This window comes from Harmonia axyridis, chromosome 5 (assembly GCF_914767665.1).
Source record: "Harmonia axyridis chromosome 5, icHarAxyr1.1, whole genome shotgun sequence".
In the NCBI taxonomy this organism is placed as follows: Eukaryota; Metazoa; Arthropoda; class Insecta; order Coleoptera; family Coccinellidae; genus Harmonia; species Harmonia axyridis.
Window position 1 is genome coordinate 42,497,538 of NC_059505.1, and position 144,179 is coordinate 42,641,716.

General features: G+C 36.2%; 1 protein-coding gene across 2 annotated transcripts; it reads right to left on the reverse strand.

Moving 5' to 3' along the window:
* Positions 1–1,363: 1,363 nt before the first annotated feature.
* LOC123680996 (homeobox protein Hox-D10a-like) lies at positions 1,364–64,752 on the reverse strand. Of its 2 annotated transcripts, none has more exons than XM_045619150.1 (2): positions 63,888–64,752; positions 1,364–2,059 (listed from the first exon to the last, which is right to left on the reverse strand). In XM_045619150.1, exons 1-2 carry the CDS (start codon positions 64,624–64,626, stop codon positions 1,689–1,691), a joined length of 1,110 nt encoding a protein of 369 aa, XP_045475106.1. In that variant the 5' UTR covers positions 64,627–64,752; the 3' UTR covers positions 1,364–1,688. The 2 variants fall into 2 exon arrangements, with proteins under 2 accessions (XP_045475106.1, XP_045475105.1); XM_045619149.1 differs by lacking the exon at positions 1,364–2,059 and adding an exon at positions 2,250–2,970 and having other exon boundaries at positions 63,888–64,738.
* Between the last annotated feature and the right edge of the window lie 79,427 nt (positions 64,753–144,179).

A 144,179-nucleotide genomic window follows, 5' to 3' on the forward strand; every position in this document is an offset into this window, starting at 1 on the left:
ATAAAGTTAGTCTCGATTAAACATGTCAGCTCACGAGCCAAATTCTCGTCATTTGCTGGAGGTTTTAATTCTCTGCTTTAATAGGAAGAAATCGGCGACTGTGGCTCATCGAATGCTATCAAATACTTATGGTGAGGCCGCTATTATTAACAGAACGTGCCGAGAATGGTTTCAACGCTTCAAGAACGGTGATCTTGATGTCGAAGACCAGCATGGCGGTTGAAGAGAGAAAGTTTTCAAAGATGCAGAATTGGAGGCATTACTTGATTAAGACTCGTGTCAAAGGCAACAAGAATTGGCAGGAAACGGCGAAAGCAAAGTTGCACGCTTATGCAGTACTTACCTGATGTAGATACCACGTCACTCAATAAGTCGTGGGCCTAGAGCACAAATGGTGCCATCAGTGCTACACCACTTCTTTCTTACTCTACCAAACTTCAAGAAATGCGTGTCAAAATTTTGGAACATGAAATTACGTCATGACTAAGATATTAAAGGTTGAGTGACTCTACATTTGTCTTTTTGTTGGTTTGGAAAATGGATAAAACTAATTTTGTATATTGATGAAACACTGTTTTTTGACGAGAAAATACTACTGTGCAGGCAAAAAAATTGAGTGCAAGAATGGGAAAATGCGTCCTCCAATGCAAAAAAAAAATTTCTTTCACCTCTTCAATGCTCTTCGTCACAAAGCGATGAAAATCATGGACAAATTTAACGAATTGTCCTTCTACTGTTTGACTACATGAACTAAATCTCATTACTGAGTGGCTTTCATAATTTAATTACAACATATTTTCGTACAAATGATTTCTCCAGCATTTATGTACCCAATTCAAAGATTCTAGATTTGATATTAATATGATTTTCAATAGACGACGAAAGTTAGAAATAATTATTCTTTTCCTTAGTGGAGCATCAGAATCATTATGATTAATTCGTTCATTGTAGGTATCTCCATGAAATCGATTTACCATTTTTATTTAACATTTCATTATTGATATAAATATCTACTTACCTCAAATGCTTACTTCTTCACTGATGTAGAAATTCTGAGAAATTTCAAATGTGTTGAGATTCTTTCAAAATAAAAAACACAAAGGATGTTTAGTGTTTGCAACTATTGATTCGCTTAGAACACTTCTGTTCTTTTCAAAAAATTTACTGAATGAAGTTATAATGTTTCAACAGAATGGAGTATGTATTACTTTCATAAAACAAGGAGATTCAGAGTCTTAGAAAAATAGGTAAATAGATAATTTGACAAATGAATAAATTCATAAGAAATGATGTTTTGCAAGATTTTTTCTGAAATCCTTCTTTCTTTCAAAATGAACCTGTAGGTAGAAAAAAAAACAGGAGATGAACGGAAAAATTTACTTACATTTAGACATATATTACAATTTCTACATAAAGTCCGACACACTAAAATTACAATAATTTAATGCATTTTCCACATATACAATTCATGAGATTCTCTTTCATATTCAGGTATCCACAATATAATATACAGAAGATGGTTGTAGATACCCAATCTTATAATTCGAATTATAAATAGCGCAAAATTTAACTATCATCGAGTCAATCAAGTTCTGCTTCAGTCAATATATGCACATCGCCACTTTTTTATCGTTAAGTAAATATTTATCACAATATATCTATTATTTATAAATTTTTTTCAAAGTTATTCACGAGGTAACCGAACTGTTCCCTCGACTATCTTCGTACACGTTAGATTTCTTCTTCAACATCCCTATATCTTGCACATTCTCCAAGAAACTCTTATGTACAGACAAGATGTTAGCACTGTGCACTTCTTTTTTCAGCTCTTCCATGTCTCTCTTCAATTTGGCTCTTCGATTCTGGAACCAAGTGATGACCTGAGCGTTTGTTAGACCCAGACTAGAAGCTATCTCGTCTCTATCAGCTGGGCTGAGATATTTTTGGTACAGGAATCTTTTCTCGAGCTCGAAAATTTGGTGGTTTGTGAAGGCTGTCCTGGATTTTCTCTTCTTCTTTGGCTGAGGTCTGTTGTTGAAGAGGTTGAGGTTCTGTCCATCTGCAACAAGAGAGAAATTGTGAGATTTTAGTATCATCACCCTGCAAGAAGCTGAGGAGAGAATGAAGTGTACGGTTCAACTGAATTTACTTCAGATTTCTTCTTGTTTTCCGTTTGATGACTCACCTGGTGAAGTTGTGTTCGAGTGTGTGAAGAATTTTTGATGGGATTGTAAATAAAACAGGCCAGATTTTCATATAGACTTTTACTTCGACAATGACTATAACGACAAATCTTGTAAATTGTTAAGCTCTTCAGCTATCAAGAAAAATATTGCAATGACCCGTCGATAGACGAAAAATAAATATTGCCTACAATTCAATAATATAATACAAGTGTTATAAATACATCGATCTCCAATTCAACCTTAAAATTAGCTTTTTACAATTTGTACAAAGGTTTTGAGTACGTTTGTGAGATTTCTACAATCTTTTTAGAGTTCCACAAGACACTTACAATTTATACTACAGTTATCACTGGTTTGTGAGCACTCAAGAAAGTCTTCGACACTTTCGCACATCTGCATCTTCATTTACCGGGAGACACAACCAAATTTTTCGGACAGTCTTCCTCGCATATTACAGCTTTTTTCTTCAAAATGCCCAAATCCTGAACGTTTTCCAAAAAACTTTTATGCGCGGACAACAACTTGGCGCTCTCAACGTCTTTCTTCAACTCCTCCATGTCTCTCTTCAGTTTGGCCCTACGGTTTTGGAACCAAGTTATGACCTGAGCGTTGGTTAGGCCGAGACTAGACGCTATTTCGTCCCTGTCGGCCGGACTGAGATATTTTTGGTACAGGAATCTTTTCTCGAGCTCGAAAATTTGGTGGTTTGTGAAGGCTGTCCTAGATTTTCTCTTCTTCTTTGGTTGCTGTCTGTTGTTGAAGAGGTTAAGGTGGTTCTGGCCATCTGTAACAAAGGAAAAGCTTCATGATATGGCTGAAGCACATTAAAATCTTGATCGGGGAGGATGTCAATCAACGATTGTCTTGTTAGGTGAGTAGGAGATCGAAATATTGGTATATCTTTTTAGGTGACGACAATATAGTCTATATTATTTTCGATAATAGTTGATACTCGCGTATTTGATATTCTACCACAATTGTTGCCTTGTGGTACTCCTGAGTATGTCTTAGATTCTTACGTTGTTCTAGTATACCTACCTTATTGATAACGATTTTCGCGTATCATCTCATAGTGTTATTTATACATGGTGTCAATTTGAAAAGGTATCATCTTTAATAACTTAACCCCCATGCAAAATGAGAAAAAGCAAAGTTCAAAACTGACCAGCCTAAGAAGAACACTTCTGTACCAGTCAATTCTAAATCCTCACGAAGCAATAGCCAAGATCTTGTGGCATTGGGGATTATTAAGCATAGGGTAGTTTCAGGACTAAAGATGAAACCGATAGCGTGCATATCAAGCTCAAGTAATATCAAGTAGTTTGATATCAAGTCAAGCAATAAATATCTAAGTCAAGCTCAAGTATATAATTTTTCACGAGCTTGATTTTCAAGTCAAGTAGATGGTTAAAATGTCAAGCTACTTGGCTTGATGAATCCCTAGACGTGGTACTGCAACGTATTTGTCTGTCATCGTTTTCGATCGTTAATGACAACCTTCCTCCTCACAATTCAATCAACATTCATTGATTTTACTCGAAATATACTAGTTCTTCTCTTAATATCATAATGAAACCTCTTATCAGAAAACCCTATGTTTACTTTCTGCCGAAAATCAGAAGGAACTAAATTGAAGCAACGCAAACAAGTAACCAAAGATACGAAACTTTCAAATGTTGCGAAAATCTCGTCGGAAGCCACTACTTGAAGCCAATCTTGAACAGCGTCAATGCACATCTGTCTAGAAGAGATTAACATCGACGTAAACACCGGTTTCCTTTGAAGACCGAAGCAATCACAACAAATAAGACATCAGAACCGTCATCATTACAACAAACACCAACATACAGATTGACATGGAGGAAACGAAGCAGCTCCTAATTTTAGAAACCGATACTCTCGCGAGAGAACGCTTCAAATCTAAAATTAATAAAGTGAGAGATGTGTAACCCATCACGTGAGCCGCCTTTGATTCGAGATATTGAATCGGAGCAGTCGGTTGACAGGAACTGTTTAAATCAACATCCATTGCTGCTTCTCATCTCGGAATGGCTTTTATTACCTCCGCATCTGACAGGACCGCTTGGATGCTGGGGCTACATGAAAGACGCCGTAGGTGAGCACTCGTAAATCATACTTCTGAAGGAAAACAATAACATTTGGAACGGTTTGAGGTGTTGGAGATTACATATTTAATATCTGCTGGCCTGCTTGAAGCGCAGGAAGGGTTTCAAGAGGTGATTTCCTTCGATGAATGTTAGTCAGGAAACTGCGAAAGATTGTTCGACTTAAGAGCCCGGAAGTTGGTTAATTACTATGTCCTGTAGAGTCCATCGTGCTAAAAATAAGAATCTGTTCGAGTCACCTATAGTTTCTGAAGATATAAACATCATTATCGAAACAGCATGAAAATTTCGTGAACCCTTGTATTTTTATACAATATATCTTAGTCTTAACAGTATTCCCTTGTATTTGTATACAAAACCTCTTGGTATGAACAGTATTCCCTTGTACTCTTATAACGGGTGTTTTTTTAGAGGTATATAACTTTAAGTTGGCATTACTGTTCAAGATGGCGACCGATTTAACTGATGTCAAGTGATTTATTCTCAGTTTGGTTTGGCAATTCATCATGAATAGACTCACGCCTGAACAACGCTTGCAAATAGTGCAATTTCATTTCGAAAATAATGGTTCTGTGCGGAATATGTATCGCGCACTACGTCCATTAGCGATGAAACGCACTTCTGGTTGAATGGCTACGTCAACAAACAAAACTGCCGCATTTGGAGTGAAGCTAATCCTCGAGTGTATGTCGAAACACCGTTACATCCAGAAAAACTGACTATTTGGTGCGCTTTATGGGCTGGTGGAATCATTGGTCCGTACTTCTTCAAAAACGATGATGGCCAGAACGTTACAGTCAATGGTGATCGGCATAGAGCCATGATTTCTAACTTTTTCATTCCTGAATTGAACAACCATGATGTCCAGGAGCTGTGGTTCCAACAAGACGGCGCAACATGTCACACAGCTCGTGCCACAATCGATTCATTAAAAGACACGTTTGGTGACCGCCTAATTTCACGTTGGACCTGTGAATTGGCCTCCAAGATCTTGTGATTTAACACCGCTAGACTACTTTCTGTGGGGATATGTAAAGTCATTGGTCTATGCGGATAAGCCACAAACCCTTGACCATTTGGAAGACAACATTCGCCGTGTTATTGCCGATATACGGCCACAAATGTTGGAAAAAGTAATCGAAAATTGGACGTCCAGATTGGACTACATCCGAGCCAGCCGTGGCGGTCATATGCCAGAAATCATATTTAAAATGTAATGCCACAAGATTATCTTGCGGATAAATAAAATTCATGTCAATCGAATAATCCATCGTTGTTTTATTGCAATTTAAAGTTCTATAGCTCTAAAAAAACACCTTTCACAAAAAAAAATCAATCAATTCGCCTATTATTCATAGCCGTCCGAAAACTGAATCGAAAGCTGCCTGTAATAATCCATCAAAACAGCCCAAGCATTCCCTACGCAATAACACTCGGAATCTGAGCTGCAAAACTGGCAATTATCACGAGCAATTTGCCAGCAATGGGGGTGACATCGGGAACACTCGATGGCTGTCTGCGTACGTGTTGACATAATACGTATTAATGACGTGGACTGTGGGGTCGAAAACAGGAATGTGCATCCAATAAAGAGATGGCTAATGTAGCGACAAGAAGGGACGATCGAAGCCGGTGACTTTTTATTAATATCTGGCGAATTCATTTGTTTTTCCGCTAGATGAACTCCACGTTATGCCTGCAGGTGGATCCTGGAAGGAGAATGGGACGATTGGAGCATAGACGTGTCGAATTTGGCGATACGATTTAGGATATGTTCATTGGGGAAGTTTATCGAGAGGGAAATTAGTGTTTAATAAGTCTTAGGGTTCATTTTGGTGATGCTTGAAGTTATAAACTGCAGGAACGATATGTTGCAATGAATTACCCTAGGTTAGATTAGGTGTAGGGGTCCACAACGGCTACCAGTAGAGATTCATGGCTTGGCTTCAGCTTGACTTGATTTCAAGTCAATTGACTCTTTATCATCTATTCCAGAAACATCTTGAAAGGAACTTCTTCTTGTATTTTAAAAAAGCAGGTACCTCAGCTACCGAAAGATACCCCAGATACCTACAGAAAAGTATCTCAGATAACTTACCTGTTACTCAACAATTAACATACTTCAAAAGCTTCATTTAATTTCTTATCGAGTATCTAATAGAATAAGTAAAGTAAGTATTTAAGATTAGTTTTGAAAAAGAGTAACCAGACACTCAAAATAACTTCAGATACTCTTCCAGGAAAAAAGTGTTAACATATAACTAGATACTTTTCAAAATACCTTCCACAGCTCTGGTTTTAAGTTTGATGCAACAAAATGCGAAATGTTATTCAAAGATTTCCTCAATTTTTCTTCTGCGTTTGCGTACCTATTTAGATTCCAGCTTTGCGCAACACCTTGCCGTTCAGCTTGACATCACAGCAATTTTTTTATAGATCATAGAGAAGATTTCAAGTTGAATACCCACCTCCTTTATAGCCCCCTTGCAAAATCGAAAAACCAAGTTGGGGGTGGAGATCCCCAGTGATATTGTGTGGAGCGGGAGGTATATCTAAATCACCAATTATGGCGGTGGCGTTCTTCTTTGGTCGAGAGGCCATTTTGTTGCTCGAACAACGAAAATCCACTTTCACAGTCGAGCTGTTTTTATTGCAGAAACATTTACGACCCAGTTTGCTTTCGTATGGGGGAATTTATTTCCGGGCGAGGCTGTTTGTTGGCAACACTTAGCCGACAATTCGATTAGGCGACGTTTAGTCAGGTGGCGAGGGATATACACGCCGGTGACGCTGAGCAGAGGCGTATCTAGTGTGAACGGCCTAAAGGAGAATCATACAAGAACTTAGGTGTTTCGTCGAATTGAAAAAATCCATCCAAAATGAAAATGAACACACTTTTGCTGTTGAAAACGATAGCCTAAAGGCTGTGCTTTGTGATGACAGCCAAGTCTTTATGTTCTTTACTAGTGCCTTCGTCTGTTAGTAGCTTTTTCTATTCATCAGGTTCCTCGAAATAGTAGTAGATCAGGATCTACTACTATGATCAACACATGGTTTTCTGACGTAGATCCTTACCACAAAGATGTTCTTGATGAAAGAGTGTCTTAGTATAAGATGCTCCTCGATTCTCTGAGACTTCTTCTTTTGTATCACTCTTTCTTCGTGACATCGTTTGATTTTTGTTCCAGTTTTTCTCTCGTTTACCTTTCACGTGCATCTTTACCAGAATAATCCTAAATGAAAATGAAATTGTGTAAACGCACTTTTGTAATGAGCGTATATCTGTTCCAGATTCCTCATTATGGTCTAAATGTTGGGAGTTGTGTTGTGACAGTCAAGTCAAGTCATTTACCTGTGATTTCGTCTGTAAGTAGCTTCTGAAATTCATCAGATTCTATAAAAAAGAAGGTTCTAGACTCCCTCTTGGTATTCTGCTGTTGATACTTGTCTCAAAGATATCTTTGATGAAAGTGTCTTGTAGTTTGAGGTGCTCCTTAGTTTTCCAATCTCTTAGATTTTGTCATTGGTCCTTATTTTTATCTATCATGATTCACTCTTTCTTCGTGATATCTTCATTTGTGTTACTTTTAATCCTTCTATCTCATTGACCTTTAACGTTGATGCATCACATCTTCACAAGAGTAAACCTTGATGGAAGATTTTCTAGTACTCATGAAGTCAAGTCGATTGACCTTCTTCTTGAAGAGATATTAACTAGTGTGCAATTTGAAACCTAAGTCTCTAATTCTACGACCAGAACAAAAAATAATGGCGATCATCATAAAAACTTATTACATTTCTCAGTAATCATTGCAGCAATCACTTGACACAGTCAAGACAAGTTATATCGATTGACATTTCCCGATAAACAAAGAGTTTTACGAGACCACGCAGAGTACTCTTTTCGCATAATCCAACGCAATTGAATTGTATTCAATTAGTACTCTAATTTATGCAAGCTGGCAGACCTTGTAATAGGCAAACGTACCGAGTCAATAAACACAAGACGAGTTCAGCTATATTCAACAAAGGCATCTACTTTGCATGAGCGCGTTTGGTCTTTCTTGTGCTTCTCGTAGGCGTTTGTAACTAGACTTGGGCAGTTCTCCAACGAACTAGTTGATAGAGAAATTATTTAGTTTGAATTGTCTACTTCGGTTCTTTCCTGTCTTTGCATAAACTTGTTGATATTCAAATTACAGCGTTAGGACCAATTAAACATTTATACATAATTTGTTGAATCAACTGTAAGTTATTTCTATTTTTTCCTCTGTAGCCTTGGGAAAGACTGAAAATATAGATGAAACGTTGGCTAAGTCCAAATTGATCTCATGATTTCTACGGTCCTAACCCTGAACTTCTTAGTAAGTTTTAGAACTCAGTTCTCATCGGAGCTTATAAAAGATTGTCATTTAGTGATTTGGTGTTCAAAATCTTTATCAACTCAAGTTTTCACGCCACACTGACTACGGTTAGTATTTTTAACGCATCGGAAAATACTGTTACCGAAATTTCATCGATAAAACTCATTCAGACCGGAAAACCTGAATATGCATAGCAAACGTCGATTTTTTTTATTCGAATCGGTATCGACTGTTTAATTTGTCAACCACAATTATGGATTCACGGACAATTAAAGGCTTGGTTATGGACTGTAAAGATTTGGCTAATGTTCCATGGTTCTCCGCAAGTGAAACTGCATTGGTACAAGACGTCGCCTGTGAAGGAGCGCCTCAGGGTTCAGTTTCGCAACTGAAGAATTCATTTTATGGTGTATTTTTTGATCGATCGTTCTCCGCTGGTATTATGAGATAAGGTTTAATTCGCTGATGAAAAATTCGTATACTCAAGTTTGATTTTGTCCATGCATCCAGCGAGCTACCCGATAACTTTTGCATGAATGGAGCTAGAAATAAAAAAAAATGGAATTTAAAGTGTAAGTTCGTATCTTGGACTCCGCGTTCAAAATCGCTTATGGATCGAAAAACTACGGTAATAATTTGGCTATATTGGCTATATCGATAAGAATTGACAGTTTGAGTGATACCTTATTCATTTTCAAAGAATCTACCAGACCAAATCACTCTACCAGACCAAATTGTACACCATACAATTACTTTTTGTGGATGTTAAGGTCTCTCAGAAGTTACAGGAGGATTTCATAAGCGACAATTGTGATTGTTTACATAGCCGCCAAGTGAAAAATGTGCTTCCTCGCTGAAGAAAATTCTATGCGAAAAATCATCATCGAAATGTTGTTGTTGAAGCAACCATTCGGCATATGTTCTACGCATTCAATGGTCATCTGGCTTTAGTTCTTGTGATGATTGAGCCTTATGGGGATGGAGCTACAAATCCAGATGCAAAATACGCCACAGCACACCGTAAGAGAGGCCCAAATTTTGGGCGTCTCGAGGAATAGACAAATTTGGATCTTTCAACTGCAGCAACAATATTTTCGGTCGAGGGTGCATTTTGATGATGTTAAAACCTGAAGACATCTATTCTTCTCGAATTTTTACACTGTCTTACCAATTGTAAGCTCAAATGAATGATAACGTCGACCATAATCTGCTCGTAATGCACGAATTCCATTATTTTTGCAGCGAGTTTTAACAATTTTCTCAAGTTCAGCAGTGGATAAACGATTCATATTGTTGAATGAAGCTTCAGATGACAGTTCTGTTTGACGTATGTCATTGAAACAGGGACCACGACATGGATAACCCTTGTATAACCAGCAAGAAACTTAAGAGTCGATCCAACAACCACACCTCCTTGTAGGTTCTCGACCTCAGCTCCTCCCGTTATAAGAACAAAATGGAATGTACACAAAACATGGGAAGGAGCAGAATTCCAGCTTCACGTCCCGAAATTTACGATGTCACACGAGGGTCTTCACGCTCTCCCGGAGGCCCGGAATCCTCATTCTCTCATCAGAACTAAATCGGGTGGAAAATAGAGAACGGGGGAGAGAGGGGGTATTTATTGCTACAGTGTCAACCCCTTGTAGAGTTATTGTTAGCGCGTTGGCTCATCCCCCATATCTCCCTCCCTTACCTCCTTGGGACAGCCGCAGTTGGTCTGTGGAAAGTGTTTTCTTCGCGTCCTTTTCCAGATTGGGGTGTACGGATGCCACATTGTCGTTTTAACGAAATAAGTGAATTAATGGATCGAAGGATCACCCTCAATGATGAGCACGGGTTGGATTTACCCTTTGGAATCTTATAAAGAATGTTTTTTTTTAGAGCTATAGAACTTTAAATTGCAATAAAACAACGATGGATTATTCGAATGACATTAATTTTATTCATCCGCAAGATAATCTTGTGGCATTACATTTTAAATATGATTTCTGGCATATGACCGCCACGACTGGCTCGGATGTAGTCCAATCTGGACGTCCAATTTTCGATGACTTTTTCCAACATTTGTGGCCGTATATCGGCAATAACACGGTGAATGTTGTCTTCCAAATGGTCAAGGGTTTGTGGCTAATCCGCATAGACCAATGACTTCACATAACCCCACAGACAGTAGTCTAGCGGTGTTAAATCACAAGATCTTGGAGGCCAATTCACAGGTCCAAAACGTGAAATTAGGCGGTCACCTAACGTGTCTTTCAATAAATCGATTGAGGCACGAGCTGTGTGACATGTTGCGCCATCTTGTTGGAACCATAGCTCCTGGACATCATGGCTGTTCAATTCAGGAATGAAAAAGTTAGTAATCATGGCTCTATACCGATCACCATTGACTGTAACGTTCTGGCCATCATCGTTTTTGAAGAAGTACGGACCAATGATTCCACCAGCCCATAAAGCGCACCAAACAGTCAGTTTTTCTGGATGTAACGGTGTTTCGACATACAATAGAGAAATAGCTTCACTCCAAATGCAGCAGTTTCGTTTGTTGACGTAGCAATACAACCAGAAGTGAGCTTCATCGCTAAACAAAATAAAAAAGACGTAGTGCGCGATATGTATTCCGCACAGAACCATTATTTTCGAAATAAAATTGCACTATTTGCAAGCGTTGTTCAGGCGTGAGTCTGTTCATGATGAATTGCCAAACCAAACTGAGAACAAATCACTTGACGGCTGTTAAATCGGTCGTCATCTTGAACAGAAATTACAACTTAGGGCCAGTTGCACCATTTGCCTAAACATTGATTAAAATTGAAACATTGATTAATTTCTGATTTCTCTTGAGAAATCATAGAGTAATCAATGTTTAAATTTTTAATCAATGTTTAGGCAAATGGTGAAACTGGCCCTTAAAGTTGTACACCCGTTATTTGAAGAGAAGTGTAAGGAATATTGTAAGGTGTTGCTATCTTTATATCAGTTTCAAGTGATGTTTTTCCAATTTTCTCTCCAAACCTACTCGGCCTATGCAAGAAGTGGCAATCGCGCCGAAGACAAAGCCAACACGCCGTAATTTCGCTGTCCAGAAGATCGATTCTCACGTCGGTCCATCCTATAAATCAACGTTGGTAAGAAAAGCGGCCCTGTAAAACCAGAGGTGGGAAAAAAGAAGTTTATTACAATAATTTAACGTCTTTATTTGTGTGTGTGGGCCAATTTGGCCTACACCCCAGGCACCGGCAACAGAATGAGAAGGAACACTCCGCATAATTCGTGGACACGGTGCGAAATTCTAAATAGAATCAAGTTAGTAAATGCAAATGCAAGAAGTGGCCAAGAACCAGCCAAAGAGAGAGAAAGAGAGACGGTACCACGAGGTTATTAATGATATCGCAAAATCGGCCTGTTAGGTTGGCTGTCCTGTTGGTTAGTTGGATTGGTAGTAACTGGCAGGTGTGACTAATGCGGGTTCTTTGTGGTCAGTTGCCGACACTGGACCAGATGGATGTTGGTGGGCGTCGGCGGTACCACGGCGGTACCGCCGATCTGGGCCGCTGGGTCCTAGTGCTGGTCTCACCTACAGCGACGAAGTCCGACACAATGTTTTAAACTGTAATCCTGCACTTGATATTAAATTTTTTGGAGGAATTCTTCGGATGTTTTGATCCATTAACAACTGTCGGCCTGATCGGTTGGAGGTACCTCGAGGTGTTCGAAGGATGTTGATTCGTCACGATATTGGAGAAGAAAAAGAACGGTTTGGCTGTGGAGAATCTGCGCTTGACCCAAATGGCGATTAGAATTTGGTTATCTTAGTTTCTTGACCGATAATTCGAAAAAAGCACTAGAGCGATTTAATAAGTTCATTTCTTGGTTTTTAATTGATATTCAATATTCTTGTACTTTTGGATTTCTTCGTGCTCGTCTGCATCTTTATTTCACAAAGGCCCATCTTAACAAGAAAGGAAAAGTGGTCTTAAATAAATGGCATAGTTATATCAGGTGTACAACTTTGCTTCCGCCGTTTTGGAATAGGTAGCTGTAGTGGTAAGTGGTAGACGAAATGAATAGATCGTAGATGTCATACAATAAGCTTGGGTATTTGTAAACATAACGCCATCGAAATATTAGTCGATTTGTGTCTGCATCATCTGCAACAGTTATTCTCGATTAAATATGTCAGCTTACGAGTCAAATTCTCGGAATTTGCGGGAAGTTTTAATATTCTGCTTTAATATGAAGCACTTTGCGGCTGAGGCTCCTCAAATGCTCTCAAATATCTATGGTGAGGACGCTATTAGTGACAGAACAAGCCGACAGTGGTTTTAACGCTTCTAGAACGGTGATTTTGACGTCGAAGACCAGGTGGAAGAGAGAAGGTTTTCGAAGATGCAGAATTGGAGGCATTATTTGATCAAGACTCGTGTCAAACGCAACAAGAATTGGCAGGATCATTTGAAGTGATGCAACAAGCCATTTCAAAACGCCTGAAAGTCATGGAAATGATTCAGGAACAAGAAAATTGAGTGCCGTACGAGTTGAAGCCGAGAGATGTTGAACAGCTGCTTGCAAGGCAAATACAGAAGACATTTCTGCATTGCATTGTGACTGGAGACAAAAAATGGGTTCATTACGATAATCCCAAGCGCAGAAAATCAGGGGGATATCCCGGTTATGCTTCTACGTCGACGGCCAAACCGAATATTCACGGTTCTAAACTCATGCTCAGTGTTTGGTGGGACCAGCTCGGCGTAGTGTATTATGAAAGTCATATCAAGAAGTAAAAAATTGGATCGATTCGTGGATCGCTTCAAAAGATGACCAGTTTTTCATCGCGGGATTCGTACTCTGGCCGAAAGATGGAAGAATGTAGTGGCCAGCGATGGACAATACTTTGAATCCTAAATGAATAACTAGTTTTTCACAATAAAGATTTGAATTTAGGAAAGAAACGGTGGAAGCAAAGTTGTACGCCTATGTAACAAATCCTAAATTCAAAACAACGACTGCTAGGTTCACTTGTATACATCTCCAGAAAGTCAAACCATCAACTATAAAAATTTCAATAGAACCATCATTATAATTGATGACAAATTTTTAAAGGGTGCCAAAATACAGTTTCCTGCAAGCTTATGACACCTTCCAAACCAAAAATTATGAGATTTCTCCACTTCCTTCATCATCAGGATCTTGCCACCTAAGAAGATCTCAATATAGGGATAGAATTTCCTCATTCATTGACTAACGTATCGACAGGTCAACCCATGTTTGTCGTTGTAACTTTAAAAACGGAATGAAGTTGACAGACGGTCGAAAATTTAACTAATCTCTTCCGTAAACAGAATAGGGATCTCATAAATCAAATAGTGGCGCCTAGCATGTGTCTACAGATTTTTGTGAATGGGGACATTTGATCTGGGAGAATATGGGTCTTCACTCTTCAGACCATGGAAGTTGAATGTGTTTTAACGAGAAATAGAATTCTATAAAAAGATTATTTAATAATCTAAATTCGATAATAACTATCATTGCTAATAATGCATGAAAAAGAATTTCAAATAAAAAAATATTGGCAAAATCATATATTAGACATTCAACAACGATTCTTATTGATTTGATGGAAAAATTAATAATGAAATATGCAAATGATGCACTGAAATTTCCACTAATTCAAACCTATTCGATTAAAAACTTAGGTTGATGCCTCAGAGTAATAAACGTAGATATAGGGGGTATTTATGTCATTTTCAGTAAGCAAATTTTGTCCCCAACATGAACTATCAAATGTGCCATGAAGCGCGCGGAAATGGAAACATATCGTTGATACGAAATTTCACTCGATTCGCGAGTTTCTCCACATGAAATGCACTTCTTATGTCCCATAATGATTCAACGTTTCATATTACCTCAAAATATATTGAAATAAATACCTTAATATATCAGAAATTCAGAAAACAAACTTCAAGCGCGCCAAACGACGTGAAACAACCGATGACACTAGGAGAGCAAAAATTGCCAAACCTTGGATTTCAGCAGGTAGATACAGAAAATAATAAATATTCTGCTTGTTATAAATTCGACAATTAGTAAAAATATCGTATTCCAAATATTCAAATTGGCATATTTAATCGGAAATCACTCAATTAAATATATTTCATTCAATATAATATACATTCATAACGATATAGTAAAATTGTGGAATTGAAAATATATCACAATCCGACAACGTGATCTAACCATGTTGGGGACATGCAAAAATTGCGTATACACCCTCTCTCTATCTATGTTTATTATTTTATGGTTGATGCCAATTTGAAGTAGTGAGTTTTGACCCTTTGCTTTTAATGTTTGATATACGATTTCGACATTTTCTACAATAAAATAGATATGAAAGCTATCATTTTCTCCAAAGAAATGTCATTGGAAACATTAAATTTTTCTTTCAAACAGTATCAACTTTCAAACTATAGTGATAATGTAAAGAATCAAAGTCACAATGAAATACTACTAAATGATACTTTCAATGAATTAATTACTTACACCAAACAGATCCTCATAAAAGAAACGATTCATGCGAATTCAAAAATGACTTTCCATGTAGGTACCCAAAAAATTACTGAATAATTTGATACAAGGAAAGTTTAAATTCTTAACAGATGCTTATAGAGACAAACATATTATCTTCCAATCAAACCTAGATGTGTTCATTATATACAAGTTGTTCTAACCAGAAAAGTTCTGAATACACAGAACTTCTATCTAATTTCAATATTTTATGACCTGTACGTTTATTTCTCGGTAGAATTTACAAGATGTAGGTAGGATGTCGGATGCCGACAAAAGTTTAAGAAGCACGTAAACGTAAGTTCTTCAACGGCAGACAAACTCAAGCCTAATAATTATTGTAATATAACACTCTCCCTTCTGACATAGTTGTTATCCTCTGGTTAGATATTACTTACTAATTGCGATATGATTATTTCGATATGAGCAGGTCCGGAATAAACATTTTTCGATCTCTAATAATACAATGTGTCCGTAAAGTATGGAACAAATTTATTTCTAGCTAAACAGACAATTTTAAGAAACAATCCTGAAGCACGTCGATTTTTTATTTTGTTTTACCGTATTTTAAAATATTAATCTAATATACAGGGTGAATTACTTTCGAGTAATGACGTCACCGTAATTTTTTTTAAATGGAACACCCCCATTTTGTCTCAATTTTCCGATTGAATATATAATAAAATATATCACATGTTGATTCCAATTGGCACAGGGTGGACAAAAAACACAATAGTTTTGTGTGTGCTCATAAAGTAAAGCGTAACATTCTTTATTGAGTAAATTAACAATATTATCAAAAATGCTTATTGTCAAGCTGCAATTGGTTTGAATGTAACACCCTGTAGATTATTAAAAATGTGTAAAAATAAGAAATAATTTCTTTTATATTCTGTCTGCTAGACCACAAGTACCAAACATTTTTGGAAACAGCTCATTTTTATTAATCTAAAAATGTAACAAACTACAGGGTGTTACATTCAAACCAATTGCCGCTAGACAATGAGTATTTTTGATAATATTGTTAATTCAACTGATAAAGAATGTTAAGCATTACTTTATGAGCACACACAAAACTATTGTATCTTTGTGCACCCGGTACCAATTGGAATCAACATGTGATACATTTTTGGAATCAGCTCAGCTAGAGTAATCGGAAAATTGAGACAAAATGGGGGTGTTCCATTTAAAAAAATGACGGTGACGTCATTACTCGAAAGTAATTCACCCTGTATTTTAGATTATTATTTTAAAATACGGTAAATTAAAATCAAAAATCGACGTGTTGCAGGATTATTTCTTAAAATGGCTTAGCTTAAAATGAATTTGTTCCATACTTTACGGACACAGTGTATACTCGTATGTAAGTAATTTCTGTAGAATATTGAATAAAAGTTTAAGTTTTTCATTTCAGTATCTTCGAACATTTAGCGATGATGGTCATTCTCTGGAATCCAGAGAACAAGATTTTTTTTCGAAATAATTGTAATTAATTAAGTACATGACATTGGACAAATGTTCACGCCTAAGTCACAATGACAATAAATGATAATTACCTACAATAAAAGATCGGCATTCTGATTTATTACATAGCAAATTGAACATCCCACACAAGTTTGTTATGTTATATTGTTGTTTTTTCCATCAGTTTTGTATTACATCGATGTTTAATCATCCACCTTTGTTTTATTATTTGTCGTTTACGGAGGTAAAATGTGATTGAACGATTTGATTAACTTGGATCGAAGTTTTAAGTACTGAAGGATTTTCCAATAAGAGGTTTCATTTCAATATTAAAAAAAAGAGTATATTTTAGGAAAAATAAATTTTTATAAAATTTTCCATGACCAATTCGCACATTTGCGGCTGTATGTCCTCAATAACTTCAAGAATTCCATCTTGAATCGATTGTGTAGCATTCACATATACCTCATCTTTCACGTGGCTCCAAAGAAAAAAGTCTAAGGGTGTTAAATAACACGATCTAGGTGGCCAATTGTGATCATCTCTTCGAGAAGTAACACGACCAGCGAGAAATTTCTAGATACTGTTTTCGAAGCCTATTCCGGCCCTGTCCGAACTAAAACAGGTCCAAATCGGTCCTTATTTGTTCGTCAAGATGTTCCCTTCAAACTTTACAAATTGGATATGCGATATGTTCGACCTTCTTGATATTCAGAACGAATTTGATACGAGAATATCGATGTTAATACTTACTGTAAGTAATCGCATTACATGCAACGTTTCGACCCTCGTTAAGGCGAGGTATCTTCACCAATTTAGTGAGATTCGACCCCATACGTGAAGGCCCTACCTCAACTATTATATATATAGTTTGCACCGATCGGGCTAACCAAATCTATCTATATAATAGACATGAAAGATTACAAACAAAAATATCATCAATGAAAAGGGTTGGTGTAGAATAGTTATTTATAATACGAGTGCCGAAGGCATTGATATTCTTCCACGAGTTCAAAATTCAAAAACGAGCCACGAAGTGGCGAGTTTTTGAATGAACGAGTGGTAGAATGAGCCTTCTGTACGAGTATTATACATTATTTTCTCTAATTCATTGCATTCTTATTGAAATTAATGAAATATATCCATAAATATCATTTAGTGATTTTTGGCTTGAAAAATGTTGGTTGGCAGAACTGATTTCATTAAGGCAAATTGATGAATTGACAGATAAAGCCGTGGCGGAAAGTTCGGAGTACCAACATATAATAATAAAATATAACCATGAAAACTGTGCGTTTCTGATATATTCTAGCACGATTCTGTTCTACAAGATGTGGAAGAATGAACGGAATAACCACAGAATTAGAGAAAAGCTATTCAATGTTAAAGCTTCTAATTTAGTGGACAAATTCATTACCTGATGGAATAATTGTGAAATTAATGAAACTATGGAAATTTTCTAGCTCAAAAGTTGAAAGGTTTAGAAAATATGATTATAAAATAAGCTTTATAGAATCACTTATTCTGAAACACCGATAACGTAAAACCCAGAAAATCCCCCATGAACAAATAAAAATATCTTTATTTTCTGTTTATTACCAACACATTTCGAAAGAATACATTATAAAGCTGGGAGAATTGCAACGTCTAGATCTGAAAGGTTCCGTCGACGTTTTGAAAGCGATTAATTCAATAACGTTATGGAATTAACCTAAAATAGACCAGTAATTAATAATTGTGTACCGCCTCATCATGAGTGAAATTGGTGTGAACATATTTCTTCTTACAGCCACTCTATTCCTGGACCAGGCGCGTTCTGTAGAGCGAGAGATTATTCATTTCAAATGGCCAGAAAATTTCGAGTTAAATCACTTTCGTTCTGAGAATAGAGAGGAGCATTCTTTTTACGAGCTTCAACTATGGTTTGTAGGCACTTATGAGCGTTGTGACGCCTTCGTATTGTCTGAAAAAAATAAGTCAGGTGCTTTTGAGCGCTCATTCGTATATAAAGGATGTTTTTTTTTAGAGCTATAGAACTTTAAATTGCAATAAAACAGCGATGGATTATTCGATTGACATGAATTTTATTTATCCGCAAGATAATCTTGTGGCATTACATTTTAAATATGATTTCTGGCATATAACCGCCACGGCTGGCTCGGATGTAGTCCAATCTGGACGTCCAATTTTCGATGACTTTTTCCAACATTTGTGGCCGTATATCGGCAATAACATGGCGAATGTTGTCTTCCAAATGGCCAAGGGTTTGTGGCTTATCCGCATAGACCAATGACTTTACATAGCCCCACAGAAAGTAGTCTAGCGGTGTTAAATCACCAGATCTTGGAGGCCAACTCACAGGTACAAAACGTGAAATTAGGCGGTCACCAAACGTGTCTTTCAATAAATCGATTGTGGCACGAGCTGTGTGACATGTTGCGCCGTCTTGTTGGAACCCCAGCTCCTGGACATCATGGTTGTTCAATTCAGGAATGAAAAAGTTAGTAATCATGGCTCTATACCGATCACCATTTACTGTAACGTTCTGGCCATCATCGTTTTTGAAGAAGTACGGCCAATGATTCCAACAGCCGATGAAGCGCACCAAACAGTCAGTTTTCTGGATGTAACGGTGTTCCGACACTTGAGGATTAGCTCCACTCCAAATGCGGCAGTTTTGTTTGTTGACATAGCCATTCAACCAGAAGTACGCTAAACAAAGTTCGCTTATGAAAATCGGGAACAACGGCAATCTCATTTTGGGCCCATTTGCAAGCGTTGTTCAGGCATGAGTCTATTCATGATAAATTGCCAAACCAAACTGATAATAAATCACTTAACAACTGTTGAAGCGGTCGCCATCTTGAACAGTAATGCCAACTTAAAGTTATATACCTCAAAAAAAACACCCTTTATTTCATTCAATATAATATACATTCATAACCTATAATAAACTCTATTCTATTCTATTCTATTATTATAACGATATAGTAAAATTGTGGATTTGAAAATATATCACAATCCGTCAACGTTATCTAACCATGTTGGGGATATGTAAAAATTGCGTATACTCTCGATCTATGTTTATTACTCAATGGTTGAATCTTTTCGTTTGAGACCATTCATGGCTCTAAATTCGAAAATTATATAACTTTCTGATCGCACAAATACCTAGATTGCTTGATGTGACTTAAAAAACTTACTACGTTGCCAGATGTATCTAATGTAAGATTTTTTCCGGAAACCTAATATTTACAAAAATGCGACGTTGCCACATGTGCAAAAAATTCTGAAATTCCAGTACGACTTCCGGATCGAAATCCATTTCGAATCGGAATAGAACGCGGTCCACTTCAAAGACAGATACGCCGCAGTTCTTGCAGGATTTAATTGATCGAGAGATAACTAACCTACAGCGTTGATTTCTCAGAGGATTATCTACCGCAGCAGAGCAAAAAGGTTGATTTGGTTTACACATGAATTAATTTCGATAAACTTTTCCTATATACATTCGTAGCCACCTGGTTTTACCGCAAATTGTTATTGTAACTGCAAGTACGTGCCTTTCTAACGAACACTTTCCAATTATCGGTATGTTTTTAGGAAAATTGACGATACCGCAGACACAGAACAGTTCATATTTTACCGCGTCTCGGTTTTATAGAGTCAGGTCTTGAGATTTGAGGACGTTACGAAACGTGGCAGTCGACTGTGAGAAGAAAATATTGAGATATTTCACTTGTTGAAATAAAACACATTCCCAGCAAAGTTGGGAACACTTTTTGGCACTATTGAACACAAATGAATAGAAAAATGTCAAAAAATAATACACATAGAGTAATAAACATAGATAGAGGGAGTATACGCAATTTTTACATGTCCCCAACATGGTTAGATCATGTTGTCGGATTGTGATATATTTTCAAATCCACAATTTTACCATATCGTTATGAATGTATATTATATTGAATGAAATATATTTATTTGAGTGATTACCGATTAAATATGCAAATTTGAATATTTGGAATCTGATATTTTTCCTGATTGTCGAATTTATAATAAGCAGAATATTTATTACTTTCTGTATCTACCTTCTTAAATACAAGGTTTGACAACTTTTGCTCTCCTAGTGTCATCGGTTGTTTCACGTCGTTTGGCGCGCTTGAAATTTGTTTTCCAAATTTCTGATATATTTAGGTATTTATTTCGATATATTTTGAGTAAATATGAAACTTTGATCCACTATGGGACATAAAAAGTGCGTTCTTTGTGGAGAAACTCGCGAATTGAGTGAAATATCATACCACTGATATGTTTTCATTTCCGCGCGCTTCATGTCAATGTTGATAGTTCATGTTGGGGACAAAATTTGCTTAATGAAGATGACATATGCGTGTGAATAATGTAATTTTGTATGTGGCAAAAAATACCGAAGATCTACAATTGTCAACTAGCATAAAGCTTACGCACAAAATGATAAAAACCTAACAGATCAGAATGATAATTAAATTTTCAATTTTTCAAAGAACATCCTTCGATATCGCCACGCTTATTGTTTCCTCCTAGAAAAACTAATTCCAGTCAAGGTGCAAGGAAAACGGTAATCGATACCTTACCTCGGCAGGTCTGCCACCGTCGAAAAAATCGACGTGAATACATTAAAGCCTGGACAAGAACAAAGCCGAACAAAACGCGCTCAAGGAGGTAATCTAATTAATCGAGATCAATGAGAATTGTGGAATCATGTTGCTAATGGAAAGTTCCGGTGGTTTCTTAAACGAACCCGGATGAATCGGCGTTTTCTGTCTGATTATCTTCGTTAATTAAACGGCAGCTAATTAAACTAGCCCCCTGATTAAAGCCAAAGGGTTACCTGGCCGAGGGGACCTAGTTTTTTGCTGCTACTACTTCCTATAGTTTGTGGGCACAAGAAAACGTATTTTAGACTCACTTACAACTGAAAAATTACCAGAAATTGGCCAATAAAACACTTAATTTGTATTAATTATTCAAATATAATATGTCGCATTCGATAAAGTCCAAATTTCTTCACTTCTAACGGTTCCAAAGCTCCAATGAATATGAAGACCTTTGAATTTAATGGATTCAATAATTTGACCATGATTTAGCTTGGAAAACAGTTAATTATATAAGAATTCAATGGAACATTTTACTCAAGAATGCCAGAAATTATTTTGATAGCTCAATCCATTTAATTCAACACTAGATTATTACCTGAATAGCTCGAATTGAAACCAAAAACATTCTTTGTTGAAATTTCGAATGTTTCAATGTTTAATCCAATGTTTGGTGCTCCATTTTACTCATATGAAAGATTCACTTGGCATCAGCTTGACTTGATTTCAAGTCAAGTTCAAATCAAGTAGTTGTTTTGCAATCTCAAGTCAAGTCAAATCAAGCTACTTGATTTTTAGCAGTTTTATTGTGTAGTGGAGCCACATCAATAAAAAAATGATGAAATGAGGAGGAACCTTGCAAAAAACACTTTTATTTATTAAACTTATTGTATGAAAGAACCGAAAAAATCAACTTTTTCGAAATAGAAACATGAGTTGAATCACTATCAAAACATAATAAAAAATATTTTTTTTTGATATTGAGAAACCTCCAGGCTTTGTTTGATTTCATAATGTTCCATCCATGATCTAAGACACAAGAGGCATCTTATAGATTTGTCGCCTAACTTATTGCGGGTTTTTGTAACTGTAAGAGCAGCTCTGGAAAATTGTCTTTCAACAGGAGCTGAAGATGCTGGCGTTGATAAAAAATCCTTAGCCATTTTGGTCAACTTTGGAAAGATATTTCTGAAAATACCAAAATCTACCAATAGATTTCATAGAAATGTGAGAAAACTACTATTAAAGTCAAACTGACGAATGCTTCAGTCTCTCGGCGCTCAAGGAATCCCCTTATTTAGTCTAAGCGCACACGAGATTGCAGAAATATATGCCGTGCGACGCGTGCATATCAAGCTCAAGTAATATCAAATAGCTTGATATCAAGTCAAGCAATAAATACCTAAATTCAAGTCAAGTCATGCTCAAGTATGTAATTTTTCGCGAACTTGATTTTCGAGTGTTGGTTAAAATGTCGAGCTACTTGGCTTGATGAATCCCTTGTAGTAGTAGTACATCCTGTCAAAATATTCATGCAAAACTTCTTTAGAAATTGAAGTTTTCAAAGAAAAACAGTAAAATAATCGAGATTGAAGAGAAATTGTACAAAATTCACTAATATATCGTAGAATTTATTCGGAAAATGGTTGTATCCGATTGCTTCACTTCACAATGACATAACTTAATCGAATCAACATGACACTCAATTAAAAAAAAAGGTGTAGATACACACCATATGCGATCCGAACATTTCAATCAACCCCTTCTTCTTCCATTTTTCCCAATCCCATCAACCAATCGTCATATCGGCCTGTTATGAGAAACCACCCACCGCAATCCCGCGTACATGATACAGGGTGTGTCGTTCGCCACCCGATAATTAATAATAGGAATAAATAATTTCCTGTGCGCGTGTGAAAATTGAAACAAAGCACCCCGCAGCGACCCAAACCTATAACTGTCATAAATAACAATGGGATATCGTGTATCATAAATGAAAACATGACGGTTTCACGATTGGAACACATATCAGCCCAGGGTCTTTTGGGGAATGATAATTGCGTGAAATTTGGTGAATTTCGACGATTTTTATGAAATTATAAAATTGGGAAAATTTTAGGGAAAATTCGAAAGAGATTTTTGAAATTTCAGAGAGACGATTAACTAAATAATGTCGTCAACGAATTCTTAAATTTTTCTCGGTACCTACTCACAAACAAGCACTGATTTTTATGGAAAAATTTAACAATTTCTAATATCGAAATAAGACAGTAAAAAGAAAAAAGTGCGCTGGGTTGTGAACTCGTGAAACCCGTGATCATCATGTGGTACCACTCAATCGACACCACTAAGCTATTTTATTTTATTATTTATATTATTATTTTTTATTTTATTTGATATTAATAGACAAAACGATAATTTCCATCTTAAAGCCATTCCGCTAGCCGCATCCATTTTGTGAATCAATACTGTCAATAGAAGGGCTCGAATATGTGTTCAACAAGAAGGAGGTGTTTTTGACCATTTACTCGATATTTTATAGCGCTTTATCAAATCCGTTTGTTATAAATGTTTCCTATTAATACAACTGTCTTATTTTCACCTTTACGAAAAAAAGTCAAATGAGCTTTGTTGTTGAGAATGTTATTACGAATCGAAATGCATGAAAAAATATAGGGTGATTCATTGAAAAAATATCATTTTATGAAATATTTTGACAACGCGACTGTCAATTTTTTGTTTGTTTTCGGCATCGAGAAGACCACTAAAAACGCTACTAGTTTGCCCTTTTAACCGACATCGTAGCATCAATATTAACGGCAATGGTGCCGACTTAATTTGAAACACCCTGTATACAGCCAAACACTACATCCCATCTGTATAAATTCCCGAAGGATCTCCATTCAGGTTTCTATTCCAAGAACCCGCAGACGGAACTCAGACGTGTCAACGTTCCCCGCTTTCTGTCAACACATCACACCAAAACTCAAATCTACCATAACGGACGTCCACGTAGACGCTAGGAGTAATTTTCTGTTCGTTTAGCTATCATCGCCCGTGGCCTACGAAGCTATGAAGTTATACTTAGGACTCTCCCGTTCTCCCTGGCCTCCCTCAGGAGCCACAACGCGCGGAAACGACGTAATTCGAGCCGAAGAACCAGAAAAAGGTGTTGAAGTGTTAACGGCCCGATTGAATTGACGCGTTTTGTTATAAATTGGGAGAGGAAGAAAATCCGTTTGAAAAATACTCGTTTTCCTGTTGATATCGAAAAAATGGGATACGCATACCGGAATCAAAATCTTTTTGATTCCGGTATAAGAACAATAACTTCAAACATACCGAGATCAAACGTCGGTATACCATCCTTTTGATCCGGTATGAAATGTTAATATCCACAATAACCCACATATACCGAAATCAAAAGGTGAAATATTGCTTTTTATTTCGGTATAAAACACCAATATCAACAATAATTCACATACATTGGGATTAAACGTTACTAGTTATACCATATTAAAATACAGGTACAACCAATTACCTACATACATATACCGGAATCAAACAGTGAATACCGCTTTTGGATTCTGGTATAACGTAGTTTGATTTCGGTATGAGCATTGATATTTCCAGAGGAAAATGATGCTCCAAAAATTATTTCTTTGAATACGTCCGTTCAAATTGCCATAACCCTGAAACTCTAGGCGAGACCATCTATGGGTTGGGCCAGAGGTTCACAGAAATTCGTCTGCCCTGGTGGCACCCAGGTCCAAGATATCATTTCAAACCCACAAACAGCCAATCGAGGCGAAATCACCTGTATCATTACAATGGTCTCTGACATCATCATCTTTTACGTACTCCAAGACACGCCTATGGTCTACTCCAAGACACGCCTATGGTCGATAGTTTTCGATTTTGCATGGAGATTACATATCTATTGTGGTCAGGAGTTCACATATGTCTCAATTCGATATCAAGGAAGAATATGGGATTGCAGGATTTCCCAATAGGGTCGAGGAATTTTCAAGAGCAAGAGCCAAGGCTGAACTTCAATAGTTGTCATTTATATTTCAGGTTCAGAAGAGTTAGGAAATGTTTGGAACTCAAAGTGATTTTTGTGATGATTAAAGTCCAAATAATTGTCTTTCTGAATGTGTTAGAGATGGAATAAGAAAAAAAGAGAGGGAGAAAAGGAAAGAATTCTATGAGCCCTCTGTATGATGGCAAATTTTAGCTTTTGATGCTTTTGTTGATGTTCCCAAAATGTTACTTCATAAGAAGTTGATACCTGCAGGAACCTTCAGTTGTAGTTGTAGAAAAGAACGTCGAGAATATCTTGGTACTAGAAGATTACCAATGAGGTCCAAATTACCATTCTTGATTCATTCCAAGAAAAAATTTGGAATAACCATTGTGTTGACTCAAAACCTAAGACCTGCTAAGATCAGAGCTGACATCATCCTTCTCCACGACCGGACACGCCTAGGGTAGACAATTTTCAATTTTGCATGCCAATTACGTGCCTCTTGATCGATCGAGCGCAAACATATGTCTCAATACGGTACTGTGGAGAAAAAAAAGTTAATTATTGCATTGTCGATGATGGAGACAGAGACCCACGTCGTAGATCGTTCTCATACCTTGTCATTATCCCACACATTTGGACAATATTTAATGCGATCCGAAAACAGCCTCCTATATGATTTCATTACGATTTAAATTATTTGGCGTGCTTTTTAATTATTTCAAACCGACGCGTGGTTTCAACAATGACACCGTTAATAAGGCTGTCGGCCAAGGCTCTGACGTGCATGACGCACGATATGGGTTTGGTGAGGAGATTTTCACCTTTTCCTCGAAGCGTCTGTGTCTTTATTTGGTTCCACAAAAATTAAGAACATTTCTTTATATTCATTGTCACAATTACTCAACCAAACTTAGCCATAGGGATGCTAGAGATTCAAGTCAAACTAGTTTGATTTTACTCACAAACTTGACTTGACTTGAAAATCAAACTTTTCATGTAAAAAAGTTTGACTTGACTTGATTTCTCTATCTTTATGGTTTGTCTTGAAATCAAACTTACTCATTACTTAGCCATAGAGATGCATTCAAGTCAAACTAGTAGGATTTTACTCATAAACTTGACTTGACTTAAAAATCAAACTTTTTATGTAAAAAAGTTTGACTTGACTTGATTTCTCGATCTTTATGGTTTGTCTTGAAATAATACATACTCAATACTTAGCCATGGAGATGCATTCAAGTCAAACTAGTTTGATTTTACTCACAAACTTGACTTGACTTGAAAATCAATTTTTTTATTTAAAAAAGTTTGACTTGACTTGATTTCTCTATCTTTAGGTTTGTTAGTAGTCAATCTCAAAAATTCAGGACAAGCTTGTGCAACTCTACTTAGGCATATCGAATAAAAACGTATAGGTATTACAATTATTTGAGGTGATGCCTCTATTATTAGAGTAGTTGGTAAATACTGACACAGATGAAGCAGACATTTGATTGTCTTATGAACGTCACTTTTGACAAGTAGGTAGAGTGACTTTTCTGAGATATTTTGATATAAAACAAACCTTTTACATGAATTAGTCCAAGGTGAATTCTAGACTATACCTTACAATAAAATTTCAACACCATCGTTGAAATACCTCAAATGCCATAAATATCCAGAAAAATAGTGAACAATCTCGTCGCTATATACAAATCATCGTTCAACCAAAACTTGGCAACGGAACCCTCTCAAGCGATGTCATAAAACAACGTGAGACCATAACGTCTCAAAAACAGACAAACTACAACAGAAACAGATGAACGTTTGGGAGCAAATTAATATCTAACTCAACTCCCGTAATTCTTGCATTTAACGCCGTTTAATAAAGTTGAAAAAATACTTTGAAGACGAGTTTCAACGATCTGATGAGAGAAATATTGCCACTTAAACGTTTTCTTGGTTTGGGAGAGGATGGTGATATTATAGTTCGAAGCAGGGACGGACTCTGATATTAACACCTGAGATATTTCTTTTAGAGAGTCATTCAAATGACAATACTAGGTACATATATTAGGTGTCAAAAAGATTGAGCATCTAAAATCGGTAGATCTTGTCGTTCGAGATCCTTTCTGTGGTATAGGAAAATGTACCTACAAGAAAGAGTTATTGAAAGACACCTAATTTCACGTTTTGGACCGGTGAATTGGCCTCCAAAATCTTGTGATTTAACACCGCTAGACTACTTTCTGTGGGGCTATGTAAACTCATTGGTCTATGCGGATAAGCCACAAACCCTTGACCATTTGGAAGACAACATTCGCCGTGTTATTGCCGATATACGGCCACAAATGTTAGAAAAAGTCATCGAAAATTGGACCTCCAGATTGGACTACATCCGAGCCAGCCGTGGCGGTCATATGACCGAAATCATATTTAAGATGTAATGCCACAAGATTATCTCGCGGATAAATAAAATTCATGTCAATCGAATAATCCATCGTTGTTTTATTGCAATTTAAAGTTCTACAGCTCTAAAAAAAACACCCTTTACAAATGAAAATAGAGGGTATTTGTACCAGTTGTTCATTATTAAAGAAGTATATTTTTTATTGACTTGGGTGCAAGATTTGGGGCCAACATAGAAAAAAAATTGTAGAAGACTCTAACGACAAACCTGCACAGTGGTTTCACTGACCCTTTTTTTTTCACGAAGGACAGAACCTGAATGTCGAACAACAGGGGTGGGTAAATAAAACAGGGGGGTGTAATAGGTGACAAATAAGGTCTAAATCAGTTAGTCAGACGGGTGTCCTCGTGATTTATCCGACTGTGGTGCCCTCGAGCCAATATGTCACTATTACAGTCGACAAGTCCCTTTAATCTGGATTAGGTGTTATTTGTTTGCGTTTGGCGGTACGTTTTATTGCCCAGCCTGTAGACCAAATGGATTGATAGACGATCTTGGATTCGAATTCTGATATATTGGCTAGGTTGATTGGGGTTTAAGTCTACAGGAGTCTGGAAGTGGAGAGATCGATTTGGATGAAATTATTAGGGGTGTAATTAGATAAATGACGGTGTCTTAGATTGTCTCGGGCTTAATTGTGTGAAAATACTTCGACATTCTATCTGCATTAGGCTTGAAAAAATTTGAGTGTCTTTATAACTTTTTGTACTCTGGTTTTTTTATTCATTCATTCTGCTTGAATTTCTTATGGTTCTGATGAAATGATCAACATGAAATTTTGCATCAAGTTTGAGATTGTTATTCTTCATCAACAAGCAAAATTTCAACATGATTGAAACCGTTGACCCTGGGATATTGACTATTTCTGTTCCTATATACTACTCAAATATCCTCTGGTTAGGAAGTTCGAAAATTAGCAAGAAAGCAAAATTTAGAATAGCCTCATATACTGATTTCCAACCTAAAGGCTTCATGAGAGGAGAAAGGAAAGGTCAAAAGTTGCAAGGCTACGATTTGAGATAGTATGAAGTTCATAATGAATAATGGGACCTATGACAAAGCAGAAGAGGTCTTCGTGATGGACACGATGTATATGCAATTGAACTCAACACTTTCAAGGTCCGAAGACGCTTCCGTTTGGGTGGTCTAAGGCCACAGCGTGTCCATTGTGGACGCCGTTGAACCGACACCGAAGAATTGGAAATTTAAAGATTGTACAGTCGGCGTACCGCTATGCCTTATGAGCTTTTTCCCAACAAAAACTCTAATGATACCCTTTCGAGCCATTAAAGTAATTACATGTAAACATCGTCGATACTCACCTGGTTAGTACATGATATCATTACATCTAATAAGGCTATTAGACTCAAACTAATTGTCGACTCGGAACGTATAAGAGTCGATTGTATGGTGATTTTACACTGTTGTGCCTTTTTTTCGTTGCCCGTAATCAGTTTTACAATTACGGGATCAGGCCTTGAACTTTCCCAGTGGATTGGTGTTGGTACAGTTTCCTGCATCTCGTTCTGTATTGACATAACCTAGCTTTCGGGATTCAAGGTCACGGGATTTCTTTGTGGCCGAAAACCCACCAAATCGGCGAAAACAATGCCAGTGCTTTCCCCTCAAAATAATAATGTTCTATGAGAGAATTTCTTTCTCCATTTTGCGAATTGAGAAATTGAGAGAGAAAGAACCGAGTTCATGATTTCGTAGTGCAATAAACTAGGCATCTATCTAATATCAACAATTTAGCCCCTTGAAGGGTAAATCTGCGAAAGATCAACATGCATTTAAGAAAGAATCAGACGTTAGAGGGAAGAAGTGCTTCGCCAAAGTGAGCATCAACGTTTAATATCATCTGTTGCAGTAAAAATGAGCCCCATTGTCAAAAGCAGTCTCTGCTTAGATAAAGCAGCTAAATTTTCAAATTAAAAACGTTTAGCACATCGATACAACCATCAGTTACAGTTCCAAATGGGTATTCTCCTAGACCTGGATACCTGAAAGGTACCATGTCGTAGGCCATTAAGTAAGTTATGGAACAATAAACGTTATCTAAAAAATTCAGTAGGTTTACAAGCGTCCATTTCAAGCAACACCCAATACCTTTCTCGTCCACTCAACAACACCTTATCTCCCTAATTGTTACAGTTCTACGATAAGTTTTATTAGAAATAATAAATCCCATAGTTGCCAGGTAGAACGTCTCAGATAAGCCTGAAGATAACCACCGGACAGTAGTTGATTGGGCGACTGATAGTCGCTCAAACGCAGTAAAAAACCTCAAGTTGTGCGCTGTATTCACACAAACAGATTTATTTCCCTCTTATGAAATATAAATTCGGCCGTTGAAGAGGTTATATTTGGGGCAGTTATATGTCTTTAACGTCGGTATTAAAATGAACAATCTGTAGATAATTAAGGCTGTTTTTTGTAGACTTTTCCAAATTGGGGGGTAATCATCGTTGAGATTGGATTTATGGGTGTTTGAAATTATATCATCTTTATTTTTATGATTCGCTCTCAACTGGACTTCAAAGATTTCCATCTGACCTTTGTTTTATTTGATTGTCGACGCTGCAATTCAGACATTGCTATTGAACGTTGATGCTCGTTTAGACGAACAGGAAAGATGTTCGACCTATGCTGGAACTTTTTATACAACTCTTGGCGAGCCACAAAATCAATTAACACTTTTTCGACAAATGTGTAGAATTCCATAGAAGCTTTGTCGAATGTTTCTCTCTCGTTCTGCTGTTATTCATCATGATCATAAACGCTCATTTCGTTTGAAATTATGCACCTCCACTCCTTGACAGGAAATGTACCGCCTTTCAATTTGATGTAATTGAGAGCCAATATCATATCACTATCCAATTACAAATTACAATACGATATTCATTGTGTATATTAGTCTTCCTGTAATCATGATCCTGCCGCATCGTTCGACCAAAGTTGGATAGATCTTAAAATCGTTTACGTTTGAATAGAATTGCTCCGACAATGGTGTTTCAAGTTCCAAGTAAATATTTCCCTAACTTGTTATTCTCGTAGAAGTAATATAGATTTTTCGATGAGAGGTTTCATTTTGATATAGAAACGAGTTTTTTGAGAGCAAACAATGGATGTTTAATTCAGTGTAAGTTTTCCATGGCCAATTCGCACATTTGTCCTTGAAAACTTCATGAATTCCATCTTTGAGGTTTTGAATCGATTTGAAATACTACAGCAACTATATTATCAGTTGTTCTTGGGGTTTCAATTCTGCACATCACTAGCTTGTCGTACTAGCTCAAATTTTTCCACCAGTTCCACTATTGTCGGCCGAGAAGAGAAGGTGCAAACTTTACAGCATTTTTAGTAATGGCCTAGTTTTTATTTGCCAAATGTCAAAAGATAACAACTTCAAAAGTGAAATCTGCCCAAAAAGATGGCTATCAAGATCAAATTTTCCGACTCTTTCAAGCTCCTTATGTGTTGATCAACTCAAATTCAGATATTCAGCACAGAGCTCGAAGAAAGCAAATATCTAATTGATCAGTAATTTGAAGTAATGCTCAGGTTGATTATTCCCAGAAAGAACAAATTACAGGTCATGACGAAGTTTCTATTCTTGTACCTGCTCATCTGGTATTAAAATATTCCTAAAAGAATTATCGAAAATTCGACGGCCTGCTTTAATTTGAATATAATGTACCGTTCCGTTTTGTTTTGGAGAACAGTGACTCATATAAGAATATGTTTATAGCGTAGGTATTTTGACTTGTTTTTTGTGCAGTTTTAATCTGTAATGTGCCAGGACATAAAAGCAGATCGAATCAATTTCAACTCTATCTAATAATTTTGTTTGTCCTAACCAGGGGCGCATCTACGACGTAGGCGTATTAGGCCAATTGAAAAGTCCTCGGTCTGATGCACATATGGCGGTGCTGGTATTACATCCATATGATTTTTAGTTAGTAACAACCTTAAAACGATACGTGTCAAAATTACACAGCAGTACGACAATTAGTTTGTGAGATACTGCGTTGTGAGTGTAGCTACTTTTGTTATTTGAAAAAAGATGGAACAAAAAGAATTTCGTGTGCTGATAAAATATTGCTTTTTGAAGGGAAAAAATATAGTTGAAGCAAACTCTTAGCTTGATGAAGAGTTTCCGGGGTCTGCACCAGAAAAATCAACCATCATTGATTGGTATGCTAAGTTTAAACGTGGTGAAATGAGCACTGAAGACGGCGAACGCAGTAGACGCCCAAAAAAGGCTGTCACCGACGAAAAATCAAAAAAGTTCACAAAATAATTTTGAATGACCGTGAAGTGAAGTTGATCGAGATAGCAGACATCGTTAAGATATCATCTGAACGTGTACATCATATCATTCCTGGATAATTGTACATGAGAAAGCTGCGTGCAAAATGGGTGCCGCGCGAGCTCACAATTGATCAAAAGAAACAACGTGTTAATGATTCTGAGCAGTGTTTGATTCCGTTTGAGTGCAATAAACCTGAATTTTTGAGTCGATATGTGACAATGGATAAAACATGGCTCCTTTATTTTACTCCGGAGTCCAATCGACAGTCAGCTGAGTGAACTGCACACGATGAACCAAATCCAAAGCGAGGAAAAACACAACAGTCAGCTGGCAAGGTTATGGCATCAGTATTCTGGGATGCGCAAGGTATAATATTTATTGATTAGCTCCAAAAGGGCCAGACCATCAACAGCGATTATTAAATAGCGTTATTGGATCGTTTGTAGGATGAAATCGTTGAAAAACGGCCCCATTTGAAGAAAAAAAGTGCTGTTTCATCAAGACAATCAATGAAAACAATGGCAAAATTACATGAATTAGGCTTCGAATTGCTTCTGCATCCACCGTATTCGCCAGATCTGGCCCCATAGCGACTTTTTCCTGTTCTCAGACCTCAAAAGAATGCACGCTGGAAATAAATTCAGCGCCAATGAAGAAGTAATCGCCGAAACTGAGGCCTATTTTGAAGCGAAAGACAAATCGTACTACAAAAATGGTATCGTAAAGTTGGAAGATCGCTATAATCGCTGTATCGCCCTCGAAGGCAACTATGTTGAATAATAAAATCGAATTACTGTAGTAGACCGGGGACTTTTCAATTGGCCTGTTAATTTTCTTTGTCCTAACCACGGGCACCTCCGACGTAGGCGTACATCAAAATTCGAATTGGACAGATGTCTTTCTTTACTTCCGCTCAACTAGATCAATCTTGGGCGTGCGTTCCTTATCAACGGTTTTGATCGCTGCTTGGTCCAAACAGAGCTTAAGCATTATGCAGCGATCGGAGATAATGCCACGTGACGTTGAACAGGCCCCTGATGATGCGGAAGCCATGTTGATTCAACACTCCGACACTTGTTCCTCTCTACGTTCGGCTTTCTTTCATCTGAAGAGCAAGGCTTTGCGGGATTTAGCATGTCAAAGAGACGTTTGAGAGGCTGCGATAAAGAACTGGTAAATATTTTCGGTTTTAATTAGGTTTGTAAGATACTTCATTTGCGGCGCTTGGATATCTTGTTTTGTGTTAATAGGCACTTGGCTTTGTAGTGAAATCTTGTTGCCGATGTTGGAGATTGAGATGAAACCAAGGTAACTAACTAAGGCCAATTTTCCTACGAATTATACGTTGTCTGCTTCGAGCACAATTGGATATGTGAAAATACAATAATTCTTCTTGATATTGTTAGTAATTCATGGATAATCAAGTGACAAGTTCATATATGACTACGTGTACATTTCTGCAGTGTCCTTGCTTTTTTTTTCGATTTTTTACTGGCCCTTATATCACTTATTGACGTTCTAAAAATAATACATTTCAATTTACAAAAATTACGGAATGAAAAGAAGAAATTTTTGATATATCTTTCGACAGATATACTTAGACATTAAAGTTAGAATAATTGTTTATTATAATGTCTCGTCTATTAGTGGAATTGGTATTAAAAAACAGCTGTTTCAGCAGGATATAAAGAATTTTTTTGCGTCAATATGTACCAGTGTATGATACATGGATTTGTCCAGCGTCAAAGAGAGCATCAGCTGAGTGAAAAGCAGCCCTCCAAAGCGACCAAAATCTCAAACATACTCTTACAAGGTTATGGCATTTGTAACGGGTGTTTTTTTTCGAGGTATATAACTTTAAGTTGGCATTACTGTTCAAGATGGCGACCGATTCAACAGCTGTCAAGTGATTTATTCTCAGTTTGGTTTGGCAACTCATCATGAATAGACTCGCGCCTGAACAACGCTTGCAAATAGTGCAATTTTATTTCGAAAATAATGGTTCTGTGCGGAATACATATCGCGCAATACGTCCATTAGCGATGAAGCGCACTTCTGGTTGAATGGCTACGTCAACAAACAAAACTGCCGCATTTGGAGTGAAGCTAATCCTCAAGTGTATGTTGAAACACCGTAACATCCAGAAAAACTGACTGTTTGGTGCGATTTATGGGCTGGTGGAATCATTGGTCCGTACTTCGTCAAAAACGATGATGGCCAGAACGTTACAGTCAATGTTGATCGGAATAGAGCCATGATTACTAAATTTTTCATTCCTGAATTGAACAACCATGAAGTTCCAGGAGCTGTGGTTCCAACAAGACGGCGCAACCTGTCACACAGCTCGTGCCACAATCGATTTATTGAAAGACACGTTTGGTGACCGACTGATTTCACGTTTTGGACCTGTGAATTGGCCTCCAAGATCTTGTGATTTAACACCGCTAGACTACTTTCTGTGGGGCTATGTAAAGTCATTGGTCTATGCGGATAAGCCACTAACCCTTGACCATTTGGAAGACAACATTCGCCGAGTTATTGCCGATATACGGCCACAAATGTTGGAAAAAGTAATCGAAAATTGGACGTCCAGATTGGACTACATCCGAGCCAGCCGTGGCGGTCATATGCCAGAAATCATATTTAAAATGTAATGCCACAAGATTATCTTGCGGATAAATAAAATTCATGTCAATCGAATAATCCATCGTTGTTTTATTGCAATTTAAAGTTCTATAGCTCTAAAAAAAACACCCTTTATTTTGGAAAGTGCATGGTATATTGATCATTGACCATCTTGATAGAAGTGAAACCATCAACAGTGAATATAACATAATGATATTGGATCTATTGAGTGCAGAAATTAAGAAAAAACATCCTCAAATGCAAAAGAAAATATTTTTTCACCAAGACAATGCTCCTTGCCACAAATCAATGAAAATTATTAAATCTCAGACTGTAATTGGTTTTCAATCCATACAACACAATTACAATATTACCGCTCTTGGCACTCAATAAACCTACTATTTCAGTAAATTAAGGTCCAATAACACAATAGTATATTCTAAAACAAGTTGCAGAATGGGCTCTTATTCCAACACGAATGCGAAATTCGAAAACGAGCGACGAAGGAGCGAGTTTTGGAACGCATGAGTGTTGGAATTGCCTTCTGCAACGAGTATTAGACGATATTTTCTCTATTTCAGTCAAGTTTTGTGAAATATCATCGAAATTCAATGAAAAATTCAGATCATATTTGTATTGTATCTTGGCAGTTGGTGCGACTGTTACGAAAATTGACAGATTACGGAATTTCAATTTGAATCGTATGTTTCGAATTTTGAAAAAATTTAATATTACGCATTGAATTCGTGAATAATGTCTAACAAAATCCATTTAACACCAACAGAATTGAGAGAAATTGCGAATAATATCGCAAATCATTTAATTATCCAAATTATATTATATTGACAATAATTGACGTGTGTTGAATTTTGATTGGATTGGAAGTTTGACGTCTGTGTAGACAACCACAAAACGAAAAATATAACTGAAAACAATGCTGTAATGACTTCATTACAGCACTGTTTTTAGAACTGTAATGAACTCATTACGATACTGAAATAGAGAAAAGCCATTTCTACATGACCCTTCCAAACTACACTTCGTTCAATTCCAGCGCAGAAGTCACAGAGGGTCCCTCTCAATAATCAGCGAACAAGATTGATCTCTTCATCAGTCATTCAGGGTTGTTAAGACACAAAAAGAACGGCATCTGTCAAACCGATCTCTCGATGTAACACGTCCTTCCCCATAAATGTTTCTATTTAGCGTTGAATGAAGTCCATCATCGAACACATCGATTCTGTTCATTGTTGCTCGAAAGGCCTCGGATTAAAATCCTTTTGGACGTTCTAATCGAAATGTTAAAGCGGGAAAATGTATCGTTAACAAGGTCCGAATGAGGTTGTTCCACTTAACGCACAACAACGAACCGTTTAGTGGTGCGTTTTTTATCGAGGTTTTTTTTTTCGGTTTCGTATGGGAAGATTTCATTTCATGTTGGATTCCGAAGGTTTTTAGGATAACAGCTGGTTCACGAAGATGTGATTGGGATGTAACATCAATATGTTGGAAAAAAATGCATGAAGAGACAGTGAAAGTCCAATTAGAAACAAAAAGGCAGTACGTTAGCACTTACTCTTCATCTGTGGTGTTATCATCATATTCGTAGTTCATAGTTTAATCAACGTTTCATATTAACTCAAAATATATTGAAATAAATACCTTAATATATCAGAAATTCAGAAAACAAACTTCAAGCGAGCCAAACGACGTGAAACAAACGTTGACACTAGGAGAGCAAAAGTTGCCAAACCTTGGATTTCAACCGGTACATCCAGAAAATATTAAATATTCAGCTTATTAAAAATTCGACAATTAGGAAAATATCGAATTCCAAATATTTAAATTTGAATAATTTAATCGGGAATCACTCAAATAAATATATTTCATTTAATATAATATACATGCATAACGATATAGTAAAATAGTGGATTTGAAAATATATCACAATCCGACAACGTAATCTAACCATGTTAGGGACATGTAAAAATTGCGTATACTCCCTCTATCTATGTTTTTTACTCTATGGCAGCATCATACTAGTTTTATTCAACTAATGAGATTTTATTTATGTTTCTCGCATTAGATATCTACAATTTCAAGACGTATCGTTGCCAATACAGCAGACAAACCGACGAAGAAGTTATATTCGAATATAAAAATTGGGCAAAAGCTTCCAAGTTAACTTTTCATCATTGTAGTTGCGAATTCGATAAATAATTACCTCTTCAACAACAAACTACCAAAAGTAGAAGGCAACGAACTCAAAATGATAAATCCAACGCCGAAATGCAATATCTGTGACCAATCCGTGGAGCTCGGCTCAAACCAAGCCGAGACTCTGGTCAACTTTATAGTGGTACTTGAAGGACTGTGGCCATTAGTTGACATTAGAGGAACTCAACTCTCTTTGTCGGTTTTCCACGCACAATGCAACAACCGGTTATGTGGGCATTGATAGTCCCCGATTTTATGACTACTCTAAAAAAAAAATATCACTCGCGGACACCTTTATTGGCGATTTATGGTGATGGCCACCATTGTCTTCACCTGAAACTTTCTACACGTTTCACGAATCGTCGGATATTCGGCTACGGTCGTTTAATTCATTAATTACGATGCAGGCACCGACAACTAATTCAATTATCTAATGGTATCAATTATGGTGCTACTTACTCGAGCGGGCGATCTTCTTTCCGCGGGATTTTTGAAGGAAATTGCCAATTGGAAATCTGATTCTCGGTAGCCGGAGAAGGTTACTTTCAATTTTGTAATTATTTGGCTAATTTTGCTCTCTTTCCGATGATTTGGATGGAATTCCTAGTGTAGCCTTGCGAAATAGGATTGTCGTTGGGCGTTCTTCAAGGTTCGGTACGTGGGCCAGCCAATTTTGTCCGACTGGCCGTATACATGATTACTTTTGAACGAGGAGACGTTTAGAAGGGTGGAAGGAATCAGGAGTAGGTTCAAACTGGGGGTTCCTTTTCATTTGGAACTTGCAGATTCGATCGAGATGAATATTAACATTTAGACGTAGAATCGCAGGTTCAAGCTCCGTTCAAAATTTCATGTTGATGGCTTAACCAGAACCATAAAATATTCAAGAAGTATATGCAATTTTCACATGTCCCAACATGGTTAGATTACGTTGTCGGATTGTAACTTATTTTCGAATCCACAATTTTACTATATCGTTATGAATGTATATTATATTGAATGAAATATATTTATTTGAGTGATTCCCGATTGAATATGCAAATTTGAATATTTGGAATCCAATATTTTTCCTAATTGTCGAATTTATAATAAGCAGAATATTCATTATTTTCTGTATCTACCTGCTGAAATCCAAAGTTTGCCAACTTTTGCTCTACTAGTGTCATCGATTGTTTCACGTCGTTTGGCGCGCTTGAAGTTTGTTTTCTGAATTTCTGATATATTTAGGTATTTATTTCAATATATTTTGAGTTATTATGAAACGTTGATTAACTATGGGACATAAGAAGTGCGTTCTTTGTGGAGAAACTCGCGAGTTGAGTGAAATATCGTATCACTGATATGTTTTCATTTCCGCGCGCTTCATGTCAAATTTGATAGTTCATGTTGGGGACAAAATTTGCTTACTGAAAATGACATATGCTCCCTCTATCTATGTTCATTACTCTGAGCACTCTACTGACTTAGAATTTGAAAATATTCAGTTGATTTGAGTGCCACATTTTATAAATTCAACTTGAGCGTGTTTTGCGATTGATAGAAATGTCTAACACGGAATCTTTTACGAATTGTGCAGTTTCAAAACTCAATTTTCCACTCCGAGGTAATTTGCGTGATAGATCAAAAAAAAATTGTCAAAAAATTTCCAACTGGTCAATCGCATTTATCAACACACCCACACACTTGCCCAATTCGCCGTCGCCCAAAACTTAGCCAACCTAACAGCTATTAAATTGGTTTCTTCTCCTCATGCCCGCACATCGGGCATACGCGGATACTTACCAACTGGACAGGTTATTAATTATTGCGCATATTAACCAAGAACTTGATTAATGCAACAGCGGTGAGTCTCTGCTAACTGCATACATCAGGAAACTTGATGTACTCATTACAGGCCGAGTGAAAACTTGTAATTACCGAGCTTTATATCGAAAAAAGTCGATTGTTCTATCTCGGCGCGCTTATGATCGATGCGCCCGATTGAAAATTCATCGGAATGGCAATAGTTTAATCCTCTAATCATCGGACTAATGGATAATTAACGGTGGAAGACAATAGGCGCCATGTTTTCAGATTGTTCGAAGCGGCAGATTGATTAGATTCGAATGGTTTAATAAACCAAGTGGGTGATGTGATGATCTGACTCAATTGGTATTTCCAGCATGTTGAAATATACAATATTTCCGATATTAAATTCTTAGGTCAGCGCAAGGCACGCCCTGTATCATAAAGAGCTGAAACTTGTGTGGAATATTCTTCTTACTAAACTGAATGACCATTCAAAATTCCATAAAAATTGATGAGAATTAACACCTGACATATTACACCAACCTATACCAGGAGTTCATGAAGCTACCACGAGCTGAGCTTCTGGTGATGGTAGGACTGCTTACAGGACACTGACGGTACAAATACTTTTTGTACCGCATGTAACGGGTGTTTTTTTCGAGGTATATAACTTTAAGTTGGCATTACTGTTCATCATGAATAGACTCACGCCTGAACAACGCTTGCAAATAGTGCAATTTCATTTCGAAAATAATGGTTCTGTGCGGAATACGTATCGCGCACTACGTCCATTTTATTTTGTTTAGCGATGAAGCGCACTTCTGGTTGAATGGCTACGTCAACAAACAAAACTGCCGCATTTGGAGTGAAGCTAATCCTCAAGTGTATGTCGAAACACCGTTACATCCAGAAAAATTGACTGTTTGGTGCGCTTTATGGGTTGGTGGAATCATTGGTCCGTACTTCTTCAAAAACGATGATGGCCAGAACATTACAGTCAGTGGTAATCGGTATAGAGCCATGATAACTAACTTTTTCATTCCTGAATTGAACAACCATGATGTCCAGGGGCTGTGGTTCCAACAAGACGGCGCAACATGTCACACAATTCGTGCCACAATCGATTCATTGAAAGACAAGTTTGGTGACCGCCTAATTCCACGTTTTGAACCTGTGAATTGGCCTCCAAGATCTTGTGATTCGACACTGCTAGACTACTTTCTGTGGGGCTATGTAAAGTCATTGGTCTATGCGGATAAGCCACAAACTCTTGACCATTTGGAAGACAACATTCGCCGTCTTATTGCTGATATACGGCCACAAATGTTGGAAAAAGTCATCGAAAATTGGACGTCCAGATTGGACTACATCCGAGCCAGCCGTGGCGGTCATATGCCAGAAATCATATTTGAAATGTAATGCCACAAGATTATCTTGCGGAATATAAAATTCATGTCAATATAATAATCCATCGTTGTTTTATTGCAACTTGAAGTTCTATAGTCTAAAAAAAACACCCTTTAGTACATGTATCATTCTTGTAGGTGACTATGTTGGCCAATAAAGTCGTGAGTTGAGGTAGTTACAACATTTTAGGGACATACCAAAATCAAAGATATTCAGGATTGATCATTTCAATTCTCAAAGTTATCTTGGTTCGTCTGTGACACATATTTTTTTCAATGAATGTATCAATTTCATTCTAAAAATCCTTAAAACAAACATGTTAACAGCACCAGATGGTTATATCTTCTCACAAGGTCACGACGATCATCTCCTAACAAAACCAGTTTAATTTTTCACTAATTTCCATCAATCTGAAACAATGAATATCCTATTCTGCTTCTGTCAAATCGTTATCTAGAACTCGGGGACTTGATGCTGCAGCTGTTGTTCGAGATGTTTTTGTAGATTCCCCTTGGGATGTTCAGATCATTTGGGAGTCAAGTCAACCGTTGATTTGTCTCTTTGAAGGTAACAGGTATTTCGCCATGTTGCCTTTCTATCCTCGCTCTGGAAGTCGACCGTTTTAAGATGAGGGAGTTGGGCTATAAATAGGGAGACAATCAAAGAAGCAGTATTGATAGTATAGAATTACAGATTCCTCCTCCTTACTGACTGTTATGAGATAGCTTCGTTTCTAGTTCAGAGCTTGGCAACGGTGCAATTATCGTAAGTAATTGCACAAGTGCATCAAAATTACCGATAATTTTGCATGACAGCGTGTTGTCATAAAAACTGCATGAGTTCATTTTAATTTTTGGAGAAAGAGCCCGACACCGAAGGTGGAGGGCTCTTTCTCCAAAAATGAAAATGACCGAATGCAGTTTTTCAATGAAAACACGCTGGAATGCGAAATTATCCGGTCATTTTGATGCACGAGTGTAATTCGGTGGAATATTTCCCGAATAAACTGTTACATTACTTGTCAAACTGATTTTGAATGGAATTGCCATAGATTCGAACTGTGTAAGATGCATAGAAACTAAGCATCTATGAACAGAACAATTATCGCAGTGCAGTTTCGCTTCCTACAATGCAATTATCGCTGTAATTTTCGATAATTGTTCTCCATATACATAGAATTTTTGACAGGAGGGAAATATTCGCTGTAATTTTCGATAATTGTTCTCCAGATACATAGAATTTTTGACAGGAGGGAAATATTCATTGAAATAAAGGTGCTTCTGATCATTGTTAGATACCGAATGTTGTCGGCTTTTAAAATAGGTTATAATACAGGGTGAACTGTAGATGCGGGCAAGATAAACGTGCCGTACTCTGAAATTCTCACATTATCCCTTTGAAGTTCGCCGATTATCGATTTGTGTGTGTGTAAATAAACGCTATTAACCTACCCTTCATCTGAACGAGTCAAGTCATGCAAATGCCATGCAAATCATGGCATTTTCCTAGCCTTACGGTTACGAATCTACTACTTTAGCTGGCTGGCAAGCCTCCTACGTCGGGCACAGGACCGGACTCCAGTCAAGAAAGCTCGAACGAAAATTTGTATCTACCATTTTTACCCATACAATTTAAATGCTAGTTATATGTCCAAAATATGATGATTCCGCCCAACATGTGACACACAAATATTGCTAGCTTCTGAAATACCGGGTGTTTAATGTTCAAATGTGAATTTTGATTCTTGCATTAAGAAGATTGCCAACTTGCACTCTTATTCATCATTGCCAATAAAGGCCGCTGGTAAATCAAAGCATATAACAGGCCCAATTAAAAAGTCCCCGGTTTACCATAGTAAATTACATTTTTTTGGCAGAATTCGATTTTATTATTTAATATAGTTGCCTTCGAGGGCGATACAGCGATTATAGCGATCTTCCAACTTTTCGATACAATTTTTGTAGTACGATTTGTCTTTCGCTTCAAAATAGGTCTCAGTTTCGGCGATTACTTCTTCATTGGCGCTAAATTTCTTTCCAGCGAGCATTCTTTTGAGGTCTGAGAACAGGAAAAAGTAGCTGGGGGCCAGATCTAGCGAATACGGTGGATGCAGAAGCAATTCGAAGCCCAATTCATGCAATTTCGCCATTGTTTTCATTGATTTGTGACACGGCGCATTGTCTTGATGAATCAACACCTTTTTTTCTTCAAATGGGGCCGTTTTTTAACGATTTCATCCTTTAAACGATCCAATAACGCTATATAATGATCGCTGTTGATGGTCTAGCTCTTTTGGAGGTAATCAATGAAAATTATACCTTGCGCATCCCAGAATACTGATGCCTAAACCTTGCCAGCTGACTGTTGTGTTTTTCCTCGTTTTGGATTCGGTTCATCGTGTGCAGTAACTCAGCTGACTATCGATTGGACTCCGGAGTGAAATGATGGAGCCATGTTTCATCCATTGTCACATATCGACGCAAAAATTCAGGTTTATTGTACTTGAACAGCTTCAAACACTGTTCAGAATCATTGACACGTTATTGCTTTTGATCGATTGTGAGCTCGAGCAGCACCTATTTTGCACACAGCTTTCTCATGTACAAATATTCGTGAATGATATGATGTACACGTTTACATGATATCTTCATAATGTCTGGGATCTCGATCAACTTCACTATACGGTAATTCAAAATTATTTTGTGAACTTTTTTGATTTTTTCGTCGGTGACAGCCTCTTTTGGGCGTCCACTGGTTTCGCCGTCTTCGGCGCTCATTCCACCAAGTTTAATCTTAGCGTACCAATCAATGATGGTTGATGTTCCTGGAGCAGACCCCGGAAACTGTTCATCAAGCCAAGATTTTGCTTCAACTGTATTTTTTCCCTTTAAAAAGCATTATTTCATCAGCACACGAAATTTTTTTTTCCATCTTTTTTCAAATAACAAAAGTAGTTACACTCACAACGCATCTCACAAACTAATGGTCAGACTGCTATCAAATTTTGACACGTATCGTTTGAAGGTTGATACTAACTCAAAATCAAATAGATTTAATACTAGCATCGCCTTCTGTGCATCAGACCGAGGACTGTTCAATTGGCCTAATATTTCATGAAATATTGCCAAGAATTGATGAGAATAAACGTAAACGACACAACGACCAATATGGGTCGAAAAAATAGATGAAAACGTCGGTTTTTGAACGGTTGATTTACTGGTACTTCGAGCGACATAACCTATAATAATAATTTGTCTCCATAAATTTCTTGAAAGGTTAAAAAGCGCCAGTACACTCCCTTACAACACACTAAGTATGACAGGAAATTCACGCTAATAATCTATCAGTCAATTACTTTCCAGATTAATAGCGAATGCGTTGTTCTCTGCCGTGTTTGAATTGCAAATGGTGATTTGTGCTGATTGTGTGAGCAAGGAACGTCCGCGATATTGCTAAACGTTGCAACATGATTTCTGGCCGACAATTCAACGTTCGCCTCCTTGGAGAAATCATGTTTCTGTTTGATCACGGGAGCATGTAATTGGCGCCGATTAAAATCCATTAATTTTTTTTTTTTTTGTAATATCGTTTTCATCGACTCGGAATTCGGTTTGTAACCCAATTCGGATCTGTCTAATTGGTGTCTTAATTGCGGAACATCGGTTTCACGTAATTGTTAATTATTACGCGGTGTGGTTAGAACAGAAGCTTAATTTTACGTGAAATAAAAGAGGTCGATTGGAAATTCGAATGAGGTGTCTAAGATAAATTGAAATAATTGATATACAGGGTGGTCCAGATCTTCGCATGAAAAACAATTTATATACACATATTAGGCCAATTGAATGCACAGACTGCGGTGCTAATATTAAATCCATAAGATTTTTAGTTAGTACCAACCTTCAAACGATACGTGTCAAAATTTGACAGAAGTCCGACCATTAGTTTGTGATATATAGCGTTGTGAGTGTAGCTACTTTTGTTATTTGAAAAAAATGAAAAAAAAGAATTTCGTGTGCTGATAAAATATTGCTTTTTGAATGAAAAATATAGAGTTGAAGCGAAATCTTGGCTTGCTGAAGAGTTTCCGGAGTCTGCACCAGGAAAATCAACCATCATTGATTGGTATGGTAAGTTTAAACGTGGTGAAATGAGCACCGAAGACGGCGACCACAGTGGACGCCCAAAAGAGGCTGTTACCGACGAAAAAATCAAAAAAGTTCACGAAATAATTTCGAATGACCGTAAAGTGAAGTTGATCGAGATAGCAGACATTGTGAAGATATCATCTGAACGTGTACATCATATCATTCACGAATATTTGTACATGAGAAAGCTGTGTGCTAAATGGGTGCCGCGCGAGCCCACAATCGATCAAAAGCAAGAACATGTTAATGATTCTGAGCAGTGTTTGAAGCAGTTTAAGTGCAATAAACCTGAATTTTTGCGTCGATATGTGACAATGGATGAAACATGTCTCCTCTATTTCACTCCGGAGTCCAATCGACAGTCAGCTGACTGGACTGCACACGATGAACCGAATCCAAAGCGAGGAAAAACACAACAGTCAGCTGGCAAGGTTAAGGCATCAGTATTCTGTGATGTGCAAGGTATAATAATCATTGATTTCCTCCAAAAGTGCCAGACCATCAACAGCGATTATTATATATCGTTATTGGATCGTTTAAAGGATGAAATCGTTGAAAAACGGCCTCATTTGAAGAAAAAAAAAGGAGCTGTATCATCAAGACAATGCGCCGTGTCACAAATCAATGAAAACAATTGCAAAATTGCATGAATTGGGCTTCGAATTGCTTCTGCTTATACCGTATTCGCCAGATCTGGCTCCCAGCGACTTTTTCCTGCTCTCAGACCTCAAAAGAATACTCGATGGAAAGAAATCTATCAGCCACAGCAGTCTACTACTTTGCTGCCTAGAAAAACAAATACCTAACTATTATTCGAATGAGTGCCTAAATTTAACAAACGAAAAACACAGAGAAGTCTAGTTGATTACGCTCCTCAATTTTCTAACTTGCTAACAACTGGTGAAATAAAGGTGATATTCTAGTTGAGAAACATAGAATAATAATCTAATATCATACATTTTACTGAATTGGTATAAGTTTAGAACAGTTTTGAAGGACATAGTAGGTTGATTTCCTCCTTAAAATTGTGGGTATTGGATTTAGTTCAGGAAAATATAAAATTGTAGGGAGAATTACGACTTTTAGTTTATACAGAGTGTGTGTTATAGGCTGTATATTTCTGTCGAATCAATTAGAAGTATCGTTCACGTTTTATAACCAATTTCCGACGATCAAACCCAACCGAATTGAATATTCTAATTTTGTGGTTCGACGATCCTCCTTTTCTTCTTCTTCTTTCTCGTTTGTCGGCCTCGTCGGCCCGTAAAAGCGACGGTACGCGTCCCCGTAAACGTTTCTGTGTGAGAAAGTGGCTTCTGCTGGCAAGATCATAACCGCCGAAGGCCGTTATATAATCAGCTTCTCATTGGAATCGACGATTCGTAATAAGAGAACCGAGGGTAATCACATAACCAAATCGCGTTCTCAGACAATTTAGAGATGATTGCGGCTAGCAGGACGTACGTGGTTCGCTACCGATATCCGAGCCGAGAGCTACGGCAACAAAAAATGATGCTACGTGATGGCCACAGCGGTCCCAAACGCTCTGTAATCTCGCGCCGGCTACCGTTTTCAGCAGATCCGGATGCTGCCGCCGAGAGAGAGACGCTGGAACCGAGATCCTAATTCGCCAATATGGGATTCGGGAAGGTTATGTACAACATTCATTTCTCTAATTCTGTGGTTATTCCGTTCATTCTTCCACATCTTGTAGAAGAAAATCGTGCGAGAATATATCAGAAACGCACAGTTTTCATGGTTATATTTTATTATTCTATGTTGGTACTCCGAACTTTCCGCCACGGCTTTATCTGTCAATTCATCAATTTGCCTTAAAGAAATCAGTTCTGCCAACCAACATTTTTCAATGCAAAAATCACTGAATTATATTTATGGAAATATTTCATTAATTTCAATGAAAATGCAATGAATTAGAGAAAATAATGTATAATACTCGTACAGAAGGCTCATTCTACCACTCGTTCATTCCAAAACTCGCCACTTCGTGGCTCGTTTTTGAATTTTGAACTCGTGGAAGAATATCAATGCCTACTGCACTTGTATTATAAATAACTATTATGATTGAGTTTCGAAGCTTATTGTTGAACCATCAGAGATTGCCAATCTCTTGCTTGAGTAACCCCCTCTCTTTTTATACATAGAATCGACTGAAATAATAAAAAATATAAGTTCTAATTTGAAAATCTTGAGTTTTGATGAATTTGAAATGTCCAAGTTCATAAACTTCTAATAAAAAACCACGAACAGGTTTATAATACTACGTACTTGCAGAATCGAGAGAAGAATTTTTCGAAAAAAGCTTTTTCTGCCAAAAATTCAAAAAAATGTGAATCCTCGTCGACACCATTTTTTTCATAAGAATCCCATTAACTTATGAACCGTTGAATTTTTATTCAAGGTATGGCATATCGACGAAATTGTCATCAAAAAAGCTATCATATGATGCAATAACATAGTAGGTGTGCTGTTTGAAATAAGGAAGTAGCAGTCTGTTTCCGGTATATAACGAGTGTTTTTTTCGAGGTATATAACTTTAAATTGGCATTACTGCTCACGATGGCGACCGATTTAACAGCTGTCAAGTGATTTATTCTCAGTTTGGTTTGGCAATTTATCATGAATAGACTCACGCATGAACAACGCTTGCAAATAGTGCAATTTTATTTCGAAAATAATGGTTCTGTGCGGAATACGTATCGCGCACTATGTCCATTTTATTTTGTTTAGCGATGAAGCGCACTTCTGGTTGAATGGCTACGTCAACAAACAAAACTGCCGCATTTGGAGTGAAGCAAATCCTCAAGTGTATGTCGAAACACCGTTACATCCAGAAAAACTGACTGTTTGGTGCGCTTTATTGGCTGGTGGAATCATTGGTCCGTACTTCTTCAAAAACGATGATGGCCAGAACGTTACAGTCAATGGTGATCGGTATAGAGCTATGATTCAAACTTTTTCATTCCTGAATTGAACAACCATGATGTCCAGGAGCTGTGGTTCCAACAAGACGGCGCAACATGTCACACAGCTCGTGCCACAATCGATTTATTGAAAGACACGTTTGGTGACCGCCTAATTTCACGTTTTGGACCTGCGAATTGGCCTCCAAGATCTTGTGATTTAACACCGCTAGACTACTTTCTGTGGGGCTATGTAAAGTCATTGGTCTATGCGGATAAGCCACAAACCCTTGACCATTTGGAAGACAACATTCGCCGTGTTATTGCCGATATACGGCCACAAATGTTGGAAAAAGTCATCGAAAATTGGACGTCCAGATTGGACTACATCCGAACCAGCCGTGACGGTCATATGCCAGAAATCATATTTAAAATGTAATGCCACAAGATTATCTTGCAGATAAATAAAATTCATGTCAATCGAATAATCCATCGTTGTTTTATTGCAATTTAAATTTCTATAGCTCTTAAAAGTCACCCTTCATATCCAATTTTTTTTCAATTAAATCTTATCATTTGTCTTCCCAAAGTAGCCACATTTTACTCGACTTATAACGATCCTAGTCGGCGGCGGTTTCACCATTTCCAATTCGAACAAGCCGATGGGAACAAAACGGCAGAAAACAATCCTAACCAAAACCCTCCCACCTAGACTACTAGATCCCATAACACAACTACGTTTCCCATAGACAGTTGAAGCCGCAAAGATCCGAAATGAGATTGCGAGGAAAAAACGCGCGTACCTGGGGTTCCGTTTTACCGAGCGTAACTTTGGCCTCTGTTTTACGTCGCGGGGCCAGCTGAACCGTGGAAAAAATGATAACTTTCGATATGAGAGAGAGAGCTAACGAGGTTTTTCGGCGCTGGACTTTAATTGGATTATTTCCTTTGATACAGGCCGAATTCGGGCAACACGGGTAGCTGGGTAGGTCAGGTAGGACGTCTGTGAAGTTTATTGAAAAGAATCTCTTGCGATTTATTGGATTCGTCGTAGCGGAAACAAAATGATAAATTTATACACATACAGAAGCAGCGTTGGACGAGGTCAGTATCTGGATGGGTGGCCGCTATGTTTTTCATTTGTAGCCAAGAGAAAATGAGTGGGTCAAGAAACATGCAAAGGCCTCTGATTTCGAGTCTCATCATGACTCGAATTTTTCCTTGTATTAAATAGACTAGAGGTATTCCAAATTTTTTTTTTGCTCCTTTCAACACAAATTAGTAGAGTTTGAAAAGTTATAACAATGCTTCAAAGGTTATTTCGATATACATATTTTGTGTTTTCCAAGTTATTAAGGAAAAAACCTTGGCACTTTTGTTCTGGACACTATGGTGGACTCATTCTGAGTTATTGTGCATTGCGGTTAAGTTTTTATTTCATTCTTTTATGACGAAGTTTATTCTTTAATGTTTAAGGGCCGGTTTAATAACATAATCGAAAGTAAAGTCTCCTTTTCAAAATGAAACGTGTTCCAAAAACCAATGTCAACATTGAAGGAAGCTTCATATTAAAGAATGGAGTCAATTCCTTTTGAGGAAGGACACTCCAAATCTTCCTTCAACCTTGAAATTATATTTCATTTCTAAAGGATACTTTACTTTCTATTATGAAACAGTCCTTAACCATAAAAGAATGAAATCAAAACTGAACCGTACTGAACATCTGAAAAACAAAAAAAAAAGAAAGACTGGCAATGCAAAAATAACCCAGAATGAATCAACCATAGTGTCCAGAAGAAAAATTCCAAGGTGAGGGAACCATAATGGGTTCCATCCTCAACACCAAGCGTGGATGAGTTACTACAGCGAGTGTGAGGTACTTCAATTCATTATCGTTATGAAATGCAGATTATATAGCTAATAAATCTCGTTTAATAACGCGGCATGCATATTCATTATTTGTGTGTATGGAATTAGTAAATGGAGATTCTTATTACACGCATGTCTCGTGTTTTTAACGTATACAACAAGAATTAAAATGGGATAATTAGACACGATGGCGTATCCATCATGCGAATATTTCCTAGTGCTGTATTTAACGTCTTAACGGCTATATTTGGATCGGGCGGTTTCTTTGATGGTCGAATTTACTGATTTATCGCCGACTTCCTCGTTTTTTAGATCAATGTCGATCTTATGTTGGTTTAAGACCGTGAGTTGCTTCAAATTAGAACACTCAGATATGTAAGGTTATGTTTTTTGATATCCTATGTTCGACTACAATTTCGATTCAAATGTTAGTCAAATCTACCCAGTGGTTCAGGAGATATGCTGTTCACAAGTTATAAACCCAAATCTCGTCTTTTTAATGAAAGAGATCGCGGAACACTACAAGGAGTACAAGGTGTTCTTGAATAATAAGGAATAGACTCTATTATTTAATTTATTTATGATGAAGCTTCCTTTAATCTTGACATTGGTTTGTGGAATACGTTTCATTTCTAAAGGAGGCTTTACTTCGATTATGAAACTGACCCTAAAATATTTAGTATATCGTGATAGTCCCCAGAGAAAATAATGATCCTTCATCATTTAGAACGCTGGGATCATCAATATTCTTAATTTTTGATTCAAGCGGAATTCCGAATTGCAACACCTTGTTTAACAGACGAAACTTTTGTGATCCATATTTAAGAAGAACTTTTTATTCATGAATTCGTTAATAGGAAAGCAATGACACCATAATCGATTACATCTCATATAATAAATACAATTTTGTTCCGTACTTCTTCTATTCTTTATGACTTATATCTCAACTTTGTTACTTATCGATCATTACGTAATCGAAAAATCATTATGACAGTCAAAATGATACATACCCATAGTATACGCAATTTTAACATGTTCCCAACATGGTTAGATTACGTTGTCGGATTGTGATTTATTTTAAAATACAATATTTTACTTTATCGTTATGAATGTATATTATATTGAATGAAATATATTTATTTGAGTGATTCCCGATTAAATATGAAAAATTTTAATATTTGGAATCCGATATTTTTCCTAATTGTCGAATTTATAATAAGCAGACTATTAATTTTGTTTTGTATCTACCTCCTCAAATCCAAGGTTTGTCAACTTTTGCTCTCCTAGTGTCATCGGTTGTTTCACGTCGTTTGGCGCGCTTGAAGTTTGTTTTCTGAATTTCTGATATATTTAGGTATTTATTTCAATATATTTTGAGTTAATATGAAACGTTGGTTTACTATGGGACATAAGAAGTGCGTTCTTTGTGGAGAAACTCGAGAATTGAGTGAAATATCGTATCACTGATATGTTTCCATTTCCGCGCGCTTCTTGTCTAATTTGATAGTTCATGTTGGGGACAAAATTTGCTTACTGAAAATGACATCTATGTTCATTACTCGGAGCACATACAAATATTTCACTCTTATCGATTATACGACGCATTAAAAAAAATTGAACATAACATTTACCCTTGTCGGCTGAACAATATAAGACGCTGAGAATTTGTCCACAATTTATGTCACCATAAAACGATTTTTCCAACGACAGAAAAAAAAACAACAACAGCAATCGATAAAGGTGCCCATACCCGGCACGACTTTGAATTAATTAATCAGATAGCTGTTTTATTTATGCTCATTCGAACAGGAATTACAACTTTTTCATCGTATGTTGTCCAACATGTAAACCGTAAATTATACACCTTTTACCGGCACAATTATTCCACCAGGCTCTTTCATTTCCACGTCTAGGAATTTCCACGTACATTTTCGCATTTTCGTTCTTAAAATAACCGACCATTTCGTCGTATTTCTTACGAAAATGTAGGCTCTGTCATTTGGTTTTATAGGATGTAATTTAGAATAAGTCAACGTCCTTAGAAGGATCTAGAATTCCCTCGAAAGGGTAATCGTTTCGGTTCACACAAATATTAGGCCAATTGAAAAGTCCCCGGTATGATGCACAGATGGCGGTGCTAGTATTAAATCCATATGTTTTTTAGTTAGTTCCAACCTTCAAAAGATACGTGTCAAAATTTGACAGCAGTCCGACCATTAGTTTGTGAGATATTGCGTTGTGAGTATAGATACTTTTGTTATTTGAAAAAAGATGGAAAAAAGAATTTCGTGTGCTGATGAAATATTGCTTTTTGAAGAGAAAAAATACAGTTGAAGCAAAATCTTGGCTTGATGAAGAGTTTCCGAGGTCTACACCAGGAAAATCAACCATCATTGATTGGTATGCTAAGTTTAAACGTGGTGAAATGAGCACCGAAGATGGCTAACGCAGTGGACGCCCAAAAAGGCTGTCACCGACGGAAAAATCAGAAAAATTTACAAAATAATTTTGAATAACCGTAAAGTGAAGTAGATCGAGATAGCAGACATTGTGAAGATATCATCTGAACGTGTACATCATATCATTCACAAATATTTGTGCATGAGAAAGTTGTGTGCAAAATGGGTACCGCGAGAGCTCACAATCGATCAAAAGCAACAACGATTCAATGATTCTGAGCAGTGTTTGAAGCTGTTTAAGTGCAATAAAACTGAATTTTTGAGTCGATATGTGACAATGGATGAAACATGGCTCCATTATTTCACTCCGGAGTCCAATTGACAGTCAGCTGAGTGGACTGCACACGATGAACCGAATCCAAAGCGAGGAAAATACAACAGTCAGCTGGCAAGGTTATGGCATTGGTATTCTGGGATGCGCAAGGTATAATATTCATTGATTACCTCCAAAAGGGCCAGACCATCAACAGCGATTATTATATAGCGTTATTGGATCGTTTATATAATGAAATGGTTAATAAACGGCCCCATTTGAAGAAAAAAATGTGTTGTTTTATCAAGACAATGCGCCGTGAGACAAATCAATGAAAACAATGGCAAAATTGCATGAATTGGGTTTCGAATTGCTTCTGCATCCACCGTATTCGCCAGATCTGGCCCCCAGCGACTTCTTCCTGTTCTCAGACCTCAAAAGAATGCTCGCTGGAAAGAAATTCAGCGCCAATGAAGAAGTAATCGCCGAAATTGAGGCCTATTTTGAAGCGAAAGACAAATCGTACCACCAAAATGTTATCGAAGAGTTGGAAGATCGCTATAACCGCTGTATCGCCCTCGAAGGCAACTATGCTGAATAATAAAATCGAATTTGCCAAAAAAATGAGTATTACAAATGGTAAACCGTTTCAATTGGCCTGTTACAAATAATATAATAACAATGTGTTTGGCTTTCGTAACAAACGCAGCGTCTGGCAGGTTGAGTATCTGGATTGGTGAACCTTCAGTTATACAAATGTACCTTTCCAACAGACTAAATCAGATCGATATTCCATAAGTAGATTTTTTTCTGATGAAACCACCCTAATTTTCGATAGAACACGTGAACAGAGACGTTCAAACTCGTGTCTTGAAATTCCAAACTATTAATCTTCGGTCTCTCTTACACGTAAATGAAGAAGGAAATGACGCTTCTGTTGGATCCAAATTACAGGTTCCTTTCCGGGGACGACATTCAATTATTTAGGAAACGTCAAAATGACATGCCATCCGCTAGACAGTGTGATTATATTGGTTGAAAGGCAGCTCCTGAGCTGGGCGTGCGAGCTGACACGAAAGCTGTTCGCTGAAATTAAATCTGAAGGTTGTTGTTGAAGTCGAAATCGATCTTGAGAGGGGGGCTACTTAGTAGGAAAATCGGGGGATTGCACTCGACGATTTTCCGTTTTCACGCCACTTTATTCGATTTTCAACTGGGGATTTTAAAGGGTGTTTTTTTTAGAGCTATAGAACTTTAAATTGCATAATAAAACAACGATGGATTATTCGATTGACATGAATTTTATTTATCCGCAAGATAATTTTGTGGCATTACATTTTAAATATGATTTCTGGCATATGACCGCCACGGCTAGCTCGGATGTAGTCCAATCTGGACGTCCAATTTTCGATGACTTTTTTCAACATTTGTGGCCGTATATCGGCAATAACACGGCGAATGTTGTCTTCCAAATGGTCAAGGGTTTGTGGCTTATCCGCATAGACCAATGACTCAACATAGCCCCACAGAAAGTAGTCTAGCGGTGTTAAATCACAAGATCTTGGAGGCCAATTCACAGGTCCAAAACGTGAAATTAGGCGGTCACCAAACGTGTCTTTCAATAAATCGATTGTGGCACGAGCTGTGTGACATGTTGCGCCGTCTTGTTGAAACCACAGCTCCTGGACATCATGGTTGTTCAATTCAGGAATGAAAAAGTTAGTAATCATGGCTCTATACCAATCACCATTGACTGTAACGTTCTGTCCATCGTCGTGTTTGAAAAAGTACGGACCAATGATTCCACCAGCCCATAAAGCGCACCAAACAGTCAGTTTTTCTGGATGCAACGGTGTTTCGACATACACTTAAGGATTAGCTTCACTCCAAATGCGGCAGTTTTGTTTGTTGACGAAGCCATTCAACCAGAAGTGCGCTTCATCGCTAAACAAAATAAAATGGACGTAGTGCACGATACGTATTCCGCACAGAACCATTATTTTCGAAATAAAATTGCACTATTTGCAAGCGTTGTTCAGGCGTGAGTCTATTCATGATGAACAGTAATGCCATCTTAAAGTTATATACCTCGAAAAAAAACACACGTTAGAAACCATTTGTAATTCAACATTGAGAGGTAATTGAGACGAGGGAAATAAAATCTGAGTTTTAATTTAGTGTTTCCTAGAATAGTAAATAATGTAGTTCATGCAAAATAATTCGATTCCAATATTCTTGTCGTAAATAGGTAATTTTTTTTAAGCAGTTAAACAACTCCAAGCAGAGCGTAGACAATCTAAAAAAAAACGCCAGTATCCCAATCAGCACCGCCGAAAGCGTCTAAGAGATCGGCGAGTAGATCCGTCTGTAAAATTAAATTTTCATCTCAACCATGTCCCGTCCAGAACAGCCGAAACCGCAAAAATTCTCGGTAGTAATAACTAAAGACGCGCTCTATTCTCTTTTTCGTCGCTGGCAGCCGACCGTGGAACGTGGAAGAGACATTGTTTTACACGTTTCGAAATTAGTCTCGACTTAATCTATCGTGTATCATTCGCTCGGAGAATGTGATTAATTTTAACCGGCCAGCGCTGTTAAAAAACTACGGGACGGTCAGAATGTGACCCTACCCTCTCCTTCTAGCAGAGGCACACTCACATCCTAAGCGTCTCGGAGAGAATGGGCCCAGGTCCCAGTGTCGGCTCTGCTCTTCTCACATTCTGAACGATAACAGGTATTTTCGAGATCAAAGGTGCCGCTCTGGCCTCCGGCGACGGTTCACACTAATTGGAGAGTGGAGATGGTCAAAGAAGCCGATGGAATCAAATATTGAGCGCTTAGAAGGTAATTGAGTGACCGACAACTTTATATTATGCAGTAACACACACGTAGGTATTTTTGATCCGCGTGCTTTGGCTGGGACTGGTTTGGGTAGTCGGATTTTCGGGCGTCGAGGGTTTAGGTTAGGTTGGTAGCGCTGGGAATAGGGAAACAAGGGGATTTGGAAGGGTTAGGTGGGTTTGAAGATGGTCGAGTGGGGTGTCTCAAAGAAGGAAATTATGCGTAGATTTTAGGTATGTACTCATTATTTTTGTGGAACTGGGGGTTTTCGAGATTTATCTAAATATGTTTTAGGTTATTCTGCTACACTGTCAACGAAAATTATATGGTCAAAAAATCCACAACTATTGTTAGGAACGCCTCAATCAGTTCGAATTAAAAAAATATTCTAGATAAAAAAATTATTTGGAGAAAACACTTATAATCGCATTAAAAGTGATGAATATTAATTGAATAGAAGTATAGTGGACAAGTTTTGGAAATAACTCTAAAAATGAATTTTGAACTGTGCTTTAAGTGATATCTTATGCATTCAAGAGAGGATATTTGTTTTTGACTACTCAAAGGTATTTTTGTTAGGACAGTTGAATTTAGATGTGACTCACTATCTTTTCATTTTCGTCTTCTTAATGTCATACCTATTGATTATATGTATATACATTATATTATACATTGAATATAAATAAAAATGAGCCAACATTTCGTTGTCCTATTTTTTAGGATGATTTCGATATTGTTTTTTCCTGCATATTAATTTCTTTTCTTCAAAATGACTTCGTAGATTCCTGTTTCAATATAAAGAATCTTCAAATAATAAACATACATACTTTGTTTTAGTTTAATTAGACCTAGTTCTAAGACTTTTGAATATCGAAAAAAAGCATAATCTGCACACTTAGGTATATTGCCAGAACTGAAAACATGGTTTTCACACTGAACCAAAAGTGTTCATTAATTCAATGGAAAAGTTCATTGTATTAATGAGTCCAATTATCATTTTTCAACCGATGAACAAATTTGTTACAATCGAAAGTAGTTCATCATATTAATGATTTTTTTTCATTGTTTCAAGGAACAACATCAAACCAATGAAATGTTCAATATTACAATGTTTAGTTCATTATTTGACTGGTTGTACTTTGTATCGAATCAATAATGTACTACAGTTCATTGAAATTGTCTGAAGCACTTAATGTTGTTCGATATTAAACATCAAGAATCGTCATATTGATGAATTTTCATGATTTTGATGACAAAGTGCATTGTATCAATGAAACCAAGTTGATGATTGTCATTCATTGATCTAATGAACAAATTTTTTCAATGCAGTAAGTACAAACCTATTGATGTTGGGTGTCTCAAAAAAGGAAATTTTGCACACATCTCAAATATCTACCTTTAGTTTGTATAAATCCTTCAATATCCGAAAAATTCGATCGAAACCAATCGGAAGAAATGATAAACCTGCTCTTGCGCTTCAAATGAAATCAATTATCGAAACGACTGCGATCCTAAGCAAGATTTCAAGTTTAATGCGCAGCAAAAGCCACAGACCAACAATATAATAAATTCCAATTCGCGAGCCGATTGCAGACGAGAGTACCGGCAACGTCGCCGCAATAAGTTAATACTCGTGTGGACGTTTTTTAATAAGAGAACGATCTATGACTTTATCTCCGGGCAATTTACAAAAACACTAGTTTCAACATTATGTAGTCTAATCTCAACTATCAATCTTCTACTTACCAGCAGTACTGACGATCGAGTTGATTGAGTATATGTAGATCCCTATCTATTCCATAATTTGTAGTCAATAATGGTTTAACCGGTGCGTTTGCTACGAACAGTGTGTGGAACACCTGGGGGCTTTGTTAATGAATATTCCCTTCAATTTTGTTTGTAGAAAAAATCGCGGGTCACCTTTGAATTATGTTTTCTGCTTTTGAGTGTCTTAGATGATGAGGTTCGAGTCACTGATGACGAATCCGTCCTCGAATTCAAATTGTTTGGGTTCGTCCGGCCGAATACATAATAACTCTCGAACGGAACGACCTAGAAACTTGAAATGCGCAGTGTATGTAGGTTCGGATCTTGAATTAACAAATAATGAGAAAAGCATTGATGTGAAGTTCAGAACTTTAGAGCGCTCATTCATTCATACGTCAATTGCGCCTTTGAAAAGCACATAAAATGTTAATTCTGCTTTCTCTATCACCTGATCGAAATGGCATTCTTTGTGTTCTTATGAAATAACAATTTAGAGCCCCTACTGAGGATTCATCAAGCCAAGTAGCTTGACATTTTAACCAACAACTTGACTGGAAAATCAAGCTCGTGAAGAATTACCTACTTGTGCTTGACTTGATTTTGGACATTTATTGCTTGACTTCATATCAAGCTACTTGCTATTACTTGAGCTTGATATGCACACGTCTCACGGCATATATTTCTGCAATCTCGTGCGCGCTTACACTAAATAAGAGGATTCCTCGAGCGTCGAGAGAATAAAGCATTCACCAGTGTGACTTTATTAGTAGTTTTGTATTGGTAGATTTTAGTAGTTTCAGATATAACTTTCCAAACTTGACCAAAATGGCCAAGGATTTTTATCAATGCCAGCATCTTCAGCTCCTGTTGAAAGACAATTTTCCAGAGCTGCTCTTACAGGTACAAAAACCCGCATTAGGTTAGGCGACAAATCTATAAGATGCCTCATGTGTCTTAGATCCTGAATGGAAAATTATGAAATAAAACAAAGCCTGGAGGTTTCTCAATATCAAGAAAATTAATTTTTTATTTTGTTATGATTTATAGTGATTCAAATTATGTTTCTATTTAAAAAAAACAAGATATTTTCGGTTCTTTTATGCAATAAGTTTAATAAATAAATGTGTTTTTTGCAAGGTTCCTTCTCATTTCATAATTTTTTTATTGAAGTGACACTACACAATAAAACTGCTAAAAATCAAGTAGCTTGATATAATTCAAGTATTTGATAAATAAATACTTGACTCGAAATTGAAAAACTACTACTTGACTTGAGCTTGACTTGAAATCAAGTCAAGCTCCAGCCAAGTAGCTTGAAAATCAAGCCAAGCCGTGAATCCCTACTTGAGCGGCGGGGTTTCGAATTAACTATTCACTTCGAGTTACAGAGGTAATTTTTGAGGGTATTCGACTTATAGAAGAAAAAATGGTAAAACATAATCGTAAAATGATTTTCAGTTATGCATGGTTATATTTTCGACTCAGACAGGTTTTTTCAAGGGAATTGAAAATATTTCGAGTTCCAGAGTCGACTGTATATGTTCGCCAAGTGTCTAACTGGCGCACAAATGCACAAGCGCTCAAAAACTCGCGATTGCAACGAAGATTCAACCTTAACAACAAACAACACAAGCGGTAGTCTCGAAGATCGCTCCCATAAAATCAGCCACCGAAACTACGTCCTGTAGATACCGTCGGCGGCTCCTTTGCTGGTCATCGAACACCTCTCAGACGTTCTGTGGTAGCGACAAGGCCATCTCGGAATAATAATATAAGTTTCGTATTATTCAAACGAGTTCGGCTCCTTCTAGTAGAGAGAGAATGATCAGCGTGGCTCGTTATTATAAAGTTACGGGGTTCAGGTGTGCCTCAACCCGGTAATTATAAAGTGCTTAGACGTGTTCTGACACCTCTGTCGTGCAGATAAAACGTGGAAAAAGCAGGGTTTTCTTTTTAGGATCGATAAGGGGTCGTTAAGATACGGCGAGGGTGGTTGAGGGTTTGAGTATTCAATTTGAGGCAAAGGATAAGGGTTGAGGGTGAATGTGGAAAGTTTTTGGGCGATGGTAGAGGTAGTTAAGACGTATAGTAGTGAGTTTTCTTTGCTTGTCTCGTTATGGCAACAATAAGGTTTAATAGTGTAATAACATATTAGGACTTTATTATTTCATAGAAGAAAATTTGATAAGTTTTGCTGAAGGATGAATGACGGAGGGTATGTTTTATGTCCTGTAGATTCTGCAAACGTAACAAACTACAGTGAAAACCATAATTTCTTGAACCATTCGTACTTAACTGGCAATAGCAAATTTCAAATACTAAAATTTTACTCAATACATCCAGAGCCTCTACAGTAAAAAGGAATTCAAAGATTAGTTTTTGCTTTCGAAAGGGTTCGAATGGTTTCGAGGGTTCAACCTCTGCAATAACTTCGAATTTCTTTCCATGGATCATTTTTTGAGGTCTGCAAAAAGCTGGAGAATATACTGGTCAAGAAACGTCACTCAACGTTCAATATCTTGATCCAGACAACTCTTTGTTCTGAAATTTTGAATGGCATTAGGGATTCTCGGCTTGGATTGATTTTCAAGCTACTTGGCTTGACTTGATTTCAAGTCAAGCTCAAGTCAAGTAGTAGTTTTTCAATCTCGAGTCAAGTCAAGTATTTATTCATCAAGTACTTGAATCATATCAAGCTACTTGATTTTCAGCATCGTGTATAGTGTCACATCAATAAAAAAATGATGAAATGAGGAAGAACCTTGCAAAAAACACTTTTTTTATCGAACTTATTATATAAAAGAACCGAAATTCGAAATTGTTTGAAATAGAAGCATAAATTAAATCACTATAAATCATAACAAAATGAAAAATAATAAAAAATCAACTTTCTCAATATTGGAAAATCTCCAGGCTTTGTTTGATTGCATAATTTTCCATCCAGGATCTAAAACACATGATGCCTCTTACAGATTTGTCGCCTAACCTATTGCAGGTTTTTGTAACTGTAAAAGCAGCTCTGGTAAATTGTCTTTCAACAGGAGCTGAAGATACTGTCGTTGATAAAAAATCCTTGGTCATTTTGGCCAAGTTTGGAAAGATATTTCTGCAACTACCAAAATCTACCAATAGATTTCTTAGAAATGTGAGAAAACTACTAATAAAGTCACACTGGCGAATGATTCAGTCTCTCGGCGCTCGAGGAATCCTCTCATTCAGTCTAAGCGCGCAAAAGATTGCAGAAATATATGCCGTGCGACGCGTGCATATCAAGCTCAAGTAATATCAAGTAGCTTGATATCAAGTCAAGCAAAAAATATCTAAAGTCAAGTCAAGCTGAAGTATTTAATTTTTCACGAGCTTGATTTTCAAGTCGAGTAGTTGGTTTAAATATCAAGCAACTTGTCTTGATGAATCCCTATTTATACGATATAAATTTCATTTTCTAAATACAGAATGTTGACAAAAACACCAAATGATGAAAAAAATAATAGATAAAAATTTTATGGCACTTTGAGGAGACTGCGATACAGAACACGAATTCTGCCTGTAGTATTCATTGTTTTTCTCTCGATTGTTTCAATTGATCTCAAAACAAGCAAAGAAATTGTACATACTTCAAATGTTCGAATAAATTTGAAAAAATAGAAACAATAATAAACAACAAACAAAAACAATAAAAACCAAAAACACCTCGATAAAATCTAACAATAGGAGAACCCAGAGCACGATTCCTCCTTACCCAGGACCGGACCAAAACATCCTTCCGGGGGCCCCCCTTTCACCATCTCCTGCACCACAAGGCTCCGTGTGAGGTCTGATAGAGTTTTAATCGAATCGAGAGAGGAGTCGGCGATCGCCACACAAAGGACAAAGACTAGATGCTCGAAGCACAGGTACCTAACATGGTGTATAATACTAATATTCATTTATCACAGTAAATTATTGTATACGAGGAGGCGTAGACCGACACGAATAAAGTGCTCGGGTAAATGCGTGTGACTGGTCCGCGAAGCGTCCACAATGAGGATGGTTTCGGACCATCCGGGATCGATTAATTGATTACCTGCGTTCGATCCGCGCCGATCTAGGCGTAAATGACCGCGTCGAATGGGCAAAAGGACGCCGAAATGACGGGGGAAGAATCGGGGACCACGAACGGTCCCTGGGGAACCCCGGAGAGTTGGTGAGGTGGGTGGTGGAGGATGCAGGTCTGGACTGAGTGGGTAAGGAAGTGTTGTTACGGGATAACGAAGGTAGAGAAACCTTTGTGACCATTTTTCGAGCGCTCGTTCCCCGAACTGATTTTGTTTTTCTATTTTTTTACAAAACTGCAGATTCGATTGAAATGAAATTCAGCATATGGATGTAGAATGGCCTTTTCTAACTCCGTGTAAAATTTCATATTGATTGCTCACACAGAACCAGAGAAAATTCAGGAAGATTATCGAAAAAAATTACCCAATATTTCCGTTACCACAAAACCGACAGAGTTGAGATTTTGGGTGTTGATTTCAAATAGCAATTTGAAGCCCCATGCAAAATTTCAAGCTGATCACATGACCAGAACCATAGAGCGAAGGTAGAGTAAGTATAGTTTCAAAATTATTGGTGAGTTATTTTTTGTTACCATGCGTTTATTTCAGTTGTTTGTAATCTCTTGGTCATTGAATGATTATATTCTTGAATCGATTTTGGAGCATTGGCATATCTTTCACGTGAAACCAAAGAAATATGTCTAAAGGTGTTAAATCTCAAGATCTCGGAGTCCAATAGAGAACACCTCTTCGAGAATCAACAAGGCCAGAAATCTGCCTAGATAGTAAGCTATTCAAAATGAAACTTCTCATTAGAAAAACCCTATGAAACATTTAATGAGCTCTTCAACTGAATTCATCAATCGTTCATGTTCTAGGAAAATTTCGATTCTAAAGAGAAATGGAATATTATTGAAGATACTGATTTTAATGAACTTTTTTGTGCTATTTTAGATGCAATCCTAACAGGTTTGAATTACAAAACTTTGATTAAGCTAGAGATTTTCCACTCTACAATTATATGTTACTCTTTTGTTTCAAATGTTCACATTTTGCCTCCAAAAAAATTATATTTTTGGTGGGTTTTTGTTTCTTGCGTATACACGTTTAATTTGCAGACTCAACCATTTGGTTTTTGTTCTATTCAAGTTTGAATGAATGTAGAAACAAGTTCTCCGACGGACTTGAAAATATTATTTCATATTCAGTACATTACAATACACATGAAATAGGCTGAATTCTGGAAAATACCTTTAGTTTTTCAATTGATACAGTCTTTACAGTACCCAACTACAATAAATTTCACAAAATCCATCTAGCTGCATTGAAATTGCTCTGCTTTTTGTATTTGAAAAGAATTCCTGTCATTAATGTATGAAATAATGATTTGGCGAACTCAAAATTCATCAAAATATTCGAATCCATTGTTCTGGAATAGAATGCCGCAGAGTTAGTTCAACAACCTTTCACGGGAGTTAAAAAAGTTTTGGAAACACCCTAAAATTGTCAGAGTACAATAAAACTTGCGTGATCTTATTAGGTACTTTTTGTATCCACACATTTTTAACTCTTGTGAATTCAACCCCTTATTCTCGTAGGTCATCGCTCAATCAAAAAGACCATGTGAAATTTTCTGGTCTCAATAATTTTCTCAACCTAATAATCATCCATTGTCGACAGCAGGTTTTGAAAAGTCAAAGCGTACCATTCAAACATGACTCTACGCAGCAGTTGAGGATAGAAATCTTAATTCACCATGAAGTCAGCCCAAGACCTACCACGTACACACACAAAAGATCGTGGTCTATAGAAAATTTTTAAGCATATTAAGGTTTAAGGAACTCGACGATTAGTGTGTCGATTCACATGGCCTACAAAGCTATAACAAGTTTTGTACCGACTAAAGTCCGAGATTAGAGGATTTCAAAATCTTGGATGCAAATCTTTGAGGGTACATAGAATATTTGGTAACAAATGACAATAACATCATATAATTTCCTTGTTTCTATAATATGAATTCCTTTATATGCGAAACTTGCGTAGCTCTCAGTTAATCATGTCGAAAAATTGCAAACACCACTCAAGATCACTTCAACATTAGGCACAATCGATCAGAACCATGACCTCTAAAGCATGATGTTTAATAACTTTGTCATACTTATATCGTCCAATGTGAAAAAAGCTTGACAGCTTTATTTGCAAATTAAATAGGTGTTATTTATGTAGCTAGCAATTTTTTCTTGCAACTTTTACCACATAAGTACCTACAGTACGGCATAATTATTCATGCTCTTTTGATCGATTGTGCTGAAGTGATTGTGCTTATAGATTATGTGTAAATTTTATGCAATTTATGTAGTTTGCTTGATTATAAATCAATTGCGTTTAGCTCTTCAGTTTTTCAATAAATTCTCGTCCAACGAGCTTAAGAATCAGGAAAAAATTAGACGCATTTAGTTTGTGAAGCTTGCACAAACATTTTTTAACATATATCTCGAATTTTAGGTTTATGTTATTCATGTGGAAGCCAGTTGCATTTTTTGTTAAATTATTTCGTTAATACACCTCTTTTTCATAACCCATCAACCAAAAATCAGCGGTAGAATTACCTAGGTAGATGTTATATATTGTGCAGTTGTGATTGTGATTAAAATGATTGTGCTAGTTTAATAGGTCTAATGATAATAACTTTCTGGTGGTGAAGACTAGATTGTCTTTAAGAAGTTTGAATATTCGCCATATATGTATTGTTCAATATGGAAAAAAGGTTGATAGCATTATTTCCAAATCAAGTAGGTATTATTTATGTATAGCTAGCAATTTTTTTTGCGAACTCTTACTACATAGGCATCTTGAGTACGACGTAATAACTCATACAGTTTTGATTGATTGTATTTAAGTGATTGTGCTTATAGATTAGGTGTAAATTTTGTGTAATTTATGTAATTTGCTCAATTATAAATGGAGTGCGTTTAGCTCTTCAATTTTTCGCTAAATTTTAGCGAAACGAGCTTGAAAATTAGGTGAAAAATTGTTGTATTCAGTTGATGAAGCTAGCACAATCATTTTCACACATATATCTCAAATTTGGAACGTGGAATGTGGAAAGCCAGTTGCATTTTCTGGTAAACTTGTTCGGTAATACACCTCTTTTTTACAACATATCAATCAAAAATCAGCGGTAGAATTGGGTAAGTGTTATATTGTATAGTTATGATTGTGCTAGCTAAATAGTCTTTGGAAACGTTTCTTCGTATCTACAGTGTAAACATTCTGGTGTTGAAGACTAAAACGTCCTTCAAGAAGTTTGAATCTGAAGCATATTCAGTTTGATAACTAACCAACTGCTCGATCATAGAATCTCACAGCATCTAATCGACATCAGAACACAGAATAACATAAAAATTCGAAACCTACCTGCGCTACTCTCCCCTTGACTGGAATCAAACGTCTTGGACGTCATCTGGAACAAGGCGTCCAGTGGCGTAGCACCAGGTTGCTTCCCTTGCGGCCTAGGCCTCTGCACCGTCGGCGAAACAATGTCAGGCGAACAACAATCGCTCGCCACACTAGACGATCTGTCGCTCGCGGTTTCGCTCGCGTAACTCGCGAATTCCGGTCTTAAGAGCGCCAACTTCTGCACCGTCAAGTGTCTGTGGAAGGCGTCTAGACGCTGTTGGGCGTCGAGGTCGGGATCTATATCCCAGGGGCGCACTATCCTCGTCGGCGCCGTTTTGGCCGGTTTGTGGTTCAGAATGTCCATTATAGAGAAACTTTTAACGCCACTGTTTGAGTGTTCATCAACTTCCATGGTAGGAGAGATCTGCCGGTCTGGCTGTGCCATTTTCAGCTTCTTCAAGGGTTTGAAGTAGTCCTCGGACTCGGGTTCTGGACACCTGCAGTCCTTCGGACTTCTGTCTTCGTTGTCGGTTTCGTTGAAGTGGGAGGAAGAGTTGTTTATAGGACTTGGACATCCAACACTGATCTCATCGTCCGACGCGTATTTGGAACAGTCTTGAACTTCGGGTTTTTCAGGGGTGGCAGACCTGGAGGACATAGGACTGTCGTATTTGGTCAGGTAGGCCATCTCGCTGTCGCTTTTGTTAGAACACTCAATTTCCTGCATCTTGAGGTAACGGTACAACGTCCACAACATGAAAACTGTCCTAGAGGTGTCTCATTTCACAGCCGTCAAAGTTACAAATCGATCGCAGCACTTGGAGCACACATACGCGAGCTTAACACTTGCACCTCCCTATCTTCGACGGATCTAGACGCGAGTGAATGTCTACAGAAAGGTGCAAGCTCGCACATACCCGAACCACGCCTACCTGTCAAGCTCAACCTCCAATCAGAGCTTCGCCGGAAATAGCAGTTTCTTTGAGGCGATGCCGCTTCGGAGCGCCATTGGAGAGGGGGCGGGGTTTGGGTACGGCCACGCCCACCAATCATCTGTCTAATTTGTACCCACTCGGGTCTTGGCGATCATTTGTTCCAGGGAATAAATGGGATTTTGTTTAGGGGATAGATTTAGCATGTCCTCACTTTGAATTATTTCGTTTTACGAGTGTTCCTATTCCGTCGACTTCTTTATTGCTACGTATAAATCTGGATTATTTTATGGGTCGAAGTTCCATCTCGGATTCCGGATTTAGCACGGCTGGGTGAGGACGTTGCTGTGATTAGGTCGACGGGAAAATGTTGGAAAAGTCGATTTGATTTTCGGGGATACGATAGGATAGGGTTTTATTGCTCTTTCGTTCGTTCGTTCTGACGTCACATCACTTAACCTCCAAGTTACTTCATCATCATAAATAATTATAAATTCCCAAATATCAAGGTTGTATATTTTTTCTTGGAAAATTTCACGGTATACCAAAAACCACAAAAAGAACTTCCTACTCATATGTACCTAGTTTATTGATAACCCACGCAAATACATTCCGTTGACATTGCATTGAAGATAAGTACCCAAATGTGTTAATTACATGTAAAGGTGTTTTTTTTTAGAGCTATAGAACTTTAAATTTCAATAAAACAACGATGGTTTATTAGATTGACATGAATTTTATTTATCCGCAAGATAATCTTGTGGCATTACATTTTAAATATGATTTCTGGCATATGACCGCCACGGCTGGCTCGGATGTATTCCAATCTGGACGTCCAATTTTCGATGACTTTTTCCAACATTTGTGGTCGTATATCGGCAATAACACGGTGAATGTTGTCTTCCAAATGGTCAAGGGTTTGTGGCTTATCCGCATAGACCAATGACTTTACATAGCCCCACAGAAAGTAGACTAGCGGTGTTAAATCACAAGATCTTGGAGGCCAATTCACAGGTCCGAAACGTGAAATTAGGCGGTCACTAAACGTGTCTTTCAAGAAATCGATTGTGGCACGAGCTGTGTGACATGTTGCGCCGTTTTGTTGGAACCACAGCTCCTGGACAGGATGGTTGTTCAATTCAGGAATGAAAAAGTTAGTAATCATGGCTCTATAACGATCACCATTGACTGTAACGTTCTGGCCATCATCGATTTTGAAGAAGTACGTACCAATGATTCCACCATCCCATAAAGCGCACCAAACAGTCAGTTTTTCTGGATGTAACGGTGTTTCGACATACACTTGAGGATTAGCTCCACTCCAAATGCGGCTGTTTTGTTTGTTGACGTAGCCATTCAACCAGAAGTGCACTTCATCGCTAAACAAAATAAAATGGACGTAGTGCGCGATACGTATTCCGCACAGAACCATTATTTTCGAAATAAAATTGCACTATTTGCAAGCGTTGTTCAGACGTGAGTCTATTCATGTTGAATTGCCAAACCAAACTGAAAATGAATCACTTGGCAGCTGTTAAATCGGTCGCCATCTTGAACAGTAATGCCAACTTAAAGTTGAAAAACACCCGTTAGTTTGCTGCCTAGTAAAACAAATAACTGATTACTGACTAGCCCCCAGACTGGCTGATTGTCAAAATTTGGCTCAAAATTTGCAATTTTCAGTTATTTCGGCCTTCTTCATCAAAGCAGAGGAAATTAATTAAATCGAAAATTTTGTAACGAAATAATCCACTTGATATACTTCCTTCCAATGAAGATATCGAAACCATACTGACCAATATAATCAGGTAATGGCTCATTTATGTTTATACACACATAAATAAAAAAAACCACCCCAACGCGGTAATTTAATTAACCATATTCATAAGAAGATTAATATTTTACGACACCTATATTCCTATATATCATACCCCTGAGGGACGCCCCACCCCCTATACAAGGGTTTTACATGGTACAGAAGCGTTGTTTTCTGAAAGACATGTACGATAAGGTGAGGTAGATTGATTGCCACCATAGCCTGGCCCAAAGGTGTTACCTCTTCGGGGGTTGTTCGCATAACTCACCCTTAGCAGATGCTAGATACATCGGGGAAGAATTTTTAGGATCTACAGGATGGACAGAGAAAATTATGTAATTACGACAGCCGGGGTTGTTATAAATAACTGGTCATAAGTTAAGGTTGTGATGTATGCGATGAAAATTAAGGGTGGTTTGTAAAGGGAAATTATTGTGTGAGCTAGATCAGGTTAATTATATAGTTGAGGTGTTTTCGATATAGAGACGTGAGACTATTTTAGAGAATTTAATTATGACTAGTTTTAACGCGTTAAAGTCAATTTCTTAATATTTCTGTGGTGTCTAGGTAGGAATTCATAACGCCAAATAGCTTGACATTTCAACCAACTACCTACTTGACTTTAAAATCAAGCTAGTGAAAAATTACATACTTGAGTTTGACTTGACTTGATTTTAGATATTTATTGCTTGACTTGATATCAAGCTACTTGATATTACTTGAGCTTGATATGCACGCTTCGCACGGCATATATTTATGCAATCTCGTGCATGCTTTGACTAAATAAGGAGATTCTCCGAGCGCCGAGAGACTGAAGCATTTTTCATTGTGATTTTATCACTAGTTTTCTCACATTTATATGAAATCTATTGGTATATTTTGGTATTTTCTCAAATATCTTTTCAAACTTGACCAAGATGGCCAAGGACTTTTATCAACGCCAGCATCTTCAGCTCCTGTTGAAAAACAATTTTCCAGAGCTGCTCTAACAATTACAAAAACCCGAAATAGGTTAGGCGACAAATCTACAAGATGCCTCATGTGTCTTAGGTCCTGGATGAAAAATTATGAAATCAAACAATGCGTGAAGGTTTCCCAATAATAAAAAAACTCTATTTTTATTATTTTTCATTCTGATATGATTTATAGTGATCTAATTTATTTTTCTATTCAAAAAAGTTGATATTTTTAGTTCTTTTATACAATAAGTTCAATGAATAAAAGTATTCTTTGGAAGGTTCCTTTTCATTTCATTATGAAATCAAACAAAGCCTGGAGGTTCCTCAATAGAAATCTCCAGGCTATGTTTGATTTTATAATTTTCATCCAGGATCTAAGACACATGAGGCATCTTATAGATTTGCCGCCTAACCTATTTCGGGTTTTTGTAACTGTAAAAGCAGCTCGGAAAAATTGTCTTTCAACAAGAGCTGAAGATGCTGGTGTTGATAAAAAATCCTTGATCATAATGCCAAGTTTGGAAAGATCTACCAATAGGTTTCATAGAAATGTGAGAAAACTACTAATAAAGTCACACTGGCGGATGCTTCAGTCTATCGGTGCTCGAAGAATCCATTTAGACTAAGCGCGCAAGAGATTGCAGAAATATATGCCGTGCGACACGTGTATATCAAGCTCAAGTAATATCAAGTAGCTTTATACCCAGTCAAGCAATAAATATCTAAAGTCAAGTCAAGCACAAGTATGTAATTTTTCACGAGCTTGATTTTCAAGTCAAGTAGTTGGTTAAAATGTCAAGCTATACAATAAAAGATGTGTAGATAAAATCTTAGTATCAGCAGAGGAAAAGTAAACGGAGCAAACTAAGCAACTACATCTTTCATTACCTCTTCAATCTTCCGTCGATCAATTGACCACATGTCGCATTCCAGACTCGAACCCAACAGATTTTTTCATCAAGCTCGTTACATCAACTCCCGCAAAAAGAACTGTATGATCTTTTGCTGGCTCTGTACCAACTCACAGCATCCATCAGGCCATACGTACTCAACTAATCTCAATCCCGGTAATGCCTTTTGAATCGTATTTTAATTCTCAGCGCGTCGTCAGCATCCTCTTCTTCGGAAACAAAGTCGAATCGACTAAACGACTTCCGCTACGTAAGATGCTCCCCCAATAATTAAACTTTTAACAAATAGTATTTTATCCGGACAGCTCCGTACTGGGAGAAATGAGGTTAATAAATTATCCTTGATCCCATTAGTCCCGTGTCGTCCTGGCTCAGATATGGGGACTGCCGACTGATGGGACTTTGATGATCGTGTTATTTTTCTCTTGAGGTTTCTGGTTGCCTCTTTTAGGTGTCTTCGAGTGGATTGGTGCGTTGACGGCGATAATATAGAAGTTCAATATGAGAGGAGATGGACAGATTCAATGTTTTCTTCTCAATAATGTGGGAGCTTATAGTAACAATTCCTTTTTCAACATCGCTAGGAGGGAAGGGAGATATACGTACGTGTGTTAGTATCTAATAGGGAAGAGGGCTAGGTATTCTCATATTTTTATTTTGGTACGACATACAGTTTTTTTTTATATTGCGTCGATACAGCAAATGTTCATTTTCTCAAGAACGATATCTAGTTACTGGTGGCCATAGAAAGAAAATGGTTATTTATCTGAGAATAGCTTTCTGCAAAAGTAATCTGTAGTTTGTTACATTTTCAGATGAATAAAAATGTATAACAATAAGAAATAATTTCTTTCATATTCTGTCTGCTAGACCACAAGTACCAAACATTTTTGAAAACAGTACTCATGCGATTGTGCTGAAATATTGCACTTATGATCACAGTTTCTCAACGGAGAATGTGTGCGAATTTTTTTTCTGTGGTTGCAGCATCACAACCATAGAAAAAAATTACTAGATTTTGACACAAAATGACCTGAATCTCCGCAAGTACCCTCTCGATTGTGAAAAAACTTTGCACTAGAGATCACAGTCCTTGAAAGGAGAGTTGTGCCAAATTTCATTTCTGTGGTTGCATCACAATCATAGAGAAAAATTACTCAATTTTGACACAAAATGACATGAATCTCCGCAAGTGCTCATACGATTGTGATGAAACTTTGCACCAGAGATCACAGTCCTCAAACGGAGAGTTGTGCCAAATTTCATTTCTATGGTTACATTACAACCATAGAAAAAAATACTTGATTTCGAAACAAAATGGCCTGAATCTCCGCAAGTATTTTTTTTTAATGGAACACCCCTATTTTGTCTCAATTTTCCGATTACTCTAGCTGAGCTGATTCCAAAAATGTATCACATGTTGATTCCAATTGGTACAGGGTGAAAAAAATACAATAGTTTTGTGTGTGCTCATAAAGAAACGCGTAACATTCTTTATTAGTTAAATTAACAATATTATCAAAAATACTTATTGTCTTGCAGCAATTGGTTTGAATATAACAACCTCTAGTTTGTTACATTTTTAGATTAATAAAAATGAGCTGTTTCAAAACATGTTTGGTACTTGTGGTCTAGCACACAGAATATGAATATATTTTTATTAATATTAATAAAAATGTATAAAAATATATTCATATTCTGTGTGCTAGACCACAAGTACCAAACATGTTTTGAAACAGCTCATTTTTATTAATCTAAAAATGTAACAAACTAGAGGTTGTTATATTCAAACCAATTGCTGCAAGACAGTAAGTATTTTTGATAATATTATTAATTTAACTGATAAAGAATGTTATGCGTTACTTTATGAGCACACACAAAATTATTGTATTTTTTTCACCCTGTACCAATTGGAATCAACATGTGATACATTTTTGGAATCAGCTCAGCTAGAGTAATCGGAAAATTGAGACAAAATGGGGGTGTTCCATTGAAAAAAATGACGGTGACGTAATTACTCGAAAGTAATTCACCCTGTATATTAGATTATTATTTTAAAATACGATAAATAAAAATAAAAAATAGACGTGTTTAAGGATTATTTCTTAAAATAGTCTGTTTAGCTAAAAATGAATTTGTTCCTAATTTACGGACACAGTGTATAACATTTCTCAAAAGAACAGCGAAAAACACCCCCACCTCCGAACCTGGGCCCTCCGTACGACCGGAAACGACGTCAATAAACCCAATCTCGAAAATCTCAATTAGCCAAGGGGCCAACAACGCTCATGCCCCGACTACACGTCACACTCTCTCCTGTACACAGTTCAATTAAGGCGCTCGCGGAGAAGGCACCCACGGTCTCTTCGGCGGCCAATTGGCCGGCCATATAAATAACGTTAGGGAAGAAGAAGAAGGTAGGGTCCGCCATAGGCGTGAGCTAAGTGTGAGGTCCATAGGGTCCGTATATAATTATCAAGACACCTTTGTATGCAGCTGCCACCATGATCGGGCTGGCTCTTGTGGTGGACAACGGAACGAAACGATGTATTTACCGCTCGCGCTATCGTTTTATGCGATGAGCGAATCGTTGGTCCTTCTAGCCGGATAGTGCTTCGCGATTTCGAGTGTTTGGGGTTTTTTTTTGAGATTTTTCAAGAATTTTTTTTTTTGGCGTCTGCTTTAGGAATAAGGATGTCATAGAATAAAATCGAATGGAATTAGGTCTTCCACATTGAAGGCCGTTTTTAAAATACTAAAATAGCATTTTCATTATCTTATTTCTCGAATTCAATTCAATGAAATTGATTCAAAATGTGTTAATTCTTATCGACTAGCACATGACTGCGAACGCCAATCAGGGCAATTTGACGTCATAGCACTGAAACGTTTAGGACATTGACAAACTAATCTTATCTAGAACTAGTTCATCTATGGTTTAGAACGTCAGATGATATAATCAAACCGACTTTACTGTCAATATCAGCTGATATTGGTTCAGTTTGACAGACCGTTAGCACGTGGTGATAATAGATAAACTAGTTAGTTTATTATCTATAGATATTTGAATTTTAATGAATTATAAGGTTTTCTGAGAAAGCGGTTACTAGGGATTCATCGAGTAGCTTGATATTTCAACCAACTACTTGACTTGAAAATCAAGCTCGTGAAAAATTACAAACTTTAGATTGACTTGAGAAACTGAAGCATTCGCCAGTGTGACTTTATTAGTAGTTTTTTCACATTTCTATCTTTTGTTAGAATTTGGTAGTTTCAGAAATATCTTTCCAAATTTGGCCAAAATGTCCAAGCATTTTTTATCAACGTCAGTCTCTTCAGCTCCTGTTGAAAAACAATTTTCCAGAGCTGCTCTTACGATTACAAAAACCCGCAATAGGTTAGGCGACAAATCTATAAGATACCTCACGTGTCTTAGATCCTGGATGGAAAATTATGAAATCAAACAAAGTTCCTCAATATGGAGAAACTTTATTTTTTTATTATTTTTTATTTTGTTATGATTTTAAGTGGTTTAATTTATGTTTCTATTTCAGAAAAGGTTATATTTTCGGTTCTTTTATACAATAAGTTCAATAAATAAAAGTGTTTTCTGCAACGTTTCTTCTCATTTCATCACTTTTTTATTGATGTGAAACTACACAATAAAACTGCTAAAAATCAAGTACATAGCTTGATATGATTCAAGTACGTGATAAATAAATACTTGACTTGACTTGAGATTGAAACACTCGAAAATCAAGCCAATCTGTGAATCCCTACTAAGAATGTTCACAAATGATAATAATACAGGACGAGCGCGTAAAAATCCAAACCTGACATTTGCTATCTATACGGTTGGTAGACCTTGATTCCGCTCTACCACAAAAGAACAAAGGACGATAAATAGCATCGCATACAAATCCATAAATGACAGATAAGATCTGATTGACCCTGTGATCGATATCAGCGCGAACTTATCAATTATTATTCGGTGTATACAGGGAAAAAAAAACAGCATTACCTAGTAACAAAGCGTATAAAACGACAAAATGGACAAGATTAGAACATTTACGATAATTGTACGGCGGCACTAATCCAATATAGATTACCCACTGATGTTACACGTGTATTTCTGATGGTTGTACACGTTATTAATTATCTCGCTTCTATGCGCCATGCGAACGGTTCGATTTTTCGATGATTGCGTGCGATAGGCCGAATTGTCTTTTAGGTAACTAGATATATTTGACCGATAAAAAGTAATCGTTTTGTTTCGGCCTCATTTTCTGATTCGATTGTTGATCAAGAATAGGGTATCCAATCCCGCACCAAAATATCAATGCTCCAAATACGCGGGATAAAAATTATCAATCCCGCGGATCCTCAAGAATGCGGGATTTGTTAACAATATATATATACTCTTTGTACTCAACCTATTTAACATGCTCATAGAAATGTCTTATGCTATTAAAAACATACCATAGTATAAAAAACTATTAATTCTTTATAAATTCAATAGCGATGCTGCGTCATATAATAAAATCAAATGAATTTAGGTTTTCCACATCAAAGGCCGTTTTTAAAATACAGAAATAGCATTTTCATTATCTTAATTTAATAAATATGATTTAAATTGTGTTAATTCTTATCAACTAGCACGTGACTGCGAACGCCAATCAGGGCAATTTGACGTCATATCACTGAAACGTTTAGGACATTGACAAACTAATCTTATCTAGAACTAGTTCATCTATGGTTTAGAACGTCAGATGATATATTCTTCTTCTTCTCAAATCACTTATTGGTGATTTAATGGGTTCGCATTTAGCATGTACCCAGATTGGTAGCTTACTCTGTGTTTGATTGATTTCTTATTTTCTCTGACTTTCCCACCCTCAAAAATCCAGAGAGAATAAAGGATAAGGTTGGGTTATTTTCATATGAGGAATCAAACATCCAATGTTAGTAGGTATCTACTGTATAAACAAGATTCTTTTATATCTTTCATTAATCTGTTGAATCCATTTTAAATTTCTATTTTACCTATTTTACAAATATTGCTTATATTTTAATATCTGAACATTCCAAAAATTCATTCAATATTTGAACTATATCAATGCTATCTGTAAAGATTACTTCATAAATATTAATGGGCCTTTGAATCTCAAACTTTTCGAGTTTTGTGTATAGTGTATTAATATTGTGTACATTCAGGTTACATTCAAAAAATACATGCACCAACGATCCAACTTTACCGCATTCACAATTGGGTGAGGAATTGATTTTGATCTTATATAAATGTTCTGGTGTCAAACAATGTCCTGATCGTAATCTCATCATAGTTGTAATGTGTTTTCTTATCAAATTATTTTTTAATAGTTTATATGGCTTATCAATTGTACATTTTTTATCCCGATTACGCATGTGAGTGTATATTCTTCCCTTATTTCTACCCCACTTTTGTAGTGTTCTGATCCAATTTTCCCTTATTTTATCCTTGATAATATTGTACATAAATTGTGGACCTCCCTTGTAGTTTAATAATTCACCGTATCTACCTTTATTTGCAAGATGATCTGCTTTATCGTTTCCTATTATTTCTGAATGACTCGGTATCCAAACTCCCTTTATGATCTTGTTATCATTACTTAAATCTGCCCATATCTGCTTAACCGTTGCTGTGATGGTATCTATTGATGAGTCTAACTTCCAATTTTTTAAAGTTAATAATGCACTTAATGAATCCGAGAAAATGACTGCTTTGGTAATATTTTGATTTTGAATTATTTCTAACGCTTTTCCAATTGCTAATAATTCCGCTGAATAAATTGACCAGTATGAAGGTAGTTTTCTGCTATATTCTAAAGGTAGAGACGGTGAGTATATTCCTATTCCTACACTTATATTACCGTTAATATTTTTTAATGAGGCATCAGTATAAAAACTCTGAAAATTTTCAAATTTATTCTCGCAATAATTTTTAAAATTAATCTTTGTAGTCAGATGATATAATCAAACCGACTTGACTGTCTATACTATATCAACTGATATTAGTTCAGTGTTCAGTTTGACAGACCGTTAGCACATGGTGATCATAGATAATCAATCAATCAATCAAACTTGTGTGGACTAATATACAAAATTGTAACTGGTTTACCGACAACAGGAATCTGTTGGAAAAGGAGTCTGCTGAAAAGTTGATTCGATTTTGAGTTTTAAATGCTCCTTCTGTTACAGCTATAGGCGAAAAATGTTTCACATGTAGGGTTGCCATATGTCACAGCTAAAGGCGAAATGATGATTGAATTTTTCTATCATCTGTTAGATTGTGCTATAATTCTTGAGGGTGTTGGCGACCACCTATATGTATGAGGTTGCTTGAATTAACTCTTGACTATTTTGAAGGCGGAAATTGAACAATTTTGGAATTAGTTGGGAGTGAGAACGATTTTTAGCCGCCTTCAAATTTAACAGTTGAGTTGAGTTTAGTTTTGGGTGGAGTGGAAGAGACCAATGTTGCTGATTCAATACATAAGTTCAATATTTCCACTGTTCTATAAAAAAGAAAATCATATAAATAACTATCCGGAATTCGTTTTAGGTTGACATGAAGCGCGCGGAAATGAAAACATATCAGTGGTACGATATTTCACTCAATTCGCGAGTTTCTGCACAAAGAACGTACTTCTTATGTCCCATAGTGAAACAACGTTTCATATTAACTCAAAATATATTGAAATAAATATCTAAATATATCAGAAATTCAGAAAACAAATTTCAAGCGCGCCAAACGACGTGAAACAATCGATGACACTAGGATACTAGGTAGATACGGAAAATAATAAATATTCTACTTATTATGAATTCGACAATTAGGAAAAATATCGGATTCCAAATATTCAAATCTACATATTTAATCGGGAATCACTCAAATAAATATATTTCATTCAATATAATATACATTCATAACGATATAGTAAACTTGTGGATTTGAAAATATATCACAATCCGACAACGTAATCTAACCATCTTGGGGACATGTAAATATTGCGTATACTTCTACAAAATCCAATCACTTATGAGAATTAAGACATGCATCCTCCACAACTTCCATAGGATTAACATCGAATTGTACCTCTCCAAGATCCTTCTATACAATCAAGAAACCACCAGACAACTCACAGAAACCTAACCAACAACCTCAAACCCTTAATTTGCGTAACAATAAAATCAACAAATAAACAAACATTCCCCACAATAAAAACCCCAAACACGGCGAAGAACAAACGGACCAATAAAACTTCCAAACTTGTGAAAATCCCGTTCACATCGGGACACAAAAAAAAAAAAAAATGGAAAAAATCCTGAAATCATTAAAATTCCTCCAGTTTATTGCACACTCATAGGTGGCCCCTAATACAGGGCCGTTTCTCCTCAATTTAGTTCGGGAATCTGTTTACGATGTGACAATTAGGTTATCCTGGGGCTAATGGTGCCGAAAAAGCCGACAAAGAGGCTGGTAGCCGGTAGGCAAGTTAACGAGAGGAGGCTGGGTTTCAATATTTGCGGGATTTCTTCGACTTCTTGGGATTTGGGATGGTTTTGGTTGAACGGACGGTGCTGTATATGCGCCAAATGTAACGAGGTTGTAAATATTGGACTGTTTTCGGTCGTCAAACATTTAGTAAGGTTTGTATAAACATACTGAAGGTTTTACTTGCCACTGGTCTTTGTTTCTGAGAAAATTCGGAAGTTTGGGGTATGTCAATATTGGAATTTGGTTGTGGGTTTTATAGGGGATATATTACATAGTCTGAAACATGATTTGACTGGATGAACATAGTCACAAAGCAGTATTTTAGCTAACTGAAAATCTAAAAAACATCAAATTATTTGCGATCTCAAGATACAATACGTTATTTTTCCAAAACGATTTTTTTCATATACATAAAGCACTTAAATTTTATAACCTCGTTTATGATTCATTGAAAACGTTTTCTCCAATTACTTTTAAAGAGATGGTAAAGCCGAAATAGTTGTTGAAATGAAGCTTCCTCATAAATTTTGGAATAAGCTTGGAATATATAGAGAAATTAAGAGTTCCTCTATGAAAATATTGTATATTTTGATTGATTGATCCGATTACGAGGCTGCTATTTTTCCAGGAAGTGAGCTACGCCCTTGAAACCTCAGTATGTTTTAGATTGTAACTTGATATTCGAAAAACGTGTTTATTTGAGGGGTCTGTGACGAATATTTCAGGAGATATAACGATTTTTGTAGGCTAATTCAATTTTTTGATTAGCCGAATTTCGATCTCAGCTGAAAAATTATTTTTCCAAAATTTTTCGTAAAATTTTCCATACCCAACCCTTAGAAAATTGAAAAAAAATAAAAGTTCCTTCATGGGACTATTGTATCATTTTATTGATTGACTCGACTACGTAGATCACGAAAATGCTTGTAGTTGGGCGATCAGTACATTATTTCAGAGATTATAGGTAGGTAAAAATCTGAAATTTAGAATGCATAGACACTATGCATCTATGGACAGAACAATTATCGCAGTGCTGTTTCGCTTCCTACAATGCAATTATCGCTGTAATTTTCGATAATTGTTCTCCGTATACATAGAATTTTTGACAGGACGGAAATATTCGTAAGTAATTGCACAAGTGCATCAAAATTACCGATAATTTTGCATGACAGCGTGTTGTCATAAAAACTGCATGAGTTCATTTTCATTTTTGGAGAAAGAGCCCGACACCGAAGGTGGAGGGCTCTTTCTCCAAAAAAACTGAATGAGTTCATTTTCATTTTTGAAGAAAGAGCCCTCCACCTTCGGTGTCGGGCTCTTTCTCCAAAAATGAAAATGACCGAATGCAGTTTTTCAGAGAAAACACGCTGGAATGCGAAATTATCCGGTCATTTTGATGCACGAGTGTAATTCAGGGGAATATTTCCCGAATAAACTGTTACATTACTTGTCAAACTGATTAAGAATGGAATTGTCATAGATTCGAACTGTGTAAGATGCATAGAAACTATGCATCTATGAACAGTGCAATTATCGCAGTGCTGTTTCGCTTCCTACAATGCAATTATCATAAGTAATTGCACAAGTGCATCAAAATTACCGATAATTTTGCATGACAGCGTGTTGTCATAAAAACTGCATGAGTTCATATCCATTTTTGGAGAAAGAGCCCGACACCGAAGTAGGAGGGCTCTTTCTCCAAAAATGAAAATGACCGAATGCAGTTTCTCAAAGAAAACACGCTGGAATGCGAAATTATCAGGTCATTTCGATGCACGAGTGCAATTCGAGGGAATATTTCCCTCGATTTCGATAATTGCATTCCATTTACATAGAATTTTTGACAGGAGGGAAATATTCAATTTAATTTTTCCGTATCACGAAAATTATCAGAATTTCGAATATCACCTTTCTCGTTTCAAAATAATAAACCACCGTGTGAATCTGTCGAGTTCCTCATAAACCTGGACGTATCAATTAGAGGCTGTCACTACAAAAGCTGCAAATCCCACCAATACGAGAGTGCCGAGAGCCTAATTAAAGACCCCAAGACATTTTTAGAACGACACCCCAAGACGACGATAACATCTCTACAGAAGAGGGCAACATTTTTCGACACATTAGCGGTAATTGCGCTTGATACCGCCATGCTGGAAATAAAATGAGGCCGACCGACATCAAACAATGAGAGTACGCCGCTTACTAGTTAGTAAGATGTATAATTAAACTTCTGCGTTCTTTTTTCCAAGCCTGATGCCGTGTGAGAAAATTCACGAGGCTCTGTTGTCGGACTTACATTCAAAAAGGCCGTCATCTGTCAATCGGATTCGGCAAAATACGAGTAGGTTTTGGGGATTATTAGGTGTACCACAGGGATCTGTAATAGGGCCCTTACTGTTTGATATTTCTGTTAAAGATCAAAATAAAATTCTAAGTTTTTAGCGGTTCTTCAAATGGCTGCATTTTCGATAATAATGGTCGTATCTCAATTTGAAAAAAAAGCTTTTTGAAACTTGAAGTTCAATCCTAATGAATACAGCATCTAAAATTTTTTCAGTTTTCATTTTTGGCATAAAAACTTGGAAATTTTTTTTCAACTCAACCATTATATGGATGAGAAAACTTGTTCATTCAGCTTCAATATCCTTTTTTCAAAATTTCGATGCGAGCAATTCTCGCTGAAATATCGAACTTTGGATTGAAAAGGACCTTTTTGTCTTTAACCATCAATATTTCACCAATCAATGATTGCACAAAAAATTTAAGGGTTTCGAAATCTTGAATGAATTCTCTAAAAGTTTTTCGGAAAAAAATTCTTTTCGTACTCTACATTAATTTGAAAAGTTGATAAAAAGGGACTTTTGGAGGCTTTTCGAATAATCAAGCGCTGAATTGAAAATATCGAAAAAACCATCAATGTTGAGTATTCGTTTCACAGATCAAATTCACCACAAAAATCCCAGAGAATTTCAATTCAATCCATGAAGCCTTTTTTTTGTTTCATTCGATCGAATTTTCAAAAAACTGAAGGATTTATTTCATGGATACGCAGTGTTTCTTTTTCGAATTATAATCTAAATTGAGTCTGAGGATGTGTACAACTCTCAATTTTGCACTAGGCTTGAATTGTTATTTCATATCTATATTACCAACCTAAATTGTAACAGCATTAGTTTTGTGGTCACGAAAATATTTGGTCATTTTTTTCGATATTCTTCCCGAAGTTTCTATGATTCTGATAACGCCATTAACATGAGATTCTGCACGAAACTGATTTTGTTATTTTCCATCCAAATTCAATTTGTCATCTCGTTCGAATTTGCAATTTTGAAATCAAATCAAAATTTATTTAAACATCTTGTAGTACAACTCTTGAATGTATTGAAAAACTCGAGAGAAGAATGGTGAATACTATAGTCAGAATGTCTGTTTTGCATCAGAGACCCTCCCAAAGTGCCATAAAATTTGTAAAATTACACAAATAATTATATATGGCAGTGAAACTGAACTTGGATGGAGTACTGGAATACTGAATCACAAAATGAAGATTAGGATCAAATCGTTTGAGACTACTCTCGGTTCAAAATAAGAAAATTACAAACATTTGGACAGAAAAACGTGTTGATGGAAATGGAGAAAGAAATCGTTTAAGATGACAAGCCTATAACACCAGAATATGTGGAAATTTTCTTACCTTTTCAGTATCCATATTTTATAAAAATGTTGGGGCTGTGTTGAGTTCCTATTCATTTCCAAGACGTCATTTCATTTCACTCATTCTCTCTCAAAAAGCAAATTCAAATAGCAAATGATCAGTGGAAATGCCAGACTTCTGCTTCAATATAATACGAATATCCATCAGCTGTTACTCCTGAAAACAATAAATAATTATAAATATCTTTCCGATACTCAATAAATCCATATCAGAAATAGTTATTCGACAAGAAATACTAGCTTTCCGGCGAAAATGAAAGAAAAACTTCAATATTTGTCTTGAAGTAGATTACAGCGAATTCTGTGCTTTCAGGATGCGCACAGATATGGAATTAACCAAACTTCGAAGATTTTGTTCAATTCTATTTAAATTTTTATACTGACTTAATGTAAACGATGAAAAATTTGAGGCAAACCTCGAAATCTAAGAATGTGAAGGTACAGTTGAATTTGAATGATTACCAAATTAGGGAAGAATATAAATCACCAAAATTCCCAATCGTATTCTACACATCCAAGCAGTTTTCAATCAACTTCGAAAAGTGAAGAATAAGTGGAAAAGATACCTGAAAAATATAATAAGGACAAATTACATCAAGAGTCGTAAAAAAAATCAACAATACATACATTTTGGTTCGAAAATCCTCTTCAATTTAGCAAAATGAAATTCGTGACTTAACACAAAATGTCCGCGAAATCTACTGAAAACAAAAGCATAGATTTCTCGATCATAAAATTGTTATCAATTCGCGTAAACAAACACCTGAGAGACGTCTGCGCGACACGGTATAATGAAAAATACATCCAACTGCATCTTGATAAGGATAAACATATGTTAAATTCAAATCTGATTTTCTTCAAAGTGAATCTCATTCTGAATGATTCATCTTTCGTGAATTATCAACAGATGATTGGGAAAATGCAAACTTATCTGTTCGATATTCTTGCAGATCGAATTTTGTTTGGAATTAGAAATATTTTGGGCATTTTCAAAAACGTTAATTTTGATATAAATATTTCTACAAAGAGAATTCATAGAAATGATTTCTTTTGGTTGACAATCGATAAATATAATTTTTGCTCTTTTGCTTTTCGAACATCCTGAACAACTTTGGCTTCGTGTCTGTATGTCGGTCTGTGTGTCGGAAAATCCTTACAACAAAATGAACTTCTACAATTCTATTCCGATTTTATTGAAATTTGGAATGGGAATACATTTTGAGCTATAGATTGTCCCATATGAAATTCAGCAATTCCAGGTATTGGAAACGCGTTGAGAAAAGGCTGATGTAGATGAAATTTTGTTGGATATAGGTAACCAGTAAAAATTTGTTTCAAAAACACGTTTTCAACTTTCTGAGCTCCATTAGAGCGCTACTTTCATTACAATTTTTCGTATTTTGAACCGGGAATGGTCTCGAACGATAAGGTTCGACAAACTGATGAAGAATTCTGTTCGCCCCTCAGGCTCGACCGATCGTAAAAATGATAACTCTCGAACAGAGTAACCCAGAAACTTGAAATTTTTAGGTTAGGTTCGGATTGCGAATGCCGACTAGGGGTTCCGTAAATATTGGAGTTGGAAATTTTGTTTTCCTGATATTTCACAAATACGGATTCAATCGGGATGAAATTTAGTTTTCAGGTGTAGATAATCAAATTCAAACGTATTGGAGAATTTCATATCGATAGCGACTCCAGAACAAGAGAAAATTCAAGCAGAATAGGGGAAAAATTTAAATGTTTCAGTGACAATTTTCTGGATCCTTTTGTTGGGGAGTTATCGTGTTTACGGACAGTCAGAAAGACGAGCATACTTGAATTCGACCACGTATTCGTGATCTGTGAATCAGGATCCATCATTTCAGACCATTTTTGGTTCAAAATGAAAAATTTACAAATATTGTGACTAAATCAAAGAGCAATCTGTTCAGGGAACGAGTATTTGAAAATGAGGGAAGCACTGACTTCGAACCAGGAGTTTTTGGACCCCTCTTTATTAATTCTGCAATTCCACCCTTGGAGACCACCAAACTGAATCCAAAGGTGCAGAATTTCTGTAATTTTTTTAAATTTTGAACTAAAAACGGTCTGAAATGATGAGGATTGGTTCACTGATGACGAATACGTGGTGAAATTCAATTATGTTCGTCCGTCCGTAAATATGATTACTCTCGAACGAAAAGACCCTGCAATATTGTTCGTATGTTCGTTTTCATGTGATATATTTATTTTAAATGCCAATCTACAAGCTGATATTTTTTCTGGAACAGATCCCGCTTCTTTCTTTCAGAATTTTTTTTGTTGAACCACTGGTAGTTTAGAAAAATGTAGAAAGAAACCTTGGTTCGGTACTACACTTTTTGGTTTGTTGTAGTTTTGTCGTATATGCTACCGACTTCGAGGAAAAATTTCAAAAAATTCTCTAGTAATCCTCAGAAAAATCCAAAATAATATAAAGATCCAGTAAGTGAGCTGTGATGAATAATTTAATTATAAGTGTTGGTATTTATTTACCCAATCTGAAGCAAATACCTATCAATAAAGATTCGATAAACTGGTATAATCATCACAAAAAGTAGGACTACAAGAACCACCCTGTATCTCGAAAACAAAACATCTGCGGGCACCTGACTATAGGACTTTTTTTCTTAGAATTATCCAAGGAAATATGTCACTTTCCTTTGTACCTCCAATTTAGGAACACCCTGTATTTCCAAAATACCACCTTCAACAAAATTTCACCCTTCCAGTAAACTGGTACTTAGCGGGATGTTGGGAACCCTCTGGTCCAACACAAAAGAAACAAAAGCCGAGGGTGGTTGGTCCGCTCGATTTTTTACGCCATCCTGTATTAGTGCGACAAAAGAACTGCGGTTTGTCGGTCTGAGGACTCCCAAAGAAGAAACGTTTAAAAAATCATTTAGGAAACCGATCTGTCTTCAGGCCACCTACGCCCGTTTTAATATCTCAATTACGTCACTTCCTTAAACACCTCAATTATTGTAATATCGCTGATGTGAAACATTGTCGAAGAAACTTATGAAAATCCACAAAAAAGCTATTAAGTTCCGTTTTTTGATTGCGCCGGATATTGCACCTAATGGCGTCCTGATGGTTTTTAATCGAGTGGTGACGATTCTGGGGATATTTAGGATATCAACGGAAATGGCATCTTCCTTCCTGCGGTTTGGTGGTGCTTCAAAAGAAGGATACTGATGCGACATGATGCTCTGGTGACTTTTCGACTGTGAAAAATAATTAATATTCAATTTAAGACCACCAAAACTGTTTCAAAAACGGAGATAGTAGATGTTTAAAATTTTATGACTCGAAAAAACAGAGTTTTTCGGCAAACGCTTGGGAAGTGCTCACTTCCCGGCCTAGTCCGGAAAGTACGTACTTCCCGGACTAGGCCGGAAAAGAATCATAGAATCCATAGCAACCGAGATAACGGCTGACAGTTCATATGAAATTAGTTGTCAAAAATTTGCATGTTTTTTTATCGCAATCACAATAAAATATGGAAAGCAGCAGCGATAGTGTTATTTTACATGGTTGCCGAAAAAATATTGTACGCAACACGCCGGAAAATGGTTTTTTTGGACTCACAGACTTCCAGGACTCGCTTACGCTCGTCCTGGAATTTTGTCTATTCGTCCAAAAAAACCCTATTTTCCTGACTTGTTACGTAAATTACTATTTCAATTGAAAGAAAGCTCAGTAAATGAAATTGTTAATCAAATCTCTCATTTATCATGCAATTGCTTTGCTTGTACAGAAATGTTTCCCACCCAAAAACAGTGTTTCATCCATACAAGAAACTCATTTTTATCCATTTTCAAAAAATCAACAAATATGACATTGTTTTGACACGAAAATTGATACTATCGAGGAAAAAATGGTGTGGCACTAGTGTGACCAATATTTATAGCCCCCCAAGTTGAGGCCAAAAAAAAACTGTAGATTTTATACTATGGTTCATAATTTTCTCTTTCAACGTGAAACGTGTTTCGAAATGAGTGCTTCATTCATTTTTAAACACTCGTCCCTGAACAGATTGCTCTATGATTTTGTAACAATATTTGTAATCTTCTAATTTTGAACTAAAAACGGTCTGAAATGATGGGGCCTGATTCACTGATGACGAAACAGTGAATCAAATTCAAGTATGTTCGTTTGTCCAACCGTCCGTAAATATGATAACTCCCGAACTAAAGGACCCAAAAATATTCTCACTGAAACATTTGAATTTTTCCCCTATTCTTCTTGAATTTTCTCTTGTTCTGGATTCGCTATCGATATGAAATTCTTCAATAAGTTGAATTTGATTATCTACACCTTAAAAGTAAATTTCATCCAGATTGAATCCGCATTTGTGAAATATCAGGAAAACAAAATTTCCAATTTTAATATTTACGGAACCTCTAGTCGGAATTCGCGATCCGAACCTAACCTAAAAATTTCGAATTTATAGGCTACTCTCTTCGAGAGTTATCATTTTTTCGATCGGTCGAGCCTGAGGGGGGAACAGAATTCATAACCAGTTTATCGAACCTTATCGTTCGAGACCATTCCCGGTTCAAAATTCTAAAAATTGTAATGCAAGTAGCACTCTAATGGAGCTCATAAAGTTGAAAAAGTGTTTTCGGAACAAATTCTTGCTGGTTCCTAATATCCAACAAAATTTTATCTACATCACCCTTTGCTCAACGTGTTTCCAATATCTAGAATAGCTGAATTTCATAGGGGACAATCTATCGCCCCAAAATGTATACCAATACCAAATATCGATAAAATCGGAAAAGAATTGTAGAAGTTCATTTTGTTATAAGGATTTGCGATACACAGACCGACATACAGACACGAAGCCAAAGTTGTTCAGGATGTTCTAAGAACAAAAGATCAAGAATTATATTTATCGAATGTCAACCAGAAGAAATCATTTCTATGAATTGTCTTTGTAGAAATTAACCCTCTTAAAAATACCCAAAATATTTCTAATTCTAAACAAAATTCGATCTGCGAGAATATCGAACAGATAAGTTTGCATTTTCCAATCATCTGTTGATAATTCACGAACGATGAATCATTCAAAATGAGATACACTTTGAAGAAAATCAGGTTTGAATTTAACATATGTTTATCCTTATCGAGATGCAGTTGGATGGATTTTTCATTATACCGTGTCGCGCAGACGTCTCTCAGGTGTTTGTTTACGCGAATTGATAACAATTTTATGATCGAGAAAACTTTGCTTTTGTTTTCAGTAGTTTTCGCGGACATTTTGTGACGAGTCATGAATTTCAATGTGCTAAATTGAGGAGGATTTTCGAACCAAAATGTATGTATTGTTGATTTTTTTTACGACTCTTGAAGTAATTTGTCCTTTTTATATTTTTCAGGTACCTTTCCCACTTATTCTTCCCTTTTCGAAGTTAATTGAAAACTGCTTGGATGTGCAGAATACGATTGGGAATTTTGGTGATTTATATTGTTCTCTAATTTGGTAATCTTTCAACTGTACCTTTACATTATGAGATTTCGATATTTGCCTAGAATTTTTCATCGTTTACATTAGGTCAGTATAAAAATTCAAATATAATTAAACAAAATCTTCGAAGTTTGGTTAATTTCATATCTGTGCGCATCCTGAAAGCACAGAATTGTCTGTGACCTACTTCTAGGCAAATATTGAAGTTTTTCTTCCATTTTTGCCGGAAAGTTAGTATTTCTTGTTGAATAGCTATTCCTGATATGGATTTATTGAGTATCCAAAAGATTTTAATGATTATTTATTGTTTTCAGAAGTAAAAGCTGATGGATATTTGTATTATATTAGAGCAGAAGTCTGGCATCTCTACTGATATTTGCTATTTGGATTATCTTCTTGAAGGAGAATTGGTAAAATAAAATGACGTCTTTGAAATGAATAGGAACTCAACAGGGCCCCAAAATTTTTATAAAATATGGATATAATCATGGAACTGAAAAGGTAAGAAAATCTCAACATATTCTGGTATTTTAGGTTTTTCATCTTAAACGATTACTTTCTCCATTTCCATCAACTCGTTTTTCTATCCGAATGTCTGTAATTTTCTAATTTTGAACCGAGAATGGTCTCAAAGGATTTGATTTGACTCTTTAAAAATTAGAGAATAATACCAACACTATTTATTTTTCAATTTAATTAATTTCTTAATGAACAAGTATTTCAATGATTGAGTATCGAAAATATTTTTGTAATTATTTATTATTTTCAGAGGTTATAGCTGATGGATTGTATTATATTGGAGCAGAAGTATGGAATTCTCACTCTGATCCTCTGCTATTAGGATTTTCTTCTTGAGAGAGTATGAGGAAAATGAAAATACGTCTTCGAAATGAAAAGGTAGACAATTTTTACAGATTCAAGTATTAGATATAGGATTGCTCTCTATAAGAAGATTTCTTTCTCTATTTCAATCAACACTTCTTTCTGAGTAAATATTTGCAATTTTTTAATTTTGTGCCAACAAAGGTCCTAAACGATAAGGTTCTACTTTTGAAATATTGGAGGTCAATACCAATTCTGTAACTATCACTCATTGATGAATAGGTATTTTTAATATCAAATGATTGAGTATCGAAAACATTTTTATAATTATTTATTGCTTTCAGATGTAATGATTGATGGTAATTCTTATAATGTTGATGCAGAAGTTTTGAATGCTGACTGATCATCTTCTATTGGGATTTTCTTTTTGAGAGAATATGAGGAAAATAATAAGAGTTCTTCGAAATGAATGGGTGCTCAACATGACCACAAAATTTTTGGAAAAGAGGGAGGTAATGAAGGAACTGACAAGGTGAGAAAATTTGAACATATTCTGGTGTTGGAGGTTTGTTATCTTAAATGATAGTCTGCTATTTTCGAATTTCGAGCCTTAAAACGATTTCGTTCGATTTTTAAAGAATTCGAGATCAAAATCAGTCTCGGTTAATTTCATTCATGACCAAATAAAAACACCCTGTATTTCGAAAACAAAGTTTTTGCTGGCCGTGTTATCAGACAATTTTTTCTTAAAACGATCCGAGGAACCTGCCAACACCCTGTATATACTCTGATCTTATAATTCGGATAGAAGCCTGGACAGTTAAGTTGGCAACTCTGCGGTGAATTGAAGCAGGTATTTCGCAAAATGCACAAATAAAGTGTCGAAGAGAAGGTTCTAGAAAGTTTAATGAAGATAAAGAGCTAGTAACGTTTAAAAGAAGACGGAAAACGGTCTACTTCAGACGCTTGTTGAGGGGTGATTACTATTAATTGCTCCAGTTGATCATAAAGGGCAAAATAGAGCAAAAACAAGGACCAAGTAGGAGACAACAATATTTTCAATATCAAAAAGTACCTTGGATGAAGAATGTAAGATACTGGACAGGGATCAATGTTTAAACGTTGTTTCACACTGTTTAAAAGAGGGACGAATTTGGCATAGTTGTCGCTAATCTACACTAGAAAGGAGACTTCTTCGTTCTTCTCCAGCCCTCTTTCATCCAGTGTAGGACATAGGTCTCTTCCAGTTTTTTCCATGCTTCTTTGTCTTTTGCTGTTCTCATCCATTCCTTGCCGGCTACATCGACTATGACGTCTATCCATTTTTTTCTCGGTCTTCCTATGCTTCTTTCTGTCTCTCGAGGTCTCCAAAACGTCACTTTGTGTGACCATCTCTCCACACTCTGCCTCGTAATATGTGCCACCGACTGCCACTTAAGTTTCGCTATTCTACTCATGATGTCAGTTACCCTGGTCTTTTTTCGTATTTCGGTGTTCGGAATTCTGTCCCTCAAGCTTATACCCAGCATAATCCTTTCCATGGCCTTTGAGTTACTCTCAGTTGTTCTGCCACTGAGAGTAATTGCCATAGTTTCTAGACCACTGGTTATATACAGCTGTCGTAAGTTTTGTTTTACGTTTTGAGTGTAGAGGAATATTTTGTCCTTAAAGATGAAACTCAGTTTGCCGAAGGATGTCCATGCTAAGCGTATTCTTCTCCCAATTTCAAATATTTGATGTTCTTTCCCATTCAAATCATATGCCCCAAATATACATATTGTTCCACCTGCTCTATGCTTATGTTATCTATAGTGATATCTTCCTGATTATGGCTTATTATCTTCGTTTTGTAAAAATTCATCTTTAGTCCTTTTTCCTTCGACTTTTCATTCGTGACATTCAAGACTTGAAAATTTAAAGTTTCTAGGTTTTTTCGTTCGAGAGATATCGTGTCAAAAATTGCACAAAAATGAGTCATAAAAAACCAACTTCTTAACTCCAGAAACGACAATTGAATGCTCTACTATCAAAGTTAATTCTCCTATTTCCAAAGTAACTTGAGTCAAACACTCTACAACAAATAAACATGCCATTCCCATTGTTAATCCCGTTGCGCAACACACACGTACAGATCTGCCCGCTCAGACAAATCAGTCCCCGGTCAACTCAATTCATCAAGAGAGTGGAACACGTCCAAACCCAATTACTGTCCTCCTCGAAGAAGAAGACCATCTTGCGTTAACTCATACTTAGGTGACGTCACAACGACCGACAGTCGATTATTTCAAAGACGCCGCGAACACCATCTGGGTGTTCCGCAAATAAGATCGCCCACTCTGTCAAAGACTTACGGTGTTGTCGGATTTGCGACGTTGGCAATATCGCGAATTATTACGCTGATCCGTAATTTGCGAGTGTGGTGTCCGTGAGTTATGGGATGCTGCAGCGTCTTCAGGTCCAGCCGGCATATCTTCGATGTAGTCTTGAGGATGGAGGCAGCATTGGGAAGTTACGTCAATGAGTAGATCTGTGGCATTTGGTGCTCGGAAAATTGAAATAAATCAATATGAAATAATAAATTTATCCCCAAAAACATTACGAAGTCGTCAAAAAGTTTCCCTAACTTTATACACTGCGCAAAAGAATTAACGCACATTATGGAAATCTCAAATTTATTCTACAACTGAAGGTGTTCTCAATGATAATTTTTTTTATCAGAATTATGCATGTATATGTTATCCAATTTCAACGTTTTTTTGCAATACAGATGTTTTTTCCCAGCAGGAATAAGAAAAGATTTTGAATGTATTGGCTCCATTCTGAAATGAGTTGTTCTCAATCAATTCTAGTGATCAATAGTTTTTCTTTCGTTTGATTTTCTACACTCGATCGCTATGCAACGCGAAACACGCAATTTGACCCAAGAGGAATGTGCCCAAGCGGTAGTTTTGCGAGAAAAAGGGTTGACATACACAAGAATTGCAGAAAGGTTTGGAGTTTCCCATACAAGTGTGTCCAGAATGTTGCAGCGATTCAGGGAGACAGGTATGAATGTACGAAGACCAGGACAGGGTAGACCACGGGTAACAACTGCCATTCAAGAACGTTACTTGAGAGTTTCTTCGTTGAGACAACGGTTTGCAACCGCTCGCCTCCTTCAAAATCAGCTTGAGAAAATTCATGGGGTGCAAATTAGCACTCAGACAATAATAAATCGCCTCAGAGAATATGATTTAAGGCCTCGTGTCGCGTCAAGAGGCCCAGCTCTCACTTTAGCCCATCGAAGGGTGCGTTTGGATTTTGCGAGAGAGCATATCCATTGGGAAGAGGCTGATTGGGAAAGAGTGCACTGAGCATATCTTTCATGTGGACATCTGTGTACAAGGGAACGTCGATCACAATGGTAGAGGCAGAATCTAGACTCATCTGTGAAGAGAACTCTTTCCCAATCAGCCTCTTCCCAATGGATATGCTCTCTCGCAAAATCCAAACACGCCCTTCGATGGGCTGGGGTAAGAGCTGGGCCTCTTGCAGCGACACAAGGCCTTAACTCATATTCTCTGCGGCGATTTTTTATTGTCTGAGTGCTAATTTGCATGAGTTTGCTCAAGCTGGGAAAAATCATCTGTATTGAAGAAAAACGTTGAGAGTGGATAACATATGCATGCATAATTCTGATAAAAATAATTATCATTGAGAACACCTTCAGTTGTAGAATAAATTTGAGATTTCCATAATGTGCGTTAATTCTTTTGCGCAGTGTTTATTGTCTTGTCTAATAACAGTCCGATAACTTTCTTCTTGAAAAATTTTCTTTCCATTATTATAACTATTATTTGAACTGGGGTCGTTTTGGTTCGGTAAGCCTTCCGGGAACTGCGACCATGTAGATCTTTTGTTCTCTACCCTACTCATTCATGGAAACCCAAGGAGGTCGTCAATGACGTTAATGAAAATGAAAACCTCCTCAGGAGCCTTGGCCGTTACCTCTCTGGCATCCAGGACCGGCTTACCCATGTGAATGGTTCTTAAGCCAGCCAGCTCCGTACACTTGCATACCATGTGTTCGGCTGTTTCTGCTTCTGATCCACAGAGCCTGCAAATCTCGTCTCCCATACGGTACAAATGATGTTTGTACTAACAGTGCCCCGTCAGCAGTCCCACCATCACTCGAAGCTCGGCTTGTGATAGCTTCAAGAGCTTTTTGGCGTAGGTAGGTGAAATTGTCGCGAATTTCTTTGCCTGAACAAGTCTAGGAGTGTTAGTCCAGTGGGTTATCCGGTTGTTCAACTCCCATAGCTGGACCGCAGCTTTATATTGGTCTTTTCCTAGCCCACAGAAAGGCTCAGCTCCAGCAGGTGTTAACCTTGATGTACTTTTTGCAAGTTCATTGGCTTTATTCATTTCCTTCAACACCACAGTGCACTGGTACCCATAGTAGAGTCACTTTATTGCCTCTGGCCAGTTGCTTTATGGTGTTACGGCACTCCCAAGTCAACAGAGACCCCTGGCAACACGATTCCAGGGATCTCAGCGTGGTTTAGCTGTCCGTGGTCATGTAGATATGCGCCCCTTGAGGTTCATTTTGAGAAACTCCTGAGCGCATACATAAACAGCCAGTATCTCGGTCTGTAGAATCGAGGGTTCACTTCCCAGGGCTTTTTTTCCCTTCAAAAAGCAATATTTCATCAGCAAATGAAATAACAAACGTTGCTACACTCACAACGCAATATCTCACAAACTAATGTTCAAATTTTAATACGTATCGTTTGAAGTTTGTTACTAATTAAAAATCATATGGATTTAATAGTAGCACCCCCATCTGAGCATTAAACCGGGGACTTTTCAATGGACCCAATATATCAAAACTGTACTGATTATTTTTTCTCAAATTTGATTTCTATTTCAAATTTCCACCTTATAATCCCTGACAGACTAGCAATATTCCCCAAGATATCAATACCAATTAAAATTCTCCCCCTAATTTTCAAAACGCAAATCATCCACCGAGTTCAAGTCTGGAATGTCTCGAAGACACGGTCTGAGCTAATCAATTTGGAGCGCATTTTTTCCGGTATCGTTCCACATAAGTTTGATAGGTAGATATTTCGCAGATCGGGTTTTCTAAATTACACACCGCTGGTAATATTGATCGCCTTTTAATAGCCATATAATCATTGTCCCAGTAATGAACACCATATGATAGAGTGGTAATGTGACGTAACACGGGAGAAGAGGAAAAATCCAATCGGTTCAGTGGTACCCTTATTATTTAGCTGCTTGACTGGGTGAGGTAAGTATTAATTATAACTACTACCTATATACAAGTCTACAAGAATGCGAAATTCTGATTATAGTGAGTTGATCAATATAGAGTGTTTCATTAAAATTTATAGATCGAGTTCCATAGGACGATAAATGTATTATTGTAACATAGCAACAGTTTTCCAATAAGAGATTTCTTTTTGATATTGAAAAAAAAAGGAGTAGTTTAAGAGAAATCTATCGATGTTTATTTAAATATGTGCTGATTAAATATTGCTTTTTGAAGCGAAGAAATACAGTTGAATCAAAATCTTGGCTTGATGAAGAGTTTCCGGGGTCTGCACCAGAAAAATCAACCATCATTGATTGATATGCTAAGTTTAAACGTGGTGAAATGAGCACCGAATACGGCGAATGCAGTGGACGCCCAAAAGAGGCTGTCACCGACGAAAAAATCAAAAAGTTCACAAAATAATTTTGAATGACTGTAAAGTGAAGTTGATCGAGATAGCAGACATTGTGAAGATATTATCTGAACGTGTACATCATATCATTCACGAATTTTTGTACATGAGAAAGCTGTGTGCAAAATGGGTGCCGCGCGAGCTCACAATCGATCAAAAGCAACAACGTGTTAATGATTCTGAGCAGTGTTTGAAGATGTTTAAGTGCAATAAACCTGAATTTTTGCGTTTATATGTGATAATGGATGAAACATGGCTCAATCATTTCACTCCGGAGTCCAATCGACAGTCAGCTGAGTGGACTGCACACGATGAACCTAATTGGAGTACATGTATCACTTTTGGAGGTGACTATATGTTGGCAAATAAAGTCGAATTTTTAAAAAAAAAAAAGGTGTCTTTACCTTTAGAAAAGGGTCTTAATGACTGAATTGTTACTTCAGTGCTTTAACTCTATTGATTCGCATTTTTCCAAAAATAAAACCAATCAGCGAATAAATTATTCAACTCACTGAAATTTTCAGAGTTATAAACTTGGTTTTCCAATGCCACCTTCGTGCCTCCGACAATAAAACCAGAAGTTGTCGAAAATGGAAAATAACAAATAAGAACTCGTACACAGTCTTCTAATTTTCCAATTTACATGCTATAGGAGCCATTCCCTCTAAGAACGTATTACAGGAAGGTTTAACTGTTCGTACACACGAAATCTTGTCGAGGTGATTGTTAACAGAATTGCTGGAAAACTATATTTTCACGAAAAGTCCCTGAATAATAATTTAATAATGTAACGATCGGAATGAGAACGAAGCGAATTGGTTGGTCCTTATGCCGAGACTACACTCGCAATCGCGGATTGCACAGGGTTGCACAGTGCAAGGAATTTGCCACTGGATTGAAATATGGGCAGATTTAGCAAGATATGATTAATAACTTTGATTTGGATCTCTCGTTTGCAACCATGGAAAATTGGATTGCGAGAATTGGTGCTAACTTGAAATTTAGAGGCAAATTCAATTTTTTCCCAAATTTCGAGTTCAAATTCCCTCAAAACCGGGAGCTCTACGAAGAATCGGTGAGCGATGCCATAATTTACGATCTCTGATTAGCCGAATTTCGATCTCACCTGAAAAATTTTTTGTCCAAAAATTTTCGTAAAATTTTCTATACCTGACCCTTAAAAATTTTTTGAAAAATAAAAGTTCTTTCATGGGAATATTGTATCATTTTATTGATTGATTCGACTATGTAGATTACGAAAATGCTCGCAGTTGGGCGGTCAGTACATTATTTCATAAATTATAGACAAAATTCTGAAACTTTCAAAGAAAAAATTGATAATTTTCCCGAAGCTGCCACTTCTTCTGGACATGGACTACGCACTCGAAACTCCACTATGTTTTAGAGCGGAACTTGAAGTTTGAAAACGTTTTTATTTGAGGGGTCTGTGACGAATAATTCAGGAGATATAACGATTTTTAGAGGCAAATTCAATTTTTTCCCAAATTTCGAGTTCAAATTCCCTCAAAACCGGGAGCTCTACGAAGAATCGGTGAGCGATGCCATAATTTACGATCTCCGATTAGCCGAATTTCGATCTCACCTGAAAAATTTTTTGTCCAAAAATTTTCGTAAAATTTTCTATACCTGACCCTGAAAAATTTTTTGAAAAATAAAAGTTCTTTCATGGGAATATTGTATCATTTTATTGATTGATTCGACTATGTAGATTACGAAAATGCTTGCAGTTGGGCGGTCAGTACATTATTTCATAAATTATAGGCAAAAATCTGAAACTTTCAAAGAAAAAATTGATAATTTTCCCGAAGCTGCCACTTCTTCTGGACATGTGCTACGCACTTGAAACTCCACTATGTTTTAGAGCGGAACTTGAAGTTTGAAAACGTTTTTATTTGAGGGGTCTGTGACGAATAATTCAGGAGATATAACGATTTTTGGAGGCAAATTCAATTTTTTCCCAAATTTCGAGTTCAAATTCCTCCAAAACCTGGAGCTCTACGAAGAATCGGTGAGCGATGCCATAATTTACGATCTCTGATTAGCCGAATTTCGATCTCACCTGATAAATTTTTTGTCCAAAAATTTTCGTAAAATTTTCTATACCTGACCCTTAAAAATTTTTTGAAAAATAAAAGTTCTTTCATGGGAATATTGTATCATTTTATTGATTGATTCGACTATGTAGATTACGAAAATGCTTGCAGTTGGGCGGTCAGTACATTATTTCATAAATTATAGGCAAAAATCTGAAACTTTCAAAGAAAAAATTGATAATTTTCCCGAAGCTGCCACTTCTTCTGGACATGCGCTACGCACTTGAAACTCCACTATGTTTTAGAGCGGAACTTGAAGTTTGAAAACGTTTTTATTTGAGGGGTCTGTGACGAATAATTCAGGAGATATAACTATTTTTAGAAGCGAATTCAATTTTTTCCCAAATTTCGAGTTCAAATTCCCCCAAAACCGGGAGCTCTACGAAGAATCGGTGAGCGATGCCATAATTTACGATCTCTGATTAGCCGAATTTCGATCTCACCTGAAAAATTTTTTGTCCAAAAATTTTCGTAAAATTTTCTATACCTGACCCTTAAAAATTTTTTTGAAAAATAAAAGTTCTTTCATGGGAATATTGTATCATTTTATTGATTGATTCGACTATGTAGATTACGAAAATGCTTGCAGTTGGGCGGTCAGTACATTATTTCATAAATTATAGGCAAAAATCTGAAACTTTCAGAGAAAAAATTAATAATTTTCGCGAAGCTGCCACTTCTTCTGGACATGGGCTACGCACTTGAAACTCCACTATGTTTTAGAGCGGAACATGAAGTTTGAAAACGTTTTTATTTGAGGGATCTGTGACGAATAATTCAGGAGATATAACTATTTTTAGAGGCAAATTCAATTTTTTCCCAAATTTCGAGTTCAAATTCCCCCAAAACCGGGAGCTCTACGAAGAATCGGTGAGCGATGCCATAATTTACGATCTCTGATTAGCCGAATTTCGATCTCACCTGAAAAATTTTTTGTCCAAAAATTTTCGTAAAATTTTCTATACCTGACCCTTAAAAATTTTTTGAAAAATAAAAGTTCTTTCATGGGAATATTGTATCATTTTATTGATTGATTCGACTATGTAGATTACGAAAATGCTTGCAGTTGGGCGGTCAGTACATTATTTCATAAATTATAGGCAAAAATCTGAAACTTTCAAAGAAAAAATTGATAATTTTCCCGAAGGTGCCACTTCTTCTGGACATGGGCTACGTACTTGAAACTCCACTATGTTTTAGAGCGGAACTTGAAGTTTGAAAACGTTTTTATTTGAGGGGTCTGTGACGAATAATTCAGGAGATATAACGATTTTTAGTGGCAAATTCAATTTTTTCCCAAATTTCGAGATCAAATTCCCCCAAAACCGGGAGCTCTACGAAGAATCGGTGAGCGATGCCATAATTTACGATCTCTGATTAGCCGAATCTCGATCGCACCTGAAAAATTTTTTGTCCAAAAATTTTCGTAAAATTTTCTATACCTGACCCTTAAAAATTTTTTTAAAAATAAAAGTTCTTTCATGGGAATATTGTATCATTTTATTGATTGATTCGACTATGTAGATTACGAAAATGCTTGCAGTTGGGCGGTCAGTACATTATTTCATAAATTATAGGCAAAAATCTGAAACTTTCAGAGAAAAAATTGATAATTTTCCCGAAGCTGCCACTTCTTCTGGACATGGGCTACGCACTCGAAACTCCACTATGTTTTAGAGCGGAACTTGAAGTTTGAAAACGTTTTTATTTGAGGGGTCTGTGACGAATAATTCAGGAGATATAACGATTTTTAGAGGCAAATTCAATTTTTTCCCAAATTTCGAGTTCAAATTCCCTCAAAACCGGGAGCTCTACGAAGAATCGGTGAGCGATGCCATAATTTACGATCTCTGATTAGCCGAATCTCGATCGCACCTGAAAAATTTTTTGTCCAAAAATTTTCGTAAAATTTTCTATACCTGACCCTTAAAAATTTTTTGAAAAATAAAAGTTCTTTCATGGGAATATTGTATCATTTTATTGATTGATTCGACTATGTACATTACGAAAATGCTTGCAGTTGGGCGGTCAGTACATTATTTCATAAATTATAGGCAAAAATCTGAAACTTTCAGAGAAAAAATTGATAATTTTCCCGAAGCTGCCACTTCTTCTGGACATGGGCTACGCACTCGAAACTCCACTATGTTTTAGAGCGGAACTTGAAGTTTGAAAACGTTTTTATTTGAGGGGTCTGTGACGAATAATTCAGGAGATATAACGATTTTTAGAGGCAAATTCAATTTTTTCCCAAATTTCGAGTTCAAATTCCCTCAAAACCGGGAGCTCTACGAAGAATCGGTGAGCGATGCCATAATTTACGATCTCTGATTAGCCGAATCTCGATCGCACCTGAAAAATTTTTTGTCCAAAAATTTTCGTAAAATTTTCTATACCTGACCCTTAAAAATTTTTTGAAAAATAAAAGTTCTTTCATGGGAATATTGTATCATTTTATTGATTGATTCGACTATGTACATTACGAAAATGCTTGCAGTTGGGCGGTCAGTACATTATTTCTTAAATTATAGGCAAAAATCTGAAACTTTCAAAGAAAAAATTGATAATTTTCCCGAAGCTGCCACTTCTTCTGGACATGGGCTACGCACTTGAAACTCCACTATGTTTTAGAGCGGAACTTGAAGTTTGAAAACGTTTTTATTTGAGGGGTCTGTGACGAATAATTCAGGAGATATAATGATTTTTAGAGGCAAATTCAATTTTTTCCCAAATTTCGAGATCAAATTCCCTCAAAACCGGGAGCTCTACGAAAAATCGGTGAGCGATGCCATAATTTACGATCTCTGATTAGCCGAATTTCGATCGCACCTGAAAAATTTTTTGTCCAAAAATTTTCGTAAAATTTTCTTTACCTGACCCTTAAAAATTTTTTGAAAAATAAAAGTTCTTTCATGGGAATATTGTATCATTTTATTGATTGATTCGACTATGTACATTACGAAAATGCTTGCAGTTGGGCGGTCAGTACATTATTTCTTAAATTATAGGCAAAAATCTGAAACTTTCAAAGAAAAAATTGATAATTTTCCCGAAGCTGCCACTTCTTCTGGACATGCGCTACGCACTTGAAACTCCACTATGTTTTAGAGCGGAACTTGAAGTTTGAAAACGTTTTTATTTGAGGGGTCTGTGACGAATAATTCAGGAGATATAACTATTTTTAGAAGCGAATTCAATTTTTTCCCAAATTTCGAGTTCAAATTCCCCCAAAACCGGGAGCTCTACGAAGAATCGGTGAGCGATGCCATAATTTACGATCTCTGATTAGCCGAATTTCGATCTCACCTGAAAAATTTTTTGTCCAAAAATTTTCGTAAAATTTTCTATACCTGACCCTTAAAAATTTTTTTGAAAAATAAAAGTTCTTTCATGGGAATATTGTATCATTTTATTGATTGATTCGACTATGTAGATTACGAAAATGCTTGCAGTTGGGCGGTCAGTACATTATTTCATAAATTATAGGCAAAAATCTGAAACTTTCAGAGAAAAAATTAATAATTTTCGCGAAGCTGCCACTTCTTCTGGACATGGGCTACGCACTTGAAACTCCACTATGTTTTAGAGCGGAACATGAAGTTTGAAAACGTTTTTATTTGAGGGATCTGTGACGAATAATTCAGGAGATATAACTATTTTTAGAGGCAAATTCAATTTTTTCCCAAATTTCGAGTTCAAATTCCCCCAAAACCGGGAGCTCTACGAAGAATCGGTGAGCGATGCCATAATTTACGATCTCTGATTAGCCGAATTTCGATCTCACCTGAAAAATTTTTTGTCCAAAAATTTTCGTAAAATTTTCTATACCTGACCCTTAAAAATTTTTTTAAAAATAAAAGTTCTTTCATGGGAATATTGTATCATTTTATTGATTGATTCGACTATGTACATTACGAAAATGCTTGCAGTTGGGCGGTCAGTACATTATTTCATAAATTATAGGCAAAAATCTGAAACTTTCAGAGAAAAAATTGATAATTTTCCCGAAGGTGCCACTTCTTCTGGACATGGGCTACGTACTTGAAACTCCACTATGTTTTAGAGCGGAACTTGAAGTTTGAAAACGTTTTTATTTGAGGGGTCTGTGACGAATAATTCAGGAGATATAACGATTTTTAGTGGCAAATTCAATTTTTTCCCAAATTTCGAGATCAAATTCCCCCAAAACCGGGAGCTCTACGAAGAATCGGTGAGCGATGCCATAATTTACGATCTCTGATTAGCCGAATCTCGATCGCACCTGAAAAATTTTTTGTCCAAAAATTTTCGTAAAATTTTCTATACCTGACCCTTAAAAATTTTTTTAAAAATAAAAGTTCTTTCATGGGAATATTGTATCATTTTATTGATTGATTCGACTATGTAGATTACGAAAATGCTTGCAGTTGGGCGGTCAGTACATTATTTCATAAATTATAGGCAAAAATCTGAAACTTTCAGAGAAAAAATTGATAATTTTCCCGAAGCTGCCACTTCTTCTGGACATGGGCTACGCACTCGAAACTCCACTATGTTTTAGAGCGGAACTTGAAGTTTGAAAACGTTTTTATTTGAGGGGTCTGTGACGAATAATTCAGGAGATATAACGATTTTTAGAGGCAAATTCAATTTTTTCCCAAATTTCGAGTTCAAATTCCCTCAAAACCGGGAGCTCTACGAAGAATCGGTGAGCGATGCCATAATTTACGATCTCTGATTAGCCGAATCTCGATCGCACCTGAAAAATTTTTTGTCCAAAAATTTTCGTAAAATTTTCTATACCTGACCCTTAAAAATTTTTTTAAAAATAAAAGTTCTTTCATGGGAATATTGTATCATTTTATTGATTGATTCGACTATGTAGATTACGAAAATGCTTGCAGTTGGGCGGTCAGTACATTATTTCATAAATTATAGGCAAAAATCTGAAACTTTCAGAGAAAAAATTGATAATTTTCCCGAAGCTGCCACTTCTTCTGGACATGGGCTACGCACTCGAAACTCCACTATGTTTTAGAGCGGAACTTGAAGTTTGAAAACGTTTTTATTTGAGGGGTCTGTGACGAATAATTCAGGAGATATAACGATTTTTAGAGGCAAATTCAATTTTTTCCCAAATTTCGAGTTCAAATTCCCTCAAAACCGGGAGCTCTACGAAGAATCGGTGAGCGATGCCATAATTTACGATCTCTGATTAGCCGAATCTCGATCGCACCTGAAAAATTTTTTGTCCAAAAATTTTCGTAAAATTTTCTATACCTGACCCTTAAAAATTTTTTGAAAAATAAAAGTTCTTTCATGGGAATATTGTATCATTTTATTGATTGATTCGACTATGTACATTACGAAAATGCTTGCAGTTGGGCGGTCAGTACATTATTTCTTAAATTATAGGCAAAAATCTGAAACTTTCAAAGAAAAAATTGATAATTTTCCCGAAGCTGCCACTTCTTCTGGACATGGGCTACGCACTTGAAACTCCACTATGTTTTAGAGCGGAACTTGAAGTTTGAAAACGTTTTTATTTGAGGGGTCTGTGACGAATAATTCAGGAGATATAATGATTTTTAGAGGCAAATTCAATTTTTTCCCAAATTTCGAGATCAAATTCCCTCAAAACCGGGAGCTCTACGAAAAATCGGTGAGCGATGCCATAATTTACGATCTCTGATTAGCCGAATTTCGATCGCACCTGAAAAATTTTTTGTCCAAAAATTTTCGTAAAATTTTCTTTACCTGACCCTTAAAAATTTTTTGAAAAATAAAAGTTCTTTCATGGGAATATTGTATCATTTTATTGATTGATTCGACTATGTACATTACGAAAATGCTTGCAGTTGGGCGGTCAGTACATTATTTCATAAATTATAGGCAAAAATCTGAAACTTTCAAAGAAAAAATTGATAATTTTCCCGAAGCTGCCACTTCTTCTGGACATGTGCTACGCACTTGAAACTCCACTATGTTTTAGAGCGGAACTTGAAGTTTGAAAACGTTTTTATTTGAGGGGTCTGTGACGAATAATTCAGGAGATATAACGATTTTTGGAGGCAAATTCAATTTTTTCCCAAATTTCGAGTTCAAATTCCTCCAAAACCTGGAGCTCTACGAAGAATCGGTGAGCGATGCCATAATTTACGATCTCTGATTAGCCGAATTTCGATCTCACCTGAAAAATTTTTTGTCCAAAAATTTTCGTAAAATTTTCTATACCTGACCCTTAAAAATTTTTTGAAAAATAAAAGTTCTTTCATGGGAATATTGTATCATTTTATTGATTGATTCGACTATGTAGATTACGAAAATGCTTGCAGTTGGGCGGTCAGTACATTATTTCATAAATTATAGGCAAAAATCTGAAACTTTCAAAGAAAAAATTGATAATTTTCCCGAAGCTGCCACTTCTTCTGGACATGCGCTACGCACTTGAAACTCCACTATGTTTTAGAGCGGAACTTGAAGTTTGAAAACGTTTTTATTTGAGGGGTCTGTGACGAATAATTCAGGAGATATAACTATTTTTAGAAGCAAATTCAATTTTTTCCCAAATTTCGAGTTCAAATTCCCCCAAAACCGGGAGCTCTACGAAGAATCGGTGAGCGATGCCATAATTTACGATCTCTGATTAGCCGAATTTCGATCTCACCTGAAAAATTTTTTGTCCAAAAATTTTCGTAAAATTTTCTATACCTGACCCTTAAAAATTTTTTTGAAAAATAAAAGTTCTTTCATGGGAATATTGTATCATTTTATTGATTGATTCGACTATGTAGATTACGAAAATGCTTGCAGTTGGGCGGTCAGTACATTATTTCATAAATTATAGGCAAAAATCTGAAACTTTCAGAGAAAAAATTAATAATTTTCGCGAAGCTGCCACTTCTTCTGGACATGGGCTACGCACTTGAAACTCCACTATGTTTTAGAGCGGAACATGAAGTTTGAAAACGTTTTTATTTGAGGGATCTGTGACGAATAATTCAGGAGATATAACTATTTTTAGAGGCAAATTCAATTTTTTCCCAAATTTCGAGTTCAAATTCCCCCAAAACCGGGAGCTCTACGAAGAATCGGTGAGCGATGCCATAATTTACGATCTGTGATTAGCCGAATTTCGATCTCACCTGAAAAATTTTTTGTCCAAAAATTTTCGTAAAATTTTCTATACCTGACCCTTAAAAATTTTTTGAAAAATAAAAGTTCTTTCATGGGAATATTGTATCATTTTATTGATTGATTCGACTATGTAGATTACGAAAATGCTTGCAGTTGGGCGGTCAGTACATTATTTCATAAATTATAGGCAAAAATCTGAAACTTTCAAAGAAAAAATTGATAATTTTCCCGAAGGTGCCACTTCTTCTGGACATGGGCTACGCACTTGAAACTCCACTATGTTTTAGAGCGGAACTTGAAGTTTGAAAACGTTTTTATTTGAGGGGTCTGTGACGAATAATTCAGGAGATATAACGATTTTTAGTGGCAAATTCAATTTTTTCCCAAATTTCGAGATCAAATTCCCCCAAAACCGGGAGCTCTACGAAGAATCGGTGAGCGATGCCATAATTTACGATCTCTGATTAGCCGAATCTCGATCGCACCTGAAAAATTTTTTGTCCAAAAATTTTCGTAAAATTTTCTATACCTGACCCTTAAAAATTTTTTTAAAAATAAAAGTTCTTTCATGGGAATATTGTATCATTTTATTGATTGATTCGACTATGTAGATTACGAAAATGCTTGCAGTTGGGCGGTCAGTACATTATTTCATAAATTATAGGCAAAAATCTGAAACTTTCAGAGAAAAAATTGATAATTTTCCCGAAGCTGCCACTTCTTCTGGACATGGGCTACGCACTCGAAACTCCACTATGTTTTAGAGCGGAACTTGAAGTTTGAAAACGTTTTTATTTGAGGGGTCTGTGACGAATAATTCAGGAGATATAACGATTTTTAGAGGCAAATTCAATTTTTTCCCAAATTTCGAGTTCAAATTCCCTCAAAACCGGGAGCTCTACGAAGAATCGGTGAGCGATGCCATAATTTACGATCTCTGATTAGCCGAATCTCGATCGCACCTGAAAAATTTTTTGTCCAAAAATTTTCGTAAAATTTTCTATACCTGACCCTTAAAAATTTTTTGAAAAATAAAAGTTCTTTCATGGGAATATTGTATCATTTTATTGATTGATTCGACTATGTACATTACGAAAATGCTTGCAGTTGGGCGGTCAGTACATTATTTCATAAATTATAGGCAAAAATCTGAAACTTTCAGAGAAAAAATTGATAATTTTCCCGAAGCTGCCACTTCTTCTGGACATGGGCTACGCACTCGAAACTCCACTATGTTTTAGAGCGGAACTTGAAGTTTGAAAACGTTTTTATTTGAGGGGTCTGTGACGAATAATTCAGGAGATATAACGATTTTTAGAGGCAAATTCAATTTTTTCCCAAATTTCGAGTTCAAATTCCCTCAAAACCGGGAGCTCTACGAAGAATCGGTGAGCGATGCCATAATTTACGATCTCTGATTAGCCGAATTTCGATCTCACCTGAAAAATTTTTTGTCCAAAAATTTTCGTAAAATTTTCTATACCTGACCCTTAAAAATTTTTTGAAAAATAAAAGTTCTTTCATGGGAATATTGTATCATTTTATTGATTGATTCGACTATGTAGATTACGAAAATGCTTGCAGTTGGGCGGTCAGTACATTATTTCTTAAATTATAGGCAAAAATCTGAAACTTTCAAAGAAAAAATTGATAATTTTCCCGAAGCTGCCACTTCTTCTGGACATGGGCTACGCACTTGAAACTCCACTATGTTTTAGAGCGGAACTTGAAGTTTGAAAACGTTTTTATTTGAGGGGTCTGTGACGAATAATTCAGGAGATATAACGATTTTTAGAGGCAAATTCAATTTTTTCCCAAATTTCGAGATCAAATTCCCTCAAAACCGGGAGCTCTACGAAAAATCGGTGAGCGATGCCATAATTTACGATCTCTGATTAGCCGAATTTCGATCGCACCTGAAAAATTTTTTGTCCAAAAATTTTCGTAAAATTTTCTTTACCTGACCCTTAAAAATTTTTTGAAAAATAAAAGTTCTTTCATGGGAATATTGTATCATTTTATTGATTGATTCGACTATGTACATTACGAAAATGCTTGCAGTTGGGCGGTCAGTACATTATTTCATAAATTATAGGCAAAAATCTGAAACTTTCAAAGAAAAAATTGATAATTTTCCCGAAGCTGCCACTTCTTCTGGACATGGGCTACGCACTTGAAACTCCACTATGTTTTAGAGCGGAACTTGAAGTTTGAAAACGTTTTTATTTGAGGGGTCTGTGACGAATAATTCAGGAGATATAACGATTTTTAGTGGCAAATTCAATTTTTTCCCAAATTTCGAGATCAAATTCCCCCAAAACCGGGAGCTCTACGAAGAATCGGTGAGCGATGCCATAATTTACGATCTCTGATTAGCCGAATTTCGATCGCACCTGAAAAATTTTTTGTCCAAAAATTTTCGTAAAATTTTCTATACCTGACCCTTAAAAATTTTTTGAAAAATAAAAGTTCTTTCATGGGAATATTGTATCATTTTATTGATTGATTCGACTATGTAGATTACGAAAATGCTTGCAGTTGGGCGGTCAGTACATTATTTCATAAATTATAGGCAAAAATCTGAAACTTTCAAAGAAAAAATTGATAATTCTCCCGAAGCTGCCACTTCTTCTGGACATGGGCTACGCACTTGAAACTCCACTATGTTTTAGAGCGGAACTTGAAGTTTGAAAACGTTTTTATTTGAGGGGTCTGTGACGAATAATTCAGGAGATATAACGATTTTTAGAGGCAAATTCAATTTTTTCCCAAATTTCGAGATCAAATTCCCCCAAAACCGGGAGCTCTACGAAGAATCGGTGAGCGATGCCATAATTTACGATCTCTGATTAGCCGAATTTCGATCGCACCTGAAAAATTTTTTGTCCAAAAATTTTCGTAAAATTTTCTTTACCTGACCCTTAAAAATTTTTTGAAAAATAAAAGTTCTTTCATAAGAATATTGTATCATTTTATTGATTGATTCGACTATGTACATTACGAAAATGCTTGCAGTTGGGCGGTCAGTACATTATTTCATAAATTATAGGCAAAAATCTGAAACTTTCAAAGAAAAAATTGATAATTTTCCCGAAGCTGCCACTTCTTCTGGACATGGGCTACGCACTTGAAACTCCACTATGTTTTAGAGCGGAACTTGAAGTTTGAAAACGTTTTTATTTGAGGGGTCTGTGACGAATAATTCAGGAGATATAACGATTTTCAGTGGCAAATTCAATTTTTTCCCAAATTTCGAGATCAAATTCCCCCAAAACCGGGAGCTCTACGAAGAATCGGTGAGCGATGCCATAATTTACGATCTCTGATTAGCCGAATTTCGATCGCACCTGAAAAATTTTTTGTCCAAAAATTTTCGTAAAATTTTCTATACCTGACCCTTAAAAATTTTTTGAAAAATAAAAGTTCTTTCATGGGAATATTGTATCATTTTATTGATTGATTCGACTATGTAGATTACGAAAATGCTTGCAGTTGGGCGGTCAGTACATTATTTCATAAATTATAGGCAAAAATCTGAAACTTCCAGAGAAAAAATTGATAATTTTCCCGAAGCTGCCACTTCTTCTGGACATGGGCTACGCACTTGAAACTCCACTATGTTTTAGAGCGGAACTTGAAGTTTGAAAACGTTTTTATTTGAGGGGTCTGTGACGAATAATTCAGGAGATATAACGATTTTTAGTGGCAAATTCAATTTTTTCCCAAATTTCGAGATCAAATTCCCCCAAAACCGGGAGCTCTACGAAGAATCGGTGAGCGATGCCATAATTTACGATCTCTGATTAGCCGAATTTCGATCGCACCTGAAAAATTTTTTGTCCAAAAATTTTCGTAAAATTTTTCTATACCTGACCCTCAAAAATTTTTTGAAAAATAAAAGTTCTTTCATGGGAATATTGTATCATTTTATTGATTGATTCGACTATGTAGATTACGAAAATGCTTGCAGTTGGGCGGTCAGTACATTATTTCATAAATTATAGGCAAAAATCTGAAACTTCCAGAGAAAAAATTGATAATTTTCCCGAAGCTGCCACTTCTTCTGGACATGGGCTACGCACTTGAAACTCCACTATGTTTTAGAGCGGAACTTGAAGTTTGAAAACGTTTTTATTTGAGGGGTCTGTGACGAATAATTCAGGAGATATAACGATTTTCAGTGGCAAATTCAATTTTTTCCCAAATTTCGAGATCAAATTCCCCCAAAACCGGGAGCTCTACGAAGAATCGGTGAGCGATGCCATAATTTACGATCTCTGATTAGCCGAATTTCGATCGCACCTGAAAAATTTTTTGTCCAAAAATTTTCGTAAAATTTTCTATACCTGACCCTTAAAAATTTTTCGAAAAATGAAAGTTCTTTCATGGGAATATTGTATCATTTTATTGATTGATTCGACTATGTACATTACGAAAATGCTTGCAGTTGGGCGGTCAGTACATTATTTCATAAATTATAGGCAAAAATCTGAAACTTTCAAAGAAAAATTCCAGTTTCTTTGTCTATAACACTTCACTCAATGTTCCGGATCTTACCAGTAAAAAACATTTTTTCTTCTTTTTTGGGTCGATATAGTCTCCTTCAAGAGATATACATCTAATCCAACTATACTCCTCTACCTTTTCTTTTGCTTTCGAAATAGGTTTTAACTTCGACAATAACTTCTTCATTAGAGATAATAGTTATTTGTTTTACTAGGCAGCAAAATTGTAGATTGATTGCCGTGGCTGATAGTTCTTAGACGAGCCTAGCGAGGCTAGAAATTCAGCCAAGGCATTCAATCTACTTTGCTACCGAGTTAAATATATAATTTTTATTGCAATCAAACTCACAATTTCAGTAGAAAATGTATTCATAAATTATGTTTAAAATGACCTCCACCATTTCTTGTTCAAGCATGTGCCCTCTTTCTTATTTCTCCAATTGGTACTTTCAATCTGAAATTCACTCTCAATCTCAAATTATCGAATTTGGTCAACGTAGAAAAAACTAACGAAAAGTATGGTGAGAAACTTTTTAAAAATCACAAGAACTCAAATATCAATAACTGTTGATTTTTGGTTATCACAAAATATGGCTCGAACGACAGCAAACGAATCATACTAACACGTCCTCTAAGCTTAACGTCTAATTTGGAAACACACTGCATTTGTGTTCTCTCAAATCAGAACAAAAATTTTACGTACCTATTTGTGAAATCAAAATAATGTCGATATTTTTTCACGTTTGTGAAAAATATCTTTATAATTACTGTATCTCAATAAGATATTCAGTTTATGTTGCGTTCCATTTAATAAGTGTGACTCGCTCTGCTCGCCGAAGGGGCTCCGCCCCTTGGACCCCGTCACTATGCCGGTAGATCCTTCATTGGGTATCCGACTAGAAAATAAAAGCTTTTTTTCCGAAACCTTGTATCGTTAGCTGATTTCAGACGATTCACTCGGTATACTATGCTGGTTCTAGGTTGGAATTCTATATGATTTTTTTCCTAGAATATACCGTTTCGCCCTTGCTCACATGCATGGGCGCCCGCAGAAATTTTTCTCAGGGGGGGCAAAAAAAAAATTATTGAAAAACGATAAGGCGTCCATGATTGTCATTGAAAACCGGAAAATTGTTGAGAATCCATTACTTTCCTTTTTTCCATGCCCTTTGGATTGAGAAAGTAATATTGAGTGTGTTGTGCTGAAAAATGAGGCAATCAAAATCTCAGGGGGGGCCACGGCCCCCCCTGGCCCTCCCCTGCGGGCGCCCATGCTCACATGAAAATATTTGATGCAAATCCTAACTTTTCATGACGACAAATCAAGGGCGGTCCTAGCCTTAAATTTTGAGGGGGTTCGCCATTTTGGGCTTCGAGTTTTTCTATGGGACCAAATCCCATATTACACCGATATCAAGCCTAACCTCTCAAAAATATTTATATTTAGATATTCATATGAATATTTATATAAGGCGTACAACTTTGCTTCCGCCGCGGCAACGGCGCGCCGTTTTGCAATAGATGGCTGTAACGGTAAGTGGTAGTAGAAATAAATATAACGTAGATGTCACACAATAAGTTTAGGTATTTGTGAACATAACGCCATCGACATGTTAGTCGATTTGTATCTGCATCATAAAGTTATTCACGATTAGCTGCCATACGTCCCGGTACGCCGGGACATGTCCCGGTTTGGACCATTGAGTCCCCGTGTCCCGGTTAGTTATTCAATTGTCCCGGTCAGTAATTTGACCGTTATGAGATTCATATTTCCTTATATAGTGTAGGTGAGACAAAATTTGTTTTCATGGAATCTCAACGGATTCCAGTAATCATAAATCTGAAATGCTGTTTCCGTTGCTCAAACATTATATTTCAGAAACCGAAGGATTGAAAATAAAATTATTAAAATTGTTCAAAAATAGTTATTTATAATACAAGTGCAGAAGGCATTGATATTCTTCCACGAGTTCAAAATTCAAAAACGAGCCACGAAGTGGCGAGTTTTGGAATGAACGAGTGGAAGAATGAGCCTTCTGTACGAGTATTATACATTATTTTCTCTAATTCATTGCATTTTCATTGAAATTAATGAAATATTTCCATAAATATATTTTAGTGATTTTTGCATTGAAAAATGTTGGTTGGCAGAACGGATTTCTTTAAGGCAAATTGATGAATTGACAGATAAAGCCGTGGCAGAAAGTTCGGAGTACCAACATAGAATAATAAAATATAACCATGAAAACTGTGCGTTTCTGATATATTCTCGCACGATTTTGTTCTACAAGATGTGGAAGAATGAACGGAATAACCACAGAATTAGAGAAAATAGTCTTATGCAATCACTTTATTTTATATTGAATCCTTAGAGTACCTTAATATTTCCATATAAAATATTTTCGCTGTCAGTGCGGTACTTACTTCGAAGTAAAATAAAGGCGAGTTTTTTTTTAATTCGACAATGAAACTATCGGTTGTCCAGCGCATAGACTTCACAATACTGCTTCCACTTCCGCCGATATGATTTTAATTTCTGTGCATTCTATTGGTCTTAAAATTTTCAAATATTTTTCGATATTTTTTGTAAGGGTCGAACGATGAAAGGTTTTCGTGAGTATGCAGAAACAACTTACAGCAATGTTCTTTCTTATTCTAGAATTCGATGGCTTTCACTAGTTCTAGCTATTGAACGCTTGCTGAAGCTATGGGTGCCATTGAAAAAAAATTTCTTAGCTGAAAAAAAGGCCTTAAAAGCTGTAACCGATTTTTTTTGACTCTTTATTAGAACTTTATACTCTATTTCTACACAGTCAAGCATTTCTGATTGACAAACCGATTGAAAGTATTGAAAAATCATTAATTACTGTTATTAAAGATTAAAGTAAAAATTAATTGAGAGGATAGGTACTAAGAAAGAGTTGAATGGAAGATTACTAAATAACTATTTCGGAAACCAAACAAGACAAGTCTACAGGGTGGCCACTTTTTTAATGGGTTTGTATTGGTAGCTTTTAAGCCATAAGAGTTAGAAGGTCGGTCAAATGGAGAAAAAATTGCATGCATAGAAGCATTATAAAGCAGTTCAAACAAATCGAGATTATCAGGGCCGGTTATTGAGATAGGTATCATAAAAAAAGTAAATTATGTCATTTTGATTTTTCTTTTTTTCCACTTTATTTAAAATATTATCAAAAAATGTTACATGAATTTTTTATTCGACAGTAAATTATCCTCAATTTGACGTATTCAGATTTCGTATCCAGCGTTTCGAACTCTCTGGGACACCCTCAACCTCATTTTTTTCAATACGGACCTGCATATTTTATGACATTTTTCGAAATAACTTTTAACGCTGAATTCAACGATATATCACACAATGTCATTCAAAGTTGATTTTCAGATGATTTTGACCCTCATCCAAATTTAATGGTGTGTATGTAAGAAAAAATAAGTTTATTAACGATATCAATGTTCTGACCCAAATTCAATCGAACCCAGAAAAAAATCGAGAACTGTGGCCAGTGAATGGAATTTTTCAAAAACTGCTGTTAATAAAATAGTCAACAGACGCGAATACAATGATTTCAAATTTGAATACCAAGCCTTGCACAAATTATATCGTAATGATCTCAAAATAAAGTTCGATTCTGTAATTTGTTTCAACGGAACAAATGACAAATACAACAATAGTGATACCTCGCGAGAAAATTGAGAATGTTTCGAAAGGTATTCAAGGAGACCAAACAAGCAAATGTATAAGAAGTATGGGTTCCAGAACCGTAAAGTGTACCTATTTTACAAAATGGTGGACATTTCAAACACTTACTTCATTAATTTTCATTTACTTTCGAATAATCATCTGATTTTTCTTTCGTTAAATGATACTTTCGTTTAATTATTATGAATTGAAATATTTAAATGATTATTATAAAAGAAGAACCAAGAAACCAGTATACTGGTTTCTTGCTTTGATTCTAATATGTTCCATTTAGTTCAAGATGGGTAAGTTGACTTTCTTATCGAAATTTATTGCATATTGCATGTTGCCAATTAAACTGAATAAAGGTAATACAGATCCGACCCAAAGAAAATTGGATAAGGGTCAAAATCACCTGAAAATCTACTTTGAATGATATATCGTTGAATTCAGCGTTAAAAGTTATTTCGAAAAATGTCATAAAATATGCAGGTCCGTATTGAAAAAATTGAGGTTGAGGGTGTCCCAGAGAGTACGAAACGTTGGAAACGAAATCTGATTACGTCAAATTGAGGATAATTTACTGTCGAATAAAAAATTCCTGTGACATTTTTTGATGATATTTGAAATAAAGTGGGAAAAAAAGAAAAATCAAAATGACATAATTTACTTTTCTTATATCTCAATAATAATGCTTCTATGCATGCAACTTTTTTTCCATTTGACCGACTTTCTAACTCTTATGGTTTAAAAGTTACCAATACAATCCCATTAAAAAAGTGGCCACCCTGTAGACTTGTCATGTTATGAGTTTCCATACAGTTTTATAATACGTCATAATCTCAAACAATTTATTAATATGAATTTCTACCAAGTAAAGACCGATCCCATCAAGAAGATCTGGGCATACTGGCAACGTTGCAGATTATTTGGCATTTGACAGACGTTACGTATTGAACATAATTGCCGCCACCGGATATAAACAATGAATAAAATAGTAGTTTTTGACGAGAAAAAGCCATTTTTTTCAGGGAAAAGCTTGAAATGTGATTAATTAATCATTTCTGACGAGAATCAGTTGATAAAATACAAGAAAACCAGCTATTAATGTGGATAACCTTACCTTCATCAAGCCAATTTTACAAATTTTAAAAAAAAACCAGCAGGATTGAGGAATTTATGTCACCGGATTCGTGATCTAATACCCAAAATTAGTAAGTAAGCAAAATTTCATCACTTTTGAATCATTATCAAAATTAATTCTATATAGTAAACATTCACCTGTTTTTCTTTTCAGAAGATGAATTATTATACAGGATTTGGATGGATAATTATACAGGATTTTTATTTGTGGAATATCAATTAGAAATATCTAGAGATGTTGGACCAATTCAAGTCTGAAAATTGAGATTAAAGCTTCAAATTATTAACTAATTTGTAAAGAAATACACAATATTTGATCAACTATTATATAGGGTGTATATATTTGAAGTAGTAATTAGTCATTTTTGGAGAAATGAGACATTTTGAAATCTGAAATTCTCATTTCTCTAGAAATGGCAATTTCTTTCTTATTTAAAAAATTTGGGGAAAATGCATAATCAAAATGTGAGAGTTATTATCAGTCATTAGAAATACTACCTGAAATAAAGAAACTGCATTCAATGTTTATTTTCAGTTTTGACAAATATTGAATTTACATAATCATTCGATAAGATCTATGAAAAGACCTACAGTGAAATGTTGTTTTAGGAATATTCAGTATAGCTGTAATAAACAAACTGAAAAGAGGCAGAATGAATAATAGATCTACCTTTCGGATACCCATATCTGAGAAATCAGGTTATAAGAAGTCCCTCATTTCCAAGGTTTATCAATACATTTTTCAGTTGAGCAGCAAATTATTCTTCTATTCCATATTTTGTGAAGAAATACAATATAATTGAACAATTTGAAGGACCTATTGGAAATTCCTGACGAACTAAGGAGTTTTTTAGTATCTGAAGATTGTATTGATGCTATGTTATAGAACGAGACTTGTGGCTCTGGGTTTTACTCAGAAGTGAATTAAACAGGGCAATTTATGTCCTATATAGTAAATAAAATTTTGATAGATAAAAGTTTCAAAAGATCAACAATTGATCATAGTATTTACATAAATCAAAAAATAACTGGCTTACTATTGTTGCATTGTACATGGATGACTTTTTTGTTTTAACTAATGTTAATTCTGAATGAATTTTCTGATAGAAAATTTTATGATAAAGAAATTAGGGGAAGCTAAAAAATGATTAGGGATGAATATTACTAGAAATTATGGAAAAGGTAGTAAAGCTATCGATTATATTCTTCAAATATGTATTGCAATAATTCAACATGTCTGATTGTGAACATGTGAAAACTAAATTGAATTTTGATTCAACAAAAGAGAGTTGTAATGATGAACCATATAAGAAATTAATAGGTTTATTAATATCTTCAGCAGTATTAACTAGTCCTGATATAGCATACTCTGTTAATTTCTTGAGTCAATTTAATAATGATCTCATTGTTGAACACTGAAAAAGTGCAAAACTCATTTCAAGATACAAAGATAATTGTTCAATTTTTACTTCAGTCAAAAGGAACTGAGTATTTGAAATCGGTACTAAAATTGTATCGGCCAATACTATTGACCCATATGGGTCAATAACTACATTGACTTGATTTTTTCAAATGTTAACTTTGGATCTGAATCAATGAATAATTTAATTCTTACCAAAATGAAAAGCAATGAATAAATCAGTAGGATAGCATTTTTGAAATGGCCATATAGCACCTATTCCTATAACGATTAAAAGATTGGAAACTTTAGTGAACAAATAGGTAGGTATCAACATTTTTATACAAATTTGATCATTCATTCATGACATGGAAATTTTCAATAAATAGTTGCTTTTTAAAGTATTTTATACCTTCATTGAATTGCTGGAAAATTGATACCAATTTCGAAAGTGACTGCCATGTTAAATTCTTCATATACTGAATGATCCTTCAAAATTTATTTCTGTCGTAACATTTTGACTAGTATTTCAACTGATATATTCCATACGTCATTGAAATCAATATCTTCAAAGTACTATTCGAAAGACTTATAATGGAATTTAGAAAAATATGTCTTTCTCAATTTCATAGTCATATATGATATGATGCATAAGTCCAAATTTAATTAATTCACATCTAAAGTGAATGTTATTTTTAGAAATATTCAGTATAGCTATAATAAACCAACTAAAAAGAGACATAATGAATAGACTTGCCTTTCAAATACCCATGGCCTATGTTACCTCATAAGCAATTACCTACAATATCTTATCTTGGTGAAACCTTTTTGAGAAATCAGGTGATAAGTTTGAGAGTCTCTAATTTCCAAGGCTTATTAATACATGTTTCAGTTGAGCGGAATATAATATAACAGGGTATATATAGTTGAAATTATTAGTATGAAAGATTTGACTTCATTATAAATTCAACAGCACTGCACTCAAATTCTTCAAAAACGGAGTGGTCACTTATATTTTTGCACTCCTCTGTCGTAAAAGTGTATATTTTAGATATTCAAAAAACTCATGGAAACTTTTGACTGTTATCTGACTAACTTGGCTCTTTTTTTTCCAGTAATAAAGCCAATTGTGAATTATCTATAAGGAGTCTTTCTATCTGTTCAATACTGTTTCATAGTAGCATAACTTTTACTCCAATCCAACTGAATTGATGAATGAAGCTTCTGTTCTCTTTGGTAGTTCCATCTTCTGTCGCAATAAATTCAAATTCTCACGAAAGGAAATGTAGTTTTATAGATTGTGGAAAATAAACGAAAAATTCCTGAAATAAAGTAACATTCATCCAATTAATTCCAAATAATACAAACCCTTCAAACAAACCTGAATTGAGGAAAATGCATTCGATGATATAAATGTTCATTTCCAAATTTTGACAAATATCTATCGAATTTTTGATTCGCCGTAGACTTTGCATTTTATCTGTCGGCATTTATTTAAATATTGAATAACAATTTTGGAAACTGCAAACTTTTTCAAGAACTTTCATATATCGAAATGGAATATTTATTATTAACATGACACTGACAGCCAAATTGTCCACAGATACCACAGAAATATGGGACTTGAAATGTCAAAATGATCCGAAACACCCCGTATACTCGAAAACCGCGGGGAGAATCGAAGGTTTGGGATTTTTCCCGGGATCTCCAGACGATTTTGAGGGGGGTCTTATTCTTGTCATTTTTGCTCTAGATGGTCCCGTTTGGGCTGTGATTTTACGTTTAAAGTTTGACGTATATGTGCAAGCGGTTTTATATATACTTAGATTCATTTCTAAGCTTTATCAATTTCATAGAACATAAACTGTTGAAATATGAGCCGTTGATGTTTCAACCATTTTAGCATCACTTTAATTAAATTAATCCGTCTAATTTTTTAATTGCTGTGGCATGCGAAAGCCATTCGAAATTCCCACCACAGAACATGTTATTTGACAATTCCAAGGTTTTCGACATAACCAACCACAATATCGTTAACCTCTTTTTTCGTTATAACATAAAGTATCACAGACGATTACGTCCATAGAGTTATAAACATAGATAAAGAAAGTACATATATGCAATTTTTACATGTCCCCAACATGACTAGATTACGTTGTCGGATTGTGATGTATTTTCAAATCCACAATATTACTATATCGTTATGAATGTACATTATATTTAATGAAATATATTTATTTGACTGATTCCCGATTAAATATGCAAATATGAATATTTGGAATCCGATATTTTCCCTAATTGTCGAATTTATAATAAGCAGAATATTTATTATTTTCTGTATCTACGTGCTGAAATCAGAGGTTTGGCAACTTCTGCTCTCCTAGTGTCCTCGGTTGTTTCAGGTCGTTTGGGGCGATTGAAGTTTGTTTTCTAAATTTCAGACATATTGAGGTATTTATTTCAATATATTTTGAGTTAATATGAAATGTTGATTCACTATGGGACTTAAGAAGTGCGTTCTTTGTGGAGAAACTTGCGAATTGAGTGAAATATTGTATCACTGATGTTTTCATTTCCGCGCTCTTCATGTCAAATTTGATAGTTCATGTTGGCGACACAATTTGCCTACAGAAAATGACATATGCTCACTGTTTTCATGTTTATTACTGTGAGGACATAACCAACCACAATGTCGTTAACCTCTTTTTTCGTCATCATAAAGTACCACAGACGATTACGTCCAACTTGTAGATAGATACAATAGATCGTATCGCTTATAACAATAAAACAACATCTGTGAACACTTCCTCCTTATTTTCGAAACGACAGACTCACGTTTCAAAGATGGTGGCTTCGAGGATTAGCATTCGAACCAATGAAGAATTACCAAGATTGCTTTCAACGACCACACCTTGTTCTCGAATCAATTACCGAACATCTGTCAATAGTAATTCAATTTGCTCGATTTGAAAGTCAAATTTCTACACGGAAGTCGATTTGAGGTCCAAGACATAGCCGAAAGGTACCGCCTGTTCAATTATTGGGCTGGTGGTGTGGCTCAGGAGGAGGTGTGTGGGCCCTGGTTGCGTGGGCAGAGGCGCATCTGTCTCGGGGATTAAGGGTTTTGCGGATGTGTCGGTGGTTATTCCAAAAAAGTGGATTTTGCATAATGATATACTATTTGATAATCAATTGGATTGATGTTTTAAATTTTTTAACTTGAGTTCATTCCTCAGAGTAATAAACATAGGTAGAGGGCACATATGGCATTTTCAGTAAGCAAATTTTGTCCCCAACATGAACTATCAAATTTGACATGAAGCGCGCGGAAATGAAAACATATCAGTGATACGATATTTCACTCAATTCGCGAGTTTCTCCACAAAGAACGCATTTCTTATGTCCCATAGTGAATCAACGTTTCATATTAAATCAAAATATATTGAAATAAATACCTCAATATATCAGAAATTCAGAAAACAAACTTCAAGCGCGCCAAACGACGTAAAACGAACGATGACACTAGGAGAGCAAAAGTTGCCAAACTTTGGATTTCAGCAGGTATATACAGAAAATAATATATATTCTGCTCTTTATAAATTCGACAAATAGGAAAAATATCGAATTCCAAATATTCAAATTTGCATATTTAATCGGGAATCACTCAAATAAATATATTTCATTTAATATAATATAGATTCATAACGATATAGTAAAATTTTGGATTTGAAAATATTTCACAATCCGACAACGTAATCTCACCATGTTGGGGACATGTAAAATTTGCGTATACTTCCTCTATCTATGTTTTTTAGATACTCCATGCCCTATACCTACACTATTATTACCTCTTGATTGTTAAAACTTTCAATATTCGGTTAATTATTTATTTACTGGTTCCCAAACCACTAGTTTATAGAGAATATTGAATCTCTGTGAGAAATTAATAAAATTTCATAGTTTTTGACATATGAAGAAGAAAAAAAGATTTCTGGTGTTCTGAATTTTACTCAATACGCTCTATTAGTGATGACGTCACATACCGCCATTTTAGTTCTCCTGATAGTGTTCGGAATCCAAACAAACAAATTGTCATTCAAATTAGTACGTTGTCGTTGAAGAAATTGGAGTTCGACCTTGAAGTTCAACTAATAAACACGGCTTTTTACAAAATCTGGTGAATGATACAGGATTCAAACTTACTGGTATTAACCTCGTTCCATCTGTCTATCAATTAATACTGAAATCGTTCCTCAAATACTCTTATTTATGAAAATAAGCCAATTCCTTCAACGACACCGTACTAATTTGAATGACAATTTATTTGTTTGGATTCCGAACATTGACAGGAGAACCAAAAATGGCGGTGTGTGGCGTCACACTAATAGAGCGTATTTAGCAAAGGTATATGAACTCCATTCGAAATTTAGCATTCCAGAGAATATTCAACTGAATTTCGGAGCATCCATACAGGATGTGTCAGAATAATGTTTAAATCGAGTCGTTAGTCAGTTTTGAGATGAACTAAAAAAAAAATTCTTGTTGGCCATCGTTACAGGAACGGAATGAGCCAACATTTTTTCTGACCTCAGTCCCAATCAATTCGGCCACTACAAACCGGACCAGTCATGAACTAGTTATCCGTACCAGATCGTCACGGCTATCACGACCTTTTTTTGCGTGAGGCTTGCCACACACGACGATACTTGCCTGATGTGGCACAGCGAATGGCTACCGATTTATATAGGCGTATTCCGCTAATCATCCGGATTACCCAGCCTCCTCGGTCCTCCGAGAGGGCACCAAGAGAGATCACAGAGAGAAGGCTTGTGTCGGAAATGAGTGACATACGAGCATCACTAAACAGCTGAACAGACGGCGGGCCGAAGCACGCTATGGCCGATTTAATATGACAAATGACTGTCTCTTGGCGGTCACAGCCGACTGTCTGTAATCCCCCGACGACGGTAATCTGTTTCTTGTTTTTGAACCAATTAGTTGAATTATTATTTAAACTAATCGTTGCTATCTCAACTCTTATTCTTCTGCTGCCTTGTTGCCTGCCTATATGCGGGCTTGTAAAGCACGTGTTTCGAATTGTCTAAATGAGATTCGGTAGACGGTTTTTGTGTATTTTTAGGTTAGCATATGGGGAATTATTTAGGGTGGTTCTGATGTGTGTGAAAGTTTTTCAAGATTTGCGCTCTATCCGGGATGTTGACGATTTTTTGAAACTGAATCGAATCGTTCATTTAGGGCTATCTTATCTGAAAGTTAAGAAAAATACCAACATTATGATACATAGTCGTACAACTTTGCTTACGCCGTTTTTTTTCCGAAATTCGAGGCTTCATTGTAAAAACTGGTAATACATTTATGATTCAAAGTGTTGTTCATCGCTGGCCACTACTTTCTCCCATCTTTGGAGCAGCGTACGAATCCCGCGTTGAAAAAACTGGTCATCTTTTGAAGCGATCCACGAATCGATCCAATTTTTTACTCCGTCATTAGACCGGAAGTGCTGGTCAGCCATTTCAGCATTTCCAAGTATGTCTTGACCACTTTCGCAACAAAAGGTCGAACATTGTCATGCTGTAAAATCACTTTATCATGTCTCTAGTTGTATTGCGGCCGTTTGTCTTTCAATGCTCGGCTCAAACGCGTTTAATTGCGTTCAATAACGATCGTCTGTGATTGTTTCAGTCGATTTTAACAACTCATAATACACTACGCCGAGCTGGTCCGACCAAATACTGAGCATGACCTTGGAAGATATCCCCATGATTTCCTGCGCTTTGAATTATCGTAATGAACCCATTTTTCGTCTCCAGTTACAATGCGATGCAGAATTACCTTTCGTCTTTGCCTTGCAAGTAACTATTCACAAGCAAACAAACGCCGTTCAACATATCTCGGCTTCAACTCGTACGGCACCCAATTTCCTTGTTTCTGAATCATTTCCATGACTTTCAGGCGTTTTGAAATGGCTTGTTGCGTCACTCTAAATGATCCTACCAATTCTTGTTGCGTTTGACACGAGTCTTGATCAAGTAATGCCTCCAATTCAACATCTTCGGAAATCTTCTCTCTACCACCGCCACCGCTGGTCTTCGACATCAAAATCACCGTTCTTGAAGCGTTGAAACCACTCTCGGCACGTTCTTTCACCAATAGCGTCTCACCATATGTATTTCAGAGTATTCGATGAGCCTCAGCCGCAGATTTCTTAATATTAAAGCAGAAAATTAAAACCTCCCGCAAATGACGAGAATTTGGCTCATAAGCTGACATGTTTAAACGAGAATAACTTTATGATGCAGACACAAATCGACTAATATTTCGATTGCGTTATGTTAACAAATCCCTAAGCTTATTGTATGACATCTACGATCTATTCATTTCGACTTCCACTTACCGCTACAGTCATTTATTGCAAACGGCGGACGCAAAGTTGTACACCTAATATTTCATATTCCAAGTTGAACATATTAACATTATCAGCCCATAAACTCCGAATTTAATTATGTTTGGGGTTGAATCTTTTGTACTTCCTTCTTTTTCTCATAACAAGAAGAAGCCCCTATCGAAAAATATCTAATATAGGTACTCTAGTTACTTACTACTGAATAATAGAAGCTAAGATACATTAAATAAGTTATGTTAGGTACCATAACATAGCTAAGATATTTTGTCTGGTTTTCTATATTGAGTAGTTTTATTGGTACAAAAAGTGAACGACATATTGTACTACAACTTTTTTTGGCTAAAGGAACCACAGTCGATCCAAATCTTCAAAGATTCAATTCTAAAAATATCAGCTTTCTGCATCATCATCTTTTCTACTTATAACACCATTGAACACCATAAAAACCACTACCAAAATGATAAAGATAAAATATCTCTTTCTAATTCAGTCAGACTTACACAATCCAACAAAGTATCAACCTACCCAACTGAACAATCTACAAATCACATCCCCCAACGTCCAATATCGAAAATCATCCTCTCGAAATGATCCGAAATTAAATCAAAACAAATCCCATCGAACGGAAGCAAAAGCCCTGCTCTTTTCCACAACAATGGGGGTTGTTTTGTACCGAGCAAGGGCTCGTACCACAGCCCCACACAATACAAAAAGCCCCCTGAGTATCAGTCACGCCAAGACACAAAGCAATCCTCTAAATACAAGTTAATAGACTCCCGAACAATGCTTAATAGAGACATTGTACCTTGGCTGACGTGCAACACCCGGTATACTGGGCCTTTTGAACGTGTGAAAACCACTGTCAACATGCGTAACTAACAACTGCTCTCATTTATCAGGTAGGCCCCGCTTGTCATGTCCAAATGTCAGTCGTAATAATACAATAATTATCGGAATATTTTAATGTGGAAGGAATGACGGATGGGTCAGTCCGGGGGCCAATCGGATCCATTTCCGCGTTCAATTTGGCAGCCAAACGGTTTTTTTTTTGTTTTTTCTTATGGGAACTGGTTGAGAGCGATATTTAGGACGGTTGTTCATCATCTCAAGTGGGAATTGTCGTATGTACTTGTTAATTGATGGAGATTTAGTGGGAAGGTCAATTAAAAAGGGTGGGACGGTCAGGGAGTGAGAATCACTTGGATTTATTGAAGTGATTGTGTTGAATTTTCTAGAGAGAAGATGTGATTAAATTGGTTAGATACATCTCTGTTTGAAATACAACTAGTTCGATATTTAATTTTATGATACAACCTAACCTCTCTGAAGGATATAATCTACCAAATTGCCAAATTTGGCAATGTCAAAAGGAGTTTTATCTGTCGCTTTTGAGGATTTAGAGCTGGCTTGCTCAGAATTGTGTTCCTTAAGCAGCCCAATTCTGACATTCAGGAATGAAAAAGTTAGTAATCATGGCTCTATACCGATCACCATTGACTGTAACGTTCTCGCTTGATAAATAAATATTTGAGATTGAAAAACTATTACTTGACTTGAGCTTGACTTGAAATCAAGTCAAGCTTAAGCCAAGCCGTGAATCCCTAAGAAGAAGTTTTCGATGATATTGCCAATCAAAATATCACGTTGTTATTGTACGTTTGAAAAAGCAATATAATGGAATGAAACCTTTTGGATTAATTCTAGAACCAAATCCTCTCGCCGAAATAAGTGAAATAACCCATAAAAATCCCAAGATAAATAAATAAAAACTAATTCCATTCTCTTCTTAATTTCGTATCTAATGAGCATCATCCAAACAACGTGCGTATCTCGAATGATTAAAAGTTATTAATTAATTATTCAGCGGCAATTAAACGAACCTAATCCCATAAATTCCACGTAAACGGTCGTTTCTAAACACCATTTATTTCCCTTCTAATTCACCGAGCACCGACAACACTAATTCGAAAATTATTTATAAGCTCCATAAAATTAAAAATCCATTGTTTCAGGAAGAAAGTGAACCGGCCGATTTATTAGCTAAAAACAAGACTAATAACATTAACACTGCGTTTAAGTCGATTCAATTCGGTAGAAAATACGTTCTCACATGTTCAAGGATCCAGAGGAGAAATTATGCTAAACGTGGGGCATTATGCAGCCAATTTTTTGTTATTATATTGGCAATTATCCGGTGTATTAACGTTTCGGGGATTTTTCTGCTCTTACGTTGGTATTTACGCGTGATTTTTGGAATGAGAAATTATTCACCAACTCTCGAGTTACTCGGTTGTGGAGAGTTGGTGTTGCGTTCATATCACTTTATACACTTATACATTTCATTGTGTATTCCATCTTTAGATGTTTATCGATTGGTATCAGCCTTTTCTTCAAGAAAACCCATATTTACGAAAATATTATCACATTATCATTTATGAAGGATGTTTTTTTTAAGCTTTAGAACTTTAAATTGCAATAAAACAACGATCGATTATTCGATTGACATGAATTTGATTCATCCGCAAGATAATCTTGTGGCATTACATGTTTAATATGATTTCTGGCATATGACCGCCACGGCTGGCTCGGATGTATTCCAATCTGGACGTCCAATTTTCGATTACTTTTTCCAACATTTGTGGCCGTATATCGGCAATAACACGGCGAATGTTGTCCTCCAAATAGTCAAGGGTTTGTGGCTTATCCGCATAGACCAATGACTTCACATAGCCATACAGAAAGTAGTTTAGCGGTGTTAAATCACAAGATCTCGGAGGCCAATTCACAGGTCCAAAACGTGAAATTAGGCGGTCACCAAACGTGTCTTTCAATAAATCGATTGTGGCACGAGCTGTGTGACATGCTGCGCTGTCTTGTTGGAACCACAGTTCCTGGACATCATGGTTGTTCATTTCAGGAATGAAAAAGTTAGTAATCATGGCTCTATACCGATCACCATTGACTGTAACGTTCTGGCCATCATCGTTTTTGAAGAAGTACGGACCAATGATTCCACCAGCCCATAAAGCGCACCAAACAATCAGTTTTTCTGGATATACCGGTGTTTCGACATACACTGGAGGGTTAACTTCACTCCAAATGCGGCAGTTTTGTTTGTTGACGTAGCCATTCAACCAGAAGTGCGCTTCATCGCTAAACAAAATAAAATGGACGTAGTACGCGATACGTATTCCGCACAGAACCATTATTTTCGGAATAAAATTGCACTACTTGCAAGCGTTGTTTAGGCGTGAGTCTATTCATGATGAATTGCCAAACGAAACTGAGAATAAATCACTTGACAGCTGTTAAATCGGTCACCATCTTGAACAGTAATGCCAACTTAAAGTTATATATCTCGAAAAAAACACCCGATATATCTTGAAATTTTGCCCAATTTTAGGTGGTGCGCTAATTTCTTTGGGAAGTGTATTATTATGAAGACGTCGCGTCGGTAAGTAGGTAATATAGGCGTCGGTAAAATCACTTCCCGTCGTCTTTGGCCTAGTAACCAGTAAACAAGACCTATAGGCTGGCGAAAAATTCCCTAAGTAGCTGGAAATTGTGAAATTCTTATCGTAAGTTTTTTTGTAATAGAATTAATGAGCTGAAGTTGCTCTCCTCGATTTAGATAATTGCAATATTTGGTGTCAGACTAGGGGAACGTAATGCAAGCCTTGATATTGTATACTAATTTTTACATTGGAACTATTGAGGTCGAGTATTTTCGTCTAATTTAATACCTAGTATAAGTAGTACAGGATGTCCACTTGAAAGTATTCATTATGTCATAGATATTCGCCTCCTAATGAACATTCACCTTTCGATAGACTTCAATCAAATATTTTCTAACCTATTATTGAGCTATTAACGGGCCAATTTTTGTTCTAATCGTTTCTTGCTGTGAGCAGTTTGGATTGATGAAACAACGATTATACTTGAGCTGCTCCCATTTGGATCCAAATTGAATATTCAACTTTGCACGGCTAATTTGCTGCAGCTAGGAAAGTATTGAAATTATGATTATAATTTTGAGAAAACACGTGCAGGGAAATTTTCAGATAATGGTGATAAGATTGAGTACTTTATTCCATTGGTGTTAGTTCATAATTCTTGAGCAAATCCATGTTTCATGATGCAATCTTCAATTTTTTTTTAATTTTTATAAAGGGTGTTTTTTTTCGAGGTATATAACTTTAAGTTGGCAATACTGTTCAAGATGGCGACCGATTTTACTGCTGTCAAGTGATTTATTCTCAGTTTGGTTTGGCAATTCATCATGAATAGACTCACGCCTGAACAACGCTTGCAAATAGTGCAATTTCATTTCGAAAATAATGGTTCTGTGCGGAATAGGTATCGCGCACTACGTCCATTTTATTTTGTTTAGCGATGAAGCGCACTTCTGGTTAATTGGCTACGTCAACAAACAAAACTGCCGCATTTGGAGTGAAGCTAATCCTCGAGTGTATGTCGAAACACCGTTACATCCAGAAAAACTGACTGTTTGGTGCGCTTTATTGGCTGGTGGAATCATTGATCCGTACTTCTTCAAAAACGATGATGGCCAGAACGTTACAGTTAATGGTGATCGGTATAGAGCCATGATTACTAACTTTTTCATTCCTGAATTGAACAACCATGATGTCCAGGAGCTGTGGTTCCAATAAGACGGTGCAACATGTCACACAGCTCGTGCCACAATCGATTTATTGAAAGACACGTTTGTTGACCGCCTAATTTCACGTTTTCGACCTGTGAATTGGCCTCCAAGATCTTGTGATTTAACACCGCTAGACTACTTTCTGTGGGACTATGTAAAGTCATTGGTCTATGCGGATAAGCCACAAACCCTTGACCATTTGGAAGACAACATTCGCCGTGTTATTGCCGATATACGGCCACAAATGTTGGAAAAAGTCATCGAAAATTGGACGTCCAGATTGGACTACATCCGAGCCAGCCGTGGCGGTCATATGCCAGAAATCATATTTAAAATGTAATGCCACAAGATTATCTTGCGGATAAATAAAATTCATGTCAATCGAATAATCTATCGTTGTTTTATTGCAATTTAAAGTTTTATAGCTCTAAAAAAACACGCTTTACTTTATTCCATTGGTGTTAGTTCATAATTCTTGAACAAGTCCATGTTTCATCATGCTAATAATCTTCAAGTTTTTTTTTATTTTTATATTATTACTTACTCTTACGATACAGTACCTACATACTTCCCCAACAGTTTTATGTGACCAGCAGACACAATCTTCTAGACGAAGTTCACACAAGTTACTCTAAATAATGACTGTTTGAAATTACTGTTGGTCTTTACGTTGACAATAAATTTTTAACGATATATTGTCGCAGAGCGGTAAGTGTCTAACATAAAATGACAATAATCCCTTAAACCGATGACTGTTGTCAACGTTATTGTGGCCTGGCCACATAGTGGTGTATCTGTCTGTCTGACTGGTTGAATGATACTGCAATCTTTGTCGACTACAATACAAAATGTGGCAAAGTTCAGGTCCAGATCAAGTTAATTCAAAAACAGCAGTTTCGATCGAGATAATTGAATGTAGATTTGAAGTAATCATTTCAAACTTCGTGCAAAATTTGATATTGATAGAATACCTAACTAGAATCAGAAAAAATTGAAAAAAAAAATATCGAAAAAAATACACAATACTTAAGTAACTACATAATCGACGGATCTGGGATTATGGCTGTAGAAAAAAAAAACAATTACAGAACTTCGAGCTGATCACATAATCAGAACCATAAAAAATTCGAGAAGAGTGTTGGAAAACAGAGACCCAATATTTACCTGAAAAAAACCTCATATTTCAGTGACAACAAATCCCACTGAGTAGAGATTGTGCAAGTGAATATAACATAACAATTTTAAGCTTTATGCTTACTTTTTTTTACTTATCTATACCACCAAACTACGGAAGAAATAAGAATTTTAGATTTTTTCAGTTTTTAATCGTAGACGAGGATTTTTGAATTAGCACGAATGCGTTTTGCTCTTTGTCGAAAAAATAACACTTTGCAAGAGAAATTGAATGCTTGAATACCTAGTATTTGACAAGACTTTTTCATGAGATCATAATCGTAAGTAATTGCACAAGTGCATCAAAATTACCGATAATTTTGCATGACATCGTGTTGTCATAAAAACTACATGAGTTCATTTTCATTTTTGGAGAAAGAGCCCGACACCGAAGGTGGAGGGCTCTTTCTCCAAGAATGAAAATGACCGAATGCAGTTTTTCAAAGAAAACACGCTGGAATGCGAAATTATCCGGTAATTTTGATGCACGAGTGTAATTCGGGGGAATATTTCCCGAATAAACTGTTACATCACTTGTCAAACTGATGTAGAATGGAATTGCCATAGATTCGAACTGTGTCAAATGCATAGAAACTAAGCATCTATGAACAGAACAATTATCGCAGTGCAGTTTCGCTTCCTACAATGCAATTATCGTTGTAATTTTCGATAATTGTTCTCCAGATACATAGTATTTTTGACAGGAGGGAAATATTCAAAATGATTCCACACGGCAGACAGATGTTTTTGTTTTCCACTTTTCGTGGTTTTGAAAAGCACCAGTTTCGCAATTTTATTCATAATTTATTTCGAGGAAATCCAAATCTATCCCCTCCTTGGTGGTTCATTTTTCGAAAGAACGAACGACAACTATGCATGATGCGATCTAAAATGCACCTCTTGACAAATATTAATTTCCTAAGCTATCTCGTATTTGAGAAATGACAAACTGTATTCGCTGAAAAACAAGTTTGTTATTGGTTTTGCTGGATTGCTGGTTTTGTCGCTAGGATACGAGCGTCGCTATGGGAACTATCTCACTGAAAATGGAAAGAGTGAAACAGTGGAAGTAATATCCCAAGACTATGACAAATAACTGACTATTATTTCCGATTAATTATATCGAGAGTATCTTGTATTTTGAGACAATTGATAATTATAATATAATTTTATTTCGCAATTTGATGAAACGATAATTATGAACATCAATAATTGTAAAAAATACATTGCTAAGTGATATTTTAATTTGTGATTCATAATTGAGAGTTTGTGGAAATTAAGACGAGACAAATATACTGCTCTTTAAAAGTTAGGGAACTCTGAATTTTTCGAACAACCCACGTTTATATGTAAATAAATTCAGTTATGGTTCTCATAGATTATTTGGATAATGGTAAGGTAAAAGCTGTGTGAACCATTGATCGAAATGCTTAAATTTTGTATGAATTTGGTTGGTATGTGGGTTTTTTTGAACACGTTCGATTGAATGTTTTTATTTATTTATTCAAATCATTAATGAAAAAAATGGCATCTTGAAAAAAAACCTATAAGCAGCAAGAACGTTAAGAACTACCAATCTCAGATAATATAGGTAATTGAATCGCTAAAATCTGCTCACCGTTCTTGATACTCAATTATATAAGGGGTGTTTTTTTTAGAGCTATATAACTTTAAATTGCAATGAAACAACGATGGGTTATTCGATTGACATTAATTTAATTTATCCGCAAGATAATCTTATGGCATTACATTTTAAATATGATTTCTGGACGTCCAATTTTCGATGACTTTTTCCAACATTTGTGGCCGTATATCGGCAATAACACGGCGAATGTTGTCTTCCAAATGGTCAAGGGTCTGTGGCTTATCCGCATAGACCAATGACTTTACATAGCCCCACAGAAAGTAGTCTAGCGGTGTTGAATCACAAGATCTTGGAGGCCAATTCACAGGTCCAAAACGTGAAATTAGGCGGTCACCAAACGATTGTGGCACGAGCTGTGTGACATGTTGCGCCGCACAGTGGGGCAAGATACCCAGAAAGTTGGCAAAAAATCAAAAAATTAAAATCAGTTCCGAGGATTTTTTTTGTTTAGAATACGTAGTAAACCATCCTACGGATTAGAAAATACCCTTATTTCAGCCACCGAACTTTTCAATGACTTGTTAGTTGGCTATTATTTTCACTGTATCAAAATATTTTATAAGCTGTTAACTTTAGTTCATTGTGTACTCAACTTTTGAATAGTTAGTTTGTTATTATTTCGTAATAATTCTTGAAAACCAAATATGGAAGCTTCAACCTCAGGTAAGTGACGACAATTTTACTATTTGAATGTTATAATAATCTTAAATATAGTAGGTCAATAAGGCATTTTTAAATAAGATGTACAAGTGTTGAAATTTTTGCATGTCACGCATATATTTTGGACTTTTTGTTATGGAGCTCCACCAGATACCGCTTTCATTTTATATTCAATCGAAAGCTTGAGGAGTCCTCTTTGAAATATACTTGTCTTTGTTTGCCTTTTTTTGCCTTTTAACTCAATAGGACATTGATTTTATGAGTAGTTTTGGTACATAATGGTAATGCAACGTACCCGCCCCGGACTTCAGATCTACATCTAGCTTGTTTATATTTATTTGTTCAATTCATTTGTATGTTGAGGAAGTTGTATGGAATAAAAAATTAAGTCTTATGTACTAATAATAATAATTAGCAGCCCAAAATGTGGCCCGAAAAATATTTTAATTTAAGAAAGATATCGATACCACGATTTAAAATATGTTTTCAATCGAAGGAACTGAGTGAAGTCTACAGTTCACGAACTAATGAGTGTCTTTTCCTTTCTCTTATAGGATCATGTCTTCTGCACTATTACCTATTGGACAGTTGAGTGAGGAAGCTTAGGAAGCACAGAATAAGGATTTCAAAAGATACATAATTCCAGAAAGTGTAGTAGATCCAAAAGAAATGAAGATATTTTCAACTTATTTTTGATTAGTAGCGATCCAGTAATTACAAGCAAAAGGAAAATGAAAAAAAAGAAACAAGAAAAAATTCCAAGGGAAGCTTTGCAATTGTTGAAAGTTTCATCCCCATTTGACATCAGAAGAAGAGGAGGAAGAACAAATTTATAATGATACCAATTCTGATTTCTAAATAATCAAAATTCAAAATATGTATCAAAGTTGTTTTTTTGTTTTTCATTGGAGAAAATGATTCATTAAATCGAACCTCTACCGGTGGTTTTTTTACAATTTTATTTTTCAATGGGCTTCATTGTACCTTATAAATGAATAAATAAATCATTTCGTAATTTAAAAACAGTTTTCTGATTTTTTGCCAACATTCTGGGTATCTTGCCCCACTGTGCGCCGTCTCGTTGGAACCACAGCTCCTGGACATCATGGTTGTTCCATTCAGGAATGAAAAAGTTAGTAATCGTGGCTCTATACCGATCACCATTGACTGTAACGTTCTGGCCATCATCGTTTTTGAAGAAGTACGGACCAATGATTCCACCAGCCCATAAAGCGCACCAAACAGTCAGTTTTTCTGGATGTAACGGTGTTTCGACATACACTTGAGGATTAGCTTCACTCCAAATGCGGCAGTTTTGTTTGTTGACGTAGCCATTCAACCAGAAGTGCGCTTCATCGCTAAACAAAATGAAATGGACGTAGTGCGCGATACGTATTCCGCACAGAACCATTATTTTCGAAATGAAATTGCACTTTTTGCAAGCGTTGTTCAGGCGTGAGTCCATTCATGATGAATTGCCAAACAAAACTGAGAATAAATCACTCGACAGCTGTTAAATCGGTCGCCATCTTGAACAGAAATGCGAACTTAAAGTTATATACCTCGAAAAAAAACACCCTCTACATATGAATTTGGAAGAAAAACCAATAATTTAAATTCAAAATTTTTAATGAAAGTATGACATAAGAAAGAAGAGACATGTAATGCCAAAACTACGCGTGAGTATAGAAAAAAGTTGTGTCAACTCTCTGACAAAAAGATATCGGTAATCCCTCAACGATTAGGTAGTGCGGTTATCTCAAAGAAAAACTTCCAACCCTCCCCTCTCTGCCATCGTCAACACCCTGTATGGTGCAAGTCAAACATTAAATTATGTATATCGCATTACAAACCGCACACAAAGGCAGCCCCAAATTGAATTATAGCAAGAGATACCGGATCTGGGTGGTCCATCGTTTGGTCTATGAAAGCCCGATATAATACCATATTATTACTGACTCGAACTGCTAGAACAAGTATATTGACTCTTTACTTTCAAATATCATTGGTCTCGGTCTTAGAAATGCCTATCTTCGGTGGTCTTAAAATCTACGATTCAATATAGGTACGTTGTTCTTACGTAATGAAGATGGTGTTTTGTATTTTCGTTGATGACTTCACGTGGAATCGTTTTGTTTGCTGGATGGGTATTAGTTTGGGTTTGATTGGTTCGTGTTATCTATTTTATAAATGTAATTCGTTGTTTTCATGCTTTTCTCATATTTTTCCCACATTGAAGGTGGTATTGTTGACAACTTCAGGGCTTTTGCACCAAACTTACTTTTCCCTCAATAAATCTTAGGTCTAACCTCAGAGTAATAAACATAGATAAAAGGATCATAAAGGTTGTTTTTTTCAGAGCTATAGAACTTTAAATTGCAATAAAACAACGATGGATTATTCGATTGACATGAATTTTATTTATCTGCAAGATGATCTTGTGGCATTACATTTTAGATATGATTTCTGGCCTATGACCGCCACGGCTGGCTCGGATGTAGTCCAATCTGGACGTCCAATTTTCGATGACTTTTTCCAACATTTGTGGCCGTATATCGGCGACTGTTGTCTTCCGAATGGTCAAGGGTTTGTGGCTTATCCGCATAGACCAATGACTTTACATAGCTGTTAAATCACAAGACCTTGGAGGCCAATTCACAGGTCCAAAACGTGAAATTAGGCGGTTACCAAACGTGTCTTTCAGTAAATCGATTGTGGCACGAGCTGTGTGACATGTTGCGCCGTCTTGTTGGAACCACAGCTCCTGGACATCATGGTTGTTCAATTCAGGAATGAAAAAGTTAGAAATCATGGCTCTATACCGATCACCATTGACTGTAACGTACTGGCCATCATCGTTCTTGAAGAAGTACGGACCAATGATTCCACCAGCCCATAAAGCGCACCAAACAGACAGTTTTTCTGGATGTAACGGTGTTTCGACATACACTTGAGGATTAGCTTCACTCCAAATGGGGCAGTTTTGTTTGTTGACGTAGCCATTCAACCAGAAGTGCACTTCTGTTTCGCTAAACAAAATAAAATGGACGTAGTGCGCGATACGTATTCCGCACAGAACAATTAGTTTCGAACTGAAATTGCACTATTTGCAAGCGTTGTTCAGGCGTGAATCTATTCATGATGAATTGCCAAACCAAACTCAGAATAAATCAATTGACAGCTTTTGAATTGAATTGAACAGTAATACCAACTTAAAGTTATATTCCTCGGAAAAAAAACACTCATTACTTACTCCTCCAGAAATGAGAAAAGTGGCAAAAAATATTGATTGTCAGAAAATGTCGAATATTTTATTCTCATTGAGAATAATCACTTTACTGGCTAGACAGGAAAAGTAATACTCTGCTGATTGAAATGTATCTGCAAAATCAATATTTGCTGTCAATCGGAAAAAACATTTTTTCCTGAAAATTTCAACAATCTCTATCTCAATAACGAAGCCTTATCGGACACATGTTGATATAAACTTTTCGTCTTAAAAAGTGCTGAAAAATCATCTCTGAAAGTAAAATTCCAACATTCCGAAACATAATTCAACTTCCACCAAAAAAATCCAAGGCACAGGACTAAACTGCATCGGTGCAAACGACCCCCTCCAAGGATATCATTATCCCTGGGGTGGAAAAGAATCCTACAAGCCTTCCTGCCACGCCGGCGGCATTGGGCAACAACAAATGACGATAATTACATAACAGTTTCCAATCTATTATATTGCCATGAATTGAACATTTAATATTACAGTTATAGCAATATTTCGATTTCTTCCCCTTTGAGTTAATCAAATAGTCATCCTAGCTCCCAAATCGAACGAATAGGGCTTGTGACTCAATTTGTCCTGATGTACATATGCCTTTCAATTTAGATTTTGGGCCGATAGAGGTTTGAGCTTTGTTTGGGGTGACATTTATTTCACTTCGTGTTTTAAGCTGGAAGCCTTTCAGCGGGAAATGCTCTTAATATGGGAAGAGTGCTTTGGAATTCTGATCTCTTTGGTTTGTTATTCCCAATAAAGTTCATTAGTTTTCATTTGATGAATGGATAGACATTTTTGATGATCACTAGTCACAGAACAACCAAATGGAAGACCAAATTGGTGCCAAAAATCCAACAACTGATTTGATATGTTTTCAATATGCAGATTTGAAAAACGCTCTAGATTTCGAAGGATATCCAAATCATGACCAACTTTTTGCAGCCTCAGCTGGATGGCTATATCCTTATGTCCTCTCTAATTCAAATTAAGAACTCCTCTTCAACCTAAGTCTTTTAATCTGCTACTTTATGTTATTTGATGTACAACTTTGCTTCCGTCGTTTTGCAACAAATGTCTATAGCGGTAAGTGGTAGTCGAAATAAATAGATCGAAGATGTCATACAATAAGCTTAAGTATTTGTTAACATAACTCCATCGAAATATTAGTCGATTTGTGTCTGCATCATGAAGTTATTCTCTATTAAACATGTCAGCTTACGAGCCAAATTCTCGTCATTTTCGGAGGTTTCAATTTTCTGCTTTGATTCGAAGAAATCTGCGGCTGAGGCTCATCGAATGCTCTCAAATACCTAAAGTGAGGCCGCTTTTAGAGACAGAACGTGCCGAGAGTAGTTTCAACGATTCAAGAACGGTGATTTTTACGTCAAAGATCATCATGTCGGTGGAATAGAGAAGGTTTTCGAAGATGCAGAATTTGGGGCATTAGTTGATCAAGACTCGTGTCAAACGCAACAAAAACTGTCATGATCATTTGGAGTGACACAATAAGCCATTTAAAAATGCCTAAAAGTCATGAGAATGATTCAGAAACAAGGAAATTGGGTGTCGTACGAGTTGAAGCCGAGAGATGTTGAACGGCGTTTGTTTTCTTGAGAACAGCTGCTTGCGAGGCAAAGACGGAAGGGATTTCTGCATCGCATTGTGACCGAAGACGGAAAATGGGTTCATTACGATAATCCCAAGCGCAGAAAATCATGGGGATATCCCGGCCATGCTTCCACGTCGACGGCCAAACGACGGTTGCAAGGCCATGCTCAGTATTTGTTGTGACCAGCTCGGCGTAGTATATTATGAGTTGTTATAACCGACTGAAACAATCACAGGCGATCGTTATCGAACGCAATCAATGCGTTTGCATTAAAAAACAAACGGCCGCAATACAACGAAAGACATGATGAAGTGATTTTACAGCATGACAATGCTCGATCCCATGTTGCGAAAGTGGTCAAGTGAAATGGGAAGTCCTACCCCACCCACCGTATTCTCCAGACGTTACTCCTTCGGACTATCACTTGTTTCGATCAATGGCACACGGCCTGGCTGACCAGCACTTCCGGTCTTATGAAGAAGTAAAAAAATTGGATCGATACGTGGATCGCTTCAAAAGATGACTAGTGTTTTCAACGCGGGATTCGTAAGCTGCCCAAAAAATGAAAGAAAGTAGTGGCCAGCGATGGACAATACTTTGAATCATAAATGCATAACCAGTTTCTTAAAATAAAGCCTCGAATTTCGGAAAAAAAAAACGTCGAAAGCAAAATTGTACGCCTATGTACCTAATTATAAGAGACCCAACATCCTAGTAGGACAACTTGAGCAACATCTATAATAAACCCGGAGAGTAACATGACAGATCGGAGATAAAAGTTACAAAAACGGTAAGATTAGCTCTGAGTTGTCCTCAGACGACTGCATGCTCGGTTGAAACATATTAATGTGTGTGGATAGAGGAGGCCATGCTCGTACAGCCACCCAGTTGATTATGTAACGTTGTAATAAACAATGGACCCATTATGTGAACTGTTCAGGTGACAACACATTTTTTATTCTCAATGAAGTATGACGACAGCAGATCAGCTGTAAATCACCGGAGGTGGGAGAGAAAGAGCTGATCTTTGCCAACGTTTAATAAGATGTTCAAGGGTGTCCAATGCTATGACGATAATCGTTGGAGATCATAGCAAGGATGCTCTTGATAATATTTGTAGTGCTATCAAAACTTTACTATTCATAGGTTAACTGGATGCTCTGTATTTTCATAAATTTTAATAACTATCACTTCGTCGTAGATATTTCCTGAACAAGATTACAGAGCCGTTTTTTCTCTTTAGAGTTTCAATTTTCAAGCTTACTAAGTTTTGGATGTGGCACACTATTTTAAAAATGGTAAAATTGTGACTATTTTCGGACATAATAATAATAGTTATCAAATGGAATAAGGAATATACCTTTTTCCTACAACTGCTATCAAAAGTAGCGTATTCTTCATAGTTTGCTCAATTTCAAAACTATAGAGGATGTTTTTTTTAGAGCTATAGAACTGTAATTGCAATAAAACAACGATGGATTATTCGATTGACATGAATTTTATTTATCCGCAAGATAATCTTGTGGCATTAAATTTTAAATATGACTTCTGGCATATGACCGCCATGGCTGGCTCGGATGTAGTCCAATCTGGACGTCCAATTTTCGATGACTTTTTTCAACATTTGTGGCCGTATATCGGCAATAACACGGCGAATGTTGTCTTCCAAATGGTCAAGGGTTTGTGGCTTATCCGCATAGACCAATGACTTTACATAGCCCCACAGAAAGTAGTCTAGCGGTGTTAAAAAATATGCATAGATTATCAGTTATTAGTTGTGATGCCAGAGATATAGATCCAAAATTTTATCTCCATTGAAAACGTGGTTTTGAAATTATCAAAAACAATTTCGTTCAAGAGTTATCGAGGCCATTATTGGCTCAAAATTGGAAAACTACAGACAGCGTGACGAAATTGTAAAGCGATATGTTATGTGAACGATTGCTCAAAAGCATCAAGAAGTCTATCTATTGAATTTGATTGGTGCAACCTCATATTAATTGTTATTTCATCATCAATTAAATTCAAATTAAATTTAATAAAGTCGTTTTCTGTGGAATCAACTCTGTGAGCCTTCCACAACACCCTTGAATGTTTCGACATACGGTAGAGCGGTGTGACTTTACCGAACTGCCTAATATTTCAAGTTTCACTTTGTTTTCGTAAAGTTGGCAACATCTTACAGAAATCACGAATCGGAACCTTTAACCACACTTTATACCTACATGTTGCAACCGTCGCAGTCGTCTGGCGTACTTTGAGTGTTATGTGTTACTTCGCAAAGGACTCATTTCTCAAAAAAAAAACGAAAAAGTTACACCAAGAAAACTATAAAAAGTGGTGCAAAGTCACACCGCTCTACGGTATTATAAGTAATCGATAGGCTAATTTTTTTTTTTTGATATATTCACTAACCACACATCAAAACAACCGCCTCGGGCCATGCCATCTCCAATGCCAGACCTCATAGAGAACGTCTTGTGAAAGCAAATTGAACGTAATATTTGTAATTATGATTTCCCTTCAAACAACAAGCTGTAACCTTAGGGGCATCGTTCCAAACACACCGATATAGGAAAGGAACATTTAAATCCAACGGGAAATGATAATGATATAATTTTATACTTATATGGGTGGCTGCGCCGGCTAGAAATTAGTGTACTATTGAAAGAGCAGATTGTTATTGATGCTATAACAATGGCGCAAAATATGAAAGCGTTAATGGTTTTAACGTGATAAGGCAGTATGGATGGACGCAGTCTTTGATAATTACCGATTCAAACATGCGCCTTATGCTTGTCGCGAATGACAGCAGGAATTGTTGGATATTATTGTTTGTGTCTGTGGCGAGAAGAGGAATTGAGAAACTTTTATGTATTGTCTTATGTTCAATAGGATAGATCCCACAGCGTTCTAGTTACGTTGATGTTGAAAATCGAACTATTGATTGATTCAAAAATTGTTTTTTGGATCCAGAATAAATTATTGAAAAAATTAGGGAAGGATTGATTAGAATTGGTAAGACAGTATTTTTCACGCGCTTTTTGCAGCTCTTTCTGGTTGGTGTGGAGCAACTTCTAGGCTGGAAATTAGCGATTTAAGGTTTGGCTCGATTTTTAAGCCACTTGGCTTGAGCTTGACTTGATTTCAAGTCGAACTCAAGTCAAGAATGTAGCAATTTTCCAATCTCAAGTCAAGTTTTTATTCATCAAGTTCTTGAATCATATCAAGCTGCTTGATTTTCAGCAGTTCTATTGTGTATTGTCACATCAATCGAAAATGATGAAATGAGAAGGAACCTTGCAAAAAAACACTTTTGTTTATTAAACTTATTGTTTAAAAGAACCGAAAATATCAAATCTTTTGAAATAGAAACAATAAATAAATCTTCAAAAATCATAACAACATAAAAATAATAAAAAATAAAGTTTCTCAATATTGAAAAACCTCCAAGTATTGTTTGATTTCATAATTTCCCATACAGGATCTAAGATACATGAGGCATCTTATAGATTTATCGCTTAACATATTGAGGGTTTTTGTAACTGTAAGAGCAGCTCTGGAAAATTGTCTTTCAATAGGCTGAAGATTTTGGATTTGATAAAAAATCCTTGACCTTTTTGACTAAGTTTGGAAAGATATTTCTGAAACCACCAAAATCTACCAATAGATTTCATAAAAATGTGAGAAAACTACTATTGAAGTCACACTGGCGAATGCTTCAGTCTCTCGGCGCTTGAGAAATCCCTTTATTTAGTCTCAGCTCGCACGAGATTGCAGATATAAAGGGTGTTTTTTTTAGAGCTATAGAACTTTAAATTGCAATAAAACAACGATGGATTATTCGATTGACATGAATTTTATTTGTCCGCAAGATAATCTTGTGGCATTACATTTTAAATATGATTTCTGGCATATGACCGCCACGGCTGGCTCGGATGTAGTCCAATCTGGACGTCCAATTTTCGATGAATTCTTCCAACATTTGTGGCCGTATATCGGCAATAACACGGCGAATGTCTTCCAAATGGTCAAGGGTTTGTGGCTTATCCGCATAGACCAATGACTTTACATAGCCCCACAGAAAGTAGTCTAGCGGTGTTAAATCACAAGATCTTGGAGGCCAATTTACAGGTCCAAAACGTGAAATTAGGCGGTCACCAAACGTGTCTTTCAATAAATCGATTGTGGCACGAGCTGTGTGACATGTTGCGCTGTCTTTTTGGAACCACATCTCCTGGACATCATGGTTGTTCAATTCGGGAATGAAAAAGTTAGTAATAATAATAATAACAATAATAATAGTGTCTTTATTTGGCAAATTCTAGGGGCGAAGTCTAGCAAGGCTACTCCACTCAACCCCCAACAAAAATACAAACAAAGAAAAAACACAAATTAATGAAAGGAAATACAACATACCTAAATAATATACATCATGATAGCATGATAGCACTACAAGAAAAATAAAAAGATTGTGGGAATTTCAATAATTTGCAAATACAATACAAAAATCTACATGTAGGTATCATTATAGACAATCGAAGAAAAAATTTTATATTCAACTTGACAGCAAAGAAGATTGACTATCTTGATCGAATTTCTATCCGAGCGTAACGATGATGTACCTTATTTTCATTTAATAAGTTAAATAAAAATAAGGTATTGAATGAAAATAAGGTACATCATACCAACACCAAGAGGTATATTTCAGTTCTAGTCGCTGTTAGATTCTCCTTAGTTCCAGAAATTACCGACAAATCGACAACCTCGCCCAATTAATAATCGCCCTTCAAAAAAAAATGAAACCCAGACCTCCCAAACATTCCAGGAGACGTCCCAAAAAAAATGAAAAATAAGTCCCTCTTGTAAACTGGAAACAGAGCAGCATCTCCGTCTCTAAACAGAGCACATGTTAATTATCTCTCAGAAAGCGCATAACAAATGATCGTACAATCCAGCTAGTTAATTTAATTAGTGATTTAACAAGCTCGCCTGGTAAACAGTTAATAAATTATATCTAAAATTAAGTACTTCCACAATTTGCTAATTCGGACTGGACAGGTGTGTTGTGATTACTGTGTCGGACTCTCGAAAACCGTACAGCAGATTCATCTTCAACAACTCGTCCTATTCAGATGACGACTGACTTGATGTTTTAATTCGGACCGACGCTGCATCAGACTGAACGAAAATAACACATCGGTAGGGATGTCCAAAGTTGACTTACTCTATTTCTTGAGAAAATTGAATTTTGATTTACTTTACAAGACAGAAATTACCTACTTTGAATTGATATTAAATTAGGTTATCAAAGCTGTCAGAACATACTTAGTATCTTGATTACTTTAGAGCACATGGTCTTTTCAAATGATTACAATTTCGTATAGTGGTCTTTGAAATATTCTTCACATTTTTTTACTGATACTTACAACTGCTCTATATGATAAAATTCCGAAATTAGAATCATAAATGGTGTATTTAAGTATCTTTTATCTTTTTTTATACGTTAGGCATGTTTTTGAACACGCTAAAAATTCACTCAACTCAATATTTTCCAGATCTAACCAATAAAAACGAATTTGTTCTTAAAAATTAGATTTTATTAGCCAACATAGTCACCTTCAAAAGTAATACGAGTATTTCACCGCCCCTCTAACTTTTCAATAACTATTCTGTAGAAAGATTCGTCTTTGCTTTCAAAATAGGCTACAACCTTCCTTACACCCATTACAGCCAAATTCATTTCCCTAGAACACCTTCAAACTATTATTGTCACCATTGATGAGACAGAGTCTGACACATTACTTGCACAGTACCTACATTTTCATGTTGTAAGTAAATGGAAAATATTTCAAAAGCTAGTACGATCTTATAGTTATTTATAAAGATCCTGTATCAAAGTTAGGTACTGTACATCAGTGCCTTTTATTTTCCGGAAAAAATAAATACTAATACCTATAGTATATAAGTACTTCTCTAGCGAAATTATATTTTTCAAAGATATTTTATAAGTATAACGAAAAGTATCTTAGTTGCCTTACCTGTTACAAAAGTCCTACTCGATTCATAAATGAACAGGAAAAGTATCTTGAGCATCAAAAAAAGTCAGTTTAGATCAGTATTCGAGTAAATTTCAGAAAGTAACTCCTTTAGTAACTGGATACTTTTGCAGAAGTATCTTAATCGGACAACTCTGACCACTATACCTGAAAATGTTTAATCAGGAATTTACAAGTAGATGTAGCTAGAATATGACAATTTTTATATTAATAATAAATTTGAGAAATTCAGAAAAACCATATTTGATTTTGATGAATCTGTATTATAGCGTCTATTTTTGGGTTTATCTAAGTGAAGACGAATTCAACTTTTAAAATCTTATACCTTTCTCATTTCATTCTACACTTTCAACGTGAAGATAAAGCTTCAATTTTAAGATTTACAGAAGGGGCATATAGCAGAAATGGAACTACATTTCCCAAAAGTTGAGAATTAAAATCGATGTTTTTAATTTGATAGCATGAAAAATTGCTGCGAAATGTTATATTTTTTTGAAAAATTAAATCAGGTTCAATTTTATACGAGAGCGCCATCTATACTGTTCAGAATAAAGACAATATATCTCGTGCTCTCCGGTTAGAAAGAAATCTGTAACATATTACATGGTTGAATAGAAATCTTCATCTATTCAACAGCGATCTACAAAACTTCTCGAGTTATGATTCAGCTACTACATCATAGATGGCAGGCAAAAATTACAGACCGATCATTTCTTACATAGTTCGTTTTGGGTATCATTCTCAAAATACAGAAAAAGCCTAGGGAATTTAAAAAAAAAAGCTTTTTTCTCTGTAAAGTTAGGAAGCAGATGTAGGTGAACTCAGTTTTGTTTCAGTTTTAAATTTTCAAACCTGCTATACAGGGTGTTCGTATGAAAGGCCATTATCGCCTTCCATAAGAACACAATAAATATTTTTCCAATGGAAGAAAAATGTATGAGGGTAGATGGTTAAGATTATAAACCTTCAATTGCACAGACTTACTCAATTTGGAAAATAAAAATCGACGGGTGGGAGAATGTTTCTCAATAATTATTTATAAAAAAAATTAATACTTATCCTTTCAGTCACACCGATGTATGGGTAATCGAATGGTCTTGCATTTGATATATCACAATACATATGCAATATTCCCATTTTGAAAAAAAAAGTTGAGGGTGTGGGAGTGGGGTATGAGATATATCAGATTAAAAATTGCATGGCGTAATTTCTTTTCAAAATAAAAATCCACTGGCTCCACGATTTCCCTTAATAATTCTTCATACAAGAATTATATGCTTGTTGCGTTACTTTTTGGCACGCTGTATACATATAGAATAACCATTTCAAGCTTCCTGCAAAAATCGTGTTAATAGCCCAACTACAACCATAATAAATTCAAGGAAACTATCGAAAAACAAATACCTAATATTTTGGGTGAAACCTAATCGATTGAATTGAAATTTTGCATGTATATGTATATTCTACGCTTCGAACAAAATTTAACAACGGCTTCAAAACCACAGAAATTCAAAAGCTTTCTATTTTTTCTGTAGTGATAAAATTAAAACGAAATTTGATAGAAATCGCAATTGTTGGAATGGTTGGTTGCTATGGAAATGTTTATGTCCATGATAATTATAGTTCGACAACTTATGAAATATCTGATAGTTTTTTGGAAAAATATCGGATATACTTATATTTGAACAATGATAGTGACTTAGAAGTATTTACTCCTCCAGAAATGAGGAAGGTGGCAAAAAATATTGATTGTCAGAATTGCCGAATGTTTTATTCTCATTGAGAATGATCACTTTGCTGCCTAGGCAGGAAAAGTCATACTTTTAATGATTTATTTGTTTGCAAAATTAACATTTGCTGTCAATCGGAGAAAAACTAATATTCCATACATCATAATAGAATAATAGAGCGCTAGGATCCTCAAAAAAAAATTCCAACCAAACCTCATCTCCAACAACCCCAATCACTTCAATTTTCAATACTTCCAACTCAACTTCCAGTCCCTTTTTTTCCCGATCTTCACCGGATGAATTTTTCCAATTAAAACGCTACCCCCCTCTCAACCGCCTCGTTGCCATGGAGGTCACGGAGCTCATCAGCTCGATTTTCGTTCGCAGCCATCAAATGGCTTATGAAAAAGGCGAAATTCGGCCAATCTTTATTTTCTTTTCAATCACGATCAATTTGGCGGTAACCACAGCCTCTAACAGCCAGTAATGGGGCACGAACGTCGAACGCGACCGATTTTATTTGAAACGCTTCAATCAAGGGACCCTTGACTCTGCCACAACTTGAGTCGGCGGCGGCAGCGAGACAGGACAAGATCGGATTTTGCCAGATGCTGCAGTTTTGGCGGAAACCGGATTTCGAGATTGCGATTGCCTCTACTGAAATGATTCGTTCGACGTGAATTTGATTCGTGTGTTGATCTGTTGTTGTTTTGATCGAAAGTAGTTTATTTAAATTCGAAATATAGTAATTAGTGCGTCAATTTAATTTCTTTTCAATATCAGTTTTTGTTTGTTGCAAATCTACTCTTAAAATTTTTTCAGTCTGATAAAGAGTTTTTGGCTTGGTTTTGAAGTTAATTAGTAAGCTAACTATAAGGATAAATCAAGCCAAGTAGCTTGACATTTTAACCAACTACTTGATTTGAAAATCAAGCTCATGAAAAATTACATACTTGAGCTTGACTTGATCTCATTTAGATATTTATTGCTTGACTTGATATCAAGCTACTTGATATTACTTGACCTTGATATGCACGCGTTGCACGGCATATATTTCTGCAATCTCGTGCGCGCTTAGACTAAATAAGGGGATTCCTCGAGCGCCGAGAGAATGAAGCATTGGCCAATATGACTTTATTAGTAGTTTTCTCACATTTCTATGAAATATATTGGTAGATTTTGGAAGTTTCAGAAATATCTTTCCAAACTTGGCCAAAACGGCTAAGGATTTTTTATCAACGCCAGTATCTTCAGCTCCTGTTGAAAGACAATTTTCCAGAGCTGCTCTTACAGTTAAAAAACCCGAAATAGGTTAGGCGACAATCCTATAAGATGCCACATGTGTCTTAGATACGATACGATGGATAATTATGAAATCAAACTGAGCCTCGAGGTTTCTCAATAACAAGAAACTATTTTTTATCATTTTGTTATGATTTATAGTGATTTAATTTATGTTTCTATCTCAAAAAAGTTGATATTTTCGGTATTTTTAAAAAATTAGTTTAATAATTAGAAGTGGTTTTCGCAAGGTTTCATTTCATCATGTTTTTATTGATTTGACACTACACAATAAAACTGCTAAAAATCAAGTAGCTTGATATGATTCAAGTCTAAATAGTTGACTTGACTTGAGATTGAAAAACTACTAATTGAATTGAGCTTGACTCGAAATCAAGTCAAGCGCAAGCCAAGTAGCTTGAAAAGCAAGCCAAGCTTCGAACCCCTAATAGAGCTGGTAGATTCACATAGCTCTTTGACTACTGAAAAGACATTTTCCCCCAAATATTCGACAATATTCATCAACAGAATAACCTTCAAGTGCTTTTAAAAGATTCTCTTAGATTGGTTCAATACCTATGTAGCTGACAGATCTACCAAGTCGACAAATCAATAGAGCTGCTAGATTCAGATAGCTTCTTTGACCATTAACAACACTTTGTTATGAATATTCGACTCTATTTATTAGCAGAAAAACCTTCCCTTCAGGAGAAAAGATTGGTTCAATATCTAGTTATTTTGCCATCTTCCATCGGTCATTCTCGCCACATGTCCAGCTGCAGAAATGCCTTTTCATTAATATTAATTTTTTTGCGCAAGTAATATCATAATAATTTTTCCGAAAAAAATCAAAAAAACACGTTGCTTAGTAATATTCGAACAAGAAGCATGAGTGCTGGTAGTAGCAACAAAAATCCAAGTGGGAGACGAGGATTTTTGCACCTGCACGAATGATTTTTGTTAAAAAAATATTACTTTACATTTCCACAGGGAAAATTGAAAGCCCGAATGGTATTTGACAAGACTATTTTATGAGACCATATAGTTACTTGTAATCAAAGGTATCGTAATTTTTGGTGACAACAGCTATCAAGTTTTGCCGGGGGTAAACTCGAAAAAACTGTAGACAGGTGCTGTCATACAGTTTTTCCATCTAGAAACTATTTGTAATTCATAATTTTGAGTTTGTGATTGCTGAACATTGAGGCGAGGGAAATAGTCGATATTATCTCAACTCAGTCGAATATATTGTTACGAAATTATCAGATAATGTCCATTCAATGCCTGGAAATAAACATCGAAAAAAAATTAATTATCAGTATCTTCGACAGTGCTAGTAAGTATGGTGGAAAGATGTGCCAATTTAGCAACAAAAAAATTACATATTCTTGTTCTAGTAAAAATATGTACAATTTTTTTTAACTTTTTTTAAGCTCTAACCCTCATCCGATCTATCTCTCCAGATGCCGAAAACGCCGATAAATCCAATCTTACCCTGTCTCTCCCAGCCACGCGAACTTCCCGAAGAAGCAGTTGACAACTTTAGCAAACTTTTTTGTTGGCCAATCAAATGCTATTCTGTCTACACTTTGTTCGAGAACGATTCCGGGGGTCGAGGAAAATTACGGAATCAATTTATTCAGTCCTTTCCTTTATTCTCCGGTTAAATGGAACGAATTACGTCAATTCCTCTACTCCAGATGGGGGTCTCTCGTTTGGACGAACCCTTCTTTCTTTCTTTATTCGGAATATCGTAATTTGCCAACTTTTACAAGATTTGCTTTGGAGGCTGTTAAGTATTTAAGACCTCTCGGTTCTCGTTCAGTTTTGAAGAACGGAAGTTGGGCGTTCTTTTGTTAACATTATAGACACTGAGGAGGATTATGTCATGATTATATTTAGTTAAAGATGTACTCAAGTTTTTGCATATTCCAATCGATCTAGATAAATAATAAATATTTCTTATTTCATTGACTACTTCCCTTGTCTTAATCACAAACGCTCAATTTTGAATTACAAATGATTTTTTATAAAGAGTGTTTTTTTTAGAGCTATTGAACTTTAAATTGCAATTAAACAACGATGGATTATTCGATTGACATGAATTTTATTTATCCGCAAGATAACCTTGTGGCATTACATTTTAAATATGATTTCTGACATATGACCGCCACGGCTGGCTCGGATGTAGTCCAATCTGGATCTCCAATTTTCGATGACTTTTTCCAACATTTGTGGCCGTATATCGGCAATAACACGGCGAATGTTGTCTTCCAAATGGTCAAGGGTTTGTGGCTTATCCGCATAGACCAATGACTTTACATAGCCCCACAGAAAGTAGTCTAGCGGTGTTAAATCACAAGATCTTGGAGGCCAATTCACAGGTCCAAAACGTGAAATTAGGCGGTCACCAAACGTGTCTTTCAATAAATCGATTGTGGCACGAGCTGTGTGACATGTTGCGCCGTCTTGTTGGAACCACAGCTCCTGGACATCATGGATGTTCAATTCAGGAATGAAAAAGTTAGTAATCATGGCTCTATACCGATCACCATTGACTGTAACGTTCTGGCCATCATCGTTTTTGAAGAAGTACGGAGCGTGAGTCTATTCATGATGAATTGCCAAACCAAACTGAGAATAAATCACTTGACAGCTGTTAAATTGGTCGCCATCTTGGGAACATTCAATGTTCTCTCACTTCTGGTTCCATAGTTATGAAAACTAGACAACTGTATGAATTTTTTCTCATTTTCCTTCCTACAGTAGACATACGAAAATGAAAATTGACGATAAAGTCATAATATTGTTTTCTACAGGACGAACGAATACTTTGCTGATTGATATGTACCTGTAAAATTAAGATTTACTGTCAATGGGAGCAAAAAGTCTTTAATATTCGAGTTTGTTGCTCTTCGGTATGACATTTATTCCAAAATCAAATGTCATTCGCGAAATTGATAATCATCAAACTTTCATATTACAATCGAGAAACTTTGTTTGCAAATTTCAACTCTGGTGGTATTAGATGTGACAAATTTTTAATCATAGGTAGTATCTAGTGCACATATAACCCCTTACAAATCTGGTGTGCCTGGACCTATTAATATTAATCTCCTCAAACTAACACAGGAAAGAGAAACGCTTCTGAATTTCCGCAGTTTATAAATGAGCTCTGGCAGATGACTGACGGATTGTTTTTACTACATTATAAACAAACGATTTCATTTATGTCTTTGTTTCTCCTAATGGCATCCTTGTTGGACGTGGCTGGTAGCTTGTGTAAATAGTTTGGATATCTAGCAGAGAGGATTCTGGAACATAAAACGTGTATTATTAGGTTTGTTTGCCATCGGATGAACATTAAGTGAATTGCGGTTATAGAAAAAGTGGGAGCTCTTTATTATACCCCGAGTGAAAATAGGGAGAAGATAGAGTTACATCCGATTGCTCGCTTGTCACTTGTCACTGCTTGAGGGTTGTTGATTGAACGATGGCAGGATATATTGGACGTGGGCGAGGAACGCATTTGGCTAAGAATTTTGATGGACTTCACGAGATATTGTTAGGTTGCAAAGAGCATCATTTCACTTGAATATCCAGCAGATTTGCTATTCAAGTTGTATCTTAGATCACGCAGTGAATTTTGAACTTATGTATTTGCATCATGTGTTAATCTTGAATCTAAACATCTTGTACGTGTGACACTGAAATTTCTTCTTGTTCAACGAAAATTTGAAAAAAATCTCTAACTCATCAGTTGCGGCTTTTACGCCGTTGGAGCCCACAGAACTGTATATAAGAATATATGAGACGAAAATTTGGGAAAAGCACCGAAAGTTAAAAGCTTTTAAGCGCTTTTCCATGAGTAATACTATTGAGGCATTGGATACCACTAAAC

Bases quoted from the DNA above. Each gene is read 5' to 3' on its own strand.
- LOC123680996 (XM_045619149.1), bottom strand. From the start codon at position 64,626: ATGTTGTGGACGTTGTACCGTTACCTCAAGATGCAGGAAATTGAGTGT. The intron at 2,971-63,887 runs GTAGGTTTCGAA...CCTTTGTTACAG, and splicing joins TCAAGGGGAGAGTAGCGCAG to ATGGCCAGAACCACCTTAAC.